Below are 144179 nucleotides of genomic sequence, written 5' to 3' on the forward strand. Positions count from 1 at the left end.
CACATACTCTCTCTGTACCTCTGTCACATGAATTAAATTTAAAATGGTGCAAACTAATTACTGCAAGTTTTTACACTGATTGAAAAAAACATTAAGTCAGTTCCATTTAAAGGAGAACTCACCCCATGAATGATCCCAGCCAAGGAAGAAGGGTCTTATCTAGCGAAACGATCGGTTATTTTTTATTGGAAAATAAAAATGTGTATACTTTTTAAGCACAAAAGTTCGTGTAGCACAGGCATGATTCGTAGTAGTGATGGGAAGTTCGGATCATTTTACAGATTTCTGAGTCTTGTTCAGCAAAATGAACGAATCTTTTTGTCATTTCGTTCATTTTAGAAAAATACAATTAAAATGTTACGTGTTACTTCCCTAACACATCTACTGCTTACACAAACGTTGATCACACTACAAACAAGACAAAACTATAATTCTATAAAAAACAGAAAAGATAAATTCATTGTTTACCTGGGTCTTTAGTCTATGATTAGCTCACCTCACCTCTTATCTGACAAGTTTTCGGGTTTGAGTCGTTCGTTCATCACGTGACAGCCCCATAAGCTTAACCAATGCAGTGTGAGCCGAAAAATAATTGATTAGTTCATCTCTTGAGTCTTCGGGTTCGAGTCGTTCATTCATCACGTGACCCCATAAGATGAACGAACGACTTGAAAAACCCGAAGACTCGAAACAGGTGAACTAATTCCAGCACAGAACCTAATAGGATGTTGCGCGTGTGCGACTGAACGAATCACTCCCAGAGACGACTCGTCCTTCCCGAGTCACATTAAAGATTCGTTCAAAATGAACAAATCGTTCAAGAACGACCCATCACTAATTCGTAGCATCGTGGACGCGCATCCCAGAGCCTTTGCTACACAAGCTTTTGTGCTTAAAAAGTATACAAATTTTTATTTTTTTTTTAAAAAAAAGGGTCTTATCGCTAGATAAGACCCTTCTTCCACGTCTGGGATCATTTAGAGCCCTTTAAAGCTGCATTTAAACTGCATTTTGAAAGTTTAAAATCGGGGCACCAATGAAGTCCATTATATGGAGAAAAATTTGAAATCCTTTCCTCAAAAAACATAATTTCTTATGCCAAGGGGGTGAGTAAATTATTTGTAAATTGTTGTTTTGGAAGTGGACTTCTCCTTTAAGGTTTCAATTTAGTGAGTTAACATTGAGGAAAACTGAATTAATCAGCTCTGACTCCAGTGAGAAGTGCCATTTGAGGTGATTGCCAGCCAAAATGGTTGTGAATAACATCCCCAGGATGGAGCTGAGTTATGTCAACGTTAAAAAACAAACTTTAAAGTATTTTCACTGCAGAGGAATGATGTATGACTGACAGAAATGCTTTGAGTTTGTAAGTGAGACATAACTCATTCCAACTGGCATCAAACTACAGCTACAGCAAGAATATATGAATGAACGGTTGTGGTCAGATCGTCCACTTCACCTCTCTGCCCTGCCCTTGTGTGACAGAGACAGCTTTTTCACATGCACTGCAATATTGTACCCAGCGTGAGACCATTTTCACAAGTGTGTTTTTCTCCCTAATGTGTGAGCCTTTATTACCTCTAATTAGCTGTGTTTGTGGCCAGTGTCCTCCAAAAGACACGTCAGACAACCCAAAGACAAACTACGCCTGCTGTATCATCTTGAAAGAGGCTATGGCCCACCATTGATATTGTGATCCTGGATGAACAGTGTGATCACTAAGACCCCTCTCCCTCATCACCATCTGTCCTTTTCTCAGAGGTCACCCAATCACAGTCACTGTAAGTGGTTGGCATTGGAGACCAGTGTATAACGCAATCAGTGACTAATCCTTATGGTTATAGACTTAAAGCTGAAGTGACTCATTTCTGCGCCAATAATAGAACCGAAGAAACTGCAAAAATAAAAACTGATTTCAAAAAGGTGTCCTTAAAGGGAACACCGGGTATTAAGACTTATTAAGAAATATGTAGTAGAAAACCCATAAAATATTTGCGTTATTTAAAAAATCCACAACATTTTTGGGAGCGCAATTTTTTCCATGACGTGAAATGGTTGCACTCTATCAGCTACTGGCGCTTTGAAAAAATATTCCGCTTTGTAACAAATGCTCAGAATGTTTCATAAGTTTTCTTGAATGGACAGTGGTTATAATGTTTAGCGAGTGATGAATATGTGTCCAGCATATGTGGTCATTGAGATCGCTGTGTGATCTGGAAACACTCTATGGGATCAGTGAGTGTCCAAGTTGTGTCCACGATGTGTGTGTGTGTGTGTGTGTTTGTGTGCGTGTGTGTCTTGCAACAGGCTGTGAGTGTGTCACTGTCCCCTCAGTAATTCAGGCCTTCCAGCTGAGATCAGCTCTAATAAACCATCTGCCACGTCATCCTGCTGCATTCCCACTACGCCATCACAATACCTCAATAACTCAAAAAATTCTCCTAAATGCAGTACACTCAGCCATGCCATACAGGTATCCCATTAGAGATTACAAAAATGACAATATGAAAAATATCAGAGCATAAACTAGTTAAAGGTTTAGCTCACTTCCAGAATCAAAATTTCCTGATAATTTACTCACCCCCATATCATCCAAGATGTTCATGCCTTTCTTTCTTCAGTCAAAAAGAAATTACATTTTTTTGAGGAAAACATTCCAGGATTTTTCTCCGTATAGTGGACTTCTATGGTTCCAGACAGTTTGTACTTCCAAATTGCAGTTTCCGTTCAGCTTCATAGGGTCTCATCTAGCGAAACGTTCGGCCATTTTCTAAGAAAAATACAAATTTATATACTTTTTAACCACAAAAGCATGCCTTGCACAAACTCGACCTCACGCATTACATAATCATGCATGCATGACATCGGTGTAAGTACCGACCAGTGTTGGGCATGTTACTTTAAAAAGTAATAAGTTATAGTTACTAGTTACTTCTCACAAAAAAGTAACTAATTACCAGGAAAACTAACTATTGTTACTTTTTAAAAAATGTTTAAATGTGTCAAATAACTTGGATGCCACCAATATTAAACATGTTAAGTGAAAAAATTGTTTTGCGGTGGGACAATGTGAGAGACACCTTCCAGGGGCTAAATATAACGTTATTGGGGTCGCTTCAACCCGTGGACATGGAAAACATCCCACAGATAAGAATAAGGTATCGTTTGAAACTGCAAAGGGTCTGCTTTTGTTTGTGTATAGTCATAATATCAACAAAGCAATGTGCTTTTGTAAAATAAAGAAAATATACAGGGTGCGCTCTCAGCTGTCTCGGTCTCCATCGCCTTTCTTTACAGATGCGTATATAAAACAGCCTGAATCTCAGCGAATACCTATAAAATATATGTATAGAAATCTTGAAATGTCTACTTTTAATCCCTTAGCGTTCCTCTAAAACTTAACTCAATGCAAAACGTCCCACCGGTGGAACGTTGGAACGCTAAGGGATTAAATTAAGTTGCATTGAAAACAAATATTCTCTGATAAAGTAATTTGTATGATACCAACGTAAGCTCCAGTTTTTCCCGTCTAAACTCATTATCTCTAATGTGATCACGCCCACGAGCGGCTCCACTTTTCAAATGTCGTAACGGGGGAAACAGTAATTCATTTGTTTACTCGTTACTGAAAAAAGTAATGCCGTTAGTAACGCCGTTTATTTATAACGCCATTATTCCCATCACAAACTGACCCAGTGTTTACAAAGCGAACGTTCAAAGAAAGTCAAACGCCCCTTACAAAAAGAGCTAAAACAATGATATTGAGGTTTTTTTCACCCTACCTGACCTTTTTGAACCGAAGTACACAGATGAAAATGTAACCGCATGTGAATTTTCCAACTTGATTACGCAATGTGTGAAGGCAAAAGAGGATTTGTGGTTGAAATGTATATACATTTTAATTTTTTTAAGAAAATAAATGATCGTTTTGCTAGATAAGACCCTTATTCCTCAACTCGTGTAGAGCCCTTTGAAGCTGAACTGAAACTGCAATTCGCACCCTCAACCCATTGGGAACCAGTCCACTACATTCTTAAAAATAAAGGTTCTTTATTGGCATCGATGGTTCCATGAAGAACCTTGAACTTCCATGGAACCTTTCAAATGCAGAAAAGGTTCTTTATATTCAAAAAAGGTTATTTAGATTTTTAAAATGAAAGGTTCTTTCAGAAACTAAAAATGGTTCTTCTATGGCATCACTGCCAAAACACCCTTTTGGAGCCTTTATTTTTAAGAGTGTATATGGAGAAAAATCCTGAAATGTTTTCCTCAAAAGCCTTAATTTCTTTGTGACTGAAGAAAGAAAGACATGAACATCTTGGATGACATGGGGGTAAGTAAATTATCAGGAAATTTTCATTCTGGAAGTGAGCTAATCCTTTAACAAGGAACAGCAGAGTTTAAAGGATGATACATACTCTTACTAACGCAAAGATTCTTGTCTGATTGACCATGCAATCAGACTTTATGTTCAGTAATTAATATTTAAACAAGCACCTTTATATCTCAAGGACAAATGCAGAGCGAAAGTGAATACTGTCTGTGAACAACCGAACAACCTAAGTCAAGCCATATCTACTGTTTTAACTTTTGAACTGAATTAAAAACAGAAGCCAAGAGCATGACCGCTGCTAATATTTGGGGTCAGATGTACCGTAGATGTACTTCATAAGCCTACGACCTCATTTAATGGCTCAAACCTTTTGTACTGTACTTCCTAAACTTGATTAAATAAAATACCGCCTGTTGACAGCTCCAACAGCAGGGTCAGCAGACATGTTTAATATATTAGGATTGTTAGAATATGTTGTAAAGTGGTCTTAATTTATCTGCAAATGTATTATCTTTTTCCTGCCGTCCCAGAAATTTAATTAAGTTTATAATAGCATACTGTATATTAAGGGCTTAACATTGTTAATAAAATCCGACAGAAGTTTGAGACTTAATGGCTTTTTTAATTACCCCCCAAAAAACATAAATCTTTGATGTTCTAGAATTATTGCACATCATGTTTGTTGTTTTAATTATGATGCCAAATATTGAATGTGGAACATATTTAAATAAATGCAAATATACTCTGTGGAACATTCGAAGCCTAGAAACCATATAAAATGTATGATACTTTTTGAACTCTAATGCCATCCAGCTCATGCCGTCGGAGTTATGGAAATTATTGCGACGAGCATCAGATATGCAATAATAAAACACAAGTGTAATTATGTTCAGTTGTTCTCTGAGAAGGTTCGCAATAGTTTTAGGCTATTAAACTTTAATGGATTCATTTGCATTTTTGTCAACAGTGGCAAAAATAATTAAATATTTCACAAAGTTTCATTTGGCTTTTAAATGAATGTTGTGGTATAAAAAATTTCCAGCTTAAATTAAACATAATAAGGGAACATATCAGGAGGAAAATCAATTAATGGTACAACCATTATATTTCACTTTTGAATCATGCCTGATTTTTTAACTGTATAGTGCATGAAGCTCCAGCACACATTTTTGGATTGTGAATCTTATATTTCCCACACAGAACGGAATAGGCTGGCTGGCTTTGTATAAGTGATAGATGTCACAAAAGCACTGAGCTGTCTCTAGTCCTTGCGATGGTTTTGCTTCTACCTTTGGACAGGATTTAAACATACAAAGTTCAAAGCAGTCAATGGAACAGTGGCGCACGTCTAAAAACCAACCAAGCTATAGCAGGGTGTGTTGAATTTATGCATTAGAATTGCAGAAAAAATCCTGAAATTACAACAGCGGCTTTTCATAAACATAATAACTTCCAAAAGTTTGAGGACCACATTTCACACCAATTTACCTTACATTTATTCCGTTATATGGTTTCAGGGCAAAAATGAGTAGTGCATTTTTTTTTTGCATGATGCAAAATAGGAACAACAAGAAATGAGAAAATTACAATTCACATCAGAGTATGCTAACATTTGCATTCATCTCCTGATGGAATAAATTGAGGGGATATTTCAGGGCATGATTTCAAGTACGACAGTGTCCCAGTAAAGAGGCTTATGCAGGTTAGATGTGATAAACAGTAATTATGTTATTATTCAGTGTTGTTCTTATTTTCTTATATGGGAATGAAAGGTGTTTTAAAGTACTCCAGGGCTAGTTGTTATATTTTTTATTTATATTTCTCAGGGTAGGTGTATTTTTGAAATTCAATTTCTGGACAGGAATGTACCTTTAAGTTCATAAAAAGTTACTGAACATTTCCACTGAGGAAAAAAAACACAATCACATTTGTGACAACATGCCTTACTAAGTTTTCACTAAGAAAGGTTTTTCAGCTAAAATTAAGTATTAAAATAATTAAGAGAAATTGTAATTGAGCAAAGTATCACATATCAAATCTTAGTAGCAAGTAAAAATGCTTAACAACTTGCTTTAATATTTAAAAAAAAATAATAATAATAATGATCAGGAAAGATGCCATGAATTAATCAAATGTTAAAGAGAAGACATTTATAATGTTACAGAATATTTCTATTTCAAATAAATGCTATTTTCAACATTGATGATAATACGAAATGTTTCCTGAGCACCAAATCATATTAAAATGATTTAGCTTAAATTCAGCTATCATAAAAATAAATGACATTTAAAACAGAAAGCCTTAAGCAGTTATTTTATACTGTAATGTTATTTCACAATGTTTACATTCTTACTGTATTTGTGATCAAATTAATAAAAAGTAATAATAGTGATAATAATACTATTGCACTTTATTTATTTAGTTTTATGTGAAAATCCTATTATATTTTAAAATAAAAAGGAGTATTATTATTTTTTTACGCCTATGCCCAACAGGCTGAATCTAACCTTTTTAGAGTGTACCCTTGTTCTCTCTATAGAACTTTCTATGTGACAATAAAACAATAAAATCTCTTGTATGCATGTTTCACCCATTTTATAGTTTGATTTATAAGGTATATTCACGCACATAAATAAAGCAGGTATAACTGATGTGTTGCTATCCTGCCGTGACACCCTACTTAGCAGGTAATGATAGAGTCTGTGGGAAAACTGACATGTTTAAATTGAATAGAATCATCTTTTGCCTGCTGTTAGACACAAGAATGCCCGTATCACAGATGCTCATGTATTATTGCTTATAAAGCCATCACAATAAATGACACACCGTCAGCAGATTTCTGAAATTACAAGAGAGGACAGTCATCAATCATGACTCTCCATTTAAACATTCAGTTGATTTCTCCTGTGTATTTCCCTGCAGCGTAACAGGGCATGTCGGGAAGGATCATTACATTGGGAAATATTAATTATAAAAATAATCACCTCATGCACCTCTGCTTTTCCCTTAGTTCCTCCCAAACTCAGCTGTCGACTTGTCGACTGTCTCTGTGTTTATCTGTATCTACAGACACATCAACAAGATAGAGAGACGGATCGCCTTGTCCGCTTCGGCGTCTATCTTACAGGCGGCTCCCGTAGGACCTTACATACTTATGGCCTCTTCACTGTCACTTAATTCATTACCGCAGAGGAAGCCAGACCGAGGGGACTCCATTAGACTAATTTTAGAGAAGAGGAAAGATAGACGCTTTCTCAGCGAGTGAGCTGAATGAATCCCTTTCATTAGCACTGACTGATGGTTTGTCACCGTCACGCCGTGGATGACTGGCATGAGGGCGATGACAGAAACACGGTGGCGAACACGCCGCTCGTCCATAAAGAGCATCACTTTAGACAGGGGTGAAGGGAGATACATATGATGAGTTGGTCACTTTAAGAACAGACCTGCCTTGCTCACTCAGATACATGACAAACTGCCCTTTTCATAATGAAGTTGGCCTCCAACATTGCTCGCCCTGGTGCCTTATCTGAGTAAAAAGATGGTCCGGCGAAAAAAATATAATCAGAATAAATAATGCTCTGCAGGAGTAGAATAAAAAGGGTGAAAATGTCATGTCTGATTCTAGTACCTGGAAAGTAAGTAGGGCTCCAAAATTAAATTATCGCATCCAAAATTAAAGTTTCTGTTTACATAATATATGTGTGTGTACTGTGTATATTTATTATGTATATATACATACACACATGCATGTAATATAAATATATATAAATATACATATATATATATATATACATATAAATATTTTTTATCTCTGTGTATTTATTTTGGCTGGACGATACGATCTAAAATCAAAACCTTGATTAATTGAATGTTTTACCTCGATTGTGATTAATAAATGATTTTTATTATTTCTATTACTTTTTATTATTATTGCTCTAGTTTTTGATGTGAATCTGACTCATGATTGTTGTTGCATGTGTCTTCTTCTGAGCGATCTTTTCCTGTCACTTTATATGCACAAGTTTTTACTCTAGGTTCTTCGTTGGTCATGCACATCCGTATAGCGCTGACTACACACGTGGTAGTATGTTTTTTTAATGGGAAAGTATTAACAGGGTTTAAAAACCGAAATAACCGGCATGGGAAAATTATGTCGGTAAGAGGTACTGAATTTCAATTACTTTTCGATTAATCGTCCAGCCCTAGTGGACATAGTACATATACACATTACACACATTTACATTATGTAAACACAAACATTTATTTTGAATGTGATTAATCGTTTGACAGCCCTAAATGTGAGTACCAAGTGAGTGCAATATATATTATATATCAATATAATTTTTATTTTTCCATTTCTTAATTTTAATAATGATTTTTTTAATATAAATATTAATGAATACAACAATTAAAATATTAATACAATTTCAACCCATGTTTCTATCAATCTTATTACTTCATAAAATATTAATTTTATAATTTCTAATGTAACTGTATGCTTTATTTTTTTGTTAAAAATAGCAGATATTGACATACAAAACTTAAAGGAGAACTCCACTTCCAGAACAACAATTTACAAATAATGTACTCACCCCCCTTGTCATCCAAGATGTTCATGTCTTTCTTTCTTTAGTCATAAAGAAATAGTTTTTTGAGGAACATTTCTGCATTTTTCTCCATATAATGGACTGATATGGTGCCCTGATTTTGAACTTCCAAAATGCAATTTTAATGCGGCTTTTTTCATTTAAAAAAATACAATTTAAATACTTTTTAAATGAAAATAACCAATCGTTTCACTAGATAAGACCCTTCTTCCTTGGCTGGGATAATTTACAACCGCATTCGGGATCGTTTGAATCCGCATTTAAACTGTATTTTGGAAGTTCAAAATCGGGGCACCATATCTGTCCATTATATGGAGAAAAAATGCAGAAATGTTTTCCTCAAAAAACAATTTCTTTACGACTGAAGAAAGAAAGACATTAACATCTTGGATGACAAGGGGGTGAGTACATTATATGTGAATCTTTGTTTTGGAAGTGGACTTCTCCTTTAAAACAGACCAACCTATTTTTTCCCAACATAAACTAATAAAATTTTAATCATAAACTGTCCGGAAACATATTTTAGTGGGTTTAAAGTTTATACTTACCTACCGCTTACTGCATACAATTCAATATATTCCATTGTAATGGATTTGTACATTCAAATGTACAACAGAAGCAGAAATGTTGATGTTTAGCAAGAACTTCTCAGGTTACATAAACCAGAAGTGCTGTTTGCACTATAGTAGGAGAAGAAATTGTGCACAAATTTAAATGCTTCTTGTCTGTTAAATCAAAAATGATTTAATACGTGAGATATTAAAACAATCATAACGTCAGGGAATCTGGAAAATAGACCATTTTTTAAATCATTTTTCTCATTTAGTTCTCATTCACATGAGAAAATGGTTTCAAAATAACTTCTTTTGTGTTGCATGGAAGAAAGACATGAAAGCAACCTGAGGAATAGAAAATGGCATTTTTCTGCAATATAAGAAAGAAAGCATATAGATAACGTATGATAAGCTGGAAGTTTAGGGCCTAAACATCTTTTATTTCAATGTAATAAATAAAATTTTAAAGTTTAAAGGGGTCATCGGATGCTAAGTTCACTTTTTCATGTTGTTTGAACATTAATGAGTGTTGGCAGTGTATGTACAAATCTACCCTATAATGATAAAAATCCATGCAGTGGTGTTTAATTAATCTGTAAAAATAATATCCCCTTTTTCAAATCGAGTCGTTCTCAGATGCCTGTCGTTGTGGCGTCACACCGACAGAGGCCACTCCCACCATAGTTGATTGACATGAGCTCTTACCTCAGACCAGCTGTCACAGTCCAGTACCTTTCCTTGTTTTGATGCCGGAGCAGGGATGTAAGTTAGACAAGAATATCTCAGATTGAGCGATTAAGGTGTTGTGCTGCTGGATGTAATAATGAACATAGTGGTCATCATTTACTCCCGACATCTGAGCCGCTGAAGATGCAGTGGATTATTTGTTTGTGAATGGAATGCGCCTCCCGATCTACATATATCCGTCTATGTTCGCGCGAATCATTCATGATCCAGCTTCACTTACAGCAGAAGTGAGTTTAAGGGTTTTTTTATGAATCTTTGCAATCACCTTTCCTTATAACGTGGTAGTTAGGAAGTTTAGCAGCTAAACGCGGCTAAATGCGGCTAAAGTAAACAAGATCGTCTTTCCACAGCTCCAAGAGAGGGGCGGGGCGAGCAGAGCTCATTTGCATTTAAAGGAACAACCCCTTAGAATGAGATGATTTTTGCAGAGCTGATTTTGGCAAGATAAAAAGGGTGTTGTTTTACAAAACCATTGAAAATTTTTAATCAAAGTATATTAGAGACTTTTCATTAAGACCCTAAAGAATCATATCAACTTGTGGAAAATGGGCATCCGATGACCCCTTTAAATTTGTAAAATACATAGATATAACCTACATGTATCATATTTACAGTCTATGCAGTGTTACTTGGTTTGTCTTAATTTCTTTTAAAATCTTTAAAAATATTGAGATTATCATCCTATTTCTCAGGAAAATGTTTGAAAATGTGAGAAAAACAGCACAAAATGTATTGCTTATACTTACTGATTCTGTTGTTTTCCATGTTGTTTCTCTCCGAAATGTCACTTCCTAAACAATGATGTCATTAGGAATTGCATTTTCTTAGTTAAAGGGACATTACAAAGATGAAAAAGTGATATTGAGTAACTACACAGAGGGAAAAAAATTATAAATGTTTACCATTTGTGTAGGCTACACGAATAATTTACCTTCGACTTTCATTTACACTGTGGGTGGGCATTAAAAAAAAACATACAATTATTTTAAAACTAAGAAGTATTTATAAAACATATTTTATCCAGTACAGCAGCGTGTAACTTTTAAAACGAAAAGATGTAATCTTACGCCCTCTCGCGTTTCAGAAAACAAACGTGCAACAGTTCTACGCATGCTGATGACGTAGTTCATACGCGCCGCTGTTTATGTGAGTTGAATTCATTGAAACTCGTAATATTGTGATACAGTCTGTCTAGCGTATTATGACATGTTGAATGTATACGTAAATTAAACAGATGGACATAATTTGAGCGACCATTCCGTATTCGAGTTTGAATCTGAGGTATGATGTGACAAAAAACGCTACACTCCAGTAAGAATATGAAGATATGTGCCTAAAAACACTTTATTTTACAGGCTGCTTATAATGAGGATAAATGAAGATACATTACTGGAGGGGGAGAAGGTTGTATTAGTACCTTACAATGCAGATCATGTTCCCAGGTATTCATAAGTGGATCCACCTTTCATCTTGTGTCTGGTGCTTATAATCTCAGTTCATTTAAACCTCATCTAACCTCTATTTTCAGGTATCATCAATGGATGTGCTCTCCTGAACTGCAGAAGCTGACTGCATCAGAGCCCCTGACACTGGAGCAGGAATATGACATGCAAAGAAGCTGGAGAGAAGATGATGATAGTGAGTTTCCACCTTTAACATGAACATTTGTCCAGTTGACATTAAAGCACATTGTATATTATCCCTGAGCTGTTTCTGTGTTTATTCATATGTGATTTTAATTCCTCAGAGTGCACCTTCATCATCTTGGATAAGCAGAAATGGGCAGATCCGAGCATACCGGAGCAAGAGTGCATGGTGGGAGATGTTAACATTTTTCTTACCGACCCCAGCGATCCTTCCCTGGCTGAGTTGGAGATCATGATTGCAGGTTATAGAGGTTACGGTGCATTTTAATTCATTCAGATTGGCTTGAATTTATCAGTAACATCAAATCATTGTTTAGTGCCCTGCTATAGAGGAAAGGGACTTGGAAAAGAAGTAACACGCATGATGATGTGCTATGGTAAGACAACGCCGATGATTAAAGATCTATTATTAGTAGTGACTACTCCCTACATGTAGAGTGTTTTTTAATTTTAGTTACCTCAACAGGTATCCATAAACTTGGAATTCAAAAGTTTGAAGTCAAGATTGGTTTGGATAACAAAATCAGCATTGCCATGTTTAAGAAATTCCACTTCCGAGAGGTGAGAATGAATAAAATGAATTCATTTAGGGACTGTTTTAATGTCCTAGTAAAAATGTGAATACTTTTTAAAATTCTGATACATGCTACTTAAAGTTTAGAGTAATTAGGATTTTAATATTATTACATAATATTAATATTACATTTTAAAATAAGAGTTTTGTATTTTTTTATATTAAAAAAAGTAATTTATTCCTGTGATAGTAAAGCAGCCAATACTCCAGCCAATAGTCACATAATCACCCTAATAAGCTGATTTATTGCCATATCGGTGTTATTGTCAACGTAAACCGTGATGTATTAAAAATTATTTCTAAAGGATTATATGACTTTAAAGACTGAAGTAACAGCTGCTGAATATTCAGCGTTGCCTTCACAGGAATAAATTACTTTTTAAAATATATTCAAATAGCAAATTACTTTTACTGATTTTTGATTTAAAAAAGAAAAAAACCTTGATGAGCATAAGGGAATTAAAAAAAAACATCCAAAAATTGTAATTAAAAAGAAAAATTTCAAGCCTGAATTTAATTGATCCAAAGTACAGCAAAAACAGTAAAATTGTAAAATATTTTTACTATTAAAAATTAATGTTTTTGTTTTAAATACATTTTAAAATGTCACTTATTCCTGTGATTTCAAAGCTGAATTTTTAGCATCATTACTCGAGACACATGATTCTTCAGAAATCATTTGAATATTCTGATTTGCTGCTCAAATATTTTTTTTTTTTTATCAATAATATGTTGAAAACAGCTGAGTAGAATTTTTTCAGATTTTTTGAATATAACGTTCAGAAGAACAACATTTATCGTAAATAGAAATCTTTTGGGTAACACTAATATACTTAAATACTTGAAGGGGTGTGCATAAGACTGGCATGACACCTTCATAATTGTGAAATGACACAGGTCATAATTATGAAGGAGGTTTTATGCATGTTTATGACAACTGTCATTAAGTGTCATTCGCTCAGTTATGTCATTTTTTAATGCAAAGATGACATTGTTTATGATGCCTTTGTTATGGCAACTTGACATAAACCAATACATCATAACCTGTCAGTGTCTTTATCATGACAACTTGACATTACGAAGATATCATAACCTTTCATAAATCTGCCATAAACATGACATAGCAAATTCATTATCAAACTTAATATACTACTTAGCTTTATAGGTTAACATTACATTAAACTGTCATTTGGTTGGTTTTGATTTTATTGCATTTGGAGAGCAATTCACCCAAAAATTAAAATTAAAACAGTACAATTTGGTCCATATCAGTGCAAAAACAGTTAAGTACAGCATCCCACACATTTATATTTTCTTGACATGCTTTATTACATCATGGAAAAATCTACTCAAGACACAACCATAATGGCGTACACCTAACCAGTGGTGCTATCATTGTGAGTCATAAGGGTCAATTTTTTAAATTGAGACTTATACATCATCTGAAAGCTAAATAAATAAGCTTTCCATTGATGTATGGTTATTTATATAACTATTTGAAAATCTGGAATCTGAGTGTGCAAAAAAATTTAAATATTGAGAAAATCGCCTTTAAATTTGTCTAAATAAAGTTCTTAGCAATGCATATCACTATGTATTTACGGTAGGAAGTTTACAAAATATCTTCAAAATCGATAATTTTGACCCATACAATGTATTGTTGGCTATTGTTAAAAATATACCCGTCCCACTTAAGACTGGTTTTTTGGTCCAGGGTCACTTATTTCCAACTTGTAATTCTGCCATGCACGCTCAATATGCTGAGTATGAGCACCAGTCCCTGGATGAACAAAGTGTCTTTTATGGCAGACAGAATACTGTACTATATCTGTACTGGGTAAGCCTAACGCCATTTATCCGTAAGGACTGTTCTGTATTTTATTTATTTATTTATTTATTTTTCAATCACTGGAATCCAGTTCTCTTGGACAGTTAATAGACTGATCCTTCTTATCTGGCTTGATAACAAATAACTGCCCAATAGGTGCACATGCATTTTTATTTCTTACATTTTTTCCATTTTTTAATGAATTTCCTTACAAAAAAAATATTAGTTCACTTTCATATTTTTCTGTATAAATGTTGTCGTATAGTACAACATTGTCTTGGTAATGTCAAGTTGTCATGATAAAGACACTGACAGGTTATGATGTATTGGTTTATGCCAAGTTGTCATAACAAAGGCATCTCGAACTATGTCATCTTTGCATTAAAAATGATATAACTGAGTGAATGACAATGACAGTTGTCATAAACATGCATAAAACCTCCTTCATATTCATGACGTGTCATGTCATGATTATTAAAGTGTTATGTCAGTCTTATGCACACCCCTTCAAGTAAAGTGTTACCATCTTTTGTAACATTAAAAATGTCTTTATCATCACTTTTCATTAATTTAAAGTATGAAAGAATTAATTTCTATTTCTTCTTTCCCAAAACAAAACAAAATTATACTGACTCCAAGCATTTGAATGGTATAGTGTTTCATGTTACAGAAGCCTTTTATTTCAGATAAATGCTGATCTTTGGATCTTTCTGTTCATCAAAGAATCCTGAAAAATGTACTCAACTGTTTTAAATATTGATAATAGTAATAATGTTTCTTGAACAGCAAATCAGCATATTAGAATGATTTCTGAAGGATCATGTGACACTGAAGACTGCAGTAATGATGCTGAAAATTACCTTTGATCAAAGGAATAAATCACATTTTAAAACATATTCAAATAGAATAACAGTTATTTTAAATAGTAAAAATACATGACAATATTACTGCTTTTATCTTGTATTTTGGATCAAATAAATGCAGGCTTGGTGAGCAGAGATTTCTTTAAAAATACATTAAAAACTTACTGTTCAAAAACTTTTGACTGGTAGTGTACATAACTTTTTTTTTTTTTTTGCTGTGTCTCTGCAGCTCTCCATCAGTGAAGTCTTTCAGGAAGTCACTCTTGGGGTCACCGTGAACGATGCTTTACAAAAGCATGTTTTTGGAAACATGGATTTCATGCTGCAGAGGGAGTATGGGAAGGCACGGGACAGCAGACAGGCACCGTTCACACCATTATCCCTGTGATGATGGTTTGCGGAAGACTATGTGCAAAGAGAAAAGCCCTACAGTGCATCTTAATATGAAATATTAATCACTCATTGTGTCATAGAAACCTGAGGTAGCTGCCTCTAGTAGTGTTTATCACATTCTTGTATGTGACAAAATATTTCTGAATTTTTCAATTCAGAACTAGGTGTGATGACTCAACCACACATTCAGTACTGTATTATTAGAAATATTACTGTATTGTGATTTTAACCTCTTAAGGCATGGAAATCCAAAAAAAAAAAAAACTATAAACAAAAATTTAGACTTTTAATCTGCATTTTATTTGCATACTGCATGTTGTTTTAAAAACATAATTTACGTAGAGAAAACGGCTATGAATTATATTTGTTGCTTATATTATTGTAAATCTTTGTGAATATACACAAGATACTAATCAGTTTGTCTTTTGTCAGTTATTTGTGTTATAGTAAATTTATGGCATTTATCATCCTTTCAGCAACAACAAAAAAATTGTATTGAAAACAAGTTTGTCATCAGTTAATGCTAACAATAAAAAAGAATCATTGTCTCAATGACTCAGTTTCTTTCTAAAAGAATACCGAATTACCTTAACAAATATAGCGATAGCAGTTATCGCAGAAACTTATAATCAAGTTTCTTTAAGGTTCAACTTTGCTTTTACTAACTGTAGCACAGGGACTGTAAGCATGAGCTTATCAAAACTGATCAAATCTTTTATTATAAGATGTTGTGAAACAGTATTACATAAGACTCCAAAGGTCACAAATGGTATTATTCAGCAACTGTTTCTTGAAGTCCATTTTCCTTTCCTGATTTGGCAGTTTAAAGATATACAAGCAGGATTTTCATTCACAGACTGGTCCATAGTTATCACATGGATTATTATCATTTTTAAAAAAGATGCAGCAACGGAAAAAACAATTCCATAGGAATTTCCGAAGACAGGTCTGTGACTTGGTCCCAATGCGTCACCCGAGAGGCTCAGATCCGCAGCAGGATGGATCATTATCAGACACGGTCTTATGTTCTGAGATCAGACACTTTCTGAATGACCTGCTGCACGACCTCCAGACCCTGAGCCCACCTCACCGTCTCCTCAAAGTGCACGTTGAGTGGAACACAGAACGCCTCCTTCCTCAGTTCAGTCAACTGACAAACTGCTATTAAGCTTGCTGCTCCAACAATTAGCAGGAGGAGGAGTTTTAGGAGCAGAGAGAAGAACAGAGAGCAGATGGACCGTTTGGCTTTGGGCACAGATGCCGATGCTGTCTTTTTACCTATAGTGAAGGAAGAGTAGAACTTGCACTCAAAATACTGGCAAGAAACACGCTGTGCATATAACACATTAAAGTAACACAATGCATATAACATACCAACTTGACCTGTAATACAGTTCAAAAGTTTGGGGTTAGTAGGATTTAAAAAAAAAAAAAAAAATTTGTACTTTTGTTTAAGAAAGGATGCATGAATCAAAAGTCGCAGTAAAGACATTTATAATGTTACAAATAAGTGCTGTTCTTTTTTGAACTTCTATTTATCATAGCATTTGGTAACACTTTACAATAAGGTTCATTAGTTACCATTAGTTAACTACTTTAGTTAACGTGAACTAAGAATGAACAATAATTCTACTGCATGTATTAATCTTAATGTTAATTTCAGTATTTACTAATGCATTATTAAACTCACAAGTTGTGTTCGTTAACATTAATGCACTGCGAACTAACATGAACAAACACTGAACAAATGTATTTTTATTAACATAAAGATTAATAAATAGTGCAATGTATAGATCATTCATGTTAGTTAATACATTAACTAATGTTAACAAATGACACCTTATTGTAAATATTACCTAGAATTCTGATCACAGTTTCCAAAAAATATTAAGAAGTAAAACTGTTTTCAAAACTGATAATAAGAAATGTTTCTTGAACACCAAATCATTATATTTAAACGATTTTTGGGGATCATGTAACACTGAAAAGGTTGAAAATTCATCTTTGCCATCACAAAAATATATTACATTTTAAAATATATTAAAATAGAAAACTAAAATGTTATTAGTTAAATGTTATTTTAAAATGTAATAATATTTCACAATATTACTGAATTTTTGAACATCCCTGGTACATCAGAGGCATTAAAACATTTTAAAATCTTAAAAACTTTTGACCGATAGTGTACACTGCCCTCCAAAAGTTTGGAAACACCCTAGAAAAGTGGGGTTTCAAAACAAAAAAAGACATCAAAACATTTAAAAATCTTAAACACTTTTGACCGGTAATGTACACTGCCCTCCAAAAGTTTGGAAACGCCCTAGAAAAGTGGGGTTTGGGACAATATTGGCATGAATCCTTTTTAATTTAGGATAATTTTGCACTGATAAGGGACAACGCAAACTACGAAAACATATTTTATTACATAAACAGTTTATACATAGAAAAAACGTCAATTTTCGATTCATCAAAATATCCACCATTAGCAGCTATTACAGCTCTGCATAATCTGGGCCAAAATTCATTGTATTCTAAACTTAATTGGCAATCAATTGTTGAAGCTATTAAAGTGTGCTGACCCAAAAATCTTTTAAAAACCTGGGCCAACCTTAAACCAGTAACCAGGCATCACAGCTGGCAAAGGGTCATGTCTGACTTTGACATGTATATATTGCCATTATTATGTAATCAAAATGAAAATTATTATTGCTGCTCTTCAAAGATAATGTCAAGTTACTATAATGTATTTGCACCAAAAAATAAGGATTTATGCTGATATCATCCAAAACCACACTTTGCCAGGGGTGTTTCCAAACTTTTGGAGGGCATTGTAGATTAAAATACTTATACATTTTATGACCATAAAGTAGTGAATATACGGTGTAAAGAAGTAATTAAGTCTAAGCAAATATTAAAAAAAAAAAAAAAAAAAAAAATTACCTTGATTTTGAGCAGCTCTCTTTTTCTTCTCTTCTCTCTTCTTTTTCTGTTGTTCTTGTGCAGCAAGAGCAGCCATCTGAGCTTGATACTCCTTTCTTTTTCTCTCCTTCTCCTCCGCTTTTTTCTTTTTTTGTGCTTCCCTTTCTCTGGCCTCCTTTTCCCTCTGCTTAGCTTCTTTTTTCTTTTCTAGCTCTGTAAGGGATTAAAACATATTCTAAAATCAATACTATATACATTCTAAAATCTAAAACATTAAAAACTAATACATTAATACATAAAATGAATGGAAATAAAAAAAAAAGCTTACAAATTTTAAAAAACTAATTGAAAGGAATAGTTTACCCAAAAATGAAAATCTGTAATTACTCACCCTCATGTCGTTCCAAACCCATAAGACCTTTGTTCATCTTCCAAATACAAATTAAGATACATTTGATGAAATCTGAGTTTTCTGACATACAGAGAGGATGACTTGCAATTTTTTACCCAGGCTTACTTATTTGAACCAGATTATACAGACGATGAACTAAGAGATGCATTATGTATACGGCGGTACTCAAAGACTGACACGTAAGAGAAAAAACTATTAAATAAAGCCATTATTTTTATTCATGTGGACTACTTTAACTGTGTCCTTACCACTTTTCTGGGCCTTGAATGTGTCAGTTGTGTTGCTGTCTATGCAGGGTCAGAAAGCTCTCGGATTTCATCAAAAATATCTTAATTTGTGTTCCAAACATGAACGAAGGTCTTATGGGTTTGGAATGACATGAGGGTGAATAACTAATAAATTTTTATTTTTGGGTGAACTATCCCTTTAAAATCAAAGAACAGTTATAAATTATGAACTTAATGTTTTGCTCAACTTGTAATGTTCATAATTTCATTCATATTGGAAACTAGGGAAAAAAAAGCCCACAAGCTGTAGATATTTTGGGCTTCCTACCTCTCTCTTTCAACAATCGACGTTCTCGTTCCTTGTCTGCTTCCTCCTGCAGTACCCTCATGTGCTGGAGAACCTGAACATTGACAAATAAAAAAAAACGTGATTTTGTTCATTTGTGATTGTTTCAGAATTTTGACTATGTGGTAAATAAGATTATGTATACAGTACAAAACAGATCAATGACACTGCGTCAGACAACTCAACTTACCCTGGATGCGCACTGTTTGCACTGTTTTTCATCCAAACAATCGCCTGCAGCCTTGGCCAGTGTTGGCTCCAAAGGGTTATCCTTCAGATCTAGCCATTTCAGACTCTACAAGAAATAAATCTCCTCAATTACTGGTAAGTATAACATAAGACATCAAATGCCATGCTCTAATAATAAAGATGTTTGCACTCATGAGATCCTGAACCCACCTTGAGTTGCGAGAAGCCGACGGGAAGCATTTTCAGTTTGTTGTTGTATAAATCCAGGTGCTGGAGATTACTGAGTTGCCCAATTTCTTCTGGTAAGCAGACGAGCTGGTTCTTGCTCAGGTCGATTTTGATAAGGTGAGTCAAGCTACAGAATTCAGGCTGGTGAAGTAAGAAAAACAGTACAAATCAGTTAAGAAACTACAAGCAACAGCAATTTCTTCATTTATTTATTTTAACAGTTGTTACTTACAGTCAGAATTGTTAGATTATTACAGGACAGATCCAAAAACGTTGCCTTTGGAAATGCAGCCTGCACAGAAATCAATGTTTATGAATACAATGAAAAAAAAAACACAAGTAAACAAAGGCACACTCATGAATATACTCCAAACACTTACCAGCTCCTTGACTGGCACTTCTGTAAGATTACTGAGACTCAAATCCAGCTCATTGCCGTCAATTTTGTCTTTAATGTTTTCAACTTTGCCTTTAATCATGTTGACGTGCTGCTCCTCACAGGACACTGAATAAAAAATATCTGTGATTAGAAATCAAAGCCACCAAAACATTACAATGAAAGCAAGTTGTGACAGCTAGATGGTTTGGACAAAGTAAGAGAATTTTTAGTAATAAAATTCAGACAGCAGCGTTCTGATATTACGTCTAATTGTAATGAATGAAAGTTATTACCTTGTTACAGATGTTAAAAATACTCCAGACCCAGTACAGAGGAGTAGTTGAATGCAGTGACTGAACTGATTCCGTACTGCAATGGATGAAAATCCACGTCATTGCTTAACCCGTGCCAGGAGACGCAGCTGACAGCGTGTCTTTTGTCTGGAGGAGCGCCCGCTGTGAGCGCCATCTAGCGTCTGGAGGTCTGAGTCATTTCCAGTCGCGTTTCCATTGTTCTTATGTGGATTTGGGGGAACGGGAAATTATATACATGATTCTCAGTTTCTTAATAGTATGTTAAATTCTGCCAATTTATTAGCCACTCGGAAATGTTCCAATGCTACTTAAGAGTAGACTTACGTATGAGTGAACTGTAACACGCTGTCCACATTTTCCTCTATGATAGTACAATCTACTCATAAGTAAATATTTAGAGGTCACACTCTTGGCATTAATATCAACCAATAACTAGATTTGGAAAAAAAAGTTTGTAGACCAACTTTAAGTTGGCTTGAAAAGGCCTAGCCAGAAACTTTGAAGTAGGTTGATGTTCGACCGTTTTCAGATAGAAATAGTTTTAATTTAGTATTTTTAAACCGTCCCCTTCACCATTTTACAAATAAATCCTAATCTAATTATGACAAACTACATATTGTTGGAAAGGTCTATGACTCCTAAATAAATATTTTACCACTCTTTTGTGTTACAAATTATGTAGGAAAAGTAATAGATTAATTAGGATAACAGGAGTTCTCACCTTTGTCACAAAAATACTTTCTTCATTGCCTTTTTACCTATCACGCAATATAACGCTTAAGATATTATATTTCATCTGAAAACTTAAAATCTCAAAATTCATAGTTTGAATCATTCATCCTTTACCATGGAAATTGTACATCAAAATCATATTACAAACTGTTCTTGTTCATGAATTATAAAAAAATAACTAGCTGATTTAGCAAATAAAATAATCTAATCAAAAAAAAAAAAAAAAAAAATGTAAAAACATATTATGTTAAATTTTGTTAAAATCTTAAATTTAGAAAAAAAAAATGCTATAGACCAACTGGTTAATAAAAAAGAAAGAAAAAGAAAAAAAAAACCACACACACAGCTAAAAACAGCCAAAACCAACATAAAAAAAATCTAAAAACAAACAAACAAACAAACAAACAAAAAAACAGCTGATTAAAATAAAAAAGTTGAAAACCAGCTGCTTTAGCAAAAAACAACCAAAAAATAGCTAAAACCAGTTAAAAAACAGTTGATTTAGGAAAACCAGCTGATTTAGCAAATAAAAAAATCTAATCAAAAAAAAAAAACATGTAAAAACATGAAAACCAGCTGCTTTAGCAAAAAACAACCAAAAAACAGCTAAAACCAGTTAAAAAAACAGTTGATTTAGGAAAACCATTCAATTTAGCAAGAACAGCTAAAACCAACTGATTTAGAAAAAAAGCTTAAAACCAGTTCATTTAGTGAAAACCGGCTAAAAACCAGCTAAAATGTACTTAAAAAAAACTTTTTTTTTTTTTTTTACATTTAAAACCAGCTGACTTAGCTAAAACAAACAAACAAAAAAACAATAAAACCAGTACATTTAACAAAACAGCAAAAAAACCATCTAAAACCAGTTAAAACCAGCTTTTTCCAGGTTTTAATCATCATTTTTAGAGAAAGCATAACCCAGACCAGTCTGAAAAGATATAGCAACTAACTTCAGAATAGTCTAAAGGTCTGAGCTGAGTTTGGTGGTTGTAGCTTGAAAGTTTAAAGCTACCAGTTTAACTTTTTGCATTTTGTTAAACATGGTTCCCTGCCAGTTCTCTCAGAGAGAATGTCTTAGATTTGTTTCAGTTTTTGTCACAATATTCTTCAGTGATTTACTAAAGCATGCTTTATTTTACAAAATATTAAGTAGTATTACAAAGCGCATATGGTGAGGTAGGCCAACAGGTGCAGGCCTGGTTCTTAAAAGGGTGGTTAATTTGTAACTTTATTTCAGCGTTGCTGATATATATATATATATATATATATATACACTGGATAAAGAACAATCATGCTTTCATGGATAGCCTATAGCAGAACATATATCATGCACTTCCCCGACAAAATAAACTTCTTTGTTTTCTTTCTCTGGATCATGGTTTCTACACTGGTGATTCTTTTTAGCTCTGTAGAAATGCATCAGAAAATCAATGAAATATAGGTGCAGCTCCTTCTACAGTGCTCTCAACAGGAAGAAAAAATGTATATAATACTGGTATGTAATGCAATATATGTAATATCAACCCCTAATTTAGCTTTCGAGTTTGAAGCTACTCAGCTTTCGACTCTTGAACGATGAAGACAAGAAAGAGAGAAACTGAGATTAGATAAACCGCAAAGAAAACCCTGTTAATACATTTGGCCAGTCCTAACCAGTAAATCTGATCAGTTTTGGCTTTTAAAGTATCAGGAACAAGAGTCTGTTTGATAGTCTGAAGCTCTTCTAGGATCAGCTGCAATAGCTGCACATCATTCATACTTTCTTTGCTGTATATTTCCTTCAACATCAGAGAGTCAAGGGGAGCTTCCACTCCAGAGTAACAGATGCAATCATTACTGTCTGTTTTCCGGTTATCTGAAAGAAAAATCCAGTCTAATGACCATAAAGTCAGAAACTTATCATTGTGATGTGCGAAAAATGTGTATACCTGTGTCAGAGTTGTGATCGTCAGGTCTCTGAACCTCCTTTGCGTCTTGTTCAGAGTTTATATTTATTAAGTATACCACCAAAATTGTCTCTAGAAGACTCAGCAACATGAAAGAAAAGATGACAACAACATACACAGCTGCACAAAACAGAAGAGGGAGTTTATATGAAACTGTATATGATATCTGTAATATATATCTATATTAAGAAAAATGTCCTTAAAATGAGTGATGTCTTACCTATCAGAGGACATCTGTGAGATTTGGATGGCAGAATGTCATTTAGGATAAGTAAAAGTACTGAGATCCCCAGTAGCACAGTCACTTTAAAGCACAATTTCTCCCCTCTATCTGGGATGAAAAAAGAAGCTAGGTCCAAAACGAGGAAAAACAATATAGGTAGCTGAAAATTGATGAAATGCATCAGGGGCATCCTTCTGAGTGAAATCTAAAGAGGAAAGATGAGGGAGGTGAGAAATCTAAGGCTCATCTCTGGAATGGAAAAAGAAATATTAGTCTATCCAAAAATGAAAATCTGTTCTTCTCACCCTCAGGCCATGCAATATATAGATGAGTTTGTTTCTTCATCAGAGCAAATTTGGAAAAATTTAGCATTACATCGTGTTTACACCGGACGCGAGCGGTGGGACACGACAAAATCCCATAATCACCGATGCTGTGCACTAGACGCGTCTCTGTGCGACGTGACATGACAAATCTCCAACAGTAAACTGCCTTGTTTTATTTATGACATACTAACACAAAGTTCAAATGATTTCCAACAGTCCGACACGACGCGACAACAGTTGCATCCGGTGTAAAGACGGTGTATCATTTGCTTACCAATGGTTCTTCTGGACGTTTTCACTGGAGAAAGCGTTATGCATTATAGACCTGTAAAACGCCTTAATGATGGATTTGTTTCTTACAAAAATGCAGCGTTTCACTTCACAAGACATGATAGACTGGAGTCATGTGGATTATAAAGGGTTGCACTTGTGTCACGATTTAGTCGCAGATGCAAATGCGCTGCCATATTGGCGATACTCTAATGTAAACAACAGCATGGATTGCACAGATAATGTACTACTGAATACTTAGTTCTGCTAATTTATGCTGTTTACACCACAGAAAAAAACATGTGGAAGCTGCTAAATCATATAGAGAAGAACTTAGTACGCAGAAAAGGGTGTAATATTTTGACAAACTTGGTAAAAGGTGGTAAAGATGCGATCAGTATTAAACAAAATATTATGCTAATATTTCACCTACCTAACCAGAAATTCTAAGAACAAACATGAATGTTGTCAATATTTTTGCCCTGGAAATCCTAGTTCAGTTTGGCCAACCACAAACGCCTTTTGTTCCTCAGACAGCTTTATGAACTCTTTTCCTTGATTTGTTATAACTTTTGGCAGTCTGTCAAATGGTTTTTCTGGCCCGACCAATTAGTACAGCCCTGCCTAAGATGGTTGGCTGGTTTTAGCTGGTCATCCAGGCTGGTCTTAGCTGGTCGGTAGGCTGGTTTTAGAGGGGCTTTGGCCACTTCCTTGGCTGGCCAGGCTGGTCTTAGCTGGTCAGGTTGGGAAACCAGCTTAAACCAGCCTGACCAGGCTGGGAGACCAACTAAAATCAGCTACTTCCAGCTAAAACCAGCTAAGACCAGCCAACCAGCCTAGGCTGGTTTTAGCAGTTTTTTACATAACATAAACATAAACATAAACATAACAATAAGTGACCATTTTCAGAAGCAATAATCAGCAAAATATGTGTTTCGTTCCGTTCAGTGGCATTGTTTACGTACAGTGCCACCAATATGGGCGTCTGATGACGTGTAGTGAAAAACTTGTTAAGTGGTGACATAATGCGTCCAACAAACGCACCAACGAATGTTGTTTCCGGGTCCAAACCCCAACTCACTGCACTTGAGAATACTATCTCAGCAGTCGTTTATGAGCACTGTTTATTCATATTAAACTTTTAAGCTAAATGTTTTTTTAAATTTACAGTGTACACTACAGTCTCTGTGCTCAGAGTGTCCCAAACACAAATAATTTTTATGTTTATTTATTTACATTCATATTTATATTTTCATTGTCTGGCTATCTGGGATTTCGGTATGAAATATTATAATTTCTTTTGGTAGTATTATCACCTTGTGAGTGCATAATTAGCACCGTTTGTTGTTTTCCCTTGTCATCTGATGAAAGCGTTTGGACCCGGAAGTCACGAGAGGTAACACGTGATTTCGGACTTATCTTATCTTTATTAGCTGTTTGAACTCTCATGAGGGCACCTATTCACTGCAGAGCATCCACTGGTGAGCAAGTGATGCAGCCTACTGTTACATTTCTCCAAACCTGTTCTGGGAAAAAAACGAACTCATCTACATCTTGGATGGCCTGAGGGTCAGTAAGTTTTCAGCATATTTTCATTTTTGGGTGAGTTAGTACCGTGTACTTTATCCTGTCATATGTTTCCCCCTCATAGCTTTCATTCTGGAGCGAGACGGATATGTTTAGGAACTCCCATTCTCCCATTGTTAATATGCTTTCTCGAGCTACCTTTGTCGCCTTTGACGAATTGGATGCAGGAATCAGCTTTATTTCTTTATCTGTTTCATATAAAGAAAACCAACTTGGTACAGTGTGACACTGAATGCGTGCAGGGATTTTTCAATGATGGAAAGCAACAGCATTAAGATACAATGATTAAAAATGATACATTATAAGTATATAAGATAAGAAGATAAGTGAAAGATACAAGTTTGAATGCACTAAAACTGTATAGCAATCATAGCAATTGTTTACAAAATATAAGACGATGCACAATATGTTGGTACCAATATTGGCTTGTCATATTAGTCAGATTTTAGTATCATGCATCCTTATTTGTAAGGAATATTTGCTTTTAAATGTGCACTCACCTGAGTAACTAATTGAAGACACTGTGATGTGGCACTTTTGGGTATCAAAAGGAAATTTGTGTACATTCATTATGCAGGTGCTGACAATTTTATGGTCGTCCTCCATCTTCACATTTCCATCATGAGTGATATACAAATATGGGTTCAGTGGTCCATCTTCCCTTTCTGCAATAAAACATGTTGATAAATTAAGTTTTCTACATGGCATGAAAAATGAGTTTTATCAAACAAAATAAAACCAGATAATACATTTTAGATTTTCTTCAATTAAGCAAAGTAAGAAAAAACTATCTAGATATATCATTTGAATATACTCACATCTCATGAACATAAAGGTCTGGTTTCCAAAGCATCTCTGTTGGCAAAGTAACACTTGTAATGTCACAGAAATCTTTAGGATCCCAAGAGATTCGTTCATTGTTCCAACTCTAAGTGAGCAAAACCAAATGCATGATTAAAAAAAGAAATTCCTATAAATATTAAAAAAAAATTCTACATATTTAAACAATAATTAATTTATTTCATAAAATTATTTATTTTTTTAATTATGCAGCATAATGCAAAAAATAATTCTAAAAACACATTTGTAGACTTCCTGTTTAACACTTACCATGCACATCCATAAAAGAGGTACAAAGATCCGAGATTTTTCAATCTGCAAAGTAAATATATATGTATATATATAAAATAGACAGAGAATAATGGTTCTTGAACACTTGAACATTTGTTGGCTGTTTGCAGTCATACCATAGAAAGGATGCCGTAGAGGTAAATATCAAAATACACAATGGTGGGGTGTGTCCAATCCAGTGCAGGACGGCAAGTTGTGAATTTTTCATTGTCTCTGGTAAGATTTAAATATTCCAGGACATCTTGCTCACTGCACACTTGTTTAGCGCACACTAAATCTGCAAGCCAGGAAATATATTAATACAGTTTTAGATGTCCAAAACATGAATTTTAGCCATGTGAAAGGAGTTCATTAATAACAAAAGCTTTACTCACCCACTAAAAAAAGTAGACAGATAACACAGACAGGAAAAGAACTCATATCCAACTCTCAGTGCGGGACCTCCTCTGGTTAGCAGACGACTGGTAACTGTCCCACTCATTGCCTGTGTTTATGTAACAGTACAAGATGAAAATGGATGGGAAATGAGCAATAATAGGGGATAACATCATTCCCCTGAGTGCCATAAAACATTTTTGTAGGATAATGAAGGCTATTGTTCCTCACAAATGTGATATTCTGCTGTCACTGATTTGTGTTGGTAAAGGGAATCTAACCTAATTTTTCCCTTTTACTAAATTTTCGCAATTACAAAGAAACAAAAATCTTGTTTTTAAGAAAAAGTTTATTGTGTTTTTGACATTTTGTAATCTTCATTCTACAAAAGTGAATTGATGCAACCCATTCCTCAAGTAGGTTTAGCTTAGAGTCACTCCTCTTGGTGCAGAAAGAGGACAGAACAAAAGCAATACAGATAATAAAACTAGAGAAAACCCCTTTGAAATGATCCATGCTTTACGCATGTTACTCCACAGATGTTTATCTCTGCAGGTAAATGTGACATTCTGCTGTAAAACATTCAATGCATGGCTAAGTTTATCTGTATTGCCTGCAGACAACAACGTGCTATTATGCAGCTGTATTGCTTTGTCTTGTGACTCGGTACCTGTTGCTTACACAGTGTGCAAGCTCAGTGCGGAAGGGCTAGACGTATAGTGCAAATGTAAAGGTGGAGGATTTCTATTTTCTGACTGCAACTACCATGCGCTTACCACATGCACCGCATTATCTGCTGTCAAGGGAAAATCTACTAGTGCATGTGTGATGTATACAATCCCGTTTGGAGAAATTTCACACCATTCATATACTACAGTAAACAACACATCGAACAGACTATTACAACGATAACAAGAGCTAAGCTAACATAAAAAAATAAAAAATAAACATTTTCCACACAAAGGAAAAGCTTCGTTGGTTCTCAAAGTACAATACATTTTAAGAGTTATAGAAGAGTAATAATCACTATTTGATTGTACTGTGAATCCTTCTTCATTCAGAAAGTCCAGACAAGTGCTAACAAAACAAGAAAATGAAGGAATTGTGGAAATGATCGTAAAAGGATAGTACACCAAAAAAAAAAAAAAAAAATTTTTCATTTACCCACCTTAAAGGATTAGTTCACTCACCTCCATGTCATCCATGATGTTCACGTCTTTCTTTCTTCAGTCGAAATTCTGGGGATTTTTCTCCATATAGTGAAAAAAAAAGTAGAAATTTATACTCTCTTAAACGAGAAGTCCACTTCCAGAACAAATATTTACAGATAATGTACTCACCCCCTTGTCATACAATATATTGTATTTTTTTTAATGAAAATAACAGATTGTTTCGATAAATAAGACCCTTCTTTCTCGGCTGGGATCGTTTACAACCGCATTTGGGATCGTTTGAAACCGTATTTAAACTGCATTTTGGAAGTTCAAACTCAGGACACCATATCAGTCCATTATATGGAGAAAAATGCTGAAATGTTTTCATCCAAAAACATAATTTCTTTACAACTGAGGAAAGAAAGACATGAACATCTTGGATGACAAGGGGGTGAGTACATTATCTGTAAATTTTTGTTCTGGAAGTAGACTTCTCCTTAAACACACTGTGTAATCAGTTGGAAAAGTCACGTGTGGTTAGATCTTCGTCTGTGCGTTTTGATTCAGAAATGTAGGGTGGGGTGAAAAACTCAAAATTTCATTTTCTCCTCCAACTTCAAAATCGTCCAACATCATTGTTTTACCTTTTTTGTAAAGGGCGTTTGACACATTCTTTGCACATTCTCTTTGTAAACACTGGCTTGGTGCTTCCACCTACATGTTGTGGATGCAGAGCTAGTGCAAGATGAGCATTTGTGGTTAAAAAGTATATCAATTTTTAATTTTTTTAGAAAAATGACCCATCGTTTTGCTAGACAAGACCCTTACTCCTCAGTTGGGAGCCGTTTGAAGCTGCATTGAAACTGCAATTTGGACCTTGATCAACCTGCTGATCTCCATTGAAGTCCACTATATGGAGAAAAATCCTGGAATGTTTTCCTCAAAAACGTAATTTCTTTTCGACTGAAGAAGGACACAAACATCTCAAATGATATACGGGTGAGTAAATTATCAGGAAATTTTAATTTATGGAGTGAACAAATCCTTTAAATGTCGTCTCAAACCTGTAAGGTTTCTTCTGTGGAACACAATCAAAGTCAGCGGGGTCCAATGTTATTTTGGGAATTTTCTTTTTGGTGACCTAAGAGAACCCATAGGTCAGTAGAAGATTTCTGTTAAGTAAAACAACCACTAACGTACCACTGTTAAAAACAAAGTGCAAGTTTAAACACTATGAATTTGGTTTGGCAGAACTGTCGAGAAACTAAAAGTTGTTGATTGTTTTTCAAGTTAGTGGCACACTTTTTAAAGTCTCACCTTCATTTTCACTGCAATAATGACTGTTGGAGCTCAGTAAACACTTTCATTTAAAGAACCCTATAGGAAAGTGCAACACTTTTCAAAAGGAATACATTACAAAAATCACTCGTATACCAATGTACCTGGCATAGTGCTCCAACAACACAACTCTGTAGAGCTACTTCAGCTTTGCTTCAAGTCTTGGATATAAACTGACTAACTGTAGCTTATGCTAGACTGTACTTCAGATGTGAACATGAACACATTAGTTTTTTTTAAACAGCACACAAAAAGCTTGACAGTAGCTTTATGACATTTAACATACCAGTAGCATTCTGAGTTACGACCACGGATGTGGACGTCACGGCCAAGTTTTCCCCAACATTTCCATTTCCTATACAAAGTGTTCGAAATGCTTGGTAGTAAGCAGTTCAGTAGCGTCTCCGTGGCCAGATGTGTAACGCAAGTTAGGCAGCTCAGTAGCTTTGTGTCTTTGTAACATGCAGGGCTGTACGTAGAGCTCAAAGTGAGCTGCAGCAAACTGACAAGGGCAGAAACGTGAGCAAATGTGTTATTGCTCTAAAGTTAATTTCATGACTGATTGTTATGATGCTCTTTTACATCTATCTTGGGCAGATTTTCAATAGTACAAGTTGAAATATTCAAATGTTCAGTGACATTACTGAGGAAAATCCCAAAGGATGTTGATTCAGATCAGCAGGATTTGATTATTATTTTTAAAAAGCATAGTCGCACAGCCTTGACACGAAATTTGACTGAAAAACAGAAACTAAGCTTGGATCAGAGGTTGGAGTCTTCATCATGTCCTCATTTTCCAGTCTTTTATCAGGAGAGCCTGCTTGAGTCATCTCTTCATTTGTACACATGAGGGGGTGAAGCGTTGGTGTAAACGTGGTGCTTTACACAAGTATCAACACCAAAAGAGCGCTAAAAACATGACATCTATCACAATGGAGAAGAGATACCACACAGTCAATTCTCCCTGGTTTGCATTTAGGATTTGATCCATGAGTAATTGGTGTGGGCACGAGTTTGGGTGGAGGTGGCATGAAGAAAGAGGCAGATATCCCTCTCAGGATTGGAGGATTGGTCTGTGACTGGGAGGATTGAGGATTTCACACAACTAGGGGTCCACGATGAGATTTATTCTTGGGGTTTGACGCCTCATTGGTGACCCCTTGCTCCTCAAGGTTAATGTTGCTGGTGGACGCATGGTGAGGATCCCGTCCGTGACGATAGACGTCGAGGTATAACAGACCTAATGGACAGGATGGGAAGAGTCCATGTGAGAAGACACAAATTAAATTTGAGTGGGTTTAATGTAGGGTAAATTAAAGATGGGATTGTGGAAATGTGATTTAGAAAAAAACGCCTCACTAATCCTTTTCCCCAATTTGGAGCATCTCTTGGAGATCAATGGTTTTTGCTTCAAACTTTTTGCCTGAAATGTCCATCATGCAAACCAAGACACTTTTATCCATTGTTCTCCAAGATTTCTGTGAACTGAAATGTCCCTTATTGAATATTCACCATGCATCCTAAGTAAATGATGAAAAGGCTCTTTTAACCCTCAGAGGTCAAAAGGCAGATCCATAAAGAATCCCACTGATGATAACAGTGAATGGCATAAAGACTGAAACTTCTTTGTGAATCCATGACCTCTGTGCATTGGCTTTTAACTTGCTCCGTACCTATTCCTCAATGTGAACAGGACACGAGTCCTCATCTGTCCATTCCACAGACATCCAGGAAGATAGAGAGAAAGAGAGATGGGAAATGATGGAAGGAAAACCAGAGACAGAAAAGAGAGAGAACACAGCACATTTACAGCACATCAAGAGAATCAACCAGTCATCCACAGAAAATGAAAGTCAGATTGAGAGAGAGAGGATAAGCTTGGTGCTTAGTGATAATGAGAGAAGATGATAGGGTCCTTTTGAAGAGAAAACTGCACTTTCACTGAAATTTTTTATCTTTAATGACCAGGATGTTCGATTTTTAAGTGCCTATTCAAAAAAGCATATTTCATTTTCTCCCTAAAAGCAAGACTTGAATGGGCACATTACTTATAGTGAACACAAACAGTATATGGACACTTAAGTAGCACTTAAAAAGTATAAATGTCATTGGATTAAATAAAAATATAAAACCACATGGCATACTTTTGCATTCTGCAAAAATTAAAGATTTCTAAACTGGCTTTCAAGGACCCTCAAGGGGCCACAAACAGTCAGTGAAAAAAAGTGTAAAAATGCAAAAAGACAAATAAATGCCTATTATATTAAATTATATTGTGAAAAGTGAAAACTTTTTGAATTAGAAGATCAGGATAAACGTAACTTATTTTTTGTTCTGGGAAACATGTAGGTATCTTCTGTAGCATCTTAAGGACAGTACTAAATGAAAATAACAGAGATTTATAGGCAAAGTAAGAAAAAACAGCAGGCAGTTTAACTGTTCAGGACAAACCAGGGACTCATGAACTAATATTAAAAAAAAAAAAAAACGCTGTGGATCATTCAGGTAACAACACAGTATTAAGAATCAAGTGTATATAAACTTTTGAACATGGTCATTTTTATAAATTCAACTATTATTTTCTCTTGTGGACTATATGTAAACGTCTTTAATGTGAAATATTATATTCAGGTCAGTACTAAATAAAAAGTAACATGCATTTTGTATGATCCCTTTTATTTTGTTAAAATAATTAACATTTTGCAGATTCTGCAACTTTTGACTATTAATTTTATATTATATTAATTTTTATATTATATTATATTATATTATATTATATTATAATCATTTTAAAACATGTTTTAATGTTAAACATGGATTAATCACTATTGTTTTATTTTATTGAAAAATACTGTCAACTTAATAAAAAATTACATATTTTCAGATAACATTTTACACATGTTGATAATATTATTTATAATTTAAACTGGTCCTTATATACAAAAATACAAATTTTAGAAAGGCGGTGTCTTGTAAGGGGATCATCACGTCCAGGGTCTGTGATATCAAAAAATGCAATGACATTTTGACACTTTTAAAGGGACAGTTCACCCAAAAATAAAAATCCTGTCATTAATTACCCTCACGTCATTCCAAACCTGTAAGACCTTCATTCATCTTCAGAACAAAAATTAAGATATTTTTGAAGAAATATGTGTAATTTGTGAACAAAGGATGAGGGTGAGCAATTAATGACAGAATTGTAATTTTTGGGTAACCTATCCCTTTAAGTATAGCTTATGTGTCCAAATACTTTTTGGGCTGACTGTATATTTTGGACTGAGTAGTAACCACGATGAATAAAAATATGACGATGATGAATCCTGTTTTACTATCATGTGAAAAGCTTAATTTTTGTCCTTCCAGAGAGAATGCTTTCTCTGGATGACAGTAACCAAGAGTTGGGTGTTAACAGAATATGCTGGCAAAAGAGGGAGGATGAGCAAAGAATGAACGGATGAACGTAGAAATGAAGGGAGACGCAAAGCTACTTTGAGCTGGCAGACACTGAACATGAACTTAGCATAATTAGTATGACCCAGAGAGATAGAAACAAGTCATACATGATATAAACTCACACATACACATAAACACACACAAAGGGCATGGCCATTGTACCAATTAACGCTACACAAAATTAGAGCAGGGTCAAAGTAAGGACGTGCATGAGCAGAGAAAGCCAATAGTGATTTAGAGCCAGCTGCTGTTTTAAAAGGGACACCTTGAAACGCCTCACCCAAGTCCATGTTCGAGAGGTTGCCACTCACCAGCGAATCGGCCGTCAGGAGGCTGCTCATTGTCCAGGCCTGTCATACAGTGGGTGTCAGACTGCCCCTGATTGTTATTGTCAAACTCTGGACAAGGCACCTCGCTCCTCCTGCGCCCACCTGCAAGCGAGGTCAGAGGTCAAACAAGAGCAGCCGAGGCAGGGCAGAGCAGCCGAGTGGAGTACAGCAGTGAGGGGTCAGAGCGATGGGGCGCAGGATGCTACTCGGCAGCCATTTATTGATGGCTTCGGTTGATGGATGCACACATACTCATGTGAGAGCGAGCGGATGCGATCGGCGCGTGCACGAGAACACAACTGACAAACACTTTGACTCACATTAGTAAGCATACAACACATTAAATAAGAAACAGATGAAAAACGCCTGTGCAAAATGCCAATTAGTTACAAAAGCAAAACCTGAATTCCTTAAACTAGCTTTATCATCAAACTATTTTTTTAAAATGAACAATTAGCAGCTCAAAAGAATATATAGCATTAGTACAGATGCACACCTGGCATAATAAATAATAAAATAATAGGCAGAAAGCTGGATACTTAATTAAATTCAGATGCTAAATGTGCTTGTATTTTATTAAATAAAACATGAAATTCAAACTACATTTGCCTCAAATGAGTCATGTGATATTTATAAATATATAGTGAGCGACCTTTGGCCCACCTCCAAACACAAGATATTCATCAAGCATGTGCGTAGGCAGTTTTACAAGCTCTTGTAGATGAAGTACCACCTACATTGCAGTGTTTTTCTCCTTAATCTAGTGTACATTGTTGTAATAAGTACAGCCAGTAGTTGAGGTTACAATTACCATGTTCTTTGGTGGGAGATGCACAATCTTCCTCAGTCACGTCATTTCCCTAAGGAAGAAAATACAGAGCTGAATTAATAGGATTATTAATAGACAACAAATAGCTGGGTTTAAAGGAATAGTGCACCCAAAAATAAAAATTCAATCATTAATTATTCACCCCCAAACCCGTTCCAAACCCGTAAGACCTTCGTTCATCTTCGGGAACACAAATTGAGATATTTTTGATGAAAATTGAAATGTACAGAAACATAGTAAGGATATCATTAAATAGTCCATGGACACATGTCACATTGACTATTTTAATGATGTCCTTACTACCTTTCTGGGCCATGAACGTGGTAGTTGCATTGCTGTCTATGCAGGGTCAGAAAACTCTCGGATTTAATAAAAAAAACTTCACTTACGTCCTGAAGATAATTGATGGTTTACAGGTGGGGAATGACATGAGGGTGAGTAATTAATGACAAAATTTTCATTTTTGGGCGAACTATCCCTTTAAGGTGTTTTGCTATGAATGTTTCACCTCCGAATCCTGTTCTTCAAGAATGGCAGCCACAAAGTTGTGCCCTTTTGCCTCGTTGGGGATTTCCTGCGGACACATGTAAATATGGTCTCTGTAAGACACAATATATGATTTGCAGGAACAGCAAATGTTTGAATGTTTGAGCAATGGTGATAGTTATAGCTATAGAAAATTTTGGTTACAGTGTTCTGATGACTTCCAGACTCCAGACTTGTTTTTTTAAACAAATTATTAGAGATTGCATTTACAGAGACCAATTTTCAAGCCAATGAAAAAGGTAATGCAAATGTATTTATATAGCAAATTTTGTACAAAATACAAATTTTATTTTTTTTTTACACAAATTTTCATACAAATACGAAAAATAAATATACTAAATTGTATTTGAAATGCATTTATTTTATGCTAAGTATACTACAGACATATTTACATATTTATGTACTTACATATATTACTTTTTTACTAGGGAACATGCATAAGAAATAGTTTAAAGTTCAGCATAACTATTATGTCTTTACTGTGGACTTTTCTTCTGATTGTGATATTTTATTTTTTTATATTTAACTACTTTAAACCACTTTCAAAATTGAAAAGCAAGTGCTCAACCAGCTATAGAGGTTTAAAACATCTATGTTTCAACTCTAGAAATAGTGCAACACTCACTCTTAAACATAAATTTAACTTTATTTCTTTAAAAAGAAGAACATCGTCTACTATGGAAGCCTGTTTCCGCCATGAATAAAAAATAAAAAAGATAATTGTGACTTTTTAACTTTTTCCCCCAGCATTGTGAGATATAAACTCGCAATTGCGTTATAATAAAGTCACAATTGCGAGCTTAAACCGCAATTCTAAGAAATAAAGTCACAATTTTGAGAAATAAAGTCAGAATCAAAAGATATAAACTAACAATTCTGACTTTTTTTCTCAGAATTGTGAATTTGCATCTCACAATTGTGACTTTTTTTCTCAGAATTGTGAGATATAAACTCCTAATTCTGAGAACATATCAGTCTTTCTTCCTCTCAAAATTTATATCAAAATTTTATATCTCAGAATTCTGAGATACAAACACACAATTGCAAAAATAGTCAGAATTTAAATTTTTTATCTTGCAATTCTGACTTTATTTCTTGCAATTGTGAGTTTATATCATGCAATTCTGAGGAAAAAAGTCATAACTGTGACTATATCTCGCAATTCTGACTTTATAACTTGCAATTGCTAGTTTATATTTTGCAGTTTTACCAACTGCAGAGTATGGAAGCTCATTTCCGCTACTGAATTAAAAATAAACGAAAGTAATGGCTACTTTTTTATCTCACAGTTCTGACTTTTTTACTCAAAATTGCATGATACAAACTCCCGATTTTGACTATTTCTCAGAATTGCAGCTTTATTTCTGAGAAAAGCGAGTTTATATATCACAGTTCTGACTTAATAACATGCAATTGCTTGTTTATATCTAAATTCTGAGAAAAAAAAAGTCAGAATTGCGAGTTTGTATCACAATTCTGAGAAAAAAGTCAGAATTGCAAGACGTAAACTCACAATTGCATGAAAAAAGTTAGAATTGTGAGGTAAAAAGTAGCAATTACCTTTTTTTTATAAACACTATAATATCAGCTTGAACTAAAGCATCTGAAAATAACAAACAAAAGTAACAAACTGTCCTTTTTCTAAGCCTTCTAACTGCCTTACCTCACCCTCATGTTGGGAAGGTGCTCGGCTCTCTGCTGGGGTCTCTGCGGCCTCCTCTCCCTCGGCACCAGCCATGTAGGATCCGGACATTGAAGAGAGTGTGTCGGTGCTAATCTGAGAGTGCTGGCTATGAGAGGACGCCATTGACATCACAGACTGGGCCAAGCTGCTGCTTACCGGGTCTGAACAGGACCGGAAGTGAACAGAAGGACAAACCAATGTAAATGAGTGAGGTTTGATGTGTGTTTCAGTGAGTTAGATATAGCTGTAATGCTGTACCCTCTGGGGAGGTGATTGTGGATGAGAGAGGGGTCCCATTGCAGGAGGACTGATCTATGGCCCCTGAGGATGACAGGGTGATGTTGTCACTTTCAGGGGTCACTCCAGACTGCAGCAGAACACACAATACAACAATCACACTCAGGCTAATGTTGTATTATATATAATCATCACTAGTGGATAGTGTATAATCAATGCAAAAACTATTACTGACCCTAAAATTTTGAATGGAAAAATATATGAAAATATGTATAAATACTGTAATGCTTGTACCTCTTGCTGTTCGACATGCAGTTTTCTCCTACACGTTTGCACTTCAGACTCACTGCATGACTTCTCGTCCTCCTCCTCAGGCAGCACTGAAGAATTCTGGGAGAGGGATCTAGAGAGTCCCCAGAACACACGATTAGCAACGACTCATTTATCTGCTTCCCAAGCCCATAATTTAACCTTCAAGAAAAGCTATAATGTGACTGGAAACAACACCCAGCAAATGTTTTGTAGACATTAAATAACACATTTTTTTACAGAAATACTGAAATACTATACTATTCGATCCTTCAGTTAGGGTTTACTCACTTGGAGCCAGTCTTCTTGTGTTTCACATTCTGGCTGGAGTTGACAGAGTGTTCTAGCGGAGAGAGCGAGCGCGCGGGCGTGTGGTGGCTATCACTGCCATATGTGGGCGTAGATCCAGAAACATGGCCCCTGGTGAGGCCCTGAAGTGGCGGAGCAGATGGCGACGGGTTCAGGGGCCCGTTCAAGGCCTCCAACAGGGACACAGCTTCATAGCCTGGTGGGATGTGCTCTGATGCCTGTAGTAAACATACATGTGGCTGTGAACAACAGTACAGTTTAGAAGTGTCACAACATTTTCGTATTTTTGTATGAATAGACGGTGCATGATTCACTCACCTTCAAGCCATTCTAGATGTATATGACTTTTTTCTTTCAGATGAACACAAGTGGAGTTATATTAAAAAATGTCCTGGCACTTCCAAGCTTTATAATGGCAGTGAATGGCTGTTGAGATTCAATAGTGCAATAGAAGTCCTATAAAGTGTATCCATCCATCATAAAAAGTACTCCACACCCATTCACTGCCATTATAAAGCTTGCAAAAGCAAGGACGTTTTTTTAATATAACTCCAATTGTATTCATCTAAAAGAAGAAAGTCATATACACCTAGGATGGCTTAAGGTTGAGTAAATCATGGGGTAATTTTCATTTTTGGGTGAACTGTCCCTTTATATATTTGTTCTAGATAAAGTTCTGTTTGAACATTGTGAACCAAACATAGTGTGTTACCGAGTGCTCCTCTGAATCTGACGTCTGTGAGGTGATGACAGGGTTGAATCCAGTAGGTGTGAGTGGGCTCAGTTTTTTCCTCATCGCTCGAATTTGAAGGAGGGCACGAAACGCTATAGGAATTAAAAGGAGAAATATGAAATGAGCCAATAAATACAAAATTAGAATAAAAAAACATATGAATAAACAAATTATATTAAAACAAACTAGTGTCAGTATGTCTAGTTTTGTATTCAATGAAATATCCATCACAACACTATAAATGCCAATATAATCTAAGCAAAATTAAATTTCAATCAGAGAGTCCTGTTAAATGAGTTTGGTACAGGGGTTGGTGCTTACGCAGTCGACAGATGGGGCAACAGTTGGCCTGGTAGCGCAGTGTGTCTGCGCAGGCGTTGCACAGGCACAGGTGTCTGCAGGGCAGGATAAGTGTGTCCCGCACGTCCGACAAACACACCACACATTCAGCGCTGTTGTCGCTAATCTCATCTTCAGCCACCTGTAAATGTGAGTGTGTCGTTTTTTTGATACTCATTAATGAATAAATGCTTAGAAGTAACAGATGCTGTCCTTTTAAACTGATATGGAGAGAGTAGAAGCAACTATATTACAGTGAAGAATAAAGTTTATTAAACAGTTTACTATATGTGACCCTGAATCACAAAACCAGTCATAAGTAGCTTGGGTATAAATGTAGCAATAGCCAACAATACATTGTATGGGTCAAAATTATTCATTTTTCTTTTATGCCAAAAATCATTAGGATATTAAGTAAAGATCATGTTCCATAAAAATATTTTGTAAATTTTCTTACTGTAAATATATCAAACTTAATTTTGATTAGTAATACGCATTGCTAAGAAATTCATCTGGACAACTTTAAAGGCGATTTTTGTGCACCCTCAGATTCTAGACTGTTAAATAGTTGTATCTCCGCCAAATATCCTAACAAACCATACATCAATGGAAAGCTTATTTATTCAGCTTTCTGATTATGTATAAATCTCAATTTCATAAGTGACTCTTATGACTGATTTTGTGGTCCAGGGTCACATATTAATCATTTTGGTCATTTAAATCATTCTACTGTCTTTGATTCTGATTCATTTTGTGAATGTAGATGATGACTTACCTTTGATTCTTGACTGTTGTATTTGTTCTCTATACCGTAGATCTCTTGCAACAGGTAACTGACACCATCCACCTAAGATAAAATCATGAGAAGCTTAAAAGGTTTACTGGAAATTTGCCACTTAGAAAAATCAAAGATTTTTATATTACAAAAGCCATTTAATATGAGCTGACCTTTTTGTAAGATATAAGATAGCTGTGCGTTTTTCACATAAATAGTAAGAGGGCCCTTACCACTTGTTTCTGTTTCAAAGGTTTTACACAGTAACTTCCATCCATATGCTAGGAGAAAAACACAGCAACATTATGTTATCAATAATCGTCACAGTAAATTTATTTTTGTTAAATAAACATAACATGTTTTAATTACGCTAGTAATATTATTTAATATTATTTAATATTTTAATACACTTTTTTACATTTACATAGATATTTGGAAATGTGTAACACTGCATACATGGAAAATTTTGCAAATTCTTACATTTCTAAATATAGAGTACTTTTTAAAAGTTTGGGGTCAGTATAATTTTTTAAAGGGAATTTAATAATTTTATACTGCAAGTACACTGCTTCAAGAAATTATCTTTCAATTAAATGCTGTTAAGAATCCAGAAAAAAATGCATCATGGTTTCCACAAGAATATTAAGCAGCGCAACTGATTTCAACATTAATAATAATAAGAAATGTTTTTTGAGCATCAAATCAACATATAAGAAGGATTGATAGATTATGTTATGCTGAAGACCTTGAGTAATGGCTGCTGAAAATTCAGCTTTGCATCACAGGAATAAAATTACATTTTAAAATATATTAAAATAGAAAGTAGTTACTTTAATTGTAATAAAATTTCACAATATTGCTGGTTTTACTGTATTTTTGATCAAATAAATGAAGCATTTGTGAGCATTGGAAATTTCTTCAAAGATATTTTTAAAAAAAACAAAAGATTTGAGCATTAGTGTACAAAAATACAAAACATTTTCTTTTTTATAAAAAAAAAAAATCATACCTTCTCAAAGGTTGCAAGAAGAACATGGGAGTGTCCTAAATGCTCTGCACAAACAACAAACCAATACATTTGTATATATATTTCCATATGAATTTTTACATATATATTATATCCAGTTACATCAAACTCACCATCTCCCTCGTCCACTACTGCTTGTACAACCATGGGGTAGATGTCTTTATCCATGTCAAACAAAAGCTGTGTAACAATAAACCACATTGCTAGATTTAACATGCATTTGCTCGATTATTTCTTTAATAAAACAGATTAAGACTAATTCAGTCTGACCTATTTTAACCTCTCTTCAAAAAAAAGCAAAATCACTGACACAAAAGGTCATAGCTAGCTGTTACCTCCTCATCTGCCCACTCTGATAAGTTGACGTAATGAGAGGGCAGACAGAACTGTTGGCAGACGCCACGTTTGAAATGCACCGTCTCTGACTGCAGAGAGCTGTCCTGCGGCAAGTATCTGTCAACAACACACAATATAACCCAAGCTTTGATGTCATTTCCCAACTTGCCACTCTCTGATCAACTGGTAAAGGCTGAGTTTGAAGTGTTTGCTTAATAAATAATAATAAAAGGAAAACTCAAGGTGTGTCTAATGCTCAACTTACATTGGCACACCATTGTGAAACTCTTCAATGGCTTGGTAGTATATAGTGATGGCAACTTGTGTGTCGGCATCAAAGGTAAACTCAATATTATAGCAGCTGTGGCTTTTCCCAACTTCCTGTCCAGGCAGCTTCATGTCTTCACTACATCTGCAATCAAAATTACAAACTTTACTAAGATTTCAGCAACAAATGTTAATGCACTGAAAGATAAATAATATATTTAATAAATGCATCAGGTTTTGTTCACAAGTGACAAAAAAGAGTGTAAAAACAAATATCTGACTATAAAATAAATATATATATACATATATATATATATTTACATATTTTTTGTGGCTTTTGGCCCATGTCTTTTAGCTTTGAGGTAGGGGTCAACTGATTATTGGCGCCGATATTAAGCATTTTTATGGTTATCGGTATTGGTCATTTTCAAAACCGATTACCAAAAAAAATATTTATTTTAGATATATTGTATTATTATTTCGATATATGTATAGTTAAATATTTTTGTGGCTTTTGGCCCATGTCTTTTAGCTTTGAGGTAGGGGTCAACTGATTATTGGCGCCGATATTAAGCATTTTTATGGTTATCGGTATTGGTCATTTTCAAAACCGATTGCCGAAAAAAATATTTATTTTAGATATATTGTATTATTATTTCGATATATGTATAGTTAAATATTTTTGTGGCTTTTGGCCCATGTCTTTTAGCTTTGAGATAGGGGTCGACCGATTATTGGTGCCGATAGTAAGCCTTTTTAGTGTTAGCGGTATCTGTCATTGTCAAAACCAATTTTTGATATATACATATTTATTTTACGTATTAAAAAAATACGATAAAATCATTTATAAGTATTTAAATAATTTTTTTGTCAGATATATATATATATACATATGTTTGGCCAATTGGTGCCGATATTAAGCCTTTTTCAAATTTTCAAAATTTCATTTTCAAAACCGATTACCGATAAAATAATTTAAAAGCATTTAAAGAAAATTTTTGTTTTGTCTTTTGTTCTTAATTTTGCCATTTATTTTTATTTTTACATCAGACATATATATATCGGTTATATATCAAAATATCGGTTATAGGTCTACTTGATCTGTAATGATCAATATTCTTCCCAAATGTGCTGTTTTATCAAATACTTAGACACAGGAACTCATCACATGATTTCTATAAGAGCTCTATCAGGTGTACTAACAATGTTTCCCATGAAAAATCTCACCTGACAAGTCGCAGAGTGTCTTTACGGATGTTGATGAGACTGCGGAGAGTCTTGACTGGCTCATGTGGAGGGGGAGCATTGTACGGGAACTACAAATCACAGTCAGTGAGTCAGTAGTGAGCGTAAAGTTATTGATTATAATATTTTTAGAAGCACTTTGTTCTGTTTTATCCGCTCACATGTCTGATACACACAAAGGATGTTGCAAAAAAATGAAAAATAATCTGGAAACAGAACCACATCACAATGAAGGTGATGTACACTGATCTCCAAACAAGCCGTTGTGCTGATTCATGTGTGTGTGTGAGTCTGCCCTGGAAAAATGCAATGCACAAACATGCCCATGTGCCAGAGAGTCATCAAGAGTGTGTTCGTGTGTGGGTCAACACTGGGTGAGCCTGTCACCTCCCCTTCCCCCTCCCCGGAGTTCAGACTGAATGTGGCTCTCTGTATTACTTGCGGTAAGCTGTCGCTTAAATCCACAGCATCGCTAGCCTGTCTGCTCAGAGACAGGCCTAGCAGCTAATGCATACAGTGTAAATAAAAGACCAACCGCATACAAAAATACATGTATGGTTTCATAAAAGCACACATACATATCAGAAAGATCTGGATAAAGCTTCCACCAACATATAGTAATTTACATTTTCCTACCTTTAATATTCAATTAAAGTAGTGTAGTGAGTAGCGAAGTAGTGAGTCAGAATTACAAGTAAAATATCTGTTTTAAAGAAAATATAAATAAATAATATTCTAATATAAATGTTTATATGTATATTGCATATGCATGAATTTATATGAATTCTTCCTCTTCTTTTTATTATTGTTATTATTATGAAAATAGGTTTAAATAATTCATTTAAAAATGTCTTTAAATTGTTAATATAAAATATTATAAAATACTTCAAATTATACATCATATACAAATGCAACTTTTTTTTTAATCATGAATTTTAAAATATCTGTGATTAATATCTAACCAAGTAAAAATGAGTCATGAGGCATATTGTTGTCGATCATCTCTGAAAATGAGATCACACAAGGTAAAATCAATGAACAGAGCATGACCTCCTATAAAAATCAGTCAAAAATGGCTGCATCTAATCTATGTTACCAGGAAATGAAATGCAATCTTACCACAACTGGTCTGTTGCCTAGGAAGTTGAGGTCAGTATTTTCACCAAAGAGGTAGCCTTCAGGATGAGTTGAGTCAAACTTTTCTCCTCCCATAATAAAATGGCTAGCAAAATAACTTCCTGCATGACAACGAACAGATTAAGTGTTACAGATATTGAACAATATGTATATGTACATTTGTCACAACTATGACTTGTAAGTGCACATCTAGTCAGTGTTTTGCACATCAGCTTGATTGTAAATGTACCGAACCATATCTCAACACTATAAAACACACAAAAATGTTTTACATGATTGCATAATGGGGTAAAAACAACTGGACTGGTTTTATTATATTTCGTTATTTCATCCTAATTAACCTGACAACTGCATTACACCAACACCAAGTCATTTTAACAAGAGATCAGTTAGAATTATCTCTTTTAATAGATAACAGATGCACATTTAAATTTTTAGTGACAAGCAGACTAATAAATGGTTTTAAAAACAGATATAGATGCAAACACCTACACTCTTCCCACCAAGACAAATGAAAGGTTTCAGAATGAAAATGAAGACGGATAAAGCAGACTAGAGAACCAATAGATTAAAGAAAGACAAGCTCAAGGGCAGACAGAGGATAGCAACCGCCATGGGAAGACACAAGGGTAGATAGATGAACAAGCTTGAAACTGGAGCAGAAGCTAGCAAGAATCAGGCACAAGTCCCAAGCTGCACATATAGACTATCTGGTTACTTGTGGTTAACACACTGACATTCATCATCTCATTTGCATGTCTTCTAAAACTAACATGATGACTGCTGCGTTTTCTAAACATACAGGAAAATACTGTTATCTAAAAATCAAATAGTCACAATAAATTCTTTTTACACACAACGGGCATGCTTGCTTCAGATCAGTTTATTGCTGTGTACAAAATCATCCAAGACATTTGTTCTAATTATAGTGCATTTCGGTAGACTGTAGACACTGCACTACTGGAATGATGAGCCGTATATCAATATAAAGACAAGCATCTATGGGCCTACTCTGTCTCTCAGAGACAGACTTGCTGACCAAGACACAGTGGGTGGTGGCCCAGGCCCTCTGGAGTTCAACTGAACAGAAGGACCCTCTCAATTTAATTGCAAGGAGAAGCAAGAAAAATATTTAACAAAATTCCACAAGCCAATTTTATGGTAAATGGCCATTTTTACATATAATATATATTAAATACATATATATGTAGTTACATAGATAATATAGTAAATATAATATAAAAGGAATAAGCACAATATTTTAATATAATATAATATAATATATTATAATATAAAATAATATATATTTTCTTACCGGATTTAGGTGGGTATCTGTAAACAGAATTGGATGGTATATCGACCTCCTCCACTCCTGCATTCTGTCGGCTTGTCAAAGCTCCCATTTCCACTAGCTATGAATTGAAATAACACTAAACGATTGCAAACCTACTGCTGCTGCGTCTCCTTTTGCCCGAACATCTCCTTCTTCACGCAAAGACCCGTTTTTTGCTCTTCGCTTTTATATTTTTGGCTATGCACAGGATTAGTTGGTGCTCTTAATGCCCTGTAAGCTCCGCACAGACTCCCTCGTTGTTTTGTCTGCAGACACAAGCTGCTTTTTGCGTCCTGCAGACTGTAGCCCTATTATAAGGCTGTCTCTGCCTCCGTGGTCGGCATCCTTGGCTAAGTTGCGAAGCGGAGTGAGGTGCTGTCTATATGACACAGTTTCTCGGCATGTTTATCATCACCATCCCTGTATCCTCTGTTCTCCGAGCGCTTGAGCGATGGGATGCAGATGCGTATCAGTGATGTAGAAACAGAATAAGAAAATAGAACGGCAGTGGGTATTAAGCGCATTCTGTAAATGGGCGTGGCTTAGAGGCCCGGATGTTGCTTCTAATTAATATGTAATTAGATGCATATTTAAAAAACATGACATTTTCTAAAAATAACGGTTATAACAAGTTTCCTTTTATGTTTATTAATATTATATCACTTCCAATTACTATTTCTTTACTTTTCTGTCAACATTACTATGGTAAACACGCCTGCTAAAGTAGCACACGCATGTGTCAACTGTTACTTTTCTCTGCGCTGATGAGGATAGACCAATCACAGTCGTTTGCGGGTCGACGATAATGATTTTTAAAAATCGATTGCTTTCACGGATTTGCATTTATATATCATGTACCAATCTTTCTACTCAATACGGTTAAAATACTATAGTTTAGGTATACAAAGATCTCCAGTAAAACAATAAAAACGTACTTAGATTTGAATGAAGCTCAATGGAGTATTAAGCTCTCTGAACCGCCAGGCGCCCCCTGTTGGAAGTCTGCATTATGTTTCAACAGAAAGCCATTTCAGCTAGTAAGATTTGCTGCTCAATGATCAGTGCTGTATTACTGTCCTCAGAAGCGCTATTGGCCACCCCTGACGTCAGGCTTAAATCCAGACTTGAGGTTTTGCGCAGTACAAACACATCCTGCCTCGCCAAACGTGACCTTCCCCGAATTTTTGGATGTGATTCTCTGCAGTGCAGTAAGGGAGCCTCAACTGGTGTTCATTTAGTGGCCCGTTGTGTCACTGAGCTTTGTTTTAATTGACAGTGAAATTTAGATATATTCTCTTATAAATATATTCCTCTCTCTGTATATAGCAATCTCTTCTGCTCACCAAGCCTGCATTTATTTTTCTAAAATACAGCAAAAGCAGTAATATTGTGAAATATTTGTACTATTTAAAATAACTGCTTTCTATTTGAATATATTTTAAAATGTAATTTACTACAAAGCTTGATCATCAGTGTCACACAACCCTTCAGAAATCATTCTAATATGCTGATTTGTTGTTTAAGAAACATTTATTATTATTATTATTATCAATATTTAAAACACTTTATATATTTTTTCAGAATTCTTTGATGAATAGAAAGATCCAAAGATTAGCATTTATCTAAAATATATATATATATATATACTTTTGTAACATCATACAAATACCATTCAAAAGCTTGGAGTCAGTATATATATATTTTTTTATTTTATTTTATTATATATGAATACTTTTGTTTAGCAAGGATGCTAAATTGATCAAAAAGAATGATAAAGGCATTTATAATGTTACAAAAGATTTATATTTCAGATAATTGCTGTTCTTCTGAACTTTCTAAACCTGAAAAAAATCCACTCAGCTGTTTTCAGCATAATAATAATAATAATAAATGTTTTTGAGCAGCAAATCAGAATATTAGAATGATTTGTGAAGGATCATGTGACTGGAGCAATGATGCAAAAAATTCAGCTTTGAAATCGCAGGAATAAATTGCAAGTTAAAATATATTCAAACAGAAAACAGTTATTTTAAATAGTAAAAATCAAAATGTTAATTTTTGCTGTACTTTGGATCAAATAAATGCAGGCTTGGTGAGCAGAAGAAACTTCTAAAAAACCTACTGGTAGTGTAGCTTCTTGTATAAAGATTCAATTTATACTAGGAAAAAATAATATTATAAGTATGTCTAAAATATTATGTAGACAATATTAAATTTCTACATCAGTACAGTACTGTTTTTTAAATATAGGTTTATTTTTAATAGGTTGAGGTAAAACAAATGATCTTGTCTGTTACATTTTGTTCAGACTCGTGCTAAATTTGCAGGTCTTTGTTCTTTGTCAAGAGGAGATTGTGAGATCAAGTAACCTGTAGTATCGCTTAGACACCAGAAGCGGCAGCATTTTCACCCTTGCAAGGGAAATAAAAGCCAACCTCCACCGACCACGGACATCCGGTTACCGCCATTTTAGAGTGTTATCCGCTCTCGGCGTGTTACTTTGGACTCTCCCGAATGCTTCGTTGTTTTTCTTGAAAATCTCGCTCGTAGCTCTATTATTTTTGCATAACATACTGTAGTAGTGTTAGTGATTCAAGATGAGTTACGGCAGACCTCCGCCCGACGTCGAGGGCATGACATCTTTAAAAGTCGACAATCTGACGTACCGCACGTCTCCCGAAACGCTGCGGCGGGTTTTCGAAAAGTACGGCCGGGTGGGGGACGTTTATATCCCGAGAGACCGGTACACAAAAGAGAGCCGTGGGTTCGCCTTTGTCCGTTTTCATGATAAGCGGGACGCGGAGGATGCAATGGACGCGATGGACGGCGCGCTGCTGGATGGGCGCGAACTGCGCGTGCAGATGGCGCGATACGGCCGCCCGCCAGATTCGCATTACGGCCGCCGCGGAGCCCCACCGAGGAGGTACGGAGGACATGGACGGAGAAGCCGAAGGTAAGGCTTACATACGCAATCTCTTATTTTAGTATTTTCGTTTTAAACTACTGCGAGTTACCGTTCGAAGTTCACATCTGAGGCCCTTAAATTTGCGGCCTTTAGGCCTAGAGCTATCAAAACAACACGTGCTAAAATCCTTGTTTTGCTTATAAATGTGACTTTTTTTATCACCGTAAGTACCTTAATTCACTGTTAATGAGTTTGAAATCGCTTTCCGTTTTTAAAATATTAAGTCATACCGTCGTATCTGTGCAAACTTTGCGAACGGTCCAAAATAGCGATTCGTGATCGAACGATTCTTTTGAGTCGGTTCTTTTGAATCGATTGTAGCCGTTTGAAAACAAAATACATTCCGAGCGATTTTATTGCAACCCATTCGCTTTTTAATAAAACTGCAATGATTAATGTACTTTTTAATTAGGAATAGTTCCTTGAACCGAATTATTCGAAAGACCGATTCATGGAAATGAATCAAACTTAACATCAATGTGCCGCGAGTTTTTTGTGCTTTGCTAAAACATGTGGTAACTCAACTTGAATTACTGGTTTTGTTGAACACCACAAGCCTCTAGTTGTTTTGCAACTACGCTTTGTTCACGTTTAAACATGTAAAAGAATCTCATTTTTAATTGCAAAGATTTTTAAGGGTGTTTTGTAATACTGTAACACCAGCTGCTGCTTGTTTCTCTATGCAGACAATCTCCGTACTAATTTGTTCTTTTGATTATTTGTTTTTAGCCGTAGTCCTCGGCGCAGGAGGCACAGCAGGTCTAGGTCCAGGAGCAGGAGCCGGTCCCGTTCCCGTAGCAGATCCCGCTACAGCCGTTCCAGATCCAGGTCCTACTCCCGTTCCCGGTCTAGGTCCCGTTCCCGCTCCAAAACCCGCACACCACGCAGAAGCAAGTCCAAATCGGCATCCAGGTCCCGGTCGAGGTCTAAGTCCAAGTCTCGCTCCAGGAGCCGTACTCCGAGATCGAACAAAGGATCCAAATCACGATCCAGATCAAGAAGCAGACCCAAATCTCCAGAGGATGCCGGAGCCACTGCTGAATCGTGAAGCATAGGTGAGCCTAATGTTTTGTATAAAAGTATATTCATAATGTTGTTGTCATCCAAAAATATGAATGGCAAGTGTATTTTTTACTTTTTTTGTTTATAGTTAATATCCCTGGTAGTCCTGAACTTTTGATTTAAGCAGACCATCTAATGACCCCATTGTAACTCTCGTCCAAAGTGGGGCTAAAGTGAAGGCATGCACTAATAGCTCACTTAAAATGGCTGCTTAAAATCATATTTTAATATTTCGCCCTTCTACTTCTTTTTTCACCAAGTCCCTCAGGACATCTGCAGATGTAGTAGATCGGTAGATGCATCATCTCAAAGGAGGTGTCAGGTTTTACCCAAGTTTAGTTTGTTGGAGCTGTTATTCACAGCATTTGTCTGGTATCGCCGTTTCTGCATGACTTAAGGGTTTTTTAATTCACTCCCTAAACCTCACAACAGATATTTGATTTGGAGCTGTCGTGGGTATAACCGTAAGTATATTTGTTTTGAAACGTGTACCAGCCAAAATCCATTGATTTTATCTAAATGTGGAATTCTTTCCTCCAAGCTGCTGATTCCTGTTTGCAAAAGAGGAGTTTGGGGCAGTTTGAGAGCAGTTAGTGTGTGATCCGACCATTGGCTGCCTGCTGCTGATTGGCGGTTGCTATGGAGCAGGTCGGTCTCATTGAGTGTTGAGGTGGTGTTGAGGTACGTCTGCAGGACAATGGACTGAGACCTTTTCATCATCCTTGTCACAAACTCATGTCTATCGTGGCATAGGCAAAAGCGGGATGGATATGGGGTGTGTTCTCAAAGCTAGTTTAAGCTGTCTGGCTGCAGGATGTCTGATTTCATTCAGGCATATAATTTAGTAATCTAATTACGGGTTGGTTGGTTCTAACCACCGATAAATGCTTTGTACGTCAGCTTGCCGACACTTAAAGTGGCTATGAGAAGTTAACTTCACCCTCAGGTTTGTTGGCTCTCTTCCCATGAGGTTTCTCGCAGAACAAACATCAGGTACACGAGGTTTCTTGCAGAACAAAAATGAGGTCCATAGATTAATTGTAAATATGGCTAGCTTCTCATTGTTTGTTCTGTATAACTGAGGACCAGCTATTGAGCATTGCCTAATATGCAATGCTTCGTTTTAGGACGATTATTGTACAACCTTCTCTGCTTTGCTCTTTGAAACTAACTTAGTTCTTCTTTTCTTCTAGATGTCAGCTGATTGAATCTTCGAGGATCGCATCGAACAGATGTCCGTCTGAGGATACTCAAATTATCCATATATCAGACCGAAAGGTTATTGTAATTTGGTCTAAATCTTTTAAATGATTTCTTTTCTCTTTTTGTTGCCCACAGTTGTTTTTGTATCATACATTTGAATTCCATGTGATATTAAATGATCTTTATGCCTAAATTGGGCTGCTAGGTGAAATCACTTCACTTCATTTTTGGTAGTTTTCATTTTGTTTTGAAACTCCCAGACTATAAAGTAAGTTCTTTTTAATCAGTTTTTTTGTTCTTAATAAACATTTATTAATGGACAGTTTTGGATGTTGTGAATATTTCTTTGACCTTAAAGGACTGGGTAGAGATTGCAATTTGGCCACTAAAAAAATCCTATGTAAAACCGTGACATCGTAACGATTGCTAACCGAGCAGGTGTTATGGTTTAAATGGAAAATTTAACCACAACATGATTCTAATATTCTCTCTTGTGTATTTTCTATGCACTAGGCGCAGTTGCGTAGCAGTTGAGTTTTGCTGGTTAGCTGTTAAGGTGGCGTGTTGCGGTGCAGAGTGCTTGGCTGTTTCCAGTATTCTCCTGATTGCTCCTGTGTAACGCCTTGATTTTGTTTAAATTTTGGCTGCAGCATTCATTCTTTTTGCAGAAAGCTCCTGTGCAAGTCCTTTTGTGAATACCCATTATAAGGCAGATATCTGAGCTTATTTCACATCTCCGGAAGAGTTCTATGATTTGTGACATGCTCACTTGGTCGTAACCTCCATGTGAATGATGATGAAAATAAAGGTTTTCTTTCTTGGAGCATGGCTGATTTGATGTATACCTAATTTTTACTAGTTTGTCAGTGTCTTATGTTTGGTGTAAAGAAACAAATTAAACCTTCCTTAACTGGAAATAAATTGTGCGTTGATATAAAGTATTGGTACACGTGTGATCTCATTCATGGATTCACACCCAATCATTTCTGGTGAAACTTTAAATCTTAAGGTTTATTTCAAAGTTAAATTGGTCAATAAGACTTACCAAACATTTTTACTTGGGTTTGTGTACAAAAATATTGACTTTGGGGGGAAAAAGTCAAAATAAACTAAAAAAAAAAAAAACAATATATGAACAAAATGCAAGTTTTGCCCATTTGCAATCCATATGAAGCACTTGATGCAATACATCAATCACTAAACTGCATGATAAACACAATGAAAAACACCTAAAATGCCTGTCTGTTTTAAAACGGTGATTAAAATTTAGCACACACCTTGTTGATGTATACTTTATATAGGCAATCAGATGAGCCTGGAATATGAACGCAATGCGCTAAAGGTTCAGTGTTTTCTTTAGAATGGTTTTCTATGGGAAACCATCTATTGTGAAACGTTGTGCGTTGTTTATATTTTAGGTTCAGCTGCTTGCCTGTACAAAGTACGCATCAATAAGGTGTACAGTCAACATTTGATGTGGATCACAGAAAAGTTAATCAAAGTTGTCCTAAAACAAGAATGGGTGTTTTGGTTTTAGGACAACTTTGATGAAAGGTTTTGATCCACTTTAAATATTGACTACTATATGTTGAATTTCGCCTTCTAACATCATTTTACTACATAACTACTTAATGCAAACCATGTAAAAACTGGTGGTCAGTGGACCAAAGCCTAGTGTTGTCCCCTAGCTGGGCGTTCCTATAAGGGAGTGATGTCATGTGAAAACTATCAGTTGTAAAGTTAAAAAGTTTTTACTTAAAATGTTACAACTGGATCTTCTGGTGAAAACTGGTGACTTCTCCAATCATTTAGTCTGCATAAGCTTTGCCCCTACAAGCATCTCAAAATCCAATCCAAAACCGATGCATAGAACAAAGTGCCCATCCTACATGTTTTCTTTGTGATAGTCCATTACAGTGAGATATATGGAAAATGTATATGGAAAAATCTGTTAAACCCACTATGTTATGTCTTTGGTTGCTAATTGTGCTTATTCCACATAACTGGACCATTTATGTATATATATGCATATTAAATTTCTTTAAGTTATTACATAACTATCATTAAACTCAAACCTTTTGAGAAGCCATCCTAAGCTGAATGCATCTTTTCATTGATCCAGTTTATGAACTTGGTGACACGGGCATAGATACCGGGCCTGTTCTTCTTTCCACATCTGTCACCCCAACTCACCACACCATAGATGTAATGAGTCTCATCCTTTTGACAAACCAGGGGTCCACCAGAGTCACCCTATAAAAGGTGAAAAAAAAAAAGTTGGTACATACTGTGCCATTGAGTTGACACAATCATTTTTCATAAGACTTTGTGTTTGATGTATATTAAAAGGACAGTTCACCCAGTTTTTCTGTGAACTCTCCCTTTAATAGAACCTTTAATTTTAATTTTTAATTTGAGACTGGAACACACCTGACAAGAGTCAGTCTTTCCCTGCATATATCCAGCACACATCATGGAATCATCCATTCTGTTTCCGTAGACATTACGAGACATACAGCGCTTCTGAGAGATTAAGAGAACTTTAGCATCCAGCAGATGAGGAGAGACAGCATCCTCTGGAAAAAAAAAATAATAATAATAGATCACAAATATTCTCAAGAGGCAGTACAGTGAAAATTGAATCCAGAAACCACACCTTTCTCAGTGGCTCCATAGCCTGATATGGTGCACACTGTTTCATCAGGAAATGAATCAGTGGGCAGACATGCTGCCCTAACGGACCTGGTCTCATTGGCGCACCGTCCATTTACTGCCTTTAGTTTCAGCAGGGCTGGCATAGATAAAAAAAACAAAAGCACTGTGAGGTGGACATAACTGCTTTAGAAAACATTTCAACAGTACCGTAGACTGTTCACAATGCACTTTGAAATGAAAATGAAAATTCATCCTCAAAACTTGAATACAGAAGATTATTTAGATAGATAGACTTAGAGTGAATCACTAACCTATATCATTATACAGGGCTTCAGATGTCTCTGTATAGTTCTCATGAACAATGATTTTTTCCACCTCAAGAAACTGTTTTGTGGGATTATCTTTCTCCAGGTTCACACCACCCATCTCCACCCTTACCTCCTCATTCTCATTACTGCCATGATCATCCAGGAATACAATTTAATAGAAATAGTAACTTAAAGACATCATAAAATCAAAAGGACAGTTTGTGGTTGAATGTTACATAGACCTACTGCAACACCACTACCCCAAGAAGCCCAACTTACATGCAGTGGGCAGCAGTTAGGACCCAGCAGGAGTCAATAAGGGTTCCTCCACAGCTGTGGCTAAAGAATGCATTAGAGCCCTTGGGACGGACCTGAAATGAAACCTGCCAAGGATGGGCTTCAGGCCGAGACTTCTTCCCACCAAATATCCTTGGGGCTATCATACTAACTTGAGTCTTTCCACAATCAGAAAACTCCAGTTTTGCAGGGGCTGTGGAGGGTTTTACTGGTTCTGTGAGATTTTGAAAAATAAGAACAGTATTGCAGTTAACACAGATTGCTAGAGAAGGTTGAAGAATGTATATGTTTCTTTCTTTGCATTCATATAAGAGATAGACAGTAGAAGGAAAATCTGTGCCTGTTTCTGAGCATGGCTTGACATTACAGTAGTCCCACCGGAGGTCGCCCTTGTCTTTCACAAAGCACCAGGGTTCCCGGTCTCCATCCGGATTTCTTAAAAGATGAAGATAATTCTTTACACATCATGTTACAACAGTTCATTGTGAGATTTACTAAAACTGAATCCTACCTGCAGTAATTGTGGGCTCCAATGCTCTCATTCCCTTCAAACTCCTTGAACGGAATGCGATAGTAGTTCCATGGTAAACATTCCAATTTTTCCACTGTCTCACTGGCAAAACCTCTGTATGATTCCCCATTCCCCTCATAGCAATCATTTGGACCTAAATACAAAATGACATAATATCCTCACAACCAGTGCCATATGCGAAAACATCTGTAGGGTTAATGTGGGCTCAAAAGCTCATTATTATCATTTTTTCTGAGGTAAATCACAATACAACTATTAAAGCAGGGGGGAAAAAAACCTTAAGGACATTTTCGGGAAAAAAATTAAAAATAAATATATATATATATATATATATATATAATTTCTGTATTTATTATTTAAATGTAATATGCACATATATATATATATATATATATATATATATGCATTTATTTATTTATTTATTTATTTATTTATTTATTTATTTATTTATTTATTTATTTATGCAGTGCCCTCCACTAATATTGGCACCCTTGGTAAATATGAGTGAAGGTGGCTGTAAGAATAAATCTGCATTGTTTATCATTTTAATCTTTCATTCAAAAAATTCACAATATTCTAACCTATCATTTAAGTGAAACCATGGAAAGCAGGGGGAAAATCTCTTTATGAAATAAATGTTTTTCTGTAGTTCATGTTGACCACAATTATTGGCACCCAATTATTGCAATGTCCTTTATTCAAGATAACAGCTCTGTGTTTTCTTCTTTAATGCCTGAAGAATTTGGAGAGCACCTGACAAGAGATCAGAGACCATTCCTTCATACAGAAACTCTTCAGATCCTTCAGTTTCCCAGCTCCATGCTGGTGCTTCTTCTCTTCAGTTCACCTCACGCATTTTCTATAGGGTTCAGGTCAGGCAACTGGGCCGGCCATGGCAGAAGCTTCGTTTTATGCTCAGTGACACATTTCTGTGTTGATTTTGATGTTTGATTTGGATCACTGTCCTGATGGAAGATCCAACCACAGCTCATTATAGAACTTCTAACAGATGCAGTCAGGTTTACATTTTTTATCTGTTGGTATTTGCTGGAATCCATGATGCCATGTATCTGAACAAGATGTCCAGGACCTCTGGCAGGAAAATAAGCCCACAACATTAAAGATCCAGCAGTATATTTAACCGTGGGCATGGGGTACTTTTTGTACCAAACCTATCTTGAGTGTTTGCTGCCAGAAAGCTCTTTTTTTTTAGTAGTTTCATCTGACCACAGAAGCCATTCCCATTTGAAATTCAAGTTGTGTCTGACAACTGAATATGCTGGAGTTTGTTTTTGGATGAGCAAGGAGGATTTTTCTTAAAACCCTCCTGAACACCATGTGGTGATGAAGGGGCTGTTTGAATTTTTTTAGTCTTTTGGCCCCAAGACTCAACTAATCTCTGCAACTCTCCTGCTGTGATCCTTGGAGAGTCTTTGGACACTTAAACTCTCCTCCTCACCATGCATTAGGACGATATAGACAAACATCCTTTTCCAGGCAGATTTGTAACATCTTTAGTTGATTGGAATTCTTAATTATTGTCCTAATGATGGAAATTGGGATTTTCAATGCTTTAGCTCTTTTCTTACAGCCACTTTCTATTTTGTGAAGCTCAACAATCTTGTTCTGCACATCAGAACTGTATTATTTGGTTTTATTCCTTGTGATGGATGATTAAGGAAATTTGGCCTTTGTGCTCCTCATATATATAATCCTGTGAAACAGGAAGTTATTGCTGGGCAATATCATACTCCTAGTCATTCTAGTGTGCTAAATAAATGCAAATATGAATGGGAATATACTTCAGAAATATTTTACTCATTATAATTTCTAAGGGTGCCAATAATTGTGCCCAACATGCATATGAGAAAAACATTTATTTCATAACGTAAGTTTCCCCCCACTTTTTAATTGTTTTACCTTAATGAAAGGTTAGCATTTTGTGGATTTTTTGAATGTAAGATCATAAAGATAAACAAAGCAGATTTATTTTCATAGCCGTCTTTGCTCATATTTACCAAGGGTGCCAATATTAGTGGAGGGCACTGTATGCACATTACATTCAAATAATAAATACAGAAATTGTTTTATCACTTGTTTAGATCATCTAAACGTTCTATAACTTAACGTTAATTGAAAGTTTGAAGAGTGAAGAGTAGAAGAATAAAAACTACAGTAAACAACTGTGGTAAAAATGTTTATCGTAAAACAATTTTAAAAAATCAATGACGCATCAGAAATGTGTCTTTCTCTGTATGTGAGACGCAAGGAAATAACACTGAAAAAAGTCTTAACCCTAGCACATGAGTTAAGACCAACATGCCTAAAATCGCTTGTAAATACGAGGACATGGCAACACTGCAAGACAGTGCTCTATAAAGCAGCCTCTCGAGCAGAAACAAAACACAGCGGTCTTTCAGCGGTAGTTTAGTTAAAATGGGGGGACAAAAAGAGCCTTTAGCCAAAAAAAAAAAAAAAAAAAAAAAAGGCAGATACCAAACGGCTAAATTCTTATTCACTCCAGCAAGACGCCAAAATGTTGCTATGGTTACAAATGCAGGAGTGACTGCTGTTCCGTACACACTTAATATGACGTCATAAAGAAAGCATTCTAAATCACTCTTGGTAAGTTCAAAGTTCAGCGGATGAAGTGACTGTTCTCCTCGCAGGGTTACCGACACTTTTCTCTGTTATAACTCCGTGGTACATTGTTTGTAGTTTGTAAATATGTAAAAGCAATTGAAGTCGGTATAGTTGCCCCCCCTGCTGGACTGTGGTGGTCTGTAGGTGTGCAGGGGGGTCCGGGTAATGTTGTAAATGACCGGTGTGGTGTAGTGCATTGTGTGTGGTGGGGGGTGTGACACGGTGATTGACAACAGAAGGCCGGGGTGTTTTCTCTCTCTTACCAAATTAGCTTTAATGGTTTATAGCAACCCCGCCTGACCCCGCCCTTCATTAGTAATGGCTGTTAATCACTGTTAACACCTGCTATAAACCATATTTATGAGTAGATAGAAATCAAAAACATATTCAAAGTAATGAAAAAAATAAATTACTAAAGAGTTCAAAATACATTAAAATTATTCAATGAAATGCAGTAACTGCAATAAAGCTGATGGTGTTGTTGTTTTGAACACTTAAATCTCATGATTTAAATCAGCATCCAGAAACTTCAGTGCACATAAACTAGAAAATATGAAAACAGAATACAAAACCCCTTCCATGGACTGGACTGTAAACATTATACAGTAGGTCAATGTGGGCTCCAATGCTTCTTATTGTCTTTTCTGAGGTAAATCACATTATATGACTATTCACAAGCTGTTTTAATGATGGTATAAATGCTTGGAAATAATATTTGACATTTTCAAGTCTCTTTATCGCAATGTTTTGTTACATTTAATATAATTTTTTAATGTGGCGTGAGAACAATCACGTTTTTCTCTTTTCAACTAGTTATGGCTTGAAATAAACAGGAATAAATATCATAAGACATGTTGAAAACAATCAGAACAATTTAATAAAATGAGTGTCTTATGTAATCAATGAATTAGTGTTTGAAAATGGTCAAGAAAACAAATTGTACATAGTGTAACAGTCGTAACGTAACCTCAGAAACGGCAACAATATAACTTAATAACTATAACAATATAACAAAATAAGACAGTATATTACCAACTTGGCAGAACCTCCCACTGTAATTTTCAGGACATTCGCATGTGAAACTGGCTCTGGTGCGGCCTTTAACACACTTTCCTCCATTCAGGCATGGACTCGGGTCACAAGCAGAGGCTAATATTGCAAACAAGTATTAAACTTAAACACTTTTTCAGGAACACAGAAAATAAGTAGCAATTCACTTAAATCTGACAGAATAAGAACTGTTTTAATGATCTCATTCATAAAAATCACTGAAAATCTACTGAAACTCTTTGAAAGTAATTTGCTTTATTTCAGAAATTGGAGACAGAGATGCTCACCTTTCTTGCACGAAGGCGCCCCATAGGGCGGGTGGCATTTGCATTCATAAAACGGGGCTTCCAGAGTTCTGACACAATCACCATGACCACACTTCACTTTCTTACACACGTTCCTCTCTGCAAGATCCCAACATGATAACTCAAGAACGATTCACACTTTTACTGATTAATAATGATTGTTTTTAGGTACAGCTTATTAAGAGCTCACCATCCTGGCAGTTTTTGCCAATGTAAGGCTCTTTACAGGTGCATTTGAAGCTGCCACTTTCTAGGACCTCACATACACCGTTGTTCTGGCATGGATTTGGATCACATACTTCTACAGAAGCATTGAACAGGATCAGTGTACATGTGTTTGTGAGCACCAAACTGAACCCTGTCTACTTAAGTGTTTAAGTTCTTGCCTGGTTCATCAAAGAAGGAAAAGATCCAATCAATGTTTTCGTTAATTTCAGCTAAGGATGTTTCCTCTGTGGGGTCATTAACAGCATAGTCGTACATTTCTGTCAAGAGGGAGAGAGAGTAATAATACTGACGTGTATAGGCTAACAACCTTGCAAACGCATAAACAGATGTCAGCTAATATGTTAAGACTTCTCACCATCAAAAGTTAAAACATCATCCAGCAGACCCTGAAACAGTTGACATAATTGCATTCATACAGCAGTGTAATATCACTCAATTCAACATATAAGTTTAAGCTGTTTTGAAGTAGTTTCACATGGTTACATACCGGTGCTGCTTGGACTGGCAAAGTGAGGCCAGAAAGGCCAATCAGAAGCAGAATCACTGGAAACATGATTTCAGCAGTAAAAGATGTATAATCAAACACCACAAAAGTCCCTTGTCTATATTGTGGGTAGTAAATATGTTGACCTGTATGTGGATAACCCCTGGACTCTTTCCTCTGCTTACTATCTAGCAATCATTACCTAACAGTATTGATTTCCTGTGTTGTGGGTAAAGTGAGCCACACTGCAGATATGCATTAAAACAGTATTCTGGTTCAATTTTAATATGAACTGATGCTGATGTGTGTGTGTTTTCACAAGCCTGCAATTTCAGTTTCCGTTTTGATATTGATTATTTTGGATATATATCAGATACAGTACATGGCAATTTTTAAAAGAAAAAAATCTCTCAACTAATGGTGTAAAATAAACATTAGAGTCAGTTGGTAGAGGGTTTGCGCTCACGCCAAGGTTTAGTCAGTTAACCGGATGCGCAGCCATATTTGGATACTCAGATGTAAACAACAGCATTGATTGCACGGTTAACGTACTACATTGCTGTCTAAATGACGAGAAAAACATGTAGAGAAGGATGTAAGGGTGCAATATTTTGACAAAATAAAGTTAATAGATGGTAAAGATACATTCAAGCAGTATTAATTAAAATATTAGCCTAATATTTCACCTACCTGACTGGAAATCATAAGAACAAACACAAACGTTGTCAAGATTTTTGCCCTGGAAATCTTGGTTCAGTTTGTCCAACCACAAACGCTTTTTTCCTCAAACAGTTTTTTGCACTCTTCTCCTTGATTTGTAACTCTTGGCAGTCTATAATACTCCAAATGTTTTATAACAGCCCAAAACATGACAATAATTGATCATTTTCAGCAGTAGAAATCATCAAAATATGCTAGTTTCGTTTGGTTCAGTGCAGCCATACCGATGACACGTGGTGAAAACAAATATGGAAGCTTAAAATTAACAGATTTTAAATGCTTAAATTATACTCATTTAAGCTTTTATAATAAAAACGTTATATTTACATAATTATATTTATACTCCAATTCGTTTTTTGAAACATAAACATTTAAATGGTGACTGTCATAAAAACGATGGATTATTCAACACAAATTAAACACTATAAATGACATTTAAACAGTAAAAAATATAACGAATATGTTATATAGTGCTTATATTTAGCAAATTCATTTTTTCTAGCTGACTAACTAACACGTAGTCACCGAATATGTTTTTCTGAGGTACATATGCTATTGTTTACAAGTTGTTATATTGACATCTTTCTTCAGTTAAAACACTGATTGAGCGATTACATGAAACAGGATACACTGTAAAAAACAATTTGTTGAGTCAACTTAAAATAATTTGTAACCTGGCTGCCTTAAAACTTTAAGTTCAGTCAACTCAAAAAAAGTTTATTCAACTTGAAATGTTAAATTATACTAAGTGACAACTTAGATATTTGAGTTGAATCAACTTAAAATTTTAAGGCAGCTGGGTTACTTACCCATCTGTTAAGTTTAGCAAACACAAATATCTAAGTTGTTACTTAGTACAACTTAACATTTCAAGTTGACTAAACTTATTTTAGTTGACTGAACTTAAAATTTTAAGGCAGCAGGGTAACAAATTATTTTAAGTTGACTCAACAAATTGTGATTTTTATTTTTACAGTGTACGAGTTTCGGTAAGTTGTACTTTTTTTTTTTTTTTAACATACCTTCTGGTGTTTATTCATGTTTATTCTGCATTGAAACTGGTATTAAAGTGGAGGAGACGATCAGTTCACTTCCGCTTCTCTTAAACTGAGGCGCTATTGTCGAAACGGCGCCAAAACGGCATTTATTGTTTGAGTATTATAATGAAATCGACGGAATTTGAAATCTTAGACTTTGCTTTATATCAAAAGAAACAAAACACAAAGTTTATTGCGATTTATTGGATGGGAGGTGCGCTACAATGTTCATTAACTTAAAACAGACTTTTACCCATGCATTTATATATAATTACTGTTCAAAGCTGTATGGCAATTCATGTTTTGTCCCACATATTATCTGCAAATTTCTGTGGGAGATTTGCAGTGGAATGGGCCCTGGTGAAAATACCAGCATATGCTGGTAGGTATGTTTTGATGCTGGTTTAAGCTGGTCCTTTGCTGGTTCATGCTGGTCCTTGACCAGTAACATGACTAGCAAAAACCAGCAAAGGACCATCTTAAACCAGCATCCCAGCATCAAAACATACCAACCAGCATATGCTGTTTTTTTCACCAGGGGGTTTAAACATAAAAAAAACACTATAAAAAATTACCCAAATTCAAAATGTCTTTTTCAGCAATAAATTTGACAGTGCTGAAGAATTTCATCTGTTAGATTTCATACATTTCTTTTAAACATTTTAAATCCACTAAATGTTCAAAAGGAAAAGATTGTTACATTTCATACTTTTGTAAGGGTGTTTAATTCTTAAGCAAAACGACGTGAACATTGTGTTAAAACCAAATCATCAAAAGTCTTCCAAACTGGTGCTGCCATGCTCTGAAACTGTAAGAAGTGAGAGTCAAACAAGTGTTTTTCAACTGATTTCTTTTTATTTAAAAGAGGAGAATTGGATCAGTTGTCACTGGAGTGCAGTTCATTTTCAGTATATACAGCATGAGAGATAAATATTCAGAGTTCATTTGTTGGTGCATCACATCAAATGAGCTCACACGTGCTTTGAACTCACTCAAAACTGCACAAAACAGTATTAACTTGTAAATGCATTCAAGTGCAAGTGGCAAACTTAATGCTATCAAAAAGTAAAAAAGTAAAAAAAAAAACACTGTACCTTAAAAAAGTGTCTCTTGCATTTCATTCATATTTTCAGGAATATGATATGGTCACCAGTGGTAATATTATGTTATGTTATCATCTGGGAGCCACAATGGGGAATAAATCCAAACACTTCATATTAATCGTTTTGTTCGCATTCACTGAAACCCAGCGGAAACTTTTTTTTTCCTCTCTCTAGGTGCGCTATGATTGTCAGATGAAGGGAGGCACATCTCAAAACACTCCACACTCTCACCGGCACACAAACAAACACTCATTCACTCTTTCACACTTATATACGGGCATCACTAGCATGCCAGTCCTGGAATATCAATCCCATCAGTCTACATCCAGTGTGAATCGCACATGCCCAGTACAAGTCCTCCACTCCACTCCTACACATCAAAGTAAATGCTCTCTACGGAGCAATTAAGCGCTAACACTATAAATGAAGTATCCAAGAACAGCAGAACATGTCAGATCATTAACTCCAACAGCAAACTGCCTCTCAGTCCAAACTATTTGTTTTTTCACTCCCATCATTTTAAATTCCACATGCACCATCCTCTATGACCACTAGGAGTTGTCAGGAGTTACATTCATTGACTGAAGTCAACATGGAGGGTATTATTTTTTAGCTTTCATCAGTAGCAATGACCAGTTCACCACATCAGTGCATCTCCTTTATAGTTAAGGCACAATAATGTCCTTTTGTAGTGTTCTCCCCAGAGTGAGTTGGCCTGTAGTGGTGTGGGGTAGTTTGGGATTGTTCTGGTGCAAATGCGCAGCTCATGTGTACTCAGATTTGCGAATGTAGTTGGATGGGACGTAACCCCTCCGTCCTTCTGCCTCCCCCAGCCACCATTCTTGGTTGCCATTCATGTCCTGGAACTCAAGGATTCGGACCCGCTGATTGGCTGATATGCTGAGCTCATTTGCACACCGTGCACTGAAGGAGTAAAGAGCGTAATATATCTGGAAAAGAAATATGAAGTAGAAAAAAATATTATGAATAATCATTGACAAAAAGCAAATCCAATTTAATTAGTCCATTATACATTAAACAAAGACCCTTTAACAAAATTAAATTCTATTTTGTAATATATATATATTTTTTTCAAAATTTTAAGCTGGTGTTTTTCATCTAATATTTATATTTAATCATTATTTCAATTAATTTTTTAAATATCTGATTTAGCGTTATTTATTTTTTATTTCAGTTTTAGTAATTTCAGTACTTCACCTTAAACTTATTTTATTTCAGTTAGTTGGCAAGGAAATATTTCTAACTTTCATTTACATTTTATAAGCTTATGTTTTTCATCTAATATTTTTTTTTTTAGCTTTATTTCAATTAATTGTAATTTTTTTTAGCTTTTAACATTTTATTTACCTTCATTTTTTATTTCTGTTTTAGTAATTTTAGTACTTCATTTTAAAATTATTTTATTTCACTTAGGTGCCAAGGAAATAATTATATTTCTTTATAGCATTTTTTAAGCTTATGCTAATATTATTTTTTATCTTTATTTCAGTTAACTGTCATTTTTTTTAGTTTTTAAAATATTTCATTTAGCTTTACTTATTTTTTATTTCAGTTTGAGTAATTTTAGTACTTCAGGTTAAACTTATTTTATTTCAATTAGTTGGCAAGGAAATATTTCTAATTTTCATTTATGTTTTTAAGCTTTTGTTTTTCATCTAATATGTTTTTTAGCTTTATTTCAATTAACTTTTAATTTAATTAGCTCTTAAAATATTTCATTAAGCTTTATTTTTTAGCATTTATTTTTAATTTCAAATTTTCGTTTACATTTTTTAAGCTTGTTTTTCCATCTAGTATTTCTTTTTTGTGTTTCAATTAATTGATTTTTATTAGTTTTTAAAATATTTCATTTATACATCTTTCATTATACAATTTTCAGTAATACATCATTTATTTCAGTTTTAGTCATTTTAGTACTTGTTTATAATTTTATTTCAATTCAATTATTTTAATTTCCATGTTTTTTAAGCTTATATATATATATATGTATATATGTATATATATATATATATTTTTTTGTAATTTTTCTAGGTCTTGAATGTGGTAGTTGCGTTCTTGGATTTCATCAGAAATATCTTACGTTGCATTCTGAAGATATACGAAGGTTTTACAGGTTTGGAACGCCAAGACGGTGAGTAATTAATGACAGAATTTTCATTTTTGGGTGAGCTGTCCCTTTAACAAAGTTATATTCTCATTAGTTACTCTGAAATATGTCACATTTTGAAAGTAAAATGGCTTGTGAATATTATTTTTAAGTAAGCAAACACTGAATTCTGTCTCATACCTGGTGTCCATCTATCTCAGGTTCAGGCTCTGGATCTACATACTCCTCAGGAGGGTACTGTGACCTTCTCTGCGGTACCGAATAGTCTCCATTTTGTCTCTGCTGTGAGCCGTATGCACCACGTGAGTCGTGGTACCTCGAAGATGGTTCACACCTGGAGTTCTTACTGGAGGGACAAGAATCTGTCTCAGAGAAGTCTGAAGGGTCTCCGTGATTGGTAGGAGTGTCTAAAGAGTCTCTGTGATTGGTGGTATTTCGGTAGGAGGGCTCTGAGTGTTCCCTGTTATTTCGACAGGCTGTCTCAGGCAGTTCTTTGTGATTGGGTGAGTTTCTGAAGGTAGGGTCGAGGGAATCTCTCTGACTGGAGGAAGAGTAGTTGGTTGAAGAAGCCTCTCTGTTTTTTCTCGGAGTGGTCTCTTGATTTGTGCGAGGCATCGAAGTTGTGAAGCTGACAGTCGATGTCTCCTGGTTGAAAGTCAGAGTGCTGTTGCTATTCTGCCGTGAGAACATGGGAGAGGAGCCGCCGTAGCCCGATTCATTAGATGATTGGCTTTCGATGGAAACATCCGACTGACTCCTGCGTGGATTGTAGGGCTTTAAGAAGGAGCTATACACAAAGCCCTTCGTAACTACAGGAAAAACCAAGAAAAGAGTGTTTAAGCCAAATGTATTTTAGGAAATGCTGACATGCGTATCACATACGGATAATGCGATACAAACCTCCATTGTCTATTAGCCAGCGGTTGTGGCTGCCCATGGGGTCTTGCTGCTTGATGACACCCACTATGTCTCCCTCCAGCACAGACACGTCTAAGTCCTGTGCAGCGTTGAAATTTCTTTCAGCCTGGTAGAGTTTTTCTGGCCCATATTTTGCCAGAAGCCCTGTTCGGTGGTCATCTGTCTGCAGCACATGGTTTGGCTGAGAAATCAAACAGAAACGGGGAACAGAAAGAGAGGAGAATGAATAATAGACAGAAATCAGTATTTCTTCACCGCAATTGTCTTTGCTGCTAAAAAAAAAAAAAAAAAAACTGTTTAACCAGTCTATGGTGGCTTGATGGTCTGTACATTCAGACTGACTAGTTACAGTGTCAAAAACGGATTTAAACTTGCAAACTAGACAAGCCCAATCAGTTAACAACCTTGCTTGAAGCTGTTTCCATTCTTGAACATTTAAGGTTAAGGAGATTTAAAACAAATTAATGTTACTGCAAAGAAACAGTGTTAGTATTATTTATATACTATCAGTGTTTATTAAAATGTTGAATTACCTTTTAATTTTATATTTTCAGTTTTCATTTTAACTTAATACGGTATGTTCTTTTATAAGTTTTATTAGTGTTTCTTAACATTTCTTTTTAGCTTTAATTTTATTTCAGTTTTAGTATTTTTAGTAACTGTTTTAGTAACTTTAACCAAAACATTTTTAAAATTTCAATTATAGTTTCCAAGGCAATATTTCTAATTTTTAAGTTTTTCATTTAATATTTCTATTTCCATTTAGCTTTATTTAAATTATTTTTAAATTATTCAGTTTTCATTTTAACTTTACATTCCTTTTCATTTTAACAGCTTACATTTTAATAATTGTATGTGCTTTTAATAATTCTATTAGTGTTTTATTATTTCTGTTTAGCTTTAATTTATTTTCATTTCAGTTTTAGTATTTTTTAGTACCTTAACCTAAACTTATTTTATTTCAATTACTTTCCAAGGCAGTAGTTCTAATATTCGCTTACATTTTAGGCTTGTTTTTCATTTAATATTAATATTTCATAGCTTTATTTAAATTAATTTTTATTTTTTTGAAAATATTTTCTTTTATTTAGTTTTCATTTCAACTTTAATAATTTTATGTGCTTTTGTTATTTTTATTAGTTTTTTTATATTTCTGTTTAGCTTTAATTTATTTTTATTTACGTTTTAGTATTTTTAGTACTTTAACCTAAAATAATTTAATTTCAATTAGTTATCAAGACAATATTTCTAATTTTCGTTTACATATTTTAAGCTTGTTTCTATTTCTATTTCATTTTAGCTTTGTTTAAATTAATTGTAATTATTAGTTTTTCAAATATTTTATTCAGTTTTCATTTTAAGTTGTTTACATTTTAGTAATTTTATGTGCTTTTGTCGTTTTTATTAGTGCTTTTAATATTCATATTTAGCTTTAATTTTCAGTTTTAGTAATTTTTGTACTTCATCTTAAACCAAGATTAGAAATATTGCCTTGAAAGCTAACTAAAATTAAATAAGTTTAAGATTTTTATCTAGTACTTTAATTTTATTTTAGCTTTACTTACAACATTTACAACATTGTTAAGAAAACCTGTCTGTTTTGGATCAGGCTGCATTAGGAACACTCACAGGGCCTTGTGGCTTTTTCGAGTTCTGTTTCTCCAGAGTCTTCTTGTCAAAAGGTTTGCGTACAGTTGTTGTGGGAAGATTATCAGGAAAGAAACTGAAGCTCTGAAGTAAATCCAACACGCGAGTGTGCTCCTCTTGAAACAAGGACACCAGATTTCCTTCTGTACCACCCAGACCAGAAAGCTAGAGAGATGTAAACACATAACACATAAGTTTAAAAAAAATTAAAAATGGCAAAAGCATCACAGGACCATTACAGAACATGATAAAACAATACTGTCCTCACCTGCAGCAGTGGAGTGAGCTCTCCCAGCGTGAGTGCAATGAAATCTCTCTGGGCCTGGGTGAAGCCCCTCACGCAACTGGTGAACAGGTCTTCAGCTGCGCGGTGGAACTTGGGCAGCTCATCCAGCAGCTGGGCGTTCAAAGCTTCGTAGTTATTTCTCGCCGTCTGCAGCTCCTCCTGCACGCGCTTGTCCTTCAGCCTCTCTGCGCGCTCCTTACAGTTGTCGTAGTCCAGCAGCTTGTCTCTACGTTTCAGGATCAGTTTGTGGGGACCGGCGAACATATTGAGCAGCTGGGTGAGAGGAGCGATGACTAGGGCTTCTGTCCTCTCCTTCTGCTCGAAGACAGACATGCAGACATGCATTTAGAAAGAGTCAAAACATAGTTCATGCCAATATAATGAAAATTCTGTCATTATTACTCATGCCATTCCAAACCTGTAAGACCTTCATTCAACTTTGGAACACAAAAAGATATTTTTGGTGAAATCTGAAAGCTTCCTGACCCTGCATAGACAACCACCATGTTCTGTCACATGCGTCGTGTTACTCTCATAAACGTGTGGTGAAGACTGACACGAAGAGAAGAATTGTTAAATCAAGTCATTTGCACCCAAAAATTATTCTTATAGCTTCATAAAATTAAGGTTGAACTACTGATGTCACATGGACTATTTTTATGATGTCCTTACTACTTTTCTGGGCCTTGAATGTGTCAGTTGTGTTGCTGTCTATGCAGTTCTTGGATTTCATCAAAAATATCTTAATTTGTGTTCTGAAGATGAATGAAGGTCTTACGGGTTTGGGACTGCTGCTTTATACGTTTTCACTATGAAAGGTAATTTTGGTACTCACAAATTCTGTGAACTGTTTGTCGCTGATGCATCGATGTGCCTTTTGAAAACGCTCTGGGTCCGTTTGCTGGTGCCTTTCTGTGTAGATGTCACAGAAACTGATGGCGGACAGAACCTTTACTGAGGCTGACTCCTATTGGACATAAAAGAGTAATGCAAAATTACTCAAAAAGCTGACAACATTAATGAAGGCGTATGGGAAGATTAGTAAAGAACACATGCAGAGAATCATTTTAGTACCCTTATATGCTGCAGATAGAGGGAGATGTCCCTTATGAAGGATTTGATGAGTCGCTCCTGGAGTCTAAATCTTTTCTCTGCTTCATCAAAAGCTTCATCTTTGATCTAAAAAGGAGCGAAAAGCAGTTTGGTTAACACCAATTCTCAACTCAGTCTCTCAGTCCAGAAATAATAGTGTCATTAAAGGGAAAACTGACCTAAAAATGAAATTTCTCATGATTTACTCAGCCTCAAGCCACCCTTGATGTATATGACTTTCTTCTTTCAGACGAAAACAGTCGGAGTTGTATTAAAAAAATGTCCTGGCTCTTTCAAACTTTATAATTGCAGTGAATGGGTGTTGAGATTTTGAAGTCCAATAAAGTGCATCCATCCATCATAAAAGTACTCCACATGACTCCAGGGGGTGCATAAAGGTCTTCTGAAGCATATCGATGTGGGTGTAAGAAATATATCCATATTTAAAACTTTATAAACCATAATCTCTAGCTTCCACAAACTGGCGTATGGGCGTACACAAGAGAGTGGTGCTCAAGCAGATGACGTAGGACGTAGGTGTAGCGTAAGTTCTGATAAGAAGTAACGAATGTGGAAGCGCAAAGAAGAGAGCAAAACAAACACCAGTAATGAATTAGAAGTATAAAACAAGGATTTGTAAAGAAAAATTAAGTAGGATTTCAATATAAGCCAAGAGGAGACTTGTTTTCCTTTGCGGTAAACAAAACTCAATTCTCACTAAACTAGAATATTCTCCTTGGAGTTTACGCTACGCCTACGTCATCCGCTGAAATGCCACTCTCTCATGAACTCGCATATGACGGTTTACAGAATACAGTTTATAAAGTTTTAAATATGGATATTTTTCTTACAAAAATGCATCGATTTGTTTTAGAAGGCCTTTAAGAACCCCCTGGAGCTGTGTGGAGTACTTTTTATGATGGATGGATGCACTTTATTTTACTTCAAAATTTCAACACCCATTCACTGCCATTATAAAGCTTAGAAGAGGCAGGACGTTTTTTAATATAACTCCGATTGTATTCGTCTAAAAGAAGAAAGTCATATTTACCTAGGATGGCTTGAGGGTGAGTATATATCATTTTTGGGTGAACTATCCCTTTAACAGCATTGCCAGTGTACCTGAGGTGAGATCCCAGTCAGGTGCTTTAAATGGCTGCTCACTCTGTTGGACTTCTTGATGATTGAGTGCATACTGAGCTTCGAGATCTTGTCAATGAGTCTGTCTTCATCACCTTTGCGGTACTTCACCACTATAGACAACAGATGGTGCTGTTGAGTTATGGATCATATTCACAGACAGACAGAACGATATGTAGATAGAGTCGCAAACAGTCACATACCAAGATCCTTTCTCCTTTTGTATTCGTTGATGTTGACGTTGATCTCTTTAATGGACATCACCGCCTCTGTGAGCTGCTTCCTGTCGTGGTGTGACTCTGGAGTTGTGTTTAGCAGCTCCATCAGGAGCAGGGGGTAACGCATCACTCTCTGCACCGGCTTTATCAAGAAGGAACCCAGATTAATGTAGTTTGTCTTTCCCCTGTGACAGAACAAAAGGGTGAGAAAGAGATTTAGACACTCATCAAGGTAACATTCTTCACCCTCCTCTGACAGCAGACTGGGATCACTGAACACACACATTGTTTTCATCCATCAGTTATCCACTGGCTCACTGTCAACCACTTTAAAAAAGGTTACAGTCGACACAGTAGGCTACTATGACATTCTAACAAAGAGTGCACACTTTGGAGTGATGGGATGAAAACAGAGGAGATCCAAATCTACAGCCGAAGCATGATTTGGATGTTGTGGTACAGGATATTTCAAAACATAATGAAGCAACAAGCTGAACAACATATAAGTCACTGGAATTATTATTTTTTTTTTTTTTTTTGCCCTTCAACAAATAACACCGCTGTTAGGTTGGTTTACTTGCTTTAAGTACCACATCATGAGCGCCGAAATTGTGTTAATAACCATTTCACATGCCACCAGAAAGCATTAATAAAAAAAAAAAATGCCAGAAAAAATACAAAAACAGTTTAAAATATGAGCAAATTTTCCCACTGGGGTCATATTCTGACTTAAAAAATTGTTTTGCACAACCTGAGTCTAATCTGTAAGGCTGGGTAAAAAAAAAAAAAAAAAAAAAAAAAAAAAATGTCTTAATTGTGATTGATATAACCGACCAGTGTAGTCTGATTCTCAAACACATTACTTTTATCAACCGGTTCTTTTTAGTGAATCAAAAACATACACTGTACACAAACTACTGACCAGTGTGGTCTGATTCAACACATTAACTTTTATCAACCGGTTCTTTTTAGCGAATCAAAAATATATAATGATCAGTGTAATCTGATTCACATATAAATGACTCTTATGAACTGGTTCTCTTTAGTAAATCAAAAACATAAACTGTAACTATATGGAGTCGAATTTCCAGAAGCATAAAAAATGACATTTACAGTTAGATTTATTAATTAGCAATGAATAATAATTTTTTTATTATGAATAATATTTATTAATTCTAGTGCTGGGCAGGGATTAATCGCGATTAATCACATCCAAAGTAAAAATCCACCCACCCCCGCCCCGACTTCACTTCCTCTTAAGTCTGATCTGTCCTGTCATAATAAAAACCCCCAAAATGTTTATTTTTTATAATCGCGATTTATCGTTGCCCAGCAATTATTTGCGATAAATCTTTTTTTTTTAAATAAATAAATAGTTAAAACAACAGTCTGAAAGACCTCCCTCCTCAATTTACAGCACTATAGAAAGATTTTCTTTCTATATGTAATAACTGAAACTATTATAGTAATAACTGTAATAACTGTGAATCACAGTTGAACCAGGAAATCTGATTAAATACCTATCCCTACTCATTTGTGCAAACTTAAGTCAGAATATGACTCAGACATGACCAGGTAAAGATCACAAGACACACAGCACACACACACACACAGCATACAAGGCCCCCTGGTCACACACGAACACAAGGAAAAAAGGGTTACGCAGGTTAATAAATGTTCAGCATGCTGTCAGGCGCTTCACATGCAGTTGCTTTAGCGTTGCGTTAAACTTACCACTCACGGTATATCCCTCTGTCAGGGGAGAGAAGGAGAGAGAGGAGAAAAAGGAAACAAAACACAGTGTCGGGTTAAACCACCTCTGTCTCTTATTAGAAACTGCTTATCACATAGTGTCCTCGTTTCAAACTGTTCATTTTTAAAATAAAAGTCATGTTTTGCCATTACGCTGCAATGAACGTGAATGCAGCGGGCAAAAGGGCAAGACGACAAACGTGAAACTGAAAAACTATTTGTGTGCTTGATTAATAAGCTGCCTGTTGCTGGGGCAACTCATGCCATGGGTCACCCGCTTCAGGCGAGAAGTAAGCCTCCGTGGGGCCTCCACTCTGATCTCCCACTGAGAGCCAAAATGAAATGTCAGTCACAGTCTAGTGTAGAAGTTGAAAAGTAATAAAAAAACAGCAGACATTATTCTTAAGGAGCTTTTTAGAGGATTTATTCCTCTTTTTTTTTATAGCTAGCTTCATCACAGGAACATCCCGCCAGTGCCAGAGAATCAACATGTTAGCAATTTTTTGCTTGGACTCTGAGTCATTTGGGATAAAGCTAAGCTGTAGACTTGGCAAAGTGCACATTTCGCAAACGTCTCAAAACTTGGGACAAACAGTTCCATGTTCCCGCTCCTGTGAAAAACATTTCTGGAACTAATGGGAAAATCTGCGGAATATTTCCTTGTATTCTTTGCTTGACGGGTACAGCGCTAAAACAAATACCACGAACAAACTGAACTCTGTACTAACAGGAAATGACATCGCTTAAAAGATGTAGATGCCAGTGCAAATGTTTACAATAAGAAACTGTGGTTGTCAAGAAGTGTGGTTGCCACAGGTATTTAAGTTCAAATAAAGCCTAATAAACAACACTAGAGGAACAGGCCGGAAGCGATTGCTGAAACAGTGAAACTACAAAAGTGGTGAAACTAGGTGAGGCACATTCCTCTTCTGCCATGCATTACTAATCCACAATAACAAAGATCTGAAAACTGAAAGACATAAAATTTCACTGTTATGCAAATAGACTCCCATTCAAAAGTCTGGGGATGGTAAGATTTTTTCAAAAGTCTCTTATGAGCACCAAGGTTGTATTTGTTTGATCAGAAATACAGTAAAACATTACTATTGTGAAATATTACCATTTAAAACAACCGTTTTTAATTATATTTTAAAAATGTATTCCTGTGATGTAAAAGCTGAATTTTCAACCGCCATTACTCCAGTCTAGTGTCACGTAAGCCTTCAGAATTTTTTAAAATCAACAGAATTTAAATTTTTAGTCAAAGTCAAAGTTCAACAGAACACTATATATTTTTAGAGAGAGAAAAGAACCATACAATAAGGGTAAAGACATTTCCTGTTTTGGAATGTCACAGATGCCTGTAGTCATCCTATGTTCAATCAGATGAGTCCATTCAAAGCAGAAGTAAAAAAAAACATACTGGTTCCTCTAGATTTTGAGATGCTAAGACTAATGATAACACGAGTAAGCTCAGCACACCCTGTAGCATTGTCTTTGTTGATGATGCATTACTATAAAAATTCTGTCTACACCATTTCCAGATACCATTTAAACTGACAGGTCATGTGTAACGTTAAATATCACACAATTAGTGTCCTACAACTTTTTCTCATACAGTTACACACTGTTAATTATCATGACTGGCATCAACATGCTTAACTGCATCTGAACATGCGTTGGTAGTGGTAACCACACCGTGCAATGAGCCGAAAGTGAAAATTAGCAGTGAAAATTACCTGAGCTTCTCTAGACATTCCAACACGTGCTTTTGGATGTTCTCATCCTTCTCGTAGGTCTCTAGTAAAGAGATGGCGTCGTCATGATTTTGGCAGTAGATCTTGTAAACCTCCTCCAGTTCACCTTTGTAGTCTAGGAACACTTGCCCTGGACGGAAAATTAATATGGTAAAACAGCAATGTGGATACTGATCTGAATCTATAATGTGAGTTCAGGATTTTGTTTGCTCTAACCTATTGAGTCGGTATCCTGGAGGGTCTTGTAGAGTCGACGGGAAAGGTCAATTACAGAGTTGATGTTCCCAAAGAGACCATCAAAGTCAATACTCTGGACCTATAGGAGATGTGGATATTTAATATGAGGGTTTGAATGGTTTTCATTACATAAATACATCATTCATGCTTGCTAAAAGTTTCTTGCCTGTTTCTTCTGCAGAGGTAGAATGATCTCCTTCACACACATTTGAAGATCCTTGATGTAGTCATGTTCTGTCTGCAGAAGCTCCTCGATGACCTTTGACCTTTTCTCCAGCATCCTTTGTTCGGGGTCTTCAGCGGTGGCCGCTGATGCCGGGGAGGATTCCAGAGACTTAGGCTGGGAGGCAAGCAGGGTCATCTCTAGTGAGAGAGAAAGAAAGAATGCCCTTGTTAACCACAAACAATTTATAATTTTGTTGGCCACTATCGGACCAGTTTTATTTGATTTTTGTTTTGATAAATGTGGTGCAAAAAAAAAGCCTTTAGCACAATATATAAAACAACTTGGCTGCTGCAGTCGATCAAAGTTAAATAAATCAGTTACTACTGGGCGAATTTGTCCACCACACTTTTCTGATCATTATAATACCACCAAATAAAATAACAGAATGACAGATTTAATGACAGATTTCGAGATGATGATAGAATGAACAAACCAATGAATGATAGATGATAGACAAATGATAGACAGAATGAACAAACGTTTAATAGATAGAAAAAAAAATGAATGATAGAATAAACAAACGAAAAATAAATAGAACGAACAAATGAATAATAGACTGAATGAAAGACAACAAACGAACAATAAACAGAATGAAAGAACAAATGAACAATAGAATGAATGAATGAAAGATAGAACAAAGATTGAATGAAAAAATTAATGACAGATAGAACAAACAGACAAATGACCAATAGATAGAACAAATGAATGATATAACGAACAAATGAATGATAGAACAAAAACAAACGATAGATAAAATGAACAAACAAATGATAGAACAAATAAACAAACAAACCAATGACAGATAGAACAAACAAACCAATAATAGATGAAACAGAAATGACAGATAGAACGAACAAATGACCAACAGATAGAACGGCAAACAAATGAACAATAGAATAAATGAATAAACAAACAAACGATATATAGAACGAACAAACAAATAGGCTGAATGAACAACCGTTAGAAAGAACGAACAAACAAGCGATAGAATGAACAAACAAATGCATGACAGATAGAATGAACAAACAAACAAATGATAGACGAAACAAACAAACAATAGATAGATCTAACAGACAAATGATCGATTGAACGAACAAACAAGTGATAGACAGAACAAAAACAAACACATAATACACAAAAACAAACAAATTAATAAGACAATGAAAGACAAAAAATGAACAATAAACAAATGAATGACAGAATGAATGAACAATAGATAGAATGAACAAACAAACGAATGATAAAATAAAAACAAATGATCAACAGAACGAACAAACAATAGACAGAAAACAAACAAAAGACAGATAGATATAACAAGCAAACTAACAATAAAATAAACAAGCAATAGATAGAACGAACAAATCAATGAACAACAGATAGAACAACCAAACTAATGATAGATAGAATGAACTAACAAATTACAGATAGAACGAACAAATTATAGATAGAATGAACAAACAAACAACTGTTAGAATGAACGATAGAACAAACAAATGATAAATAGAACAAACGAACGTGAGATAGAACAAACAATAGATGATAGATAGATAGATAGATAGATTGAATGAACAAGCAAACGATAGAGCGAACAAACAAACGAACGATAGACAGAAGAAACAAGCTAGCTAGCTAAGATAGATAGATAGATAGATAGATAGATAGATAGATAGATAGATAGATAGAACACAATTTGACTTTGATCTTGCCAGTACGGACATAGTAGAAGATTTCACACCAGTCTGAATGGATTTCACTCATTTATAAAACATGAGGAAGAACAAAGGAGACATGAATTAAGCTGCCAGTAAGAATAAGAAAGAGAAGACAGTTTGCTCTGCGTGTTGCCATTGGCTGTCCAGCGGATGTCATGGCTTGGAGTTTAGTTTGGCTGCTTTTTGATCTCTTCGGTCAGAACTGGCACTCAAATGGATCTGGGGCAGGAGAGTGTGGGAGGGAGATCTACTCTCACGCATGGGTGCCTCCCCACAATGCTGCCTGAGATGGTGCTTCATAGAAATACAAAGGACTGTCAAAGCATGCAGTGAGACATGAACCCTCTCAGGAGGCAGGGGGACCCATGGGACTTTGCATAAGACTGTGACAGAATGCTATGACAGAAAACGCCACCAGGTTTCAAAATAAAGGAAAACCCCCCAAATACTGGTACATATATAAATTTATATTATCGTAAGGTGTGTGGGAACTTCAGTTTCCTTTTTCAGTTTCATTAAGTCTTAGTGATCTGGTGATGTGGTGGTGACTCATTATAAGAAATCTTACATGGTGCTGATTCTGTAAAGACTGATAAATGATTTGAGCTCAACTCAAAAGACCTTGTAATTCCGCTGCACATCTGACCTCTGAAATGTTACAGCAAAACAGAAACTGTTCATAAATGAAATTTTCAGAGCCTCTGTTCTGAGAAACGGGACAACCGGTTCAAACACTCACTGATGCTTCAGAAGAAAATGCAATGCATTAAGAGCCAAACTTTTTGAATTTTGAAGATCAGATAAGGGTAAATGTAACTTTAAATGTAAACGTATCTTCTTTAGCTTCTGAAGGGCAGTACTAAATGTTATTCAAGCAAAATATTAAAAATGTACACACCTGGTTCAAAAGTACATCCTGTACTCATTCTGTTCAAAAGTTTTCACCCCCCGGCTCTTAAAGCATCATTTTTCCTTCTGGAGCATCAGTGAGCATTTGAACCTTCTGTAATAGTTGCATATGAGTTCCTCAGTTGTCCTCAGTGTGAAAAGATGGATTTCAAAATCTTACAGTCATTGTTGGAAAGGGTTCAAATACACAAAAATGCTGAAAAACCAAAGAATTTGTTGAACCTAAAGGATTTCTCTAAAGAATAGTGGGCAGTTTAACTGGTCAGGACTCATGAACAACTATCACTAAACAAAAAAACACAGCTGTGGATCATCCAGGTAACAACACCGTATTAAGAATCAAGTGTATGTAAAGTGCACGGGGTCATTTTTATAAATTCAGCTATTATTTTCTCTTGTGGACTATATGTAAACGTATTTTATGTGAAATATCTTATGCACGTCAGTACTAAAAAAACCACGCATTTTGTATAATTTCACTTATTTTGGTAAAAAAAAAAATTACATTTTGCAGATTATGCAAGATGTATGTAAACTTTTGGCTTCAACTGTATTATTATTAATATAATGATAGCAATCATGTGATGAATCATGCACAATACAACCTTTAAACAATTATTAATATCTAATTAACTAAAAACTAACTAACTACTACTAATAATGTTTATTTTATCATCATCTCTATAGCTCTAGGCTTCTGTATGGTCAAACCTGTTGGCAACAAGTAAACAGTTATTTTCGAAGACTTTGTACACAGCCCATTAACATGCGCTGCCCATACTAATCATTAAATAAAAAAAAGTGTGGTCTATGCAGCATCATTCATCCATGTACTAATTGTTCTACTTCACATACAGTACATAGAACATACACACACACATTACCACTATAACACAATCTGTTGTGACCCACATCTAGTTAATAGGCTTAGAGTATTCATTGTTTAGAACAATAACAATCTTCAAAGAGCAAATTTTCTTACAATACACACTTTCATTTATGGTCTCAAGAGTTTCAGTTCTTGAAACTTGAAACTTGAAACTTAATCATGTGAGCTTACAAAACAAAACAAAACAAAATGAGTTAAAACAAAAGCATCTGGATAAAAACAGTAAAACAGAAAGCCCTACATGAATTTAAACTACTTACTTTACTCAGAAACCTGTTTACGGTGCATGCTTTCATATCAAGACATGAATTGGTTAGTTGTTGGTTTACAAGGAAAGGATAAAAGGGCGAAGGAGACAATGACTGTAAATGTGTAGGAGAAAGCAGGAGAGAAACCGAAACAGAGGTAGAACTAAGGTTTCATTTCAAGTGTGTTCCAGTGCTCATAAATATGCTTCTGTATGTGTGCCATGGTCCGGTAAATGGCAAGAGAGGGTAATCTCGACAGAGCACACACACATGCACAATGGCTACTCTTTCTGTCTCTGTGGACATAATTGATTGTGACATTATGTTTGGTCTGCTTCCAGGGTCGTGCTCCAGCCAGTTGCTCACATAGTTCCCACAATAGCAAATCCAAGGATAGCCAAAAAAAATAAATAAATGAAAACACGGTACCCTAAACAATTTTGAACTTGTTTTTGGAATATAACCCGCAAATTATATTACGATTTATAGACGTATTTAAAAATGCTGCTTAGTGTGACAAAATTGTGACAAGATTATTAACTTCAATATACACTGCTTTTCAAGTTTAAGATCAGATAAGATTAGATTTTTTTTTTTTTTTTTTAAAGAAGTTTCTTATGCTCATCAAGGCTGCATTTATTTGATCAAAAATAGAGGAAAAACTGTAATATTGTGAAATATTATTGCAATTCAAAATAATGGTTTTCTATTTTAATATACTTTAAAATATAATTTATTTGTGTGATGCAAAGCTAAATTTTCAGCATCATTACTGCAGTCTCAGTGTCACATGATCCTTCAGAAATCATTCTAATATGCTGATTTATTGTCAGTGTTGGAAACAGTGGCGTAATTTTTTTTTTGGAACCTGTGATTTTCAGGATTCTTTAATAAATAAAAAGTTAAAAAGTACAGAATTTATTCATAATAGAAATCTTTTTAAAAAATAAAAGTCTTTTTATCTATTTAATACATCCTTACTGAATAAAAGTATTATTTTTTTCAAAAAAAGAAAGATAAAAAATACTGACCCCAAACTTTCAAACAGTAGAATTATATTGTATATTGTTAAAAAAAATATTTCTACTTCAAGAGTGATGTTCTTTTTACCTTTTTATTTATTGATAATAAATCAGCATATCAGAATGATTTCTGAAGGATCATGTGACACTGAAGACTGAGTAATGATGCTGAAAATTCAGTACTGTGTCACAGAAATAAATTAAATTTTAAAGTATATTAAGATAAATAGTAATAAAATTTAAGTTTTAATAATATTAGTTTTTCCTGTGTTTTTGATCAAATAAATGTAGCCTTGAGAAGCATAAGCATATATTTTTTTACATTTTCTGTTTAAAAGGAGCACCAATTAGCTGTTGTAAACTTGATTTAATTTTTAAAAGAAGAAGCTGATTTCTCAGACTTTTGACCCTCACTGTATATGATGTTTCAACATGTTATTTAATGGTTAAAATAAAGCTCAGGAACACACCGAAAGATCATAAAAATATCTGTTTGTAATGTTTACGGTCCATAAACTACTACTGTTGAATCTGAAAAGACCTTAGTACAACCATGGACAATCAATCTAAACACAAAGCAAAGAGGCATAAACCAGTGTACACAGCCACACAACACTTCCTCTCAAAAACACCACACTCCATGAACCTGACACCAATTTGCATTTCATACTGAACATTTCAATTCATCTACGCAGCAAAACTTTTTATCTTTTTGTAGGCTTGTCTGTGTCTGCGACTCAGCAGCACTTCAAGAAAGGACAGGGCCTCCAAGACGTCACCCACCTGTTACCCCCCAAACTCCTCGTCTTCACTGCCACACACAAACACACACCAGAGGTCACAGGCGGTGCATTCCTCTAAAGCCGGGTGGAATCGTCCCACTGTATCAACAGGGAAGGCTCTCTGGGGAAGACACAAACTCCTTTCTCTTCCCACATTACCATCTGAATGCATGGGAACCTGCACCATTACAGACAACTGAGCAAGCACAGAGACAGTCACTCACACGCTAAAGCCTGGAGCTGGAGTTTTGATGCCGTTAAATACACTGCACTGACAGTGATTTTAGAAGGTCTACTCCTTGTTTTTGCAGTGACCGGCTACTTGGGTCCTGGCCCCACCTCATTGAGCCTGAATTCCATCAAGATCTTGAGGATCTCTCAATGCCAAGGCCTCTTTGCCTTTCATCACTCTTAATCTGTTTCTGTTTAAAGTGGGAGTCTTTGTTCAGGTGTACCAGGGAAGCAGGTGGGCGTGCATTTTATTTGATGCACATCGAGATACAGTGTATTTCAAAAATGATTAGTGCTTAACATATATTTTATTTAGTTATTTACTTATCTAAGATGGCCTATAAGCAATATAATACATATATGATGCTAATAAGTAATACTAATTATTCTAAACTGAATTGTTAAATTGAATCACTAGCAAATAACTGCATCACTATGGAATATCACACACACACACACACACACACACACACACACACACACACACACACACACACACACGATCATTTGACAGAATTTTTTAACCAACATATAATTAATTAACTAATATATACACACACATTGCCTTTCAAAACATTTGGGTTCAGTAAATTTTAAAGAAGACTTTTCTGCTCATCAAGGCTGTGTTTATTTGATTAAAAATACAGAAAAAAACAGTAATATTGTGAAACATTATTGCAATTCAAAATAGTGGTTTTCTATTTTAATATACTTTAAAATATAATTTATTCCTGCGATGCAAAGCTGCATTTTCAGCATCATTACTCTACTCCTCAGTGTCACATGATCCTTCAGAAATCATTCTAATATGCTGATTTATTATCAGTGTTGAAAAGAGTTGTGCTGCTTAATATTTCGTTAGAACCTGTGATACTTTTTTCAGGATTCTTTAATAAACAAAGAGTAAAAAAACAGCATATATTTAAAATAGACATCTTTTCTAACAACATAAAGTAACATTTAAAAGTTTGTGGTTAGTGAATGTATATTTTTATTCACAAAGGATAAGTTAAATTGATAAAAAAAGTGATAGCAATAATTTATATTGTTAAAAAAGATTTCTATTTCGAATAAATGCTGTCCTCTTTAACTTTTTATTCCTCAAAGAATCCTGAAAAAAGAATCACAGGTTTAAAAATATTAAGCAGAACAACGGTTTCCAACATTGATAATAAAAGTAATAAATCAGCATATTAGAATGATTTCCGATGGATCATAGGAATAAATTACATTTTATTTTATATATATATATAAAATACAAAAGCATTATTTTAAACTGTAATATTTCATATTAGTGTTTTTCCGTATTTTTTTCTTGATGAGCATAAGAAAATTCTTTTAAAAACATTAAAAATCTTCATGATCTCAAACTTTTGAACAGCAGAATATATATAAACTAAATATTATAGAGATAAATGATACAAGTATTTGAAATATACATAATAGATCCATGCATTTTATACTCATATTATATTTATAATATCTGCTGCAGATTTAGAAACTTCCAGAAGGGAGAGCAAAAACAATACTGTTTCTTTATAAATTCAATGTTTCAAATAAGCAAACGTATGGATATAAAGTGTTAAGTGACATATTATTCTATCAATAAACTATCTTCAAGGTCAAAACAATTATGCAAGTTTGCAAGAACAAATGTCCAGAGAAAGCCAACCATTTTATGACTCTGAAAATGAAACGATAACATTGTTATTCATGTGAAACTCTTTTATGGTCTGACTGTGCTGAGCTGTTTTGTCCCTTTCTAGTCTAAGGTCACATGAATTATCAGGCTTGTGTGTTTAAGACAAAGTTCACACAAGACCGCCCATTTACCATGGATACCCTTCACAACTGTCATGAGAGTAAGTGTGGGAGCGAGACACACATAGTGTTGCAAACCACAAAAATCCAATCCTTCAGACAGATTTACAGTAAACACGAAGTAAACACGGCTTGGAAAATGACAGTATGTCGCCTTCAAATCTTACGAGGCTTACAAGTATGTGGAATTAATGACAAACTAATATCAAATCCCTTAAATAAAAAAACTTTTCAACCAGTTATTAGTTACAACACACATTTTCAGTCTCATTCTGGTGCAGAAACCTGCGTCACGGAAACCTGCGTTTTTTGTTTTGTTGTTCAAAAGGCTGCAGGTTCACATTCCAGCTCTGTTGTAGTCAGATGTCTGATTTGTGTGGGATGTGACACACCCGTAATAAATGTGAACAAGCCTTTCATTAACTCTCCAAATCCTCTCAGACGCATGCTTGTTTCAAAACATCCTAACCTTACTAGGAAATCGAAATAAAAGACATTGTTTGCTAATAAGACTGAGGACAAATGAGATTTTGCAGCCTTGCGAGTCCACGTCATTTCTATGAATATCTACAAAGCAATGAAAAGGAATGTCATAAGGAACTCTATTGAAAAGATATAAACTCTTTCTGACTGCAGTGAAATCGATACTCAAATCTGATTAAACAGCACCTTTTTTAACTGAAAACAGTTAAAGCGATATTTCCAAAAAATTAAAATTATGTCATTAATTACTCTCATGTCGTTCCAAACTCGTAAGACCATCGTTCATCTTCGTAACACAGATTAAAATATTTTTGATGAAATCCGATAGCTTTCTAAACCCTGTGTAGACAGCAACGCAACTACTGTTTTCAAGACTAGGGCTCTACATTTGCGACTGAAAACTACTGCGTGCGACTATGAAAAAATATTTAAGAGCACCAGTGTGACTGACCCGATCAGCATATTTGTGTTTGCGCTGAGGGGAGCTTCAAAGGCTTCTACATGTTTTTGCAATGTTGACTAATGTATCACAGACATATCTCACAAATCCTTTCATAAAGTGTAGAGAAAGTGTAAATGAGAGATTCAGTGTGCAGTGTTGAAAGTTTCGTTGATTAATGGAACTTTGTGTGATCACGACGAACTAAGATGAGTGATGGCTTTTAATGATTTTTAAGGGAGTTTGTAAATGAGATATTGATTTTATTCAAGAGTTAAATAAACAAGAGGTTAATATTAAGTGACTTACATTGTCTGACTATAACACTATTGCCTGATTTTGCTCTATTTCATAGTCAAAATTAGTTTGAAACAAGTCACAACTGAGCCGCTGCACATCTAGATTCAAACACAGTGGTGTTTTGTTAATGAATGAACGTGCGTTTTTAAATGAATCTAGCGAGTCGATTCAATTTCCCATTCACAAAGACAGTCACTTGCTTTATTCCTGAATAAATCAAATGTTCAAACGAATCAAATGAATGAATGATTCCGTTATTAAATCAGTGACTTGCCGCAACCTACTGGCAGTTTTAGTTTTATTTTTAAAGTATCTTTTTAGTTATTTAAATCATTTAATATTTCTATATTCAAAATGTTATATTTAAAACGTTAATCTAAATATGAATTTATGAATTTGATAGCACTCATGCCACCTCTAAGCCTCATCAGACATTAAAATACACCTACAAGCCACTTTTGTGTTCTTATTAATATTTTATTAATACGGATTTCATTTGATTGGTAACTTATTATTCCGCTTGCTCTTATTCTGTAATTTTAATTAGAAATTTTAAAAGGCTTATAAAATATATATTTTTTAAATCTGACATAAAAAAATGACATACTTTTAATTAAGTTAGAAAAATGCCATAACAAAGGTAAAAACAATTCCCCTGTAAATCATTTTTTATATCACCTCGTAATGGGAAGGCTTATTTTTGATCAGATTTTTTGATTAAGCTGCTCTGAAATTTTGACTGTGCTCTTAAATATTTTAAGATTTTTTTAAGAAAAGTAAGCGTAGAGCCCTGAAGGCCCAGAAAGGTAGTATAAATAATCCATCAGTGGTTCTACCGTAAATTTATGAAGCTACGAGAAAACTTTTTGTAAGCAAAGAAAACAAAAATAATGACTTTAAACAATTTTTTTCTCTTCTATGTCAGTCTTCAACACACGTTTGTATAAGTGCCATGCGTCCACACTCTTTTCCTTGCGTTTTAATACATTAATGCGTTTTAATTTTTACATATCAAGCAGCTGGTAATACAGTTTGTTTGGCTACTATGACATTTCAGTTTTCATCTCTTTCACAATACAAGAACACCTGCATATACTCTATACAACCTAGATTCATTACATATAACATCATCAAAATCTCACCATTATTCTGGCTAATCTTGGTGTTACGCTTGAATATCAGGTTCACAAAACCACTTCTTTCCCACAGAACTCTTGATTTACGAATCTGATAAGATCACCCAGTGACTCAATGTGCATATTCCTGTAGTCCAAGTCATTTAGTCGTATATAATCCACTTAACTACCTGAGATTAGCATTACAGAGACATGCCGTAATTGCATGCATCCTAACACTTGTGTCTTTTATCAGGGAGCCAACTGGGACAAAACTAAATGTTTAAGCACAAACAGGAAGACGTGATATACGTCTCCACTGAGACTGAGCCCTCCCTCTACAGTTACACAAAGAGGAGCTTCACTACTATCATGGTCAACTGTCACTGACACATCTGTCATGAGTGGTCTCTGTCAGAGAGCTGATAAACTAGAAGAATAGCACTTTAAGTACTCTGAGGAAAATTAACTCTCAACATGCAGAAAAATATTTAGTCACAAGTTTAAAAAAGCAGCAAGTCAAGGTTTGTGGCACTGAGCTTTAAGAATTTTTGGGAATTTGTTTTTCAGGTTATGTGTAAGAGCTCCTGACCTACATTAAGTAGTTAATTCTCTCCTCAGCCTGTGACTTGAGGCTTTTGTCTGCCAAGCTGGCCATTGACTTAATGTTGCACAAATGTTGTGTGAGGGTTGGTTGAAGGTTTCCACCTAATCCCCTTCTAGTCCATTGGCATGGGCAGCTGCACAGGGATTACAAAGACCAGCAACAGGCGACTATATAAATAAAGGCACATCAACACACACACGCACTTATTTGTACATTATCAACAGTAACTCATTCGGTTAGTGACTGTACCAAATGACCTCTAAAATTTAACCAATTAACAATTACTCATGTTTTTATAAAATAAATGAGTAATAATGAAGTACATTTTTCAGTGACTCTATTTATAAGAATGCAGCTCTCCGGAAATTGCTATTGGACTGCAATATTTACAAAGTAAGAAAAAAGTGAATGTGAGCCAAAACAAAGGTAGAGTTCTGTCAAGCTTGAAACAGATAACCTCAGACTATGAGCCAGGCTGGGCCTCCACTTCATGGTGCCCCAAACTCAATAGAACAAGGTCTTTGAAGGCTACATGGATTGGGGGGAGGGTTTTGGTACCAGGCACATCCTAGTCCCAGAGATTTCCCCTGGAGTCTCTTTTTCTCCTCCTCCACACTGAGGTGCTGACTGGAGCACTAGGCTATTGAGGATTACCCTGGGCTGAACTGACCACCTGCTCTGTGTCAGATATGACACAAGCCAGACGCACGTCCCACTGAGACACCCATGGCTAGCACCCATCACCAATCACTGACAACAATAACAAACAATGTCACCTCATGCTAAAAAAAAAAAAACTGATGAGGCTGCAATAAGTGAGTACCATTCATTCCTCACTGTCAGTGAAACCTAGAGGAGTAGACAAAATTTAAACAGACCCGGACCCAGTTTGTATTTCCACAGTGTGAAGGGAAGGTCATACGAGCTTAGGAATGAACCACTCATTTTAAAATCTTCCCAGTCTATTGACATTCGTAATCATGTCCACTTTAAACATTACAACGCACCATAACTTTTGTTAACTCTACAATAAGTAAATCCACTTCAACAGCTATGCAATAGACATATACAGAGCTACAACAAAAATTGAGGTTCTAAGACAAAATTTTAAGGATGACTGCACACTTATTTCTCTGACACAAAGTCTATAGAGTGACCCTAAAAATGCGGACAGTAATTTTTTCAACTACTAATTTTCTGTCAGCATTTCAGACAGTTAAAGTATTAGTGGCAACTTTGTTAGATACAGGTACTGAGGCAGAATAACCATCTCATTAAATTATCTACAGTACACTACATTAGTTAAAAGATTTTTATGTTTTTTAAAAAAGTCTCTTCTGCTCACCAAGCCTGCATTTATTTGATCCAAAGTACAGCAAAAACAGTAAAATTTTGAAATAGTTTTACTATTTAAAACAACTGTTTCCTATTTGAATATATTTTAAAATGTAATTTATTTCTGATTTCAAAGCTGAATTTTTAGCATCATTACTCCAGTCGCATGATCCTTAAGAAACAATTGCTCAAAAAGCATTTATTATTAATAAGTATGTTGAAAAGAGCTGAGCTGAATTTTTTTCAGGTTTCTTTGATGAATAGAACGTTCAAAAGAACAACATTTATCTGAAAAAAAAATAAAATAAATAAATAAAAAATACTGACACAAAGCTCTTGAATGGTATAGTGTATAATAAATAATAAATAAAACAAAGTTTTATTTATTTATTTATTTTCAGATAAATGCTGACCTTTGGATCTTTCTATTCATCAAAAATCCTGAAAAAATGTACTCAACTGTTTTAAATATTGTTAACAACGATAATAAAATGTTTCTTGAACAGCAAATCAGCATATTAGAATCATTTCTGAAGGATCATGTGACACTGAAGACTGGAGTAATGATGCAGAAAATTTAGCTTTGATCACAGGAATAAATCACATTTTAAAATATATTCAAATAAAAAGCAGTTATTTTAAATGGTAGAAATATTTCACAATATTACAGCTTTTGCTGTATTTAGGATCAAATATATGGAGGCTTTGTGAGCAGAAGAGACTTCTTTAAAAACAAAAAATCTTATGCCTGGTAGTGTATAGACATGCTTAACTAAATATGACTAGAAAAGTCTAAATACTAAAATTATTTTGCAAATGTTTTTGCTTGAAAAGACACACAAAACATAAAATACATTAAAAACAAATGTTGCTTAAATGTCCAAATGAGGACATAGTAATGCTCATAGCATGGGATTTTAAAATTTGACACTTCTTGGCTTTGAATATTTTGGTGCATTATTTTTTTGTATTGCTCTCTGAAGTCAAGGCCTCATTAAATGCTTAGTGGTTGTCAAACAAAAAGGAAAAGTCTGAAAAAGAAAGGGAGGGAGAGAGACAGAAAACAAGGGGAGACAGACAACAAAACCTGTTAGACCAGTTCCCCCCTCCCTTTAAGTTTCCAAGTTCACTTCTAAGGAAAAAACAATATGTGAAACTCAGCTCCACACTGACAGCTTCAGTAGGCAGTCTCATAGACATGCATACCTATGCATTAAGATGGTGACAGCACAATCAGCACCTTTGGCATTTCCTGAATTGATTTGGAGATGTCCTAAAGCAGAGCTCTAGGACAAGGTCAAAACAGTGCCATAAACAAAGCAGTATCCATGTGTACATTTCTACAACTATTAGTTGACTCATTCTGTTACGTCAAAGAGCACCCACAGCCACCTCAAGGTGTGTTTTGCCGCTACTCAGACCTCACATATTTATCGTCATAGTACTGGATGTGCTGCTGGTACTAATGTGCTTTACCTTGTTTCCTTCTCCTGTTGGTGGCAAACTCTGACTTCCTGAGAGAGCTGGGTGCTGTTTTCCTATAAAAGCTGTTCCTGTCAAGCGAACCCACGTAAACAGGTTTCCGTATCCGGCCTTGACCTTCCACATCCATTTTTCCTGAACCTGGCCGATCACTGTATTGGTCCTTGTGGTCATAACTGAGTTGAACAGGATCCTCGTATGATCGTCTCTCCTTTAGTGTTTGCTTCTGATAAACATCCTTTTCCCATTCCTTGTAGTGTCTTCCACTGCTGCTGTGGTCAGTACTGTAACCCTCTTGTCTTTGTTCTAAAGAATTTGACCTCACATCTCTGTAGCGGTCTTTGCTTTTCTGGTCATACTGATCGCTCTCACAACCCTTGTCTTCATAGCAGTCTTTAACACCGCTATCATAACGTTCATCTTTCCAATAGTTTCTATCATCCTTATCTCTGTAATCACGCTGTTCTCCGTCTCTGTACTGATAAGAGTCTCTCTCTTTAGGTTCAAAGCGATCCCTCTGCTCAGACTGGCTATTTTCTCTGTAATCATACCGATCTCGAGGTTTGAGGTCATAGTGGTTACCTTTCTTACGTTCGTACCTCTCCTTGTCATCTAGTTTGGACGGGTCTCCTGTTCTTTCTCTACGGTCATAATAGTCGTTACGGATCTTCTCCTTTTCTTTGTAATCATAGTTATCTCTTCGATAGTGGTCTCTTCGATCGATTGAATCCCGGTCCCTATACTGGTAGCTGTCACCTCGCCTACGGCCTTCCTCGCTGAAACTACGGTCATAACGGTCCCTGTTCCTGTCATCACTCTGGTCTTTCTCTCTACGATCATAGCGCTCATACTGGTAATCGTCTCTGGAGTCATAGTGGTCTGCTTCTCTATATTGGTACCGGTCTTTTTTCCTGGTGTCATAATGTTCTTGATGTTTGTCATAGTGCTTGTCTCTGCGATCATACCGGTCGTACTTATCCAGCTCTTTATGTTCATAGTAATCCCGGCTCCTGCGGTCCCCATCTCTGTAATGATCAAGCTCCTTATCGTAGTAGTCCTGGCTGCCACGGTCAAGACTGTACGCATATCGATCTCTGCGACTATAAGGCTCTTGACCCTCACAGTACTCATCGGGTTCCCAAGAGTGGTACCGGGTCACATGGTCAGGACGCTCCTTATTCCTTGGGCTCTGTGCAAAGTTTCTGTGATCAGAGTAATCCAGTTCTTCCGAATTCTGATAGAAGCAGTGATTGCCGGTCCACTCTTGTGGATTCCTCGGCTCCTGGTAAACTGCTTCTGGAGACTGATAGAAGAACTGTTGGGGAGGGACCTCTCGGTAAGGAACCTTGTCCCAGTCCTCATATTCCCAGCATTGTTGAGGGTACCCATTGGCTTGTCCGAGGTAGGCCTGGTGCTCCCAGTGTCCTGGTGCGGGTCTGAAATCCTGAGGGCACATAACTGCCTGCTGCTGAAGTTGCTGCTGCTGCTGAAAATGCAGCATTGCCATGCATCGCTCCTTCTCCCAGCCCTCACTCACCAATTCTTCGACGCTCTTACCTCTCTTGGGAGGAGGCCTGTTGAAGTCCCAGGGCACTGGGGCAAATGGCACAGGGTGTCCTAGGACCACCTGTCCCTTCATAATGGCCGTGAGACTCCACAAACAGGGCAAGCTTTGTTAGCTTCCCCAGATTTCACATTCCAGATCAAGATGTAGAGGACTCCACCTGTCAGGCATGCTCAAACTCTCTGTCACGCTCTAACTCTCTTTCTCCGACGGCTGACTGAACAGGACTGTCTGGTTCAGACCTGAGAAACTCAATCTCTCTCTTTCTGTCTCTCTCTCCGCCCACCCAGCCAATGGGAGGAAGAGAGGGAAGGAGGTGGGGGAGGGAAGAAGCAACAACGGAGAGGAGGCAAAGGGGAGGCATTTAGGGTTAATCATCGAACGTAGTCACATGAATGGATTAGAGGAAGACTGTGATTGGCTGAAGTCTCTGTTTGCAGGAAAACACAGGCTGGACTTCACAAAAGAGGAGGGAGCATTATCCTCTTTCATTCCGCTAACTTCTCTAAGGTGTTTTTAAACTTGGCATTGCTCATGAGCAAAGCTCATATGCCTCTGAAGACTCTTTTCAGGTTGTTATTTAACAGGGATCATGAAGTTGTGATATTTCACAACTTCTGCTTGAGTTTTTAAAGAAGTTTAGCAGGTCTATATGTTCTGTAATCAAAGCTTTATCTGTTCTAACTTGCTCGCCATGCATTTCAGAGTAGCAAGGTTCCCATGAATGTCAATCTTCTACTTTCATGTTTCAACAAGCTGACCTGGGAAAGTTGGACACAGGCCGATTATTCCAGAGAGCACCGTGCACTGTCGAGTGCCTGCATTCTGCACAATGAGCCATTGTTAAGGGCCGCCCCTGGTTTCACAGGCTAGGGCATCTTTTCATGCAAGGCAGAAAAAAAAATGCTATTCATGCGCTTCAGCATATTATATCAGTCCCTCTACAAAAAAAGACAAAACAGTACACAATACTATGATTTCCTACTGCACACAGTACTAAGAAAGTGTCACTGAATACAAATACTAGTAATGTGAAAACATGGTAAAAAGAGAAGAAAAACTGTGCTGAAATAGTAGTTAACATTTGAAGTGGATCATAACCTTTTATCAAAGTTGTCCTAAAACCAAAACAATACCCATTCTTTTCTTAGGACAACTTTTGAACTTTTTTGATCCACTTCAAATGTTGACTACTGTTTAAGTTCAGTACTGTTTAGTTTAAGGAAGAAAAATGCAAAATACTGGTCCAGTTAAGACTAAAAAAAGTGAGAATAAGAGATTTTGTGGGTCTGACTGCTTGTCCTCTTTTCTTTATAAACTTTGGTATTTTGATAATCAGTGTTTAAGATCTCACATTTCTTTACACGGGGCAGACCGAAACTGTGCATGCTGTTTTTTACTTCAGATACATCAGGAGCAACATTCCTCTGGTGTAATGGAGTTGTTCTACTTTGTTTACACAAGTACAACCCTTTGAAATGGCATTGAATTCACATTCAAAGATAGTGCACCTGGTCCCTTACATAAAAAAAAAACATACATTTCATACATTAATATCTAAAACCTGCCAAATATAATCAGTTTTAGGTTTGTATTTAATAAAGAGAGGTATGTAGAAGAAAGTGTGGCTGAAAAAACAAAGTCCTTAGGGAGTACATCGCTCTGAAGCTAATTGCTCCTAATGTCCTCGGACAGAGAGAAAAAAAACTTATGAATCTCATTTAGGACAAACAAACCTTTGGATCAAAAGCATTCAAAACAGCCACTGTCTCTCAATGAGTGCCTGTTTCATACATTTTGATTAGTCTGAATCTATCAGAGAGCCCAAAAAGTAATTACAGCGACGAAGCATTCAGATGCATGCTTGTGACAGAAGTGACAGAGGACATAGGTCTCGCATGCCACTCTTCTCATCGCTGTTATTAGAATAGCCCTCCATCCAGTCCCTCACAGCCTTTCCAGCAGGCGATGGGATCATACAACGCTTTAAAGAGCCTTCTGTTAACCTGAATAGGCTTTCGTGCATGAGACAGGCACAGAAAAGCTGGGAGCTGGAGATTAGATCCAGGACACAAATGAGCTCTTGATGCTTTTTATGAGCACCAAAACAGATCCCAATTAGAACAAGGGATGTGGAAGGGGCAAAAGAAGGCTAGAATGGGACACTCACTCATAGATACACACATAAATGAGCCAGTCAGAATCAAAATCACAACTTCAACAACGTATGTAAAGAACTGTTTCCACAAAGAGAATGAGAAATATGAGAGCCTGTAGGTTTGATAAGCTCCAAAACTGCCTTCTTTCTTTCTTTCTAATATAGTTTCAAATAACTTTGAATCCTATCTTACTCCAAAATTCAGTCTTGTTTTTGTTTCCAATTCCAGAAGAGATGATGAAATAAGAAGCTTGTCTCCTCCCTCCTTAAGAAAACCGCTGTTCAGTGATAGGCTCTTGACTGACTCCCTGCACTGTAACAATAAATAACCATTGTTTCTACCCTCCCTGTTGAGAAACACACCCTGTTATGATAAATGTGGAGAAACATACTCACACATCTACCTAACTGAATAAAGAGAAACAAACAAGGACATGATGCTACTTACACCATTATGACACCCAATGACTTAATATGACACACATTGCTATACTCAAAAACATGATTAAACATTATTAAAGTTTACGAGATTAAAAAAATAGTACTTCAAGAATAAAGTCAAAATGTTGCATTCATTAGGCCTATTTGTAGTGCACCAGCCACCAACAGATTTTGAAAGATGAGATTTTGGAGTATCTCCTGGTGCTCCCAATCCAGGCAATAGGCTAGAATCTTGTAATTGCTACGAAACACTGCAACGCTGTTCTTGAAACACTTTGACTTAATGCTTAAAACACTTCGACTTTTTATTCTCAAAAACACTTCGACTTTTTATTCTCGAAACATTTCGACTTAATGCTCGAAACACTTCGACTTTTTATTCTCAAATCACTTCGACTTTTTATTCTCAAAAAAACACTTCGACGTTGTTCTCGAAAACACTTCGACTTTTTATTCTCGAAAACACTTCGACTTTTTATTCTCGCAAACACTTCGACTTTTTATTCTCGCAACACTTCGACTTTTTATTCTCGCAACACTTCGACTTTTTATTCTCGCAACACTTCGACTTTTTATTCTCGCAACACTTCGACTTTTTATTCTCGCAACACTTCGACTTTTTATTCTCGCAACACTTCGACTTTTTATTCTCGCAACACTTCGACTTTTTATTCTCGCAACACTTCGACTTTTTATTCTCGAAACACTTCGACTTTATTCTCGAAACACTTAAGATTTTTTATTATTCAAAATCACCTCGACTTTTTATTCTTGAAACACTTCGACTTAATGCTTGAAACACTCTGACTTTATTCTCGAAAAACACTTTGATGTTTTATTCTCGAAAACACTTCAATGTTTTATTCTCGAAAACACTTCGATGTTGTTCTCGAAACACTTCGGCTTAATGCTCGAAACACTTCGACTTAATGCTCGAAACACTCTGACTTTATTCTAGAAACACTTCGACTTTTTATTCTCGAAAACACGTCGACTTTTTATTTCCGAAACACTGACTTTATTCTTAAAAAACACTTCAACTTTACTCTCGAAACATTTAGACTTTATTCACAAAATATTTTGACTATTCTTGTAATCTCCAATTTTTTTTTTTTTTTTAATGTGGCATAAAATACAGTTGTATTAAAATCCACAACATTTTTTTTTTTTTTTAAAGTCTAAATTTGTTGTTAAATATTGTAAACAGCAAAGAGAAAGAAGTAAGCATTTTTAAGAGTAATAAAGAATTCTAACTTAAAGTTCACCACATACGCAAACAGTGTTGCTCCGTTCCACTTCAGTCAGTCCAAGACATAGTTGACACAGAAAACAAGGCATATTCACCAAGACTTGGGCAGTGCTCCAAACCAAAGGCATGCCTGATAATTACTTCTGATGAGCCACTGATGAAGCTCCTTGCTTTAAAAATGACCCATTATCAAATCTAAAATCCGATCCAAGTTTCAAATGGAATTCCTTGTATGCTATACTTGAAAACAGATGGCTGTGACTAGCAAGCAGGTTATACTTATCAAACAAGATGTGTACACAGCTGTGCGCAAACAGTGTATGTGACACATATAATATAGAGTCACGTGCTGTGAACACAAAAAAATAAGCAAAATAATTCATTGGCTCTGAAATAGTGACTAATTACAAAACCAGTTCTGATTCTTATTTTGATAAAAAGGGGAAAAAAGGCAAAACTCTATAATACCACATACTAAGAAATATATACACAACCCCTCTTCATCTCGGTTCAAGTCTTACCTGATGAATGTGTGGTTCTGGTTCTAAAAACATGGCCAAAAAGGGCTGTGAGACGCACCACAGGCTGAACCAGAGAGCTCCAGAGTCTGGCTTTAAAATTACTGCCGGCCATGACCTCCAAAAAGGCCCAATTACTATGGTAATGTCCACAACTTCACCAAAAAAACATGAGTAGAACTGACACAGTGATTATGGGAGTAAAGAGACATGCAGAAAGAAATGTAGGAAGAGAGAGCAAGAGAAGGAGAGCAAGAACACTGGTGCAAAGAGGCCATGTATTTCATATGTACATGGGAAAAGTGCAGCCAAGAGGACCAGCATTCCACACATAGGTAATATACCCATGTTAAAGCAATTATAATGTAATACCTTTTAAATTATAATTACACATACACTGCTGTGCAGTAAGATTTTTAATGTTTTTAAAGAAGTTTCTTATGCTTATCAAGGCTGTGTTTATTTAATAAAAAAAAAAAAAAAAAAAGTCAACAATGTAACATTTTTCTATTTTAATATACATTAAAATATAAAAGTATTTTATATACACTACCGTTCAAAAGTTTGGGGTCAGTACATTTTTATTCTTTCTTTTTTTGAAAGAAATTAATACTTTTATTCAACAAGGATGTGTTAAAATGATAAAATGTGATAGCAAAAGACTTATATTGTTAGAAAAGATTCTTGTTTTGAATAAATGCTGTTATTTTTAACTTTTTATTCATTAAAAGTATCACACGTTCCAAAAAATATTTGGCAGCACAACTGTTTCCAACATTGATAATTCTAATAATAAATCAGCATATTAGAATGATTTCTGAAGAATCATGTGACACTTAAGACTGTGGTAATGATGCTGAAAATTCATTTTTGCATCACAGGAATAAATTATATTTAAAAGTATATTAAAATAGAAAACCATTATTTTATATTGTATAATAACATTTTGCAATATTTCAGTTTTTTCTGTACACAAAGCACTACAATTTTCACCTAAGACTGAGGTGTTTAACAAGATCTGGCCACTGTACTGTACAGTGAATCATGGCCACAATGCCTCACGTCAGACTTTAAGAAATGTTGTGCAAAAACATGATACTCCCAGCGCCACTGTCTACTGATTCTTTCAGCTCAGCCTTATGCCTGGGTGTGTTTTATTCCCTGGTTAGGTGTGAAGGTCAAGCAAAGACCATCTATGTGAAACCGCTGAATATTACATATCATCACTGAGTGAGCTTTAGAAGCACAGAGGCTCTTTTAGATTGTTATATAGTTGAGAGCAACATTGAGAAGATGTCAGCAAACCAGCCAATGCATGTTGATATAGATGAAAAACTTCTTAGGAAAGAAGCTATGTTGACAGACATGCAGTGGAGGATTTCAACATAAATAAAAGTATCGACACACCCAGTAGAGTGAACTTTGTCTCAGATGACGTTTCAGTGGCATATCAAAAGCACTCATCGGGAACACCTCTAACGCTCAAGATGTAGTTTGACCTCAAAAGAGGATAGCGGCTGATATGATGCATGGATGAACAGACTGAGCAGCTGACAGGTTGTTTTCTAGAAATAATATGAGCTGCTGTTTGGTTTTGTCAGAAAGTGTGACCAGCATAAAACAAATAGAAGTGGATTATGTGGAAAAACTAATTCTCAGGCAAGCCGAAGAATCTACGGACATTGTTTTACTTGCGACCCATTTCCTGCTACTACTTATGTGTTTTTACTGATAAGTTCCAACACTAGTAAAACACAGTATCTGTATCTGTATCGGTTGTAAAAACACAACGCATACACTGCCGTTAAAAAGTTGGGGATCAGTAAGACTTGTAATGTTTTTAAAGAAGTCTCTTATGCTAATCAAGGCTGTATTTATTTTTTCAAAAATACAGAAAAAACAGCAATATTGTGAAAAGCTATTGCAACATAAAACAATGGTTTCTAATTTAATTTACTTTAAAAAAGAATTTATTCCAGTGATGCAAAGCTGAATTTTTATCAGCCATTACTCCAGTCTTAAATGTCACACGATCCTTCAGAAATCTTTCTAATATGCTGATTTACTGTTAAAATAGAACTGTGCTGTCAAGTAATTTTTTGAAACCTGTGATACTTTTTTAGGATTCTCTGATGAATAAAAAGTTTTTACAGCATTTATTAAAAATATAAATATTTTCTAACAATATAAGTCTTTGCTATCGCTTTTTTTTAATCAATTTAACACATCCTTGGTGAATAAAAGTATTAATTTCTTTAAAAAAAAACAAACAAACTTTGAAACAGTAGTGTATATAGTTAGAAAAGATTTATATTTTAAATAAATGCTGTTTATTTTAACCTTTTATTCATCAAAGAACGCTGAAAAAAAGTATCACGGGTTGCCAAAAATATTACACTGCAAAAAATGATTTCCTTCCTAAGTATTTTTGTCTTGTTTTCTAGTATAAATATCTAAAATTTCTTGAATCAGGATCCATTTAGCTGACAAGTAAAATGACTTAAGACATTATGTCTTGTTTCCTGAAAACATGATCCAACTTTTGTTAGTTTTTGCTTAAAACAAGCAAAATTATCTGCCAAATGGGGAAAGAAAAATGATCTTGCTTAGCCTTTGAATGTTTTTTCTTACCCCACTGGCAGATAATTTTGCTTGTTTTAAGCAAAAACTAACAAAATTTGTATATTTTTTTCAGAAAACAAGACATATCTTAAGTCATTTTACTTGTCAAGTAAATGCATCCTGATTTAAGAAGTTTTAGATATTTATACTAGAAAACAAGACAAAAATACTAAGGAAAAGTTTTTGCAGTGTAAGCAACACAACAGTTTCCAGAATTTATAATAAATCACCATATAAGAATAATTTCTGAAGGATCATGTGACACTGAATACTGGAGTAATGATGCTGAAAATTCAGCTTTGATCACAGGAATAAATAAGATTTTAATGTATATTAAAAAAAAAAATAAAAAAAAATTACATCATATTTTTTTCTGTATTTTTGATCAAATAAACACAGCCTTGATTAGCATAAGAAACTTCTTAAAAATAAGAAACATTAAAAATTTTACTAATCCCAAACTTTTGAACAGCAATGTATACTGATATGGGAGTAAAGAGAGGAATTAGTTACCTTGTAGCTGCTGCTGTTCTAGGGTCAGTGTCTCCATGGTGTAGGTGCAGAATTCCAGATTCTCCAGAGCCTGTTGTCTCGAAGTCTCATCCTGCTCCTCTTCCAGCATGGCCTGCAGCTCCTGGGCTGTGTGAGAATACATATCAATGTCTCTTTCCACCTCCTCCAACCTCAAGAGTAACCTATATTGCTCCTGTTCCCTTTCTCTTTCTCTCTCCATTTCATTCTCCATCTCCAGAGCATCCTCAGCATCCTCCACCTCTTCAACATTCTCTTCCGGCGAGTTATAGAATGGGTTGGAGGTGGGTGGAGAAGGGTCTGGCATCACAGCACTGGTGCGTGAGCACGGAGGAGGTGGGCGTGGAGCTGGACGTGCAGGTCTGTAAGGCTGAGGAGCCATACGTCCATTGGTTTGAGGACAATGCACGTTTGTAGGTGCTGGTGGCCTCAGGACCCTTGGTCTAGGAGGAGGTGGGCGTAGCGTCTTCCGCCTCTCCAAAGAAGAGGAGGCGGAGCCAGATGGAGAGGAAGAGGTGGGCATCAGACGTTCCATCACAGAGCCACGGATTATGTCATTCTCATTGCTGTAGTCCATAATGGAGAAGTGGCGGGAAACTTTATTGCCCCTTCCACCGCTAACCTCCTCCCATCTGCTCTCTTCTGTGGTGCCATTACCACGACCTGGCAAGCTCCGTTCGAACTCTATCAGCTGCTGGGAAAGCTTGGCTTCAAGATCCCCAGCTGACACAGCCAAAGTCCCCAATGTCTGAGACATTGGTAACCCATTTGAACCCTGTTCCTGAGGCCATGCCCAGTGGTTGCTTCGACCACCGGATGTTAGGTCTGCATCACTGACGCTTGCATGGCGAGTTAACTTCTGCCTGTTCATCTCAGCAGAGATTTTACTGCTGAAGGGGTTTCTGCTGTCATGAGATGCGTAGTTACCACTGTTTCTTTTCCAGGTGGAGTTAGGTGAGGTTTTGGTGGGCGGATTCAGACTTTGCTTCCTCGTTTTGGGTGCTGGGGGAGGTTCTCGTAAACTGGTGGTAGAACTAGAACTGTATTTTCGGTTGCTGAGGGCTTGTAGACTCGGCCTGGGCGGCAGCTGGGGTCTGCCCAGGGTAGGACTGTCAGCTCTGGTACTTTGGACTTCTTTGTGGGTTGAGCTACTTGCCCTGCGGGGTTGCGTGTGAGGGGGTGGAGGTCTTTCTCGTCTTCTTTCTTGCGACTCAACCTGTGATTGAGTCGTTCCTCTCCCTTGAGAAGTTTGATCGGAGTGCATGTAGTGCACTTGTTCATCCTTTCTTTCCTCCTCCCGACGTTCAAAGTAATCCAGGTCCCACACTGTGTGATCTTCCTGGGCAGGCCAATCTTGTCCATATTCTGGCACTGTGCAATCTTGTTGAGCTGAGGTATAGTCGGGAGTGTAACACTCTTCTTCTCTTTCAGGTACACTCATTTCAGTCTTGGTTTGTGGGACAACCTGCAGATGGCCTTGCATCTTGACAAATCGATGAGGGAAAACTCCTCTTCTGCCATGTATCTGCCCCTCCAACCAGCCGTCTTCCAGCGTGCTGAGGATGCGGATCCTATCACCAACATCAAAGTCTAGCTCACCAGGTTCAAGGGCACGAAATTCATAAAGCGCAATACCATATACAGCTCCCTCTTCCTCCTCCTCTTCTTCCTCTTGCTGTTGTTGAATCTCCATTTCTGGACTGTCCTCATCCCGCTCTTCCTCCTCCCTCCTTTCTTCGTCCTCCATGCCATAATCCGAATACTGCTGCAGGGTCTGAGCTTCAGGCTCCTCCAGAGGTGAGCGCAGGGGTCCGAGCAACTCCACAAAGCCCTCAGGGAAAACTCCCGTCCTGCCATCCAGCTCTCCCTGGAACCAGCCTGGTTCTGGCAAGCCTATGATGGTGATGACATCGCCCTCGCGAAAGTCCAGCTCCTCGTCCAGCTGGGCGTGAAGGCTCATGAGGGCACGGGCTTGGCCCAGAGCATGTGGGGGAAGCTCAGAGGCCTGGGCGGCCGCGCTGCGTTCTGATAGCTGTCTGGATTGTCCGGAAAGCTCCAGCTCTTTAACGCAAGAGGTGGGGAAGAGCCCGCGTGAGCCCCATGCATTATGGCCTTTCATCCACACAGCATCCACACTGCTTTCAGCCGCAACTACATCACCTAAAGCAGGAGAGAGTCGTAGAAAATCAGGATAAGAATCTTTCAGTAACGACTACTTCAAAACTGTCTTAGCTGACTTCCCAGCATATAGAGTGTTTTTGATGGTAATAAACATAATCAATGCCACCGAATGGAACTTCGAACTGATTATTGCTGCTGAAAATGGTCAATTATTATTAGGAAATACACTTGGAGTACTACAGACTGCCAAAAGTTATAACAAATCAAGGAGAACAAAAGATGTTTGTGGTTGGCCAAACTGAACCAGGATTTCCAGGGTAAGAATCTTGACAACATTCGTGTTCGTTCTTATCATTTCCGGTCAGGTACGTGAAATATTAGGCTAATATCTTTATTAATACTGCTTGTACGTATCTTTACCACCTATTAACCTTAGTTTGTCAAAATATTGCGCCCTTTCCTGCTTAATAAGTCCTTCTCCATATGATTTAACAGCTTCTACATGTTTTTCAGTGATTTAGACAGCATAAATTAGCAGAACAACACATTCAATAGTACATTAACTGTACAATCAATGCTGTTTACATCCCAGTATCTCCACTATGGCCGTGCATCTGGATAACTGACCAACTGACCGGGTAACTGCAAACCTTCTATTGTAATGAGATCTCTGCAGCTTATTCAGAATGCAGTGCAAAACTTGTTAATGTGTATTTATTAGTCGTTTTCGTATTATAAAAAAAGATACATATAATAATCAGAAATCAGAGTCAGAAATGAACTTTTCCATTTGTGAGGGCAATTTTTATAATTACCTTATTACTATAATCACCATATTATGTTGTCTCTTAAGTCAAATACTTTAATTTACCCAATTACTTTAATACTTTAAACCACTGTCAATAACAATACAGTTTAAAATTGTAGGCTATCTAAATTACACATGTAAAAAAACAGGAGCTCATAGGGCTGCAATATTATTCTAAATATAATTATTGTAGATTACTGTGCTTTAAATTGTAATAATGATTATTAATATCGATATAGAAAACAATACAAAACATTTTTTGTGTTTTGTTTCTGCGTATTGGGCACTTTACATTCTGGCTTTACAGACGAACATGATGGTCCATGACGTTAATCTAGTGCAAGTTATTGCAAAAATCCTTGTTATAACCACTGAAACAATGAAATTAATCTTATGCACTGTGTGCACTGTGTTGTTAATGATGAGGGAATTTGTGAGTGTGCGCACTCATCAACAGGTCCTGCATGACTAATCTAAGCACCTCTAATTGGTCAATGCAATCCTAAGTTTAACAGAAATCTGTTTGACTGGTTATAAAGCTTAGCGGTGCATAAAAGCAATTTTATGCAGTGTGAGCGAATCCGAATGTAATTCCGTGAGCTGACTGCTTTCATTCCTTCACATTTCATTTTAATTGTGACAGATGTAATACACTGTTTAATTGTGCAGGGGCATTTTTTGCCCCTTTCTCTTAAATTTATAGGGCATTTTTGTTCATTTTGGTGGCATTTTTGCCACAAGCACTAATTTCTGACCCTAGTCTGTATAGGCTGTATGTGTAATTATTTTTATTTATTCATTTTGTTGTTTTATGAAATGGCAGAATCTAGGCTATTTTAGTTCAGTTTAACAGGCTAAATTAAAATAAGTAAATAAATTAATCAACATTTTAAAAAAGATAAGGGCTAGATAAACAGGATATATAATACTAAATAGTAAAATAAGTGTATTTTGTCTTACAGCATGACCATAATTTTAAAAATAAGTACCTCCGGTGCAGTAATTAAAGACACATTCTCTGAAAACAAGTCTGAATACACTATTCAACCTTGACTCGATTCACTGCTATTGACACTAGTCTAAAAAAAAGAGAAAGATGCGAAAGATGACCATCTGCCTGTGTTCACAGACCAACAATTGGACCATTTCCTTTGACTGACAACCACAGTGCCCTTCGTCACCTTCGCCAAATAGTCCCTTCAGCTCAAAAGTCCCTCACACCCAAAGTGTAAACAACTTTCTCTTCATATAAAAACATGTCGACTTCTGTAAAACTTAAAATAATCATTAAGAAAATCTGTTGACTTATTTACATAAGGATTTAGGTGGATTGAGTTTTGCATTAGCTGTTTTAGTTTTATTTGCATTAGATAATACTTATTTGCATAACTAGAATAGTTGTTTGAAATGAATCCTGGCTAAAGCATCTGCTAAATGCATTAAAATTTAACTAGCAGGTGATTAACTGTGTTGACACATATTCACATTTATTTCTTTTACGCTGTCCTTGTAAATAGCATTAGAGCAGTGTGAAATTCACCTCTGACCTAAAGTCAGTTTGCACAGTGGTCACTGGTGTGGTCAGTTTCACTTAGCAAACACGCACACATACACATCAACAGGAGCCAGAATGTCCATTAGGGTCACAAGGGCCACATTCCACACAGACGCGCTCCGCCTCCCATTGTGTTCAACTCATAAACCAGAACAGAGTATATGATCCCCACAGACATGATAGGGGAAACTAAATTTGTCCAGTTGTGTTTTTCAAATGAAAATAAAGGAAGTGTGCACCAGACAAATCACAGTTTCCACATTAGATCAGTACTGACTGCTACAAACATCTATTCTAAAGCAATATACAACATAAACATATGTAATACATGCAAAACATCAAACACAAAGAAACATTTTCAAAAGTCAGCAATGAAAAGATTACAGAAAAACATTACAGAACAGACAGGAGTAACATAAGCAATATATCAATATCACTTTTTGTATTACCTTTTGGGATTATAACTTGGGATCATTTACTCTACACAATATAAACACACAACTACTGACATCTAGTGGTAAACTAAGATCCGCACTTCATGAAAAAGCTGGAAACTCTGATGAAATATATAGAAGATATATAGACCAAAATAGACCATAAACTGAATACATCAGGAATAAAGTTGATTGATGATTCAGAGCTTCCATTTTTGATTAACTCTAATAGTTAAAACATCAAACGAAGCAATTAAACCTCTAAATCCTCGTATAAAGTGTGTTTTCTATGTTTCTGTGGTTACAGAAGAGGTGATCTACGATCTAGGGCTCTACTGTCTACTGTATAAAATTAAATATACCTCTCATATATGACATTACGTCACTCTGGGCAAGCAGGATTTATGCTGAAGGAAAGAGAAAACGGCAGTACAAAGGGATTTAACTCAGTCAGCTACCTAAACTTTTAATGGTAAGCCGTCAGATATGTAGCATAATTTATAGATCACCCTCATGTTGTTTCAAACCTGCACGATTTTATTGCTTATGTGGAACACAAACATCTTACAACCAAACAATAGTGAGATTCACAATCCTCAAAAATGTGCATTATTATGGGGATACTGTTATGTCTTTGAATTATTACAGGAAAAAAGAAAGCCATTTAGGTTTGAAACACAATAAGGGATCCCTTTAAAAGTGCATTAAGCATTCACATTATCGTAATTTCCTTTTGTAGTGATATATTTTGCACATTCCTCTACCCTCTATGAATTATTACCTCATTAACTCATGCATGTTTAATAACTAAGAGAAAAATGTATGTACCTCTTTTTAGTGGTAGGTTTCCAGCCTCTGCAGAGTTAAAGTCATTGATGCACACGTACAGATTCTCTCCTGTCTTGGTGCTTGGGATTGTAACAGGTTCCACGAAAGTGCTTGGAAACTGGCCTGAAGGCAGAGGGAATGAAAATATATCAACATCGATATCCCAGACAGAACACTTACGTGTACAGAGAATCCTCTCACGACTTTACCTGTGACTCCATCTTTAATTCCAAGCAGCCAAAATTCATCAACAACGCTGAGCACTTCGATGACATCTCCAGTGAACAGAGGGAGTTCTTCAGAGACGCTGGGGAGGAACTCAAACACGGCACGCACCACCGATCCAGCCTCCATGTTTACTCATCACCTGTGCATTACAAGCATAAAGAGATGGATTGAACATGACACCTACACAACAAACATATTTTTAATACAGTTTCCCCAATGGATTTGTCAGCGGGATGCCTTTTCCTGAAGACCTGCACTCATTACACATTGTGAAGTGATGAGCTCAAAACCTAATGACGTCAGAATAGCTGTTTGGAAAACAAGAATCCGCATTTATTAGTATCAAGGGAATACCCACGCAATCCATTTATTTTTGTAGTAAAGTTTTTTTTCCCCCTGTTAATCTAGTTGAACCAGTTGTTTGCTATTATAGCAACATACACTACCAGTCAAAAGTTTTTGAACAGTGAGATTTCTAATGTTTTTAGAAAGCACTAAGCTTGCATTTATTCGATCCAAAGTGCAGCAAAAATGTAGAAATATTTTTACTATTTAAAATAACTGTTTTCTATTTGAATATATTTTAAAATGTAATTTATTCAGGTGATTTCAAAGCTGAATTTTTAGCATCATTACTCCAGTCACACGATCCTTCAGAAATCATTCTAATATTCAGGTTTGCTGCCCAAAAACAATCATTATTATGTTAAAAACAGCTGAGTAGAATTTTTTCAGGTTTCTGTTAAATAGAAAGTTCAGAAGAACAGTTTTTATCCGAATTAAAATCCTTTTGTAACATTATAAAATGTCTTTATCATATGTCTTTTGATCAATTTTGAAGAATCCTTACTAAATAAAAAGTATTAATTTCCATCTTTTTTACTCCAAAACAAAACAAAAAATTATACAGACCCCAAACTTTTGAATGGTATTGTGTATAATGTTACAAAAGCTTTTATTTCCGATAAATGCAAAGTTTTGGATCTTTCTATTCATTAAATAATCGTGAAAAAATGTACTCACCTGTTTTAAAAACTGCTAATAATAATAATAAAATTTCTTGAACAGCAAATAAGCATATTAGAATGATTTCTGAAGAATCACGTGACACTGAAGACTAAAATAATGATGCTGAAAATTTAGCTTTGATCACAGGAATAGAGCACATTTTGAAATATATTCAAATAGAAAGCTGTTAATAGTCAAAATATTTCAAAATTTTACTTTTTTTTTTTTTGCTGTACTTTGGATCAAATATGCAGGCTTGGTGAGCAGAAGAGACTTAAAAAAAACCTTAAAAATATTAAAAAACAAATCAAAAACTTTTGACTATTTTGTTAAATTAAGTATCAGAAGCAAAGTATATATATGTATTATTAAACATTAAGATCAGTTTTATGAATAAATATGAGTTACACTGGCTAAATAAATGCGTGTAGATGGTGAAGAAACAGGATGACTGATTTCACCTTTCTCTTGGACGACATTTCTTCAACAAGTTCAAATGCGTTTATACACTCTCTAAAACACATTAAGTCATTCACATGAGAGCAATAATGGGGTGGAGCCCTTGAGCGGGAGATTTGCAGTCCAAAGTTAATACACAATGATGAGTCATAAAGTTCAGCATGCATTAAGTATACAAGCTTTTGTGACTCTCAAACAATGTGAACTCATATGAAAATATTTACAGGAAAACACATTTCTGCCAGAATTGGAAGCTAGATCACAGTCCTCCTTCATGACAAACAAATAGAGATTGATCCAGCACACTAATGAAGCCAATCTCAACTCAATGGAGGATTAAGTACCACTGTGTGAGTGTGAATACGAGAGACAGAGAAATATAAAGAGAGGAAACGAGAGCTGAAACGCACATGTTTCAGAAGCTCAAAGAACTCTCTGTCTGCTGTGTGTGTGTGAGAGGCGAGTGTGTGTCTCTCTCGGGACCTCCCGAGTGTCGGGGTGAGGGGTAACAGGTGACCCGACTGAAAGGTGACGAGGTCACAGCAGGACTTGTGTAGTTGCCAGGTGAAAGACTGTGTCTGAAAGTGACATTTTGACTTTGTTGCTTACAGATGACTGTGGTTGAGTGAGGCTTGTGTGATAAAAGATGTAGAAAGCAAAATACAAAGTACTGCAGCCTTGAGGAAACTCAAAATCCAATACAAAAGCCTAGTCTTAACCAACACCACCGCTTTTCCCCTGTGGCAGAGAGAGCATTCATGATGTTTAGAGTCGAAGAGGTGAAATCCACTCATGTACATCTGCAAAGAATTTGAGGGTGAGAAAAAAAAAAAAAAAAAAACTTTTTAGTCAGGCAACAACATAGACACCTTTTTCTCTTGCACTCTGTCAGGTCCACATTAATGTGCCAATGGCTATACTTTTCTCTCTCTCTCTCTCTCTCTCTCTCTCTATATATATATATAATAATAATAATAAATAAATAAATAAATAAATTATATACACACTACCAGTCAAAAGTTTTTGAACAGTAAGATTTTTATTGTTTTTAAAAAAAGTCTCTTCTGCTCACCAAGCCTGCATTTATTTGATCCAAAGTTCAGCAAAAACAGTAAAATTGTAAAATATTTCTACTATTTAAAATAACTGTTTTCTATTTGAATATATTTTAAAACGTAGTTTATTCCTGTGATTTCAAAGCTGAATTTTAGCATCATCACTCCAGTCACGTGATCCTTCACAAATCATTCAAATATTCTGATTTGCTATTAAAAAATATATATTATGATGTTAAAAACAGCGGAGTATTTTTTTCCAAGTTTTTTTGATAAATAGAAAGTGCAAAAGAACAGCATTTATCTGATTAAAGCATCCTTGCTAAATAAAAGTATTAATTTAAATTTAATTTTTAAAATGTTTTTTTAAAATCGAATTCGATTTTGAGCGCGATTTTGGCATTAGCTTGTCAGTGATGTACGGCTCTGTGTATTACTTGCCGCTCCAGCTGAACGCACGTGATGGAGCTTTACTACTAATCAACGTACCGGCTTCATTGACTAAACGCGCCTCACGACATCGTGCGATTAATCGTGCAGCCCTAATTTGCTTTAATAGCATCAATAAATCATTACTGTTTAGATTAGGTTAAATGTTAACTTCAATATTAGATGGGAGCAAAGATAATCTCAATATAAAAATGCAAGAAACGAGCACACAATTAAATACCCAAAATCAACAATACGTTAATTAAAAAAAAAAAAAAAAAATCTAAGCTCATGTGATCATGATATATTACTACCACACTGGATATCAGATTATTTTTATCATCTTCATATGTAAGTGGTGAATTAAATCAATTATTAATCAATTATTAAATGCCTGGCTCTCTCAAGTTCATTAAATGACCTTGTGGCATAATGTTATTGTGTACAGAAGGCTGTCTAAAACCTTAAAAGGTGCCTTCATACTAAAATTCTGTCTATTAAGTAACTGATGGACTGGAAAGAGAGACAGCTGCTTTTGATTTTGGATCCTGCCAGTGTGTGTCAGTTATATAAAGAATGCACTGACGTAACTCAAGAATATGAGGGAGTTTTAAAGCTTTAAGCCTCACGAATGAGGGTGAACCTTAAATATCCCCTTAGCATCACTGAAGGTATTTAAATAGCCATTATAATCAGCTAAAAACTGTTAGCCACATTGTTTCTCTAAAAGATTCAGAGTATTTGTTGCTTTCACAAGGGGAAATAAATGAAACCAGAACACTAATTGGGTAAAATGATTTCAGGCATTTTGCATTCTTCTCTATGTCCTGTTCTGCTGTTCTGATCAACTCCCTCTGAAACAATGGAAAATTATAGACTTGTTGACTCAGAAATGGATTCCAGTCATCAGCACACTCTCTGAGCACCACTCAGTTGCTGTCAATGAAGGAAGAACCAGCATGAACACGTTCAGACACGAGGGCAAAGCCACAGAAACTGTAAGAGCGAATGAGTAGCAGTAAGTCTCATAGGATCTTTTGAGGGAGAAAAAAAAAAAAAGAAAAAAAGAGATCCCAGTGCAAGATTCCAATGAGAGCTGGATATTTCCAGATGATGAGTCAGTTGAGTTCATGTGAGTCATCATGTCTGAACATCAGGCAGAGAACTGGCATGTTCTTATAGTCTACCTGCAGCTATAAAAAGAGATTTAACAATCCACAAAGATTACTGCAAGATTTTACATGAAACAGCTGTTTCACATTTCCATTTTAATGAAAACGTTTAAAAGTAAGCTATTTTAACTGTATATTTTCCATTTTTAATCATTTTAATTAGTAGCAAATATACAGTTGAAGCCAAGTTTACATGCACCTTGAAGAATCTGCAAAATGTTAATTATTTTATCCAAAATAAGAGGGATCATACAAAATGCATGTTATTTTTTATTTAGTACTGACCTAAGATATTTCACATAAAGAGAAAATCATAGTTTTTCAGCATTTTTGTGTATTTGAACCCTTTCCAACAATGATTTTTATGATTTTTAGATCCATCTTTTCACACTGAGGGACTTATACGCAACTCATACAGAAGGTTCAAACACTCACTAATGCTTCAGAAGGAAACACCATGCATTAAGAGCCAAGGATGTAAACTTTTGAACACAATGAAAATGTGTACATTTTTCTTAATATGCCTAAATATCTCTTTTTTTCCATTTAGTACTGCCCTTCAGGGGCTACAGAAGATGTGACATGTTTCCCAGAAGAGAAAATAAGTTAAATCTACCCTGATCTTCGAATTCAAAAAGTTTTCACCCCCGGCTCTTAATGCATCGTATTTCCTTCTGGAGCATCAGTGAGTGTTTGAACCTTCTCTTGTGGACTATATGTAAACTACTTTTATGTGAAATATCTTATTCAGGTCAGTACTAAATAAAAAATAACATGCATTTTGTATGATCCCTCTTATTTTGGTAAAATAATTAACATTTTGCAGATTCTGCAAAGGTGTATGTAAACTTTTGACTTCAGCTGTATAATAAAATATTGTCTTACAATACATATCAATTAGAATTTTATATAATTTATTATTTCACTATAATTTTAGAATTATAATACAATTGTGTATTTGTATGTATATATGCAAAAAATACTTGAAAAGGCTTTCTAAATTCAGATTTGTTGCTTCTTGTTTTCTACCAGATAGTCTGACTCAGTTCCTCTGACACAGACGGGTGGTGTGTGTACAGATGAGGTGGAATGTGGTAATAGCAAATAACATATTTAGCAAATTGTTATTCCTTGTTCAACACTTTAATAACTAACAGGCAATCTAGAATGCTCCCAAATATCCTAAGAAAAGGGGAGATAGCCTGTTTTTTTAACTCAACTGACTTTTTCAACATTCTTTGCAGTGCTAACTAGTGATAAATCAGGCAGGTTGAAGCAGAACTTCATACTTATGTCATCCCACCCTTATTTAGGAATTCATGCAGAAACAAGACCCACAGTCTAAGTCACGATTAATGGAGAACTCCACTTCCAGAACAACAATTCACAAATAATTTACTCACTCCCTTGTCATCCAAGATGTTCATGCCTTTCTGTCTTCAATCGTGAAGAAATTATGGTTTTTGAGGAAAGCATTTCAGGATATTTCTCCATATAATGGACTTCATTGGTGCCACGATTTTGAACTTCCAAAATGTAGTTTAAAATGCAGCTTTAAAGTGTTCTAAATGATCCCAGCCGAGGAAGAAGGTTTTTTTTTTTTTCGGAAAATAAATATTTGTATACTTTTTAAGCACAAAACTCATGTAGCACAAGCTTTGGGATGCACGTTCATGACGCTATGTACTATTGAATCATGTCAAAAGGTCATGAGGAACATAGGAAGAACTACAGACCCAGTGTTTACAAAGCGAAGGCGCAAAGACTAAGAAAGTGCAAGTAAGTCAAATGCTGTTTACAAATAAAAAGGTACAACGATGTCGGACAATTCTGAAGTTGTAGGAGAAAATGAGATAGAGTTTTTCACCATACTCTACCTTTTTGAGCCGGAGAACACAGACGATGAACTTAGACGTGATTCGTAGAAGTGATGGGAAGTTCGGATCATTTTACCGACTCGGACCTTTAAGTCTCGTTCAGCACAATGAACAAACCTTTTTTCGAATCATTTCGTTCATTTTAGAAAAATATAATTAAAATATTACGTGTTACTTCCCTGACACATCTACTGCTTACACAAACTTTGATCACACTACAAACAAGACAAAACTATTATGCTATAAGAAACAAAAAAGATTAATTCATTGTTTACCTGGATCTTAGTCTATGATTAGCTCAACTCACCTCTTATCTGTCAAGTTTTCGGATTTGAGTCGTTCATTCATCACGTGACAGCCACATAAGCTTAACCAATGCAGTGTGAGCCGGAAAAAAAATTGATTAGTTCATCTCTCATCGACACTCGTTCACAAGAGTACTAAAAACGCATGCGAGTAATGCTACTGACATAGTAGCCGGCATTCTGACATAGACAGAAGAGAAGAAATTGTTAAATAAAGTCATCATTTTTGTTTTCTTTGTGCACAAAGAGTATTCTTGTAGCTTCACAGCATTACGGTTGAACCACTGGTGTCACATGGACTATTTTATCAATGTCCTTACTACCTTTCTGGGTCTTGAACGTGTCAGTTGCGTTGCTGTCTATGCAGGGTGAGAATGCTCTCAGATTTCATCAAAAATATCTTAATTCGTGTTCTGAGTATAAACTAATGTCCTACAGGTTTGGAACGACATGAGTAATTAATGACAAAATTTTCATTTTTGGATGAACTATCCCTTTAATGAAAAAGATAACATATCTACTGCAATATGCATTTAACATTTACAATTTCACATTTGGTTAAAAATTTAATATTTTAACTGTTTCTTGTGCGCAAGAAAACAACCTTTTATTACAGATTTATCTGTACTTGTTTAAACAATGCCTGGATATTTTTCCTGTGACCAAAAGTCATGACTGAAGGACACTCTCCCTCATGTGCCACTGTCACACAGAGCATTCAGCAACACAGAAACAAGCAGACATATGGTCCTGCTGGGAGGTGACGAGTTCACTATAAGCCAGATTAGTACTCTAGTAAAGATCACTTGTTGACCAGGTAGGAGACGAAAGCAAGGTTTCTGCTGGCACAAACCTCAAACACAAACAACTAAACAAAAGCTTGCACTGAATTATGAAAGAAACAACAAGTCTGCTCATCAACATTTTAATAGGCCCTAAACTTCAATACTTGAGTTCATTTGTTGTCCAACAATTCCAAAGAAAATCTGTTCAACAGAATTCAGCTGAATCCAATAACACTTACTCAATCATTGCATGTTTATCTTGGCTACAGGCTGAACACTTACATGCATTCTCTTCTACAACACAACTAATATTTGAGCAGTAAGGCAGACAAAAATCTTCGATCAGTATTTCTCTGCCTTGGCCAGATTAGAACAACAAGCCCTGATTTTTCAAAGAAATGGCCAATATTAAAATTCAAGAATATTTTAATTAAAACATCACAACATTATAACAGTATAAAAATGGATGTTTTGTTCAAGATTGTATTTAAAAGTGATATCAAATGTCGTCAAAGTTGATCTAAAAGTAAAAACAGTAAATGAGTATGCAGAATTAAATATACAATACAATTCTAATTCAAAAACCATGAATAATATGAAATCATGCCCTGCTGAATGAATGCTGAAATTGTTTTGATCACACAATCAAACGTCAATGCTAGAAAAAGTTCATTTGAATTTTAAGGCCATTGAGAACATGAAACAGAAACGATGAGCAAATCCCAAGCTAATAAATAACTATGAATGAACAAAGCAAACTAGTGAAAGAAAGAGAGGGTCTCTGTATTTGTGTGTGAATGAGACACCTGGCACTGGATTGACAGTGGTGGTATAACGACAGACAGCTTTGTAAACACTCACTCTGCAGTCTTTCAAAGGGGTCACACAGTTTCTCTCACACACACACGCAAACAGCTGGCATTAAGACAAAGAAGCAACTGTGCATCAGACGAAAGATTCAGTATTGAGGATTAATGTGACGTAATATAGTTGTTGTTTATCTATGTTTGTGGAGGTCACGTGTATTTGTACTAGTGAGGCCGCCTTAACACTAGATCACACTAACTTTAATACAATGTATTTCTCTTCTCTGCTCATCTCTGAATAAACTGACTTAGGTATAAATCGTTGGCAGAAAACCTCTTTTTCTCCTAGCCAGCTGTGACCACAACAAGAGTTTTACTTTCATACTAAGATTTTAAGGGTTTTTTTAGACTGAAACCGGATATTCAATGAAAAAACTTATTTACCATGAACATTACAAATGAACGATGTACCTCATTTGTTTTTCGCTTTGAATAAAGACAGCTAAATAAATCAATGCAAATGTAAAGGCAGAAAAAATGTCAGTCCGGACTTGATTTTTTTGTTTCTGAAGTGTTAGAGTGCAGATGTTGAAAAATAGGAGGTCTTGATGACATCAGTTGAAAAATAAAGTTATTTAAGAGATTTTGTTTAATTTAAGATTCTGAAGACTTTTATATCCTTCAGGAAAAAAAAGTTTTTTGTTAGCAAACAGCTTTGACCTAAAATATTTACTTAAAATACCTCCTGAAATTTATTTCATATATTAATGATTGAAACACATTCTCTGATGACAGGTAATGGTCACATGACATGCAGGTAATATATAAAATATTTAATCTATAAAAATAATTAATGTTTTACTTACTTTAAAATATTGAATGTTTTATTTTCATTGTTTCATATCAGAATTATTTATTTTAATTTTGCATTTTCATGATTTAAATAACTGCCATTTCTGAATTTAAAAAAAAGGTAATTGTGACTTTATCTAACAATTTTTCTCGAATTGCATGAAATAAACTCACAATTGCGAGTTATAAAGTCAGAACTGTGACTTTTTGCAAGAACTGCACAATTCTGTGGAAATATCAGTCTTTTTTTCCCTCAAAACTGAACTTCATAACTCACAATTGCAAGTTTATATCTTAATTCTGAGAAAAACGTTTAAGGAAAGAACTGCAAGGACAAAAAGGCAGAATTGGCAGATATAAATTCGCATTTGCGAGAAAAGGCCAAAATTGCGAGTTTATGCCTCGCAATTCTGGACTTTACGACTTGCAACTGCGAGTTTATATCATGCAATTCTGACTTCATTTCTCACAATTGTGAGTTTATATCACGCAATTGAGGAAAAGTCAGAATTGTGAGTTTATATCATGCAATTCTGAGGAAAAAAGTCAGAATTGCTATAAAAAGTCAAAATATAAATTTGCATTTTTGAGAAAAAGTCAGAATTGTGAGTTTATATATCGCAATTCTAACTTTATAACTCGCAATTCCAAGTTTATATCTCAATTCTGAGAAAAAAAGTCAGAATTACGAGAAAAAAGTCAGAACTGCCAGACATAAACGTGCATTTGTGAGGAAAAAAAGTTCGAATTGCGAGTTTGTATCTTGCAATTCTGACTTTATTTCTTGCAATTGTGAGTTTGTATCATGTAATTCTGAAAAAAAAAAAGTCTAAATTGTTTATATCTGGCAATTCTGACTTTATAACTTGCAATTCCGAGTTTTATACCTCAATTCTGAGAAAAAAAAGTCAGAATTGCAAGAAAAACATCAGATTTGCCAGATATAAACGTGCATTTGTGAGGGAAAAAAGTTCGAATTGTGAGTTTGTATACTGCAATTCTGACTTTATTTCTTGCAGTTGCGAGTTTGTATCATGCAATTCTAAAGAAAAAAGTCAGAAATGTTTATATCTCACTATTCTGACTTTATAACTCACAATTCCGAGTTTATATCTCCATTCTGAGAAAAAAAGTCAGAATTGCAAGAAAAAAGTCAGAATTGCCAGATATAAACGTGCATTTGTGAGGAAAAAAAGTTTGAATTGCGAGTTTGTATCATACAATTCTGAAAAAAAAAGTCACAATTGTTTATATCTGGCAATTCTGACTTTATAATTCGCAATTCCGAGTTCTATATCTCAAAAAAAAGTCAGAGTTGTAAGAAAAAAGTCAGAATTGCCAGATATAAACATGCATTTGTGAGGAAAAAAAGTTTGAATTGCGAAAAATATCTGTCAGAATTGCCAGATATAAACATGCATTTGTGAGGAAAAAAAGTTTGAATTGCGAGTTTGTATCATGCAATTCTGAAAAAAAAAGTCAAAATTGTTTATATCTGGCAATTCTGACTTTATAACTCGCAATTGCGAGTTTATATCTCAATTCTAAGAAAAAAAGTCAGAATTGTGAGTTTGTATCATGCAATTCTGAGGAAAAAATTCATAACTGTATGATGAAAAGTTGCAATAACCTTTTTTTTATTTTTATTCAGCAGCAGAAACAGGCTTCCAAAGTTCCCTCTTGAACCCACAAGGGTTTGCAAACTCCAGTTTAGGAAACCCTACCTCTGATTAACTTGGAATGATGAATCGTCATATGAAAACAAGGAAAGCATATTTAAAAAGTAAATAGGGTCAATTTTCGTTTCCTGTTGACTTTAAACATCAAATACATTCTGACTGTGATTTCGTAACACAGCATTTTCACAAAATATAAATATAATATAAATTTGCATTTTTGAGAAAAAGTCAGAATTGTGAGTTTATATATCGCAATTCTAACTTCATAACTCGCAATTCCAAGTTTATATCTCAATTCTGAGAAAAAAAGTCAGAATTACGAGAAAAAAGTCAGAACTGCCAGACATAAACGTGCATTTGTGAGGAAAAAAAGTTCGAATTGCGAGTTTGTATCTTGCAATTCTGACTTTATTTCTTGCAATTGTGAGTTTGTATCATGTAATTCTGAAAAAAAAAAGTCTAAATTGATTTCGTAACACAGCATTTTCACTTTCATTGTGAAAAAATTACGTGCTGGAAACCTGTTACGTGACGTCAAGCCAGGGCTAAAGCCCACCCACACATCTGTCTTTGCCCTCGCACACAGGAATAAACATTTTAAGTGTACAAATCTATCATTCCTTTCCAAACTCTTCTAAAGCACGTACAACTCCCTCTGTCCTTTCTCTTTCTGTATGATTCGCTGTCATGAGTAGCTGTGATCCAACCCTGGTTGGAGCCTAAGTGAAAACATCCTTTCCTTGGCCGCACGTCATCCGTCTTCCTCATCCCTCTCCTGATCCAAGACACTCCCTTAAAAACTCTAACGATCCCTTTCCTCTTTTTCCGATTCTCCTGCAGTGTTCCCTCTCTGGAACCCGATCTGCTGACCGTCTGCTTTTATTTATTGAACAGGTCCGGTTTCATGCCAACAATGGGAGGGGGGGTTTGAATATGCGGAGAGGTGGGTTACTCCCTGCCCCTCTGTGCTATTGCAACACATTCAGGACTGGAAGCTTCCATATTGTGGCACGGTTCTGCTGCTTTTGATATTACTGTTGGGTGTTTACACCATTGACATTGTATGTGCCCACAGTCAGGCACGTGAGTGTTGCATCCATTTAAATGCATTCGTTTCAAAACAGCCCTAAATGAGGATCGTTCTAGATGAGCTCACACTGATGTGGCTCCTGTCTCAGCATGGGAGAAACTGCAGTAGATTTTGAACAGATCATGCTTTGGGAAGTAATAATGTCACACAAGAGCAATAAGGCTAAAGCAACTCCAGTGAAAGAGGATTTCTATTACAGGATGTGGGCTGTATTTGAAACTCCAAGTCAGTCAAGTACTTAAGAGAAAGAGTTTCTGTATAACGGTACCTCCTAAAAGTGGTTTGCAAGGCCTGCGAGACGCCATAACATCACATCTAATGATCAAGAACAAATTCAAATGAGCTTTAGAGATTATCATGCAAATGTTTAATGAATCCAACATTGAATGCTTTCTCAGTAGTTAAAAATGAAACAAAAAAAGCATGATCCAACCCAAAACTGATAAACAAAGTGATGGGGAAATCAGACGTGTCCTCCTATTCTTGGCAGGATAACCCCTTATTTTGCACTCAAGATGCAATGTAAGAAAACACATTCAAGGCAAAGATATTTTCAACCCTTCAGTTCTACATGATTCTATTCTCTAATTCAGGGTGTGTTCACACTTGTAGTTCGGTTCTGTGTTTCATTTGGTCCAGACCAAAAAGGAAAATGATTCACACTGGCATTTTTGACAGCGAACCTAAAGATACCGAACCTAAAGGCATAGTAATACGTCCACAACCAGACTGTATGTATATAATTTTATTTCCACCACCTGCAAACTCACAAAACTCCCTCTGCTCATTTTGTTCCCTAAGTGAAATCATGTTGCGTGGCTTTGCATCTTGTCATTACTTCCTGTTTTGGGTTTGTTTAGAAGTATTTGGACAGTGTCGTGTTCATAGTATTCGAACTGCACCAGAGTTCGTTGGGAAGCGGACCGAGACCCATCTTTTTAGCAGTCTCGGTCCATCTGTTTGGTGCAAATGTACATTAGTTCTATTTATAATACATTATGCATTTTAAGTTTTGTTCAATAACTACATTATTACTTGCTTTTTATACTTTATCTGAACTAATTCAGGGCTCGACAATAATGAGTTGGGGCCACTGCCATGTCATCACAAAAGTTTATCATTTTCACGTGTTTTTTAACCTTAATAATTTAAAATTTTAAGCGATCACAGAGAGACCGAACATATTTCAACCTCTTATTCCAGGCTTGCACACAAACTTCATGCAATCTTCTTTCAAAATGTCATGTGTGCGGAAATATTACGAACTCTTTAGACATCCGTTAACAGAGGCCAGTGACGCTAGTAGGTTAGTAGGTTGAGGTGTGGTATCGAAATTGGAATTGAGAATTGTACAATTTTATCTGGTATGTAAACTTTTGGTGTCATATAAGCTTATTTATTAAAATAAAAGATAACAGTCAAAAACAATGATAACAGCAACTATTTAAGTTTTTTGTGGTAGGGCCAGTGAAAATTTTGACCGGGCAAGTAAAAATTTGAACCACTCACCCAACCGGGCCAGTAGAAAAAATCCTTAGCGTTGAGCCCTGTAATTATTATTGCCACATTGCTTTTATATTTGTATTTAAGTCTTTTTAAAGTCTATAGTTCACTCTTTTTTATTACCGCAAAAAATTATAATTATCAAGTACTCGATTAGTCGTCAGAATAATCGACCAATTACTCGATTACCAAGATAATTGTTAGCGACAGCCCTACTTTCAAGCATAAAAAGGACACATAAGCACCATGAAAATATCATAAAGTTGGTCCATAAGACTCCCGTACTGTACGTTCTTCTGAAGTCATAAAATAGTTTGTGTGAGAAACAGACAAATTATATATAGCAAATATAGCACACATCCTAGCACGAAGTCACATGGACAATTTTACGATATATTTATAGTCCATTTTTGAAATCTGAAAGCTTCAGTTCCCATTTAATGTGGTAGAGAAAACAACCAGCAGAGTTGAAAATGACATAAGAGTGAACAAATCATAAGAGAAGCTTCATTTTTGTAAGTACTGCCCCTTTAGCAATATTCACGTCATTTACACGTTCTAACTTCTGTTTCTCAATGCTTCTGCATTGTTTCTCAGTAATTTAAGACAGCAGAGCTAAAGCTCTCTTTCTCTGAACATTCTTGTCCAACTCTTACTTCACTTCTTAGAGCACCCAAACTTCCTCATTCCATCGCTTTCTCTAGGTGCCATGTTTCTAGCCTGACGTCTCAAAAACGAGGATGGGAGGTGTATATTTGGCAGGTCCAAGTGGAGTTTTATAGGGAAATCCAAGGCTCACAAGAGACCACGCTTGGGGAACTTTCCCTGCGCAAACATTGTGTCTTGAGAAGCACAGTCCAGACGGACACGGTTACTGTGGAGACCAAGAGGTTCGCAGGCCTGTGTGAACAGGGACTTTCTGAAATGTCACATTCTCTCAGACACACCTCCCCCCCCACAAACACAACCTTGAGAGGCTGTTCTTTATTTACAGGCTATGCAGAAAACAATCTCCTACAGAGCATCTAATGAGGCTACTGGACTACGGCCCACCACTGAGGCTTAAAGAAGCTCAAATAATTTGCAAAGAGGAATGTTTTTTCCATAGAACATTCAAGAAAAAGAACTATCAAACATTTATCTCAATAAATCTTTTGAGAGAATGTAAAACACCTAAAATACCACCAGGAAGCCGTTTTTGACAGCGACGGTTCCTGTTACCATTTATGAAGTTCAGAGTAACGTATTTGCATTAGTGAAATAAGGATCTGAAACAGGTTAGTATTACTTTACATGTTGACTAGGGTCTTGACTTAACAGAAAAAAAAAAAAAAACATTTACAAGACATTTAGTTGGCCCTACGTGTGTGAATCTTTGGGTAAACAGCTAATCAGCTTGATTCACAGGCTTTCGATTCAAGAATGGTTTTGCAAACAGGGAACAATTCTATTGGATTGGATCCAATTTGATTCACAATTCATAAGTTTTTGATTCGATTAAATATTTATTTATTAATTATTATTTCTATTTTTAGAAAAACTTACAATTCACAGGTTTTTGATTTGATTCAAAATCAATCCAGTTCAACTATTACTAATTCAACTATTATATTTCTATTTCCTGATTAGACTGTATTTCATTCAAATCACAATCAGAGGTTTTTGATTTGATTCAACTCACAATAGAATTTATTTTGCTTCAATTCTAATCACGATTCATAGGTTTGCAACTGGATTCAAGAACGATTTTGCAAATTTAGAATTATTTGATTCTATCTGTAATAAAATTGAATTTAATTCAATAGGTTTTTGATGTGATTCAAAAGTTAATTACTAATTATTATTTCAATCTCCTGATTAGATTGGATTTAATTCAAATTACAATATAAAGGTTTTTGGTTTGATTCAAAATCAATTTGATTCACCTAACAATGGAATTTATTTTGATTAAATTCTAATCACGATTTATAGGTTTTCTATTGGATTCAAGGACGATTTTGCAAATTCAGAATTATGACTTTATTTGCAATGAAATTCAATTCGATACATTTTTATTTGATTCAAGAATTATTTATTATTATTTCTATTTTCCAGTTAGATTAGATTTAATTCAAATTACAATTCACAGGTTTTTAATTCAATTCAAAAACAATTTTATTCGACTCACAATGGAATTTATTTTGTTTCAGTTCAATTCACAATTCATAGGTTTTTGACTGGATTCAAGAATTATTTTACAAATTCAGAATAAATTGATTCTATTTGCAATGAAATTCAATTCGATAGGTTTTTGATTTGATTCAAGAATTATTTATTAATTATTATTTCTATTTTGCGATTAAATTGGATTTAACTCAAATAACACATCACAGGTTTTTTATTTGACTAAATCAATTTGATTTAACTAATAATGGAATTTATATTCATTTAATTCTATATGCAATTCATAGGTATTCAAATGATTCAAGAATGATTTAGCAAATTCAAATATTGATTCTATTCGCACTGAAATTAAATTTGATAGATTTATGATATGATTCAAGAATTATTTATTAATTATTTTTATTTCCTGATTGGACTTAAGTCAAATTACAATTCACAGGTTTTTGATTCAATTCAAATTTGATTTAACTAACAATGGAATTTATTTTAATTCAATTCTATTCATACTTCATAGGTTTTCGATTGGATTCAAGAATAATTTTACAAATTCTGAATTATTTGATTCTATTTGCAATGAAATTCCATTTGATAGGTTTTTGATTTGATACAAAAATTACTTTTTATTATTTCTTTTTCAAGAAATAATAATATATATTGGATTCGACTCACAGTGGAATTTATTTTGATTCAATTCTATTCACAGTTCTTAGGTTTGCAACTAAATTCAAGAACAATTTTGCAAATTCAGAATTATTTGTTTCTATTTGCAATGAAATTTAACTCAATTTGATTCTGATTATTGAGTATTCCATAAACCATAATATAATATTTTTGAGAACTGTGAGGGCACAAACACTATGCATTATTTTTTGTGGAAATATTTTTTAAATATTGAATAAAACCTTATTGAATCATTTTAAACCCATTAATGACCAAAACAAATGATTCACAATTTCCAAAAATGATGCATGCGTATCATCAAAATTTGTAACTGGAAAATCATTGTCAATCATGAGTGAATCATGCAATTTCATTTAGAAAAACTACTCCACAGAGACAAAAATACAGAACTATACAATATACCACACATAATACTGTTTTGACTTACTTTGTCATTTAGACTACACAAAGTCATATGTTAGCACTGACTCATTGAGAGAGGTGTCATTTAGATTCATGTGAAGCTGGCTATGGATAGAACAGTGATACAAACTACAATTTGGCTCTTACAAACACAAAAGAAGATCATTCACCACAGGCCAAACTCATTGTTTTCTTAAAAACCAAAAAGCAAGGACTACAAAACAATGGACATCGTCAGATACATCTCAGATTCATTTCAACCGTGCTTGCCTTGTATCACCTATAGCGTGGCATTGCAATTAGCACGTATCTAGCAGAGTCACATGACTTGGCTCCACATGACCTCCATTCTGGATTCTAATCTGACAAGTTCAATTTTACTTTGAGTCAAAGAGAGGAGGTCATGTGCAATACGAGCAACACAAGGTCCTAAGAACACAGCTGGTGTTCTAGACAAATGGCAGCCATCAGTTGTTGCACCATTACTAGTATTCACTAAATCTAAATGGTGCACATGACAAAACAAACTGATATCAACTACAGTACACGGGCTGAAAGCTGCAATATAAGCTTACTGTTGAGTCAAGGAGTCTCAGGAGACAATAACGCTCTCTCCGTCATACAAACAATGCCAAATCTCTTTTCCCTGATGATTTAAGATGTCATTTTCCAACGTCAGTTGTGGCTAGAAAAGAATGCCAAGAATGTTCCCAACTTTCTTTTCTCTGGACTACATTGGAGTGAAGTCTCTACATGAAAATACTTAAAATAACCTGCACTCTACAGCGAATCAAATTGGGTCAAATACAGGTCAACAGCAGCCTGTGTAAAATCACAAAAATAATTTTGAGAGGCAGGTGATGTTTTGCAGAACAGTAGCCGTGCATCAATGCATTAGCTGTCATGTTTTAGTTACAAGCCACTTCTTATAATATCAACATAACAAGGCTCGAATAACAAGCATGGACAGGGAGCACTACTGCTGACTAGATTAATAATTCAAACCCTCCACGTGCAAAAAGGAACGTAGTCTCTACACGTTTTTTCTACACAAGACATACACACTGATGGAGCATTTTCATAATATACCTGTACCTGTATATATTTTTGTATCTGATGATGCTGGTGATGATGAATCAACATAATTACTCTATACACAAACTTTTTACATCAGTTTGGCAGCCTGGTTTGTCAGGTTAGTGCATATTTTTAACATCAGGATATCAACGTCTACTGAAAGCTCTAAAGAAAATAGGCCTAAACCGGTTTCACAGGTGCTAACTGTTTCAGTGAGGACTGAATGTCAAACAACACAACGTTTGAATACGTCGGATTACAAAACATACAAATAAGAGTGTTCCGCTAATCTTTGGGTAAATACAGCACGCTTTGGGTAAATACGCTGGCCAACACCTATACAAGTGTATTCTGTGCTGATGAATAGCACACATAGTTTGATTTCGGTGAATGAATAGTGTCACAAAGTCTGACAGACGCTATTGCTCCCGCAGCAAGAGACAACTGACAACAGTTGCCATCTGACAGGTGACAAGAAACCTACATGCTGTTTAAACTGGCTTGTGGTCCTTTAAAACCAGTGTTTTTACTGTTCAGCTTGATTGATACGGATATTTGTGGATTACCATAGTTGCCACAGAGTCACTATTTGAGTCAGTCATTTGAATAAATGATCCATGCTTTTGCAAATGTAAGCACAACTAACCCTGCTTAGGTCTCCAAGCTTGATCCAGTTGGTCTGTTTGCTGATTTTAGCTATTTTAGCTGGTCAGGAAACTGGGTCGTCAACCAGTCAGACCCATGAAACCAGTTTACCTTCAGCCTGGCCAGGCTGAGAGAACATTTTAAACCAGATTAGACCAGCAAAACATATGCTGGTTTACGTTTTTCTTTTTGTGTGTTTAAAATTTAGTTCACTGAACAGAACGCCTGAACCAATACATCTCCTCCACACAATGTTTTGCTTATCACGCTCAGTTTTTTGATCACTGTTGACTTTTAACGAATCGGTCGAACTTCATTCAGTGACTCATTTTTAACTCACAAATAAGACTCCCTGCATCCCAATGTGCATACTATCCACCCTATCTGCCCTAAATAGTATTGAAAATTACTACTACAGCTTAGAATTTAGGATGGATAGTATGCACATTGGGATGCAGGCTCTCTGACACATACTGTAACAGTCTAACCTGTTGAAAGAGCTACAGAACGAATCAATTCAAAAGATTCGAATCACTAAAAAGAATCGAAATCCACAGCAATAGTGGATAATCGTGTTTTTTAAAACAAGAAAGTAAACAGATGAGTATGTTAGTCGATGTTGGACAAATATATGCCACGAAAATCCCTCAGCACAGTTATTTATGCAAAGAAACACGAGTGAAACATTCAAACAGAACATTCCATGTATAACACAAGGACATGGATGTAACCGAGGCTACAGTTAAAACCACTACAAGACTACGCTTAATACAGGATTAAATATAAGATTTCTCTTACCTGTGTGACCGCAAATGCCCTCAATACGATTAGACCGCTTTTGTAAAAAGGCTCAACTAAAAGCCAACAGCAAGGAAACTTTCGCTATCCAGTGGATGCTCGTGTGCGTTTCCTTTCTGCCATTAACTTTGTATCGTTGCTTAGAAATCAAACATCTGATGAGGGCAACAGGCGTTTCTCCCGCCTGTCATTAGTTGGCTCACACGTTGCAGTTGATCCGATCCCGATGGTCATCTACGCCACGGCGGGATCAGCTGTCATCCCAATGGAAGCCCCAGCAGGCAGATCCTCAACTCCCTCCATGCTGACATCAACATCAACACACCACCCTCTGCTGACACCAAGCCCGAGCGCAGGGCTGCCTTCAACATGCCTGAAGGAAATTCCTACTAAAGCTGTAACATAAGGCATTACGTGTCCGCTGACTCCGCAGCGTTTTAAAATGAAGGAAATTATGCAATGAAATCACAAACGGATAACGTTTTTTTTTTTACTGGTTTGTAGTGACGTCATTTAAAGGCAGCCTGAAAGCAAATGGTTTGTTTTATTGATATCTTACTGTATATGTGATTTTTTAAATAGATTTTAAAAATGATATAGGCTAACATTTTAACGAAAGATTGTGAGGGTTTGTTCATGGGCACTCTTGGCGTGTAGAATTTTAGAAAATAAACTAAAACACACTTTTCACAACAATTTGTTCTCTAACAATAGTGGACATACATGTAGCACAGGAGAGTTCTATTTTATTTTTTGTCATTTTTATGGAAGTCAGTTTGCTATATCTACCACATTTTAAATTATTTATTGTGTTTAGAAAATAGCATTTTAGAACATTAACATTTAAATATATATATATATATATATATATATATATATATCTATATATATTCTCTCTAAGGCTAATTTCATTACCAGCAATTTACAAAAGATTTAGAAAAAATGTGTACACTTCTTGCTTTTGCAAAATTTGACAAATTTACAGCTAATGCACATAAAAATAAATTAATAAATAAATAAAACTGTAAAAAATTGCATTTATATTGAAAATGACTTTTTTGGAGGGGGAAATATTTTCACAAAATAAAATTTTAAATGGTTTATGTATTTTTTTTCTTTGTTTAAGCAATCCTAATTTTACACACATACACTACCAGTCAAAAGTTTCTAAACAGTGGGAATTTTTATGTTTTTTTAAGAATTCTCTTCTACTCACCAAGCGTATATTTGATTCAAAACACAGCAAAAGCAGTAATATTGTGAAATATTTTTACTATTTAAAATATTATCACATCATCACTCCAGTCTTCAGTGTCACATGATCAGAAATCATTCTAATATGCTGATTTGCTGTTCAAGAAACATTTTATTATTATTATTATTATTATTATTATCAGAATATTAGAATGATTTCTGAAGGATCATGTGACTGGAGTAATGATGCTAAAAATCAGCTGTGAAATCACAGGAATAAACTTCATTTTAAAATTTATTCAAATAGAAAACAGTAATTTTAAATAGTAAAAAAAAAACTGTTTTGCTGTACTTTGGATCAAATAAGCACAGGCTTTGTGAACTGAAGAGACTTCTTTAAAAACATAAAAAAATCTAACTGTTCAAAAACTTTTGACTGGTAGTGTAATTCATATTTTTATGATTGATTTTTATATTTTAATATTAATTGTCTGGGCAGTCACTATTGACAAAAGGATGTAAAAGTAGCAGTAAAAAATAATTTGACAAAACTACATAACTTCAAAGACTTTAATAGGGCAAAATTGTTTGTTGCATTGAAAATTTGGTTGGGGAAAAATATTTTCACAAAATAAATATTGAAATGCCTTATGTATATTTAATTATTTTGTTTAGGCAATCCTAAATTTACACATATATAATAATACTATTTTTATGATTGATTTTTATATTTTAATATTAAATGTCTAGGGACATGGGTATGCAACAAAAAGCATGTAAAAAGTAGCACTAAAATGTTTCATATGTGTTACCAGTTTTAAAATCAATCCTTGGAATGTAAAAGTACCCATAGTTGAAGAAACACCACTAGACTGAATAATGTTCAGATACAGAGGTTATGATTTCAAGGCTCCCCGACTATTCTGAGATATTCTGCATTTGTTGATAGTTGGTGGAACGCTTTATTGTAGACTCATCAATATTATTTTTACAAGGGAACATAACGTTTTAAGCACTGTGAGAAGTAAGGTTATTTTTGCTGTGTCTGCATTACTCATGACTTCCTTATATACAGAAACAATGAAAGGAAGCTGCCTGTTAGGCCCTTGTTTGTAAGGTACTACAGAATTGTTACGTCATATCTTGAACACTAAATAAAACACATAATTCTGTGCGGAGTCCAGTCATCACCAATACCCGTCACCTGACTGGGATCACTTGACTCTTAAACTCGGTTACAAAGCTGAGGCCAAGTGGGCATCCACTAGACAAGAGTGAGGCTAGATAGTAACAGTTGCTGTGTGGGTTTCATTGTCGCATTCAGCTCTGTGTTGTAATCCGCTCTGACACAACATGCCCACAGCATCTATGAGAAAATGCCAGATCTGTCATATCCTGGAAGCATGAAAAGCTTCTGTTGTGCTCTCCTACTGTGACATTTTCATTGAGAAAGACCATGTGAGCTTGAGCTTTTTGTTGCCATTCATTCTTGTTGATGTATTCATGAACTTTGTGTCACTGAAGCATTCTTATTTACAATAAAATCCTGTCAGTTCATTTTGGGACTGTACGGACAGTTTATTCACGCACTGTAAATTACAGAATGTTGATCTTCTGATTGGAAGCAGACCACTAATAGCTGGTATGAATCATCATTTTTCTTGGCACGCTTTTCCAAGAAAATTTCCTTCATTTTCAGTCTCACTGACGGTGCAGCTCTCCAAACATCATTATTCTTGGTTATGAGAGATTAAGTACTGCTCACATTTTCCAGCTCCAAAGGCTTCGAATCCTTGTGCAACATTCCTAGAGTACATTTTCCTTTTTCCTGTTATTCACAGGGCATTGTTGCTCTGTTTGTGTTTAATAACCAGGAAGAACACAGGAAAATATTAGCACTGTTTACATAAATATTTGCATCTAAAGTAAATTAGCATTTTCCAGTATTTTATTGAAACATTATACATATTGAATCTGTCTTTGAATGTTTGAATGTAATACACTAGGTATTAAAAACGAAATTATAGTTTGTATCCATCTTTTTCTTCCTGTAAATGTGGGCGCGGCCATTTCGTTAATTTATGGGTCAGGCTTCCGGTCTCATCCGCAGCTATTTTTATCTGTAGCAAACAGCTGGTTTTGCTCCTTGATATTGCGTATTGGTTTGTCTCACCATATGTATTATCTTAAGTATGAACACACTGGTTTGTAATGCAAATAGTTTTACCATTTACTGCACCTTGTTATTCTTCTCATTCCTTCCAGCGGCTAATGAACCGGAAGTCTCATCCATAGTCTTACGTCCTTGTTAAAGAATAAGGTGAATACTTTGTAGATGACAGATTTTATAAGAAATTGTTTGGCGAGCAGAGTTTGTTTATTTTTATGTTTTTCCTGTTAAAACAGGAAGTTGGAGTAGAACATGTCAATCTCGACTTTAACGTTACATCACGGTCTTACGTTTTTGTTACTGTGTTTTCTGTTATATTAAGCACTTTTCAGCAGAGTAATAGCAGTGGGCTGACCGTACCGCTACAGCACTGACATCTAGTGTTCTTTTAGCTTCAATAAACATTAGTATGCTCATAGTTGAGAATTTAATATGAGATTGTTTCTTAAATATGCATTGAATATATTAGTCAGAAAACACAAACAATAGCTGATTTAAAAACACTTTATGCAAGCTTCTCAACGAGAGCTTGCATAATCGAGAGGAGTGTAGACTTGCAGCTTGGCATTTTTTGGAACAGACATAAATAATCAGATGTCAAGTTTTCAGTGCATTGAGAAGATGATTTCCAGATACCAAAAGACTGCTCCAGGAAAAAAGTAAGGAATTCCAACATATCTGGGCATCTATCTATCTATCTATCTATCTATCTATCTATCTATCTGTCCGTCTGTCTGTCTACAGTTGAAGCCAAAAGTTTACATACACCTTGCAGAATCTGCAAAATGTTAATTATTTTACCAAAATAAGAGGGATCATACAAAATGCATGCTTTTTTTTTTATTTAGTACTGACCTGAATAAGATATTAAACATAAAATATGTTTACGTTTAATCGACAAGAGAAAATAATAGATTAATTTATAAAAATGACCCCGTTCAAAAGTTTACATACACTTGATTCTTAATACTTTGTTGCTACCTGAATGACCCACACCTGTGTTTTTTTTTTTTTCTGTTTAGTGATAGTTGTTCATGAGTTCCTTGTTTGTCCTGAACAGTTAAACTGGCTGCTGTTCTTCCGAAAAATCCTAGGTCCTACAAATTCTTTGGTTTTTCAGCATTTTTGTGTATTTGAACCTTTCCAGCAATGCCTGTATGATTTTAAGATCAATCTTTTAACACTGAGGACAACTGAGGGACTCATATGCAACTATTAAATAAGGTTCAAACACTCACTGATGCTTAAGAAGAAAACACGATGCATTAAGAGCCAGAGGGTGAAAACTTTTGAGTTTGAATATCAGGGTAAATTTAACTTATTTTGTCTTCTGGGAAACATGTAAGTATCTTCTGTAGCTTCTGAAAGGCAGTAATAATTTTAAAAAAATGATTAGGCAAAAAAAAGAAAAATGTACACTTAATGTACTTCAAAAGTTTTCACCCCCGGCTCTTAATGCACTATCTATCTGCCACATCAACACTTTACATTGTAGAAAAAGTAGCTGACGTCCTTCATGTGATTTTCAGTACTTTAATCTGTACTTTGCATGCAAATGGTGAACTAAAATATGCTTTGTTTACTGAAACATCACATATTCACGTTTAAAGATCATACCAAGAAAATCTGATAATGTGAAAAATATCTTTTATCACAGTAAGTGTATATACAGCACCTTAATGAAAATTTCAGTACATTTGTATAAATATTCACACATGCTCATTACATTAAACATTAATAAACATTAAAAAGAGTAGATAAAAAGACCAATCTTAGTATATTTCAAATGATAAAATGTTTATTTTATTATCCACATGAGATCGTTAATCTTGTACTGATCGACTTCTTATCATATTCAGACATCATTTCCAGTAACAGTCCATCTAAAAGTCTCCATTAATCTTTGATTAATTTCTCATAGAAAGAGAAATATCTTTTGTTTACAGTACATTATATTTTTTCCCTGTTCACAATATTATAAGATAAACATATATATTTAAGCTCCACAAGAACATGAGAGCAAAATATGGATTTCACAATGAAAAACACACTTTGATGCATTTATACAAACAGAGAAACTACATGACATAGTAAAGTGAGGTTTGTCACAGTGAGAGTCCATGTTTCCCTTTGTTGTTCTTCAATTTAAAAAGCAAAGACTTGTTTTGTCTATGTTGAAAGAAGAGTTCTTGCTCTTTATCTCGGGCCAAGGTTGGTTGGAGGAATTTTAGCCGTTGATGAACCTTTCTTGTTGGGATAAGCTTTAATGTTCAAGTTTGTTCCTTTTGGTTGAACTTTCAAATAGAAATGCAACTAGAAAGAACAACAAAATATGTTAGACTATTATTAAAAACAAGTCAGTAATGGCTGAATAGTGTATTTAGGATGTTGTTTATCACCTGTACAGCTTCAGCCGGTCCCACTGTTACTGTACTGGTAAACGGTTGGTAACCTAATGCAGAAGCCGTCACTGTGTAGGTACCCGGCAAGAGCAGACGGAAATAGTCTCCATCCGTTCCTGAAACAGCATCGGATATGTTAAATGAAGTATTAAAGCATTGTACAAAATCAGCTTTTAAATGTAGAACAACTCTCACCGCTGGTGACGTCGTGGTTTATGCCTGCCACAGAGATTATGGCATTGCTAATTGGGTTGTTGTTCTCATCGTAGACCATGCCTTTAATACCATGGTGCACCTGGAGGACAGAAGACAGTCCAGATATGTGTCAATTAAGCTTTCGGTTACGGTCAGGCACTGCACTCAAAGTGGTAAACCGATTCCATCCATTACTTTAAATGTGCTGGCGAGCAGTGTAGTGTTACTTGAACTCACAACGAGACCCCTGAAGCTCCATATCAATTTCACATTATAAGTGTCTAGGGACAGGTTCATTACCTGTTAGTGCCATGGAGAACCAATTTGTCCTTCTTACCTGCATTTGCTAGAATACTGGCCTCCTTTTTACTTGTTTGCTTTTGAATACAAAGCTCTCTCTCAATTTGCTACATGTTTTGAATGCAAAAATGGAGTTTGAACTTCTACTTGTTTCATTACAGGCAGTGAAACAGTCAAATGTGAGAAGAGGAGTTCCTCACCTGCTCCATGTAGGACACCAGAGCCTCTCTGTTGGCCAGCCACTCACTGGCGAGAGCCGTCGCTGGAGGAAACTTATCACAGCTGAGCTCCAGAGTGATCTCAAAGCAGTTCGTATGGAGGTAGTTGAAGTCTTGCATCCCTTCAGAGACACAGAGTGATAATTCTCATTAAGTCACACATTAAAAATATATTATATATAGCAAAGTGTTGGCCAAGGTTAGAAAACATTTACTGTTAATTCATTAATGTTCGCTTTTTTAAATCAAACATTTCATATTTTGTTAGAAAAAAATGTATTGTGCTCTTAAATTCATAATTTTAAACAAAATGTTCACTCATACACAAAAAAAAAACGCCATGTGTGCACAAAATACAAACATTTTCTGCTGTATTTTTTTCTTATGCACATGCAAATGTTTTGTTCATTTTAAAATCAATTTGAATATTGCCCCCAAGAAGTTCATTTCTGACTGGCACATTTACTAGCGGAAAGCTCTAAACTAGAAAACAATCTTGTTTCTTTTAAGATAAATGTGCTTGTAATTCCCAAATTTCTGCTAAATTACAGGGCTTCTAGATGAGACAAAACCGCAAGCCTTGTTGAAGTAATTGAACAAGAACTGTGGTATGTAAAATATAACCCACCCTTAGACAGAGAGTACCAGCTGGCTCCGTTTGTGATTCCTTCATCAAAGTAATCGCCACAATTCCAGCCCTTATGCATCCAGCTGTGGGCGTAGGAGTACGTCTTTGCCAACTACACACACATAGTACACAAACATAAAAATCTGTAAATATTTAACAATAAACAACGGCCAACTTTTCATTAATTTAAGTGTGTGATTTCTGTGCGATTACTCTGGTGGGGAAAAAAACAAAAACATCTTAAATCAGCCTAAGATGGGTTGTTAGCCTAAATTGATCTAATTTAGCTGGTATTACAATGGGATTTTGGGCACTTTTGGAAAAAGCGCCATGAAATTGGAATTGCAAAAATGACTGATGTCAAACAGGTTTTATGAGCACTCCCCCCATCTGCCACTGGTCAAGCTAGCAGATAACCCCGCCCCCAAGAACACAATTGGTTGAGTCTGTGTTGCCTTTGTAATGGTTTGATACAACACAGAATCACAGTGATTACATTTTTCAGGAATATAACCTTATAAATGGCCTGCTTTCTGGACATTAAACTTCTTAGAAGTAGAAAATTATACACTTAAAGAAGAAGTTCACTTTCAGAATACAATTTCCTGATTATTTACTCACCCCCATGTCATCCAAGATGCCTTTTTTTCTTCAGCCACAAAGAAATTACATTTTTTGAGGAAAACATACAAGATTTTTCTCAATATAGTTGACTTTAATGGTGGCCAACAGGTTGAAGGTCCAAATTGCAGTTTCAATGCAGCTTCAAAGGTCTCTACATGATCCCCCCCCCAAAAAAAGATATACTTTTTAATAGGGCTGCCCCCTAATAGTCAACTAATTATTAGACTACGAGAAGCAGCTTGGTTGACCAAAATTTTATTAGTCACTTAGTTCCAGAAAAAAAAACACAAGAAATTGCAAAGTCACACAGTCCGTGACGCACAGATCGTTAACAGCTGGTCTATATGGTAATAGTACATCGAACAGGACATCCAAATGCTCGCCTATTATTCATCTACCTCAAATATGGCTTTTGATCTGAAAGATGTATGTAGTAGCAACTTTACATGGGTGCTTAATCTAATGTTAACCTAGAAAAAAATGTACGCTATTCAAGTGGCTGTGCGGAGTGTGGAAGCTGAATAGCAGCGTACTTACTTTATGACAGATCGTGTCGCCGGTGTGGTCACATTTATATGATCATATAAAAGTAATACATCTTTTGAATCTGTAAAGACTCTACGTTTAGTTTGTGTGCAACAAAACGTTGCGCTTTTGTAAAAAAAATTAAAGCAAACAGGATGCGCTTTCTGTCGTCTCGGTTTCCGTGAACATGAGTGCCAAACTCTGAGTTGGCTTACACTTGCCTTACAGACATGAAAAATATATCTATAGAGAGTGAAATGTCTACTTTCAAATGTACCAATTCAAATAGAAAAACAAATATTCTCAGATTATGTTATCCGTATGAACATGCATGCAGGAGCATCACTACTGCTGTTGATGATGAGTCAGTGTCACAAACTTCATCTTTTAAGCCGAAAACAAAGAAAGCACTAGTTTATCAATAAATTATTAAAAATATCTGCCGGTGCGCTGTGACAAGCTTTTTATTTTTTTTAGCATGCACTTAAATGCTTATTAAGCTATGTAGACAATTAAAGGCTCATAATTGTGATTATTGTGGTTTGTTTATTAAACGTGGTTTGTTTATTAAACGACTAATGCTTAAAATGAATGTCTACTAGTCGACCAGAAAATCTTTAGTCGAGGGCAGCCCTACTTTTTAACCACAAATGGTTGTCTTGCACTAGCTCTGCGATGCACAAAAGTCACATGCGATTAGTTCTTCATCTGTGTACTTCGGTTAAAAAAGATAGTAACAAAAGACAGGGTAGGGAGAAATCATAATTTTTTTCAATTTTATAAAGGGCGTTTGACTTTCTTTGCACGTTCGCTTTGTAAACACTGGGTCGGTACTTCCGCCTACGTCATGCATGTGTGACTACATAATACGTGAGGTCGAGCTATTGCAAGATGAGCATTTGAGGTTAAAAAGTATATAAATGTGTATTTTTCTTAGAAAATGACAGATTGTTTTGCTGCATAAGACCCTTCATCGGCTTGGATCACGTGTAGAGCCCATTGAAGCTCCACTAAAACTGCAATATGTACCTTCAACCCGTTGGCCACCACTGAAGTCCACTATATGGAGAAAAAACCTGAAATGTTTTCCTCAGAAAACTTCTTTTTGACTGAAGAATGAAAAACATGAACATCTTGGATGACGTGGGTGAGTAAATTATCAGGAAATTTTCAATTTTCATTCTGGAAGTTAATGTTTAAATATAAAACCAACATACCTTTTTGAATATTTTATCATCAGCGGTAGCAGAGTATGATGTTTTCCCTCTTAACCGGGGTTCCCGAGACTTATCGAAGGGATAATTAGCGACTACAGCTCCACCATGGAGGTTAGCCGACAGAATAAAGTTGTAATTCTGCATCCATTTTATCACCGCCAAAGTCTCCGGCTCAACCTGCAAAAACCAAGAATACAGAGAAAACTTTCCGATCAGAAAAAACGCATGCTGTGTGCATTATTTCAGCCTTTGTTTTAAGTTTTCATGCCATGACACTCCAACAGTGTCCTTAAGGCCTTTCTGGAATATTCCTTCAGCTGTTATCTGAGAAATCTGACATGTGGTAATGTATCCCACAAGAGACGATAATAAACCTCCACCTGGCCCTGTTGTGTTAAGTAAGATAAGTCTGGCCAGCTCCTTGGAGATGGCTGCTGGGTATTGATCCCATTCGTGCTCTGTTTTGAGGAGACTCTGTATTTATTATGCATGGATCTGTATATATAAACATCCAAGGGTCCCTTTGGCCTTAGCTGTCACTGAAGAGTCAGGTTTCGTGCTGTGAACTCACACAGATGTTTTTCGCCCTGCTAAGCTCTGTGTAGTGCGAAGCCCACGCTGGGGTCAGAGGGTCAACAAGCGGGGTTTGATGTGAGAGTGACAGCTCTTGACTCAGTGAAATGACTGGAACGTGTCATACTCCTCTGACTGCAGTTCTTCTGTTGTTGTCCTGAGGGATGTCTGGCTGCCAGTAGACATACTTACTTCTCCAAAGCTGGAGTTCTCATTTTAGACTGAGGAAAATAAAGAGTAGTTCCTGGAAAGGGCTGTTTAAATGGATTGTATTATTCTGACTGGCTCCAAAAGTCTGGCAATCCTTTCATTTCATTACATAAAATCAAAAAGAAATATTTAATATTCTGTACTATTTCTCTGCCAGTTTCAAATAAGCATAATTGTGAACTACTAAAGGTCAGATGTTTCTGCTTCCACTGAACCACAAGATTTTCTTTGCAACATTCCTAAATGATGGGTAGCATGGATCCTCACAAATGAGACTGACTTTATATTACTCAGCAAGTTGTGAGAGGCTAACCAAAATATTCAGGGCTCATGAAGCTAAAAAGTCCATTTACACAAGCCAAGGCTCTCCATTTTATGAAAGGTGGGCCTGTTGGCAGTTGATAAATAGCAGAACAAGAGCTAGGTGGGTTACTGACAGACTAATGGAGAGCTTAATTGTGTTGTCCAACTGTAAAAACAACGTTTTTCTTCGCCATGCAGGATACTGGCCTTATCCTGTATTTTACTTCAGATTGGAATGTGTATGTACAGTCAAAACGAAATTTATTCATACACCTTCAACATTTCTCACACTATCAGTTTATTCACTATAGATTAGAAAATTGTAATAAAATATGACAAGAACCCAGAGTTAAACTGTGTCAGAACAAATTCATCTCCAACCTTCTGTTAGACTGTCTTGCAAATGAATTAGTTTGAATAGCTGTCAGCACTCAGCTGTTAAATTTATGTTAAAAACACAATTAGATAATACCAATTTAAGTCAACCAATTACCAAGAAATGTCTGTGGTGTAAAAAGATTGCATTTGCAATTAAAGAAAAAACACTTAAGCAAAACATGGTCAGGTCAAAGTGTCTGAATTATTTTTGGTTCCAAATTTTTATCAGTTTTACTGGTAGTCCACTGTATGAAGAATTTCTGGGTATAATAGGTTGCAGTTTACTTAATTTTCCTCACCTACATAAATTAACTATAGTGTCCTGCACCCTCTAGGAAAAAAATATCAAAAATTATATCTGGTGTCTGAATAATTTTTGGTTTGACTGTATATTGTCAGAGCAATAAAAAGTCAACCCATGAAAACAAACTGTATAAACAACATATACATAAAGTTATATGTACTGTATCTCCACTGGTAGAACGTGATGTTAGTGAAAAATGTCATGAGCAGAACGACCCATAGATAACTGAATCTGGGATTCATCCCTGGTCTTTCACAAAGTTCTACACATTTGTCATTGCGTATTATTAAATGTTTTGGATAATTTGAGATTTTATACTTTTTTTTTTAGTGACGTTACACAGATTTTTCTTCAAGGAAGTAATTTAGCAATACCGATTCCGCTTCCTCTATTTTAAAGTAAAATGTTCTTCTTTTTAATGCAATACCATAAACAATGGTTTCGCAGAAACCTTTTATTAATTTTTAGAATCAGACTAAACTGGTCGTGCTTTGTGTTTTTGATTTCCTGGCTCATAAAAGTCACACGATTCAGGAATCGGACTACACTGGCTGCGCTGTATGTTTTTTACTCACTAAAAAGAGTCATGAATTCATTTGGTTTTAGTATTATATTAAAAAGAATTAAAGGGGACATCAGATGCCCTCAAGACATCAGATTTAGGGTCTTCATGAAATGTCTGCAAAATACTTTGGTTAAAATTCCTCAAAGGTCATGTAAAACAACACCCTTTTTACCTTGTCAAAAACAGCTCTGTTCACAACGAACTGTTTGGGTGCGTGGCTCTTTAAGTGTTAATAAGCTACTGCTCACCCCAACCCTCTCTTCCATTTTTGTGTGTTCGGTGGCACGTTACCATTCAAAAACAAAACTAATTAACTGCGTCGTCCTCAGTGGCTCTAAAGACCGGGGCACACCAAGCCGACTTCAAAGAACTAGCAGTGACGAAATCCAACGGTGTTATCGCCTCGCCTCAAACTACAGCTGACTGCAAACTAACACATGCATTCTGCACCTGCGTGAGAAGATTTAGCTGTCCATGTCAGCAGCTTTTAATAGTATATATTCATCATTCAAAAAGAGAAACCAAAACAATAATATACAGTTGAGGTAAAAAATGTTAATTATTTTACCAAAATAAGAGGGGTCATACAAAATGCATGTTATTGTTTACTTAGTACTGACTTGAATAAGATATTTCACATAAAAGACGTTTACATATAGTCCACAAGAGAAAATAATAGTTGAATTTATAAAAATGACTGGTTCAAAAGTTTACATACCCTTAATTCTTAATACTGTGTTGTTACCTGAATGATCCACAGATGTGTTTTCTTTTTTGTTTTGTTTTTTTCAGTGATAGTTGTTCATGAGTCCCTTGTTTGTCCTGAACAGTTAAACTGCCTGCTGGTCTTCAGAAAAATCCTTTAGGTCCCACAAGTTCTTTGGTTTTCCAGCATTTTTGTGTATTTGAACCCTTTCCAACTATGACTGTATGATTTTGAGATTCATCTTTCTACACTGAGGACAACTGAGTGACTCATATGCAACTATTCCAGAAGTTTTAAATGCTCACTGATGCTTCAGAAGAAAACACAATGCATTAAGAACTAATGCATTCTTAATGGTGATCAACTTTATGAATTTGAAGATCAGGGTAAATTTAACTTATTTTGTCTTCTGGAGAACATGTAACTATCTTCTGTAGCCTCTGAAGGTTACAGATATGATAATAAAAATATGGTATTTAGGCAAAATAAGAAATTCTGTTCATTCTGTTCAAAAGTTTTCACCCTCTGGCTCTTAAGGCATTGTTTTTCCTTCCGAAGCATCAGTGAGTGTTGAACTTTCTGTACTATTTGCATATGAGTCCCTCAGTTGTCCTCAGTGTGAAAAGATGCTTCTCAACATCATACAGTCATAGTTGGAAAGGGTTCAAATACACAAAAATGTTGGAAAACCAAAGAATTTGTAGGACCTTAAGGATTTTTCTGAAGGACAGCAGCCAGTTTAACTGGACAAACATGGGACTCATGAACAACTATTACTTAACAAAAAAACACAGCTGTGGATTATTCAGGTAACAACACAGTATTAAGAATCAAGGGGATGTAAACTTTTACATTTGCATCCAATGTCCCCTTTTATATTTTTGTGAAAACTGTGAATAATTTTCACATGAACATCGTTCAAGTGAACAGAATTTTATTGTCTAAACACCTTTCCACACTTTCAAATCGCTACAGAAGCTCCATAACTAATTGCTTGACTCATCTCATTCTTAATAGACAGTGCCTCCTCTCCTACAGCAGTGTATGTGACATTGATTGTTGCTCACCTGTAGTTCCCAATTGTCAGGGAGTGGCAGGTGGTGGTTTTGGCCATTGTGCTTCTCATAGTAATACATAAGAGCATTCAGGTCTGGGAAGTTGCGGTTCAGGTCCACCTCCTTTGCGTTACCACGTCCCACTAAGTAGCCGTTAAACTCTGGACCCTGCAAATCAAAGAAAGAGCACATCATTTCCTATCCTCTAAGTAACCTTTTTAACATTCTCAGTATGTCAGGTGTGAAACTTATACCTCAAGTGGATTATTGTGCTAAGCGAGCTAGAGCATGTTAAAAAAAAATCCTGTCTGATGCTGAGGTGGTTTTCTCTACTAGTTCATGTCTGGTCCAGCGAGACGCTTGATAACTGGGTGTGTGTGGCCACAGTCAGCCACCATTTACTGCTGGACGTATAATTAGTCTCAAAGATCAAGGAGGAGTCTGTATTATTGTAATTGTGCATTCTAGATGTGTGAACGTTGTACAGTAGGTGTACGGATGCTTTGTTTAAGAAAGTGTATTTTTGTATGCATTGGATGTTATTTTTTGCAAGTGTAATTAGTCTCAGATGAAAGCCAACAATGCACTGTGGGATATGGCTGATTCCTTCATAACAAACTGGGGGCCACCAGAGACATACAGCACTCCCACGCCACAGCTGCCACACTGAATAAATAAGTGTATACATATGCATGGTCGCGTTCCATGAGCTGTTGTTCGTGCATTTAAAAATGTGCCGTTGTTTAACAATGTAGATTAGCTACTAAGGATTGTATACCTGCCTGGCGGCCACCTCATATCCATCCGGGTTCATCGAAGGAAGGATGTGGATCCGTGTGTCGTGGATGAGGTGTGTGATTCGCTCGTTTCCTGCTCGGTATTCCTCGCACAGGAACTGGGCTAAGTAGATGAGCAGCTCCCTGCCGAGCACCTCGTTCCCATGCATGTTCCCTACGTACTTGAACTCAGGCTCCACTGAAAAACACAGGTCAGGTGACCGTCAGTCAGGAAGCCATGAGGTCACAGGGTCACATCCGTGAATAGCATGCAAGCAAACAAGCTCTATGCATAGACTTTAAGCACTTCAGAAGAAGGAACTGTATAAATTGAGAGCCAATATGCAATATGAAGCAAATTATCTCAATAATAGTTCATTCTTTTGTCTTTTTAAGACATATGTGACCCTGGAGCACAAAACCAGTAATATAGGCCAATTTTTTTAATTGATGTTTATACATCATAAGTTTTTCTCTGATGTATGGTTTGTTAGGATACGATTATATTTGGCTGAGATACAACTATTTTAAAATCTGGAATCTGAGAGTGCAAAAAAATTTAAATATTAAAAAAATCGCCTTTAAAGTTGTCCAAATGAAGTTCTTAGCAATGCAAATTACCAATCAAATATTACGTTGTGATATATTTACGTTAGGAAATTTACAAAATATCTTCATGGAACATGATCTTTACTTAATATCCTAATGATTTTTGGCATAAAAGAAAAATTGATAATTTTGACCTATACAATGCATTGTTGGCCATTGTTACAAATATACCTGTGCAACTTATGACTGGTTTTGTGGTCCAGAGTCACAAATAAACCATTTATATGAGGAACAGACCATATTTCTTCACAGAAAATTATGGAATGACTAAATTATGACAGAATTTTCATTTTTAGGTGATTTATCCCTTTAAAACAAATGAGATCATTCTACATTGTGGCATGCGGTTGAGTAAGAGGACGCCATAAATGCTAATATCAAATATGAATGAATTCAAATTCATAATTTTCCTCCCACAAAAGCTTTCTGAGTGTTTAACAGCGCAGCAGGCCACTCTCATCGAAATTCCTGTCTCACAGCCAGTTGTCAGCTCATTATTCACAATTATCTCTCCTAACAAGTACCAGCAGATTTCCGTTTGTTCTTTTTTGATGCGGAAGTGAGTGACGGGCGAGATCGCAAATCTAATTAGCCACTGTGTGCAGGCAGACTCATCACGGTCTTCCCATTAATCATCAAATAATTAAATTAACAGTGCTGCGCCTCTGCACGCTAAACGAGCGACCTCGACATTTAACGCATGAAGCGTGAACATTGTTCAAAATCTAAAAGGTCACAACGAATTTTGCCCACTCTGCTGTACCGGTTCCTGTTTTTGTACTCCATGAGGAACATGTATACATCCTGGAATTCTCTGAGAGGTTCTACCTTTGTACTCATATTGCCAAGAGAAGCAGATCTTTACATCTGATGGCAAAGATTCATTTGCTTTCGTAAGCTGATTTATTAACTCCTTTTGTTGATGGATCTTAACTACTTCCAGTAGCTGAGAGTGGAATGTGTTTTGAATGTGAGTGAACAAAGGAACAAGGTCTACAGTGTAGAACAAAAAGGAAAATTTTACTGCAGCAGTTGCTTTTTCGTATCTCGTAAGATATGTTGGCGACAACTGTTAAAGTACAAAATGAATGTGGATAGCATAGCCTAAATAGTTTGGCTTCTTTCAGAGTTTGAGAATTTATCAGTAACTTCTGATTCCAAACTGAGAACAGTTTGAGAGATTGCTCTCTTTTGGAACTGTAGAAGAGACACATGCAAGATTAATGAGGTCTTGTTCTCAACAGAATCATCTGAGAAGCTGAAGTGTCCATTTGCACTGTTTCTCCACTCTTAAAAATAAAGGCTCCAAATGGGTGTTTTTGCATTGATGCCATAGAAGAACCATTTTTGGTTCCTCGAACCTTTCAGTGAACAGTTCTTAAATAAACCATTTTGCACTATAAATAACCTTTTCTGCATTTGTTTTCATGGATGTCCAAGGCTCTTTATGGAACCTTCAATGCCAAAAAAGAATTTATTATGTAATTTATTTTAAAGACTGTAGGAGAAACAATTGAGCTATTAAAGAGTCAAAGAGTCTATCCAGTAGGAATGTTCTTGTTTTAGATCAATGATGAGACTGATGTTTGCTCTTGCTTGCAACAGTTACATACAACACTCCCCCTTAAACCCATTACTGTCTATTCCTAGAAGCAATTTACCGTTTGTGAGTGGTTGAGGAACAACAAGATAAATCAAGTTGACGGTCAACTTTGGCTGGCCTGACAACCCCATGAATAACCGGCCAACGCTTTATTTCAACAATTCTGTGAAGTGCTGTTCTCAGAAGACAGTCCAAATTATGCAATCAAACCCAAATCATTACTTCACCAACCATCTCTGGCAGCCTCAGTAGGAACGTGCTAGAGTTTGCTTGAGCTATATGGGTGAGGAATGTAATGCCTTGGTACAAGAGTAAAGAAAAGACTCACATGCTTCATGGATGCCAGGACGATCACTGAACTCCAGGACGTATAGGTGCCGTCCCTCTATGCTGCGACCGATGCTGTAGATGCGAGTGATGTAGGGGCATTCGCTTTGGATAGCAAAAAGAGCCCTGACCATCTCCTCATAACCATGGTGCTGGAAGTCAGACGCCCCGGTCAGCCCCAGAAGCAGCGCCCCAATCCAGATGAGAGAGGTGCCTGACAGCATGGTCCAAGACTGCTCCGCAAACAGAGCGCCACTTCTTTTCCTCACTCTGTTTCTCGATCCTGCTCTCCCCGTTTGCCTCCTCCCTCTGGACCTCCTCTCACTCCCGCTTAGAAGAGCAAGTAAGGACGGCCCCTCCTTTCTCTCTCTCTTTCTCTCTCTCCCGATTCCCTCGTACCATTTGTGTGTGTTTACTCAACTGGCATTGTTGAAGAAGTGAGAGTCTGACATCACATATGACACCTCAACTTTGGCTTTATGTTCCTCACACTTTCACTAAACCTCCCCCTCTCGTGTTTTTCTGGCAGCGCTAGTTGAGCATTTCATTCCTGACTTGTGGTTTGTCTCTTACTGGCTTTTAAAAGCATGATTGCTGGTGATTTAACTAAAGGGCAATAAAAGCAAACAGGAAAGGGGCGAAATGGAGGCTTTATTTTGGGGGAAAGGGATGTGATTAGCATTTACTCACTCACTTTCACTCCAACACTAGCTCATTCATTAACTCAGAGTAAACACACTTGGAGCCCGAGAGGTTAGAGCTTCTACAGGGCTTTCTGGGAAAGCAGATCATGGGGGACCTAAGGTTTCAGACGGGGCCCCTGAGGCCCTCCCCGCCCCAGTCACCTCTACTATAAACCCCAGGAGCTGCTGTCAGTCACACTCACTGCAACCTGCATGTGAGTAGGGCAGTTGTTGCTTTGTTACTGAATTTATCTCCATTCTCAATAGCACCACTGATGGAAATATAACACCTATTGGATCGACCAAACTAGCAGGATGTTTACTCAACTGCCCATGTGTTTGTGTCATTACTGACTCCCCTTGCTTTTGCCAGACTAGCCATTTGGCTTAAAAGTCATCATAAAATCAAAATGCATATTTCTTTTTTTTTTTTTCTATGGAATACTAGTGTGTTTGTTCTAAATAATTTAGCTGTGCATATACAGTTTCAATAATAAAAATAACATACACCTTGCAGAATCTGCAAAATGTTAATTACTTTACCAAAATAAGAGGGATCATACAAAATGCATGTAATTTTTTTATTCAGTAGTGACCTGAATAAGATATTTTTACATAAAAGATGTTTACAAATAGTCCACAAGAGAAAATAATAGTTGAATTTTTAAAAATGACCCTGTTCAAAAGTTTACATACACTTGATTCTTAGTACTGTGTTGTAACCTGAATGATCCACAGCTGTGTTTGTTTTTTTTGTTTTTAGTAATAGTTGTTCATGAGTCCCTTGTTGTCCCTTGTCCTGAACAGTTGAACTGCCTGCCGTTCCTCAGCAAAGTCCTTTAGGTTCCACAAATTCTTTGGTTTTTCAGCATTTTTGTGTATTTTGAACTCTTTTCAACAATGACTGTATGATTTTGAGATCCATCTTTTCACACTGAGGACAACTAATTGACAACTAAGTGCTACTATTACAGAAGGTTCATTGATGCTTCAGAAGGAAACACAATGCATTAAGATCCAGGGGGTGAAAACTTTTGAATGGAATGAGGATGTGTACATTTTTCTTATTTTGCCTAAAAATCATATGTTTTTCATTTAGTACTGCCCTTCAGAAGCTACAGAAGATACTTACATGTTTCCTAGAAGACAATATAAGTTAAATTTACCCTGATCTTTAAATTCAAAAAGTTTTTACCTCCCCCTTCCTCTTAATGCATCATTTTTCCTTCTGGAGCATCAGTGAGCGTTTGAACCTTCTGTAATAGTTGCATATGAGTCCCTCAGTTGTCCTCAGTGTGGAGAAGATGGATCTCAAAATCATAGTCATTTTTGCAAAGGGTTCAAACACACAAAAATGCTGAATAACCAAAGAATCTGTGAGGACCTGAAGGATTTCTTGGAAGAACATTAGGCAGTTTATCTGTTCAGGACAAACAAGAAACTCATGAACAACTCTCACTAAACATAAACAAACAAACATAACATGCATTTTGTATGATCCATCTTATTTTGGTAAAATAATTAACATTTTGCAGATTTTGCAAGTATGTAAACTTTTGACTTGAACTGTATATACATACATACACACACACACGCATATATACATATGTCCACACATATATATATATATATATGTGTATATATATATATTTGTGTGTATGTGTCACCATAAAGTGAGAATGGACAACTCTTATTTTTAATGAATATTGCAATTTTTATTATAAAACATTTAAAAAAATCATTGTTTTTATAAATAAACATATCAGTAGTGTAATCTATTCTATACACTAGTTTACACTAGTTTATAGAACTCTATACACTAACAGGGTGCACATAAGTGGTCAGCAAGTGCGCATGCATGTTCAAATAATGCAAAATGCAAATGCAAACAAGTTCAGACTGTTAATTTGCATCGCAGGTAATAATGCACAATTAGCCTACTAACTGTATAAAGTGTAAGATTTCTATATAGGGAGCTGAAATCATATATCAAACTCACTATCCTCTGCCATTATTAAAGCACAATGCAAAATTTTTGACATTTCAATACTGATAATTTGGCACAATTGTATGTACAGTATTTTTTTTTTCTGCTGACTAAAGCTTAAATTACTGTGAATTCTAACATTTAACTTAACTTTAATTTTAACAACCTATGCTAATATGTGTGAAAAGCAGCACAATCATTTCACGACAGCAGAATTTTTTAACAAAAGACTGATTGTGAGGAATGAAAGTTGGAGATAAAGTTTTTTTAATTAATATAATTAGAAACATATACAAAAAAAAAACAACAACAAAATAATCTTAAGAAACACTAGATGCTTACAGCAGCAAAGGAGTTTCTTTCAGGTAGGGTTTTATTTATTTTAAACCCTTTACTATACACATTTTTTTTATATAAAAAATGACTAGTGTATCTTATGTAGTAATAAATATTACAGCAATAAAAGGAAAATGTAATAAATGTTACAATTGCCCCCGGTCTCCTCTACTATTTGCAGGGAACCCACCAAAATAAAACCTTGCTGATTTTAAATTTGAAAATGATGAAAATTGAGTAAATATAAGCATTTTATTTTAAGTTTACTATAAAATAATTGTACTTTTATGTAATACTTCCTTTTTATTTTAAAATATAATAGTTTTATCACACTTTAGTATTTTGTTTATTTCATTGAAAAAAAACTAAACAAATAAAGTGCAATAATATTATTATCACTATTATTAATTTAAAAAAAAAAGTTTATTATTTTATGCATACACTATGTGCACTATGTGCAGTGTGAGGACCAAACCAAATTTCCTTGTGCTCTTATTAGAACCAGGCTGAAAAACTTATGTGCACCCCGACTATACACTATTAGTAGTGTTATAGTGACACCCAATGGACAATGGCAATAACAACAGCAGCTGTAACTGGAAGAATGCCTGCAAAAACAAAAAACAAAAAACAAAACAAAACAAAACAAAACAAAACAAAACAAAAAAAAAACAAGATACATGAACATGTGGAATTATTTTACGATGCATGCAAACGTATAGTAGCTAATTGTTTAGTTTTGCATTCTTACTCGATGAAAGGGTTGATGCAGAATTTCCAGGCTCTGAATAAAAAAGTCTGGGATAAAAAAAACAATTATTTGATTTTAGGGTGCAATCATGAATTTGTTTTCATATATAAAAACATGAGCTTAGAAAACTTTGATTAAATACATTTACCAGATTTGTACTCTCCGTCGCAACTGGTAGCTTAAAAGAAAAGAAAAAGCGATTTAATAAATACTGACTTAATGATAAAGTACACTATAACTACATTACAAATTACAGCTTTTGACTCACATTCTTGGTCTTTGGCGCACCTGTTTTCATCTATAAGAGAAACAGATGTTATGATATATACATCAAAAATGGAAAATTTTCATTTCCAGTGCTGAAAACTTTTTGAAACTTATTACCAATATTTAGATTATGTGTCTCTTCAGAATCCTTCAGACATGTGAGTTCGATGTCTGCTGGCCACTTTATGCAGGTTTTGCCATCTTTCTTGTGGACATGACATGATCGGGCTGGTTCGCCAGTCTTACAAACTGGGTCACGTTCAGCCATCATCCTAAAGCAAGACACATTTTCTGCAGTGTCTATAGATGCCACTTTGAAGTTGCATGTACCTACAAAAAAACAGAATTTGAGAAAAATTGCTATTGCAATTTAACAGCAAAATGTTTGTCTAACAGTCACACTGTCTTTAATTCACTATATAGCCTACTGTTTATTATTATTAACAATGCACTCTGTTCAAATCAGACATTATAGACATCAGATGTAAAATTAAAGTCCCCCTGTAGTGAAAATCCACATTTTTATGTTGTTTGTTTGTCTATGTAGTGTTTTTAACATGCTTTTAGACAAACTATGTGCCAGTCCATTAATCAACACCATTCAGCTCCGCGTATTTCTCCTTAAAACTGCAGTTTCCCAAAGGCTGTCCCAGAAATGAGGTTTTAACATAGACTGTAAAAAAAATATGGACGTAGTGTCCGTGACGTCACCCGTAGGTTTCTGAAGAGCATTTTTGAAGCTCTTGGTGGGCGGGAATCAGCCGTCGCCATCTTGGAATTGCGTCACTGTACGTCACTCCCGGATAATCGAAAATGGGCAAATAGGCGGGACGTGGGTGGACCTGGTTGCTGAAACCACGCCCGCCGAGCGCGACGGTGGTGACAGCAGCGGCAATCCACCTGTCACTCAAGTGGGCACGCCCTAAATTATGCAGAACTTTAAGGCTTAGCATAAATTAAACGGATTTGAGTTATAAAAAAAAATAAAAAATTCACCCCCTCACAAGCGTCAAAAATTTTTCACAAGGGGAAAAAAAAATTCCCCGAAAGATTTTTCTTTAGCCCCGAATGTTTTTGTATGGCTGTATGATTTCCGAAGAATTCACGGAATTTGTCAAAGTTTGAATGAATTAATCGAAAGCCGGTCATTACACTTCAATCAAATCGCGATATGGACTAGTATCTGAAAATATTATGCCGCAAAATTACATTTAAATATAAATGCTGCATGTTCTGCATGTCTCTTCATGAATAAATGGTGCACACGCAGGCGCGGTTTCCTTTACTACACCCAAGCCCTCGCGGTGATTTCAGCGTCTGCCATAAAAATGCATTAACAACATCTCAAGATCTGCTCTGAGAGTACTTAGTGAGCAGTTCACTGTTTCATTTGAGTAAACCAGGGTTATATACTCACAGAAATGTAAAGGTATTCACGGAAACCCGTCATAATAAAAGTTTAGCTTGTAGACATTGTGGCAGAAATACATTACTATCATTCAGTAGAATGCATGTACCTACAGTACTACTACTACTGTTGAAAAATTAATAAAACTTTGTTACACAATATTCCTTCCATCTTTTAAATTGTATTAGTACATCCCCTTAATTTGCCAAATATAAAATGTAATTTTCATGAATTAAAAGATAAATTCATATTTTATGACTTTATTTCATAACCAGAAAAAAATAATAGGGAATAGGGCCCTATTTTTGCATACAACTATATATTTGTTAAAGTTGTAAATACATTTTCAAATGTATTATTTTTATTTGTCTAACATATTTTTGTAATGTTATAATTTTGTTATAATACTTTGATATGTTTGCTATTTGCAGTGATTACTATTTACTATTGTTCATAGTGTGACAATGTCTTTAAGCCCCGGTTTAATGCCCCCGGACCCCCCTAGAAGGATCCAGGTTCAACCACTTGTCTAACAAAATCTTATGTGAGCATGATGTGAGCTCCCACCCACCACCACTAGCCCCTGATGTTTTGGCACCAGCCCCGGATGTTTTAAAATCCTAGAAACGTCCCTGCCTAGTTTGTGTAAGTAAATTTATTTAAACTGGTTGTTAAAAGTTCAAAATTGGTTGTTATATCCTGTAATTGCTAAAGTTAGGCATTTAGGGGTACAACAGCCTGGCAGCTTTTTGCATAAAAAAAAAACAAAAAACAGTAACCACAGTATTTGTAGTAAAACTGCAGTAACAACAAATTTACCATGGTTAACACTCTCTCTTTTGGCTTGCTTCCTTTTACCATGGTTAACACTACAGGAACATTATTTCAACCATAATATTTGTAGCAAAAACCATGGTAATAATAATTAATAATACTAATAATACTACTACTAATTATTATTATTAAACATTTTAGTACTTATGTAACACCATGGTTGTTTTTCATCAGGTACCCTCCAAGGTACACCTTTGTACCTTATCTACCCTTAATGCGTGTGTACTTGTATGGTACTAGTATGCTCCCTGGCTTTTAGGGGTAAAGAAAGGTGCGCCTTTGAGGTTACTGCCTAGTAAAGAGCTAAAATACAAAATTTTAGTACATTTTATTTCTGACAGTGTTATCAAAAAAAAAAAACGCTTATGAAATGTTTAAAAATCTTCAACTCTTCTAATAATTTAAAAGATCAGTTTAGTTTAGAGGTATCAGTATCGGTATTGATATCGACGATATTTGGCTTAAAAAAATCGGTATCGGATCGAAAATAAAATACGAGGTATCGCCCATCCACCACATGAAACAAGGAAATATTTTTGCACAAATGGTTCACTAGAAAAAAGAGTTTTGATGCTGATCTGCAAACAGCAAGACCCAGCATCTGCTATACCGTGATGCATTTTTGCAGCTAAAACCACAGCGTCTAATTGTCAGCTGTGGGTAAACCTCTTACCTTTCTGTCTACACACAAAAAAACACCTGTCCCTGCAGAAGTTTTCTCATCTTTGTACCTTTCTCGTCTTTGTATTTACCCCTAAATTATACATATTAGTATTTTAAAAGTACATAATAGTACCTTTTGAAAGGGTACTGCCCCAATGAAAGGGTTTTTTTTCTGATAATGTAATCTGCAGTAAAACACAAATTTTCTTGGGTTTTGATTTTAATTTATGTATAACTGAACAAAAAGGCCAAATAGCTTAATGACAATTACATAGGCCAATAAAAAATGTAAAATGAAATTACCATTTTGTTGTGCATTACAGCAAGGAAGCAGGCAAAAAATCAGCATCTGTAAAGAGATATACAGCACACGTGATACAATAGACATGGAACTGAAACTAATTCCTCCTCCTACTGCTTTTATACATTCAAATGTTTTGTGGACATTCACACAAAAGCTAGTCATTAGTCAGGGGGTGACATTAAAATTACAAACTTTTTGACATCTGGTCCTCTTTCACCTAATATTTACCTGACGTACCCCTGAGATTTTAAAATAAATATTTTAATAATTAAGAATCACATTTGCATGTTCATTGGTCCTCTGATGTTGGTTATGGTC

General features: G+C 35.6%; 8 protein-coding genes across 21 annotated transcripts; 2 read left to right on the forward strand and 6 right to left on the reverse strand.

Moving 5' to 3' along the window:
- Positions 1 to 11353: 11353 nt before the first annotated feature.
- Positions 11354 to 16096, forward strand: nat9 (N-acetyltransferase 9 (GCN5-related, putative)). The gene is made up of 7 exons (XM_051124900.1): positions 11354 to 11525; positions 11600 to 11686; positions 11773 to 11882; positions 11992 to 12132; positions 12208 to 12267; positions 12357 to 12451; positions 15385 to 16096. Exons 2-7 carry the CDS (start codon positions 11610 to 11612, stop codon positions 15541 to 15543), a joined length of 642 nt encoding a protein of 213 aa, XP_050980857.1. The 5' UTR covers positions 11354 to 11525; positions 11600 to 11609; the 3' UTR covers positions 15544 to 16096.
- Positions 16097 to 16241: 145 nt separating this feature from the next.
- lrrc59 (leucine rich repeat containing 59) lies at positions 16242 to 20702 on the reverse strand. The gene is made up of 8 exons (XM_051124899.1): positions 20542 to 20702; positions 20250 to 20374; positions 20102 to 20161; positions 19852 to 20010; positions 19643 to 19747; positions 19435 to 19507; positions 18489 to 18680; positions 16242 to 16826 (listed from the first exon to the last, which is right to left on the reverse strand). The coding sequence occupies exons 2-8, from the start codon at positions 20346 to 20348 to the stop codon at positions 16570 to 16572; spliced, it is 945 nt and encodes a 314-aa protein (XP_050980856.1). The 5' UTR covers positions 20349 to 20374; positions 20542 to 20702; the 3' UTR covers positions 16242 to 16569.
- A 1580-nt stretch (positions 20703 to 22282) lies between these two features.
- Positions 22283 to 30009, reverse strand: LOC127174215 (5-hydroxytryptamine receptor 3A-like). The gene is made up of 10 exons (XM_051124549.1): positions 29931 to 30009; positions 27152 to 27261; positions 26894 to 27054; positions 26757 to 26801; positions 26463 to 26574; positions 26147 to 26314; positions 25674 to 25834; positions 23461 to 23668; positions 23223 to 23360; positions 22283 to 23149 (listed from the first exon to the last, which is right to left on the reverse strand). The coding sequence occupies exons 2-10, from the start codon at positions 27195 to 27197 to the stop codon at positions 22845 to 22847; spliced, it is 1344 nt and encodes a 447-aa protein (XP_050980506.1). The 5' UTR covers positions 27198 to 27261; positions 29931 to 30009; the 3' UTR covers positions 22283 to 22844.
- On the reverse strand, positions 27671 to 45894 carry rnf157 (ring finger protein 157). 5 transcript variants are annotated; one of them, XM_051124546.1, is made up of 20 exons: positions 44518 to 45894; positions 43185 to 43303; positions 42048 to 42136; positions 40819 to 40965; positions 40553 to 40670; positions 40331 to 40397; positions 40200 to 40243; positions 39424 to 39471; positions 39191 to 39262; positions 38398 to 38557; positions 38056 to 38168; positions 37326 to 37561; positions 37020 to 37128; positions 36747 to 36855; positions 36468 to 36649; positions 34767 to 34832; positions 34241 to 34289; positions 33412 to 33531; positions 31318 to 31352; positions 30756 to 30884 (listed from the first exon to the last, which is right to left on the reverse strand). In XM_051124546.1, the coding sequence occupies exons 1-19, from the start codon at positions 44603 to 44605 to the stop codon at positions 31318 to 31320; spliced, it is 1971 nt and encodes a 656-aa protein (XP_050980503.1). In that variant the 5' UTR covers positions 44606 to 45894; the 3' UTR covers positions 30756 to 30884. The 5 variants fall into 5 exon arrangements, 4 of the variants coding, with proteins under 4 accessions (XP_050980502.1, XP_050980504.1, XP_050980503.1 ...); XM_051124545.1 differs by lacking the exon at positions 31318 to 31352 and having other exon boundaries at positions 27671 to 30884; positions 44518 to 45893; XM_051124548.1 differs by lacking the exon at positions 33412 to 33531.
- A 1104-nt stretch (positions 45895 to 46998) lies between these two features.
- Positions 46999 to 50588, forward strand: srsf2a (serine and arginine rich splicing factor 2a). Of its 8 annotated transcripts, none has more exons than XR_007828830.1 (4): positions 46999 to 47488; positions 48230 to 49243; positions 49756 to 49840; positions 50279 to 50588. XR_007828830.1 is itself a non-coding variant. In XM_051124135.1 (3 exons), the coding sequence occupies exons 1-2, from the start codon at positions 47133 to 47135 to the stop codon at positions 48546 to 48548; spliced, it is 675 nt and encodes a 224-aa protein (XP_050980092.1). In that variant the 5' UTR covers positions 46999 to 47132; the 3' UTR covers positions 48549 to 48555; positions 49104 to 50588. The 8 variants fall into 8 exon arrangements, 4 of the variants coding, with proteins under 4 accessions (XP_050980092.1, XP_050980091.1, XP_050980090.1 ...); XR_007828831.1 differs by having other exon boundaries at positions 48230 to 48555; XR_007828828.1 differs by having other exon boundaries at positions 48230 to 49840.
- Positions 50589 to 50755: 167 nt separating this feature from the next.
- habp2 (hyaluronan binding protein 2) lies at positions 50756 to 58651 on the reverse strand. The gene is made up of 14 exons (XM_051125073.1): positions 58645 to 58651; positions 58271 to 58455; positions 58139 to 58169; positions 57942 to 58040; positions 57746 to 57856; positions 57538 to 57654; positions 57233 to 57349; positions 53537 to 53690; positions 53366 to 53460; positions 53008 to 53239; positions 52732 to 52874; positions 52422 to 52556; positions 52196 to 52341; positions 50756 to 52018 (listed from the first exon to the last, which is right to left on the reverse strand). Exons 1-14 carry the CDS (start codon positions 58649 to 58651, stop codon positions 51857 to 51859), a joined length of 1734 nt encoding a protein of 577 aa, XP_050981030.1. The 3' UTR covers positions 50756 to 51856.
- A 3116-nt stretch (positions 58652 to 61767) lies between these two features.
- dnmbp (dynamin binding protein) lies at positions 61768 to 120117 on the reverse strand. Of its 3 annotated transcripts, XM_051123826.1 has the most exons (17): positions 119747 to 120116; positions 100942 to 101099; positions 100733 to 100855; positions 94969 to 97146; positions 72469 to 72665; positions 72282 to 72381; positions 72048 to 72195; positions 70291 to 70308; positions 68542 to 68741; positions 68321 to 68451; positions 67181 to 67285; positions 66942 to 67073; positions 66089 to 66421; positions 65803 to 65985; positions 64156 to 64354; positions 63436 to 64064; positions 61768 to 62077 (listed from the first exon to the last, which is right to left on the reverse strand). In XM_051123826.1, exons 2-17 carry the CDS (start codon positions 101084 to 101086, stop codon positions 61892 to 61894), a joined length of 5007 nt encoding a protein of 1668 aa, XP_050979783.1. In that variant the 5' UTR covers positions 101087 to 101099; positions 119747 to 120116; the 3' UTR covers positions 61768 to 61891. The 3 variants fall into 3 exon arrangements, with proteins under 3 accessions (XP_050979783.1, XP_050979784.1, XP_050979785.1); XM_051123827.1 differs by lacking the exon at positions 70291 to 70308 and having other exon boundaries at positions 119747 to 120117; XM_051123828.1 differs by lacking the exons at positions 94969 to 97146; positions 100733 to 100855; positions 100942 to 101099; positions 119747 to 120116 and adding an exon at positions 85898 to 87703.
- Positions 120118 to 124740: 4623 nt separating this feature from the next.
- On the reverse strand, positions 124741 to 137326 carry cpn1 (carboxypeptidase N, polypeptide 1). The gene is made up of 9 exons (XM_051124898.1): positions 136630 to 137326; positions 134092 to 134288; positions 133326 to 133481; positions 129220 to 129396; positions 126854 to 126965; positions 126208 to 126347; positions 125708 to 125807; positions 125510 to 125628; positions 124741 to 125423 (listed from the first exon to the last, which is right to left on the reverse strand). Exons 1-9 carry the CDS (start codon positions 136850 to 136852, stop codon positions 125307 to 125309), a joined length of 1341 nt encoding a protein of 446 aa, XP_050980855.1. The 5' UTR covers positions 136853 to 137326; the 3' UTR covers positions 124741 to 125306.
- Positions 137327 to 144179: the final 6853 nt, after the last annotated feature.

Source organism: Labeo rohita, chromosome 12, assembly GCF_022985175.1.
Source record: "Labeo rohita strain BAU-BD-2019 chromosome 12, IGBB_LRoh.1.0, whole genome shotgun sequence".
NCBI lineage: Eukaryota > Metazoa > Chordata > Actinopteri > Cypriniformes > Cyprinidae > Labeo > Labeo rohita.

Bases quoted from the DNA above. Each gene is read 5' to 3' on its own strand.
- nat9 (XM_051124900.1), top strand. From the start codon at position 11,610: ATGAGGATAAATGAAGATACATTACTGGAGGGGGAGAAGGTTGTATTA. The intron at 11,687-11,772 runs GTATTCATAAGT...CTCTATTTTCAG, and splicing joins AATGCAGATCATGTTCCCAG to GTATCATCAATGGATGTGCT. The intron at 11,883-11,991 runs GTGAGTTTCCAC...TTAATTCCTCAG, and splicing joins CTGGAGAGAAGATGATGATA to AGTGCACCTTCATCATCTTG.
- lrrc59 (XM_051124899.1), bottom strand. From the start codon at position 20,348: ATGATTAAAGGCAAAGTTGAAAACATTAAAGACAAAATTGACGGCAAT. The intron at 19,748-19,851 runs GTGGGTTCAGGA...TATTTCTTGTAG, and splicing joins TCGGCTTCTCGCAACTCAAG to AGTCTGAAATGGCTAGATCT. The intron at 19,508-19,642 runs GTAAGTTGAGTT...GTCAATGTTCAG, and splicing joins GCAAACAGTGCGCATCCAGG to GTTCTCCAGCACATGAGGGT.
- LOC127174215 (XM_051124549.1), bottom strand. From the start codon at position 27,197: ATGAGTTCTTTTCCTGTCTGTGTTATCTGTCTACTTTTTTTAGTGG. The intron at 23,669-25,673 runs GTACTAACTCAC...TTTCCTCTTTAG, and splicing joins ATGACAGGATAAAGTACACG to ATTTCACTCAGAAGGATGCC. The intron at 23,361-23,460 runs GTAAGACATCAC...TGTTTTGTGCAG, and splicing joins TCACAGATGTCCTCTGATAG to CTGTGTATGTTGTTGTCATC.
- rnf157 (XM_051124545.1), bottom strand. From the start codon at position 44,605: ATGGGAGCTTTGACAAGCCGACAGAATGCAGGAGTGGAGGAGGTCGAT. The intron at 38,169-38,397 runs GTAAGCACCAAC...TAATTCCTATAG, and splicing joins TTGCCCCATCTGTCGACTGC to CGTTTCGTGCCCTCCTTCAA. The intron at 37,129-37,325 runs GTGAGTAAACCC...GGGACTCTCTAG, and splicing joins CACAAGAAGACTGGCTCCAA to ATCCCTCTCCCAGAATTCTT.
- srsf2a (XM_051124133.1), top strand. From the start codon at position 47,133: ATGAGTTACGGCAGACCTCCGCCCGACGTCGAGGGCATGACATCTTTA. The intron at 47,489-48,229 runs GTAAGGCTTACA...ATTTGTTTTTAG, and splicing joins CATGGACGGAGAAGCCGAAG to CCGTAGTCCTCGGCGCAGGA.
- habp2 (XM_051125073.1), bottom strand. The intron at 58,041-58,138 runs GTGAGAAGTCTT...CCCTCTTGACAG, and splicing joins TGATGTTTTAACTTTTGATG to AAATGTACGACTATGCTGTT. The intron at 57,655-57,745 runs GTGAGCTCTTAA...GGGATCTTGCAG, and splicing joins TGGCAAAAACTGCCAGGATG to AGAGGAACGTGTGTAAGAAA.
- dnmbp (XM_051123826.1), bottom strand. From the start codon at position 101,086: ATGGAGGCTGGATCGGTGGTGCGTGCCGTGTTTGAGTTCCTCCCCAGC. The intron at 100,856-100,941 runs GTAAAGTCGTGA...CTCTGCCTTCAG, and splicing joins AATTAAAGATGGAGTCACAG to GCCAGTTTCCAAGCACTTTC. The intron at 97,147-100,732 runs GTACATACATTT...CTCCTGCTTTAG, and splicing joins AAACCTACCACTAAAAAGAG to GTGATGTAGTTGCGGCTGAA.
- cpn1 (XM_051124898.1), bottom strand. From the start codon at position 136,852: ATGCTGTCAGGCACCTCTCTCATCTGGATTGGGGCGCTGCTTCTGGGG. The intron at 129,397-133,325 runs GTGAGCAACAAT...TGGTTTTTGCAG, and splicing joins CTGACAATTGGGAACTACAG to GTTGAGCCGGAGACTTTGGC. The intron at 125,424-125,509 runs GTGATAAACAAC...TGTTCTTTCTAG, and splicing joins GACCGGCTGAAGCTGTACAG to TTGCATTTCTATTTGAAAGT.